The 142,805-nt window shown below is 45.2% G+C and overlaps 1 protein-coding gene across 2 annotated transcripts; it reads left to right on the top strand.

Annotated features, from left to right (window-relative positions):
* Positions 1-46,570: 46,570 nt before the first annotated feature.
* ONECUT2 (one cut homeobox 2) lies at positions 46,571-118,755 on the top strand. Of its 2 annotated transcripts, XM_069219999.1 has the most exons (3): positions 46,571-47,805; positions 102,510-102,539; positions 108,882-118,755. In XM_069219999.1, exons 1-3 carry the CDS (start codon positions 46,755-46,757, stop codon positions 109,166-109,168), a joined length of 1,368 nt encoding a protein of 455 aa, XP_069076100.1. In that variant the 5' UTR covers positions 46,571-46,754; the 3' UTR covers positions 109,169-118,755. The 2 variants fall into 2 exon arrangements, with proteins under 2 accessions (XP_069076100.1, XP_069076108.1); XM_069220007.1 differs by lacking the exon at positions 102,510-102,539.
* Positions 118,756-142,805: the final 24,050 nt, after the last annotated feature.

Consider the following 142,805-nt stretch of genomic DNA (forward strand, 5'->3'; position numbering starts at 1 on the left):
GACACATACACACACCACTCCCACACACCCAACACAATATAAAACACACACCCACATCACCCACAAACCCCTACAACCAGAAATTCTGAGAGAAGGCGAGAGAGAGAGCACAGAATAGACAACCCCATCACACAGAGGCACACAACACCATCACCCACACAACATACAAGCACAAAACACCACATACCACTGCACTCACCACACTAATCACCACATACACCACCCCACACTTCACACACAACACCCCATGTCACGCCAAAGACACCCCCGCTTCTCCGAGGAGGAGCTCAGGGTCATGGTGGAGGAAATCCTACGGGTAGAGCCACAGCTATTTGGCTCACAGGTACAGCACACATCAATTGCAAGGAAGATGGAGCTATGGCAAAGAATAGTGGACAGGGTCAACGCCGTGGGACAGCACCCAAGAAATAGGGAGGACATCAGGAAGAGGTGGAACGACCTACGGGGGAAGGTGCGTTCAACGGTATCCAGGCACCACATCGCGGTACAGCGGACTGGCAGCGGACCTCCACCTCCTCCCCCTCAACTAACAACATGGGACGAGCAAGTCTTGACCATCTTGCATCCTGAGGGCCTCGGAGGAGTCGTCGGAGGAACGGACACTGGGAAGTCAAATCTTAACTATCACATCCCCCACCCTACCTGCATGCTATCACACACCCCCACCCTCGCACCCTCCCCTATCACCCAAACTCCTCACTAATGTACTAATACCACCAACTACACATCCCAACCCCAAGACCTGCATGACACAACTAACCATGGACACTCATCACTAAAGCATGCCCACTGCACATACCCAGAACACCCCCCCAACCATTAGCACACAACCCCACACACAGGAATGCCTGCACTGGGGTTCACGCACACCCAACCATTGCACACCAATACACACTCACATGCAATAATCATGTACTTATACCCTCGCAGGAACCCGAAGGAACGTCACCACAACAGAGGGTCCAGACAACACCACTCCACCCCCAGAAGAGGCCCACAGTGACGACAGCAGCTCTGCCCTCCTGGATCTTGATGACCAGCCCGGACCATCGTGGGCCTCAGGACAGTCGGTTCCCCTCGCACAGGCACAGCCCAACACTGACCTTCCAACCTCTGGTAACACCAGCACAGCACCCACCCAGCGGGCCCAAACCTCCCTACCCAGGACAGGTCAATCAGCGGTGTGTCCACCACTACAGGGAACCCAGGGTAACCCACCACCCCAACAACAACAGGGACCTGGGGGCAGTGGTAGTGGGCACACGGTCCAGGGGACGGAGGCACAGGAACACAGGGGAACTGGGAGGGCTGCTGTGCGACAGAGGGAGGACAGGCCAAGGGAACCAACTCTCCACGAGGCCCTCTCCTCCATCATGGGAGCATACCACCACTCCCAGGAGACGATGGCCACGGTCCTGGACAAGTTGCAGGAGACCCTGCGTCTGCAGGAGGAGCAGTATTTGGGGTTCAGGGAGGAGCTCAGGACCATCGGCTCCACCCTGGGCACCATCGTAGGGGTGCTGACGGACATTTAAAAGACCTTGAGGGACACTGTGGCACTCCGAGGGGCCCCTGACACTAGCCACGACGATGAACTGCCTACCACCTCCACTGGCGCTAGTGGACAGGACGCCCCGCCACAGGACCACCACACCAGCACCCAATACCCTGCAGACGGACAACCACCACGCAAGCGGGCCCTGAGATCCAGGAACAGGACAGACCAAGATGGCAAGACCCCCGCCAGGAAATAAGACCACCCTGATTGTCCCCCCACTGTCCCACTTTGGTACCCTGTCCAAATCGGAACTGCCCCAGCTCCACTTCCAATGGGCAGATGTGCAATGTACCTGTGAGACTAATAGACTGGACTCTGCCATGGACATTCCTCCACCATCACCCGTCACCATTTTACAACCCCCCTTCATTTTGAGCACTTAAATAAACACCCTTGAAACACTAAAAAAACTGGAGTCAGTCTATGATTTGTATGTTTCTATTATCAATGACAGTGTCATAATGGGTTACCCATTGGAAGGCTAACTTACCAATGTCACACATCACAAGCCCTTCAAGGATGCAAGCAGTTGACTAGTAGGTTGCCACATTTGTGAAACTGAAATGGAAGGGGACAACTCAGTTAACAAATAGTGAGTGAAATGTACGTACAGGATAGAGGTAGACATGTGAAAGTAAATGTAATGTTACACCAGAAAATGTACTCACCTGAGTTTCACTGGAAATATTGCTGTATGACTGACTCCCTGTTGTCGTTTTCTTCTTCCACAGCTTCATCCTCATCACTGTCCACAGGCTCCACAGACTCCACAGCTGCAACAACACCGTCATCTGGATCATCCTCCTGCAGAAAAGACACCTGCCGTCGCAATGCTAAATTATTGAGCATGGAGCAGGCGATGATGATGTCGCACACATTCTTCGGTGAGTAGAATAGGGACCCACCTGTCATATGGAGGCACCTGAACCTGGCCTTAAGAAGGCCGAAGGTGCGTTCGATAACCCTCCTAGTCCCCCCATGGGCATCATTGTAGCGTTCCTCTGCCCTGGGATTCCTCACTGGGGTCAATAGCCACGAAAGGTTGGGGTAACCAGAGTCCCCCAATAGCCATACACGGTGCCTCTGGAGTTGACCCATCATATCAGGGATGCTGCTATTGCGCAGGATATAGGCGTCATGCACAGAGCCAGGGAACATAGCATTTACCTGCGAGATGTACTGTTCTGCCAAACAGACCATCTGGACATTCATCAAATGATAACTCTTCCGGTTCCTGTACACCTGTTCACTCCTGCGGGGGGACCAGAGCTACATGGGTCCCATCAATGGCACCTATGACGTTCGGGATATGTCCAAGGGCATTGAAGTCACCTTTCACTGTAGGCAAATCCTCCACCTCAGGAAAAATGATGTATCTCCTTAAGTGTTTCAGCAGGGCAGACAACACTCTGGACAACACGTTTGAAAACATAGGCTGGGACATCCCTGATGCCATGGCCACTGTTGTCTGAAAAGACCCACTTGCAAGGAAATGGAGCACTGACAGCACCTGCACGTCAGGGGGTATTCCAGTGGGATGGCGGATTGGTGACATCAGGTCTGGCTCCAACTGGGTACATAGTTCCTGGATTGTGGCACGGTCAAACCTGTAGGTGACGATTAAATGTCGCTCTTCCATTGTCAACAGGTCCACCAGCGGTCGGTACACCGGAGGATTCTGCCATCTTCTCACATGTCCCAGCTGATGGTGCCTACGAAGGACAACAGCGAATAACCAGTCAATATTCCTCCAGGTATGTACCCACAGTCACACACAAGACTACACCAGACGATGAACCCTTCCTGTATGTGTGTTGAGTGTAGGCCTCGGTGTGTGTGACGCAGTTGAAAATGAATCCATGTGGGCCCCTGAAATGGCGGCTGCCTGACCTCTAAACTGGGACAATGGGATTGTGGGGTAACAGCGCTGGCGTTGCACACCGTCGCGGTAGGCGGTCGTAGACCGCGGCGCACTGCTGCATTGGTTAACATTGGACCCTATGGGTCCCAGGAGCCAATGAACAGGTGCGCTGGCGGTGATGATGCGCACCGCCATTTTCTATCTGTTAAATCACTAGATACCTGACCTTCGACAGGAGAGGACCTACACTGCTAGTGCTGCTGTGACCTCGGTCTGGAAGCGACGATGGCTGCTGCGTCTGGGGAAAGGGCCCCTGCCTTCACTGCACAGGAGTTGGAGAAACTTGTGGATGGGGTCCTCCCCCAGTACATGCTACTCTACGGTCCTCCAGACCAACAGGTTAGTACACAGGGAGCACGTTGTATGGGCTAGGCCTGGGTGGACAGGGCTGGGGGGGGAAGAGTGAAGGGGGCAGAGTTCATACTACAGTAAAGAATGGGAATAAATGGGCCACATGGTCAGAGTAGGGAGAGGGCCACTCACATTGATGGTGCACTTGGTAATGACTGTTCCTCCTCCCTTGTGCATGTCATGTAGGTCAGCGCCCACCAGAAGAGGGACATTTGGCGTGCCATGGCCAAGGAGGTCCGGACCCTGGGGGCCCACCAGAGACGGAAGAGATGGAAGGACATTCGCCGCTGCAGCAAGAAGACAGCGGAGGCTCAGCTGGGGATGGCGTCCCAACGTGGGAGGGCTGCCCGTCGCACCATGACCCCCCTGATGTTCCGGATCCTGGCGGTGGCCTACCCGGAGTTGGGTGGGCGCTTGAGGACATCACAGCAGACACAAGGGGATGAGTACAACCTCATTCTGCTGACTTTGCGTGCAGTGGAGGTGTCTGGGTGGGGAGGTGGGCTGTGGGTGTCCCTAGGCCAGGGCGAAATCGGTAGGCGAGGCCCCTCCGTAATGTAGGCCATGTGGCACTCTACCCCACCTCAGAAGAGTGCCAAGTTGAGGTATAGTTGCCCCTGTGGCATCCATGTGCGTAGATGTCCACCATTGCCATGTAGGCCATATCCCAGAAATTGCATGTGCAGAGGCCAGGAGCACGGCGTAATGCATGGGGCTGCTGCGTCTGTCTTGTCCGCCAACGGTAGCGGTATGCCATGCACTAAAACTCTCTTACTTCTGTCTCCCCCCCTTTTTCTGCTCTCCCTGTCCTTTTGTACATCAGCAGGTGGCGGTACAGTGGCACCGGAGCACGAGGGAGCTGCATCCCACATGGCCATGGAGGGCCACACCACAGACTCTGAATGCACCAGTGGGACGGAGGGCGAGGGGAGCTTCACGTCGGCCACCGGATCAGCAACCAGCGACACGGACTCGTCCGACGATGGGAGCTCCCTTGTGGTGGCGGCACCATCTGTGCCCCCCACTTCTACAGGTACAGCCGCCACCTCCCCTACCAGCACCGCCCTCCCAGCAGCCCCTCAGCGTTCACCCCGTGCCCGCTCACCCAGGAGGGTGGGCATCACCTTCGCCCCAGATCACACACATGCGGATACAGCAACATCCACTGTCTCCACTGTGTCCCCCTCCTCTTCTTCTCCCTCCTCCTTCCCAGTCTCGTCTACACACACACCTGCATGCACCACATCTACAGGCACTAGGACTCGCGCCAGGACACCCAGCACCACAAGCCGCTCACCTGCACTCACCACCTCCACTGCCATTTACACGTCCCCTGTGTCCTCTCCCAGTGTGTCTGTGACGCCCCCTCCCAAAGTACCCAAACGCCGGCAATCACTCACCCAACATCCATCCACCTCACGACAGCCTCCAGTACCTGCACCTGCACCCAAAACAGCTAAAGTGACACCTCCTACAACCACCTCCTCTTCCTCCACTCCCAGACCCCCTCCAGCTACCCATCCCAGTGTCCGTCAGAAACTGTCCTTCTGTCAAATTGACCTTTTTTCCCCCAACCCCCTCCAATTCATCAGTCCCGTCGTAGCGCCTCAGCCAAAAAGCCTCCAGTACCAGTGGTGCGTGTTCCAGGTTTTTGGAGTGCACCGTCCACCAGGGCAGGCAGTAGGACCCGGAGCCAAGGCACTGGCAGCCCACCCCCTGTAAAGGCTCCAAAATTGGAGAGTGGACAACGGGACCGTGTCAAGACTCCTGGTGGGACAACAAGTGAAATGGGATCGAAGGTGATTGGTGAGTCAGCTGTAACTCCAAAAAAGGTGGGGAAGGTCAAGAGGAAGTATGCCCAGCCTGTTGTGAGTGTCACGGCGGAGAAGTGCGCCATCTTTTCCTGCGGTCCAGACACAACTGCCAGCACCGTCGTCACTGGTCCAGAGACCACCGCCAGAGTCACAGCCCAGGAGGGCCCAAGTATCGTCACTGGTCAGGAGACCACCGCCGGAGTCACAGCCCAGGAGGGCCCAAGTATCGTCACTGGTCAGGAGACCACCGCCGGAGTCACAGCCCAGGAGGGCACAAGTATCGTCACTGGTCCAGAGACCACCGCCAGAGTCACAGCCCAGTAGGGGACAGGATGCCACAGCCTCGCTGGCCAATGATGGAACGTCATGCCACACACCAATGTCCAGTGTGAAGATCGTCATGCCACACACCAATGCCCAGTGTAGAGATCGTCATGCCACACACCAATGTCAGTATCAGGACCGCCATGGCAAAACACCGCTGAACAGGGCAAAGACCGCCATGGTAAAGCACCGCTGAACAGGGCAAAGACCGCCATGGCAAAGCACCGCTGAACAATCATGAACCTCGATGGCAAAGCACAGCTGAACAGGGCAAAGACCGCCATGGTAAAGCACAGCTGAACAGGGCAAAGACAGCCATGTCAAAGCACCGCTGAACAGGGCAAAGACCGCCATGGCAAAGAACCGCCCAACAGTCATGAACTTCAATGGCAAAGCACCGCTGAACAGGGCAAAGAACGCCATGTCAAAGCACTGCTGAACAGGGCAAAGACCGCCATGGTAAAGCACCGCTGAACAGGGCAAAGACCGCCATGGTAAAGCACCGCTGAACAGGGCATGGACCGTGTATTAATGAATGGACCGCCACATCAGGCATCCTTATCCCATGTGCAGCTGGGACAGTGACAGGACAGGAACTTTCACAGGGAGACGCATCCAGTCTGGGCACCAGTCCCCCTCCAGAACAAGTGGAGACCTGCATCTACTTGAGAGACTGTGGCTTTGCACTCCCAAGGATGGCAGAGTGGGCAACCCACCCACTGTAGAGACTTGAGAGACTGTGGCTTTGCACTCCCCAGGATGGCAGAGTGGGCAACCCACCCACTGTAGAGACTTGAGAGACTGTGGCTTTGCACTCCCCAGGATGGCACAGTAGGCAAGCCACCCACTGTAGAGACTTGAGAGACTGTGGCTTTCCACTCCCCAGGATGGCACAGTGGGCAAGCCACCTACTGTAGAGACTTGAGAGACTGTGGCTTTGCACTCCCCAGGATGGCACAGGATGGCACAGTGGGCAAGCCACCCACTGTAGAGACTTGAGAGACTGTGGCTTTGCACTCCCCAGGATACATCAATGGGCATGGAGCCCCGTCGTGGATCTGGCTTTGCATTCATCTGGCTGAGGTGCCCCCCCTTCCCTTCCCCCTGAGGTGCCTGTTTTATTTCTATCTGATGCCCCGGCAGTGTTCTCTCCGATTTTGGTCAGGTGTCTATTGTGGGCCTCGCCCATGCATTTTTGAACTGTTGGTGCACGGACATTGTTGTGTACATATCTGCACTACTTCTTGTATTGTATATATAATTATGAGTGATTTAGATATATATATCTGTATATTTTTGTATGACATGTATATTGGCACATTACAATGTTTGACCGCAATTCGCTTTGTCTTTGGATTCTTCCGGGGGGATTGTGGGTTGTTAATGTGATATTTTTGACTGCATTGGTGTGTATGTTGTAATATGCGGGGGTGGGGGTGTTTGGTGGGTGTCCCCCTAACTTTTGCCTCCCCCGTGTCGTAGGTGCAGTACTCACCGGTATCTTCTGCGCCTACTTCCATGTTGGTCGTAAAGGAGCAGAAAGACAAGGGCTGGTAGGATTTGGAGTTCGGGGTCCATGGAGTCGTCGTTCCTCATGGGATATGTTAAGGTGAGCGTATTCCCATAGCACAAGCTGTTTCCGCCGTGTTTTTATCCACGGTGAATCCGCCCCAGAAAAGGTGGCGGATTGGCGGGTTGTGATACTGTGGGCGGTACATTGTCTCCCGCCTGTCTGTTGGCGGTGACTGCCGCGCTGCTTGTCTGTACCGCCGTGGCGGTCGGAGTGTTAAAGTGGCTGTCTATGTTGGCGGTTTCCGCCACGGTCATGATTCCCTTTTTTTGTCCGCCGGCCTGTTTGCGGTATTACCGCACCTTTAACACCGTCCGCCAGGGTTGTAATGACCCCCATTATTTTTTAACTAAGATATATCTGAGAAAGCATACACTAATATCACAAAAGGCAAATAAGCATAAAACATTTTTACAAAATGAATAAATGACATGACCAAAAATAATTAAATGTTAAACTCATTCACTAAAATTGTAAACACATTCATAAAAAATAATCTTTACTTGGGGGAGTTACATGTACTATTCTAACTCTGGTCCAACAAAGTTTGAAAATAATTACATATAACTTGCATTGGAAGGAACATATTTACTATTCTAACCCCAGGCAATCAAGCAAACATCTGATTGAGGGAGGGGCACAGGACCAAATCTAACTTCAGTCCACTATAAACAGGTGTCACTGCAACTAGGTGAGGGAACATATGCACTATTCGAACTCCAGTCCTACAGACATTGGCGTATTTGCATATAATTGGGCAGACCATTTTTACTATTATAACTCTGGGCCAATAAACAGTGATGCAAGTGCCAAAATGCAGCCACAGCACTCAAAACTTAGCCCCAACAAGTATTCTTTGTATGTATTCAAAATTGCAAAAGTTCCAGACCGGTCCTTCATGGAAAATATGTTTTTCTTTATTGAGCACTTCTGATAACAACAAAAGCAACTAATGTGCAAAAACTCCTTAGTAGACAATTTCTTCTGTATAACAGCCAACACATGTTTCGTCACTAAAGTGACTTTTTCAAGGCAAGAAAAAACATCTTATGGTGCACAGCAAAAGAACCAGGCCCCATGCCCAATTTCGGGCCTCTGCAAGCACACAGCAGACTGGGGGCGCGTTGCGTCAGAGAAACGCACGCTGCGGCCCGAGCCGAATGTTCGGCTTGTGCCGCGTGCAGCTGCGTGACAGTAGCCCCCCCCCCCCGAAGGCCCAGGTTGGTGCAGAAACAAGCGGTGAAAACGACGAATCAGAAGAGGTGCGTGAACAGAAGATGCATCTTCCCAAGAGCATTCACTGAGAGGGTAACCCTTCCAATGAATCAAGTACTGAAGACGTTTGTGAAAGATACGAGAATAACAAATCTCCTGTACCTCATATTCAGGTACATCATCCACTAACAAAGGAGGAGGACAGGGAAACTGAGGAGAGTAAGGATCAGGTACATAGGGTTTTAGCTGAGAAACATGAAAGACCGGGTGAAGCCTCCAGGTACGAGGCAAGTGAAGACGGACAGTGACAGGATTGATCAGCTGAAGCATTCGGAAAGGACCATAGTAACGAGGTGTGAACTTATTCTGAGAAAGGCGTAAAGGTAGAAATTTTGATGAAAGCCAGACTTTATCCTGAAGGTGATATTCTGGAGCATCCCTCCGTTTCTTGTCTGCTTTTCTCTTCATTTATCTCTTGGTGTTCACAAGTTAGAGCGAATCAATCTATGAATCTGTAAAAGTCATCTGGAGAATGAAGTAGCAGCAGGAAGAGAAGAGGCAGACTGAGGAGTAGTAGGAAAAGAGGTAGGATGATAGCCATAAGAACAGAAAAAAGGAGTGACCTTGGAGGCACTATGGACAGAGGTATTGTAGGAGAATTCAGCGATAGGGAGGTAAGTGTTCCAGTTGCTCTGAGTAGAATTACAAAAGCAGCGAAGGTACTGTTCCAATTCTTGGTTGAGACGCTCAGTCTGTCCATTGGTTTGAGGATGGAAACCCGATGAGAGTGCTATGTTGATATTCAGTGTCCTACAAAAATGTTTCCAAAACCGGGAGATGTACTGAGGTCCCCTGTCAGATATAATGTTGTGTGGAAGTCCATGGAGACGGAAAATATGATGGATAAATATCTGAGTTAGTTCTTGGGAATTAGGTAGTTTTTTCAGAGCAGTGAAGTGAGCCATTTTAGTAAAAGAATCTATGGTGACCATGATAACCCGGTTTCCTGCTGATGGAGGTAATGAACACATAAAATCAGTAGAAATGGTGTGCCAGGGAGCCGGTGGAACAGGTAATGGTTGGAGTAATCCTGCAGGTTTGGTACGGGGAATCTTTACTTGAGCACATATGGGACAAGCCTGAAAGTATCTTTCGACATCTGATTTCCAGGTAGGCCACCAGAAAGATCGCAAGAGTAATTCTTGTGTGGCTTTAATGCCTCTATGACCAGCAATCGGTGAATCATGGCACATTTGTAGTGCCTTTTCTCTGACTCCATTAGTAGGGAGAAACAACAAGTTCTTATAATAATAATACCCTTGAAGCTTACATATGTTCAGTTTCTTTACTTCTTGATCAGTCAGATTGGAGTATTCCAGTTGTACCTCATCCAGGAATGACTGAGCTACTCCGATGATTTTACTGGGCTCAAGAAGATACTGTGATGGGGTAGAAGTAAAATCTGGATAACGACGAGATAGGGCATTAGCCAGAATGTTTTAGGATCCAGGAATATAAGTGACATAAAAGTCATACTGACTGAAGAAAAAGGCCCAACGAGCCTGACGACTGCTCCGGCATAAAAGGTTTTGTAAACATTGTAGATTGCGATGGTCTGTTCTTACCTCGAAGGGCTCTTTGGAACCCATAAGAAACTGTCTCCACTCAAGGCAGGCTGTTTTCAGGGCTAACAACTTTCAAGTACTGAGTAATGTTGTTCTGACGCCGAAAGTACATGGGACAAATAGAACACAGGATGTTCAAGACCGTCATCTTCTTGCTGTTGGAGTAAGGCAGCTCCAATGGCTCTTTCGGAAGCATTTGTAACAACAATAAATTGTTTGTTGGTATCTGGGTGCCTCAATATCGATGCTTGAGTGAAGGCCCTTTTTAGACTCCGAAAAGCTTGTTCAGCCGCTTTGGTCCAGACGAAGCCTTTCTTTAGATTTTCCTTTTTTAATGTTTGCGTTATGTGGCTTGTTTGTTCTGCAAAGTCCAAGATAAACTGTCGATAAAAATTAGCCAATCCTAGAAAGCATTGTGTTTCCTTAATAGAGGAAGGAGAAGGCCAATCTAGAATGGCTTTTACCTTTTCTTGGTCCATAGCTATGCCAGTGGGACTAAGGTGATATCCCAAATATTTGACTTCGGTCTTGTCAAACTCACACTTTCCGGGTTCACAGGACAGTTGATGTTCCCGGAGTCTTTGGACGACCTGTTTAACGTGAGAGAAATGAAGTTCAGGACGTTTAGAATAAATAAGGATATCGTCTAAATAGATGAAGACCGTATGGTTCAAGAGATCAGAGAATACTGAATCCATAAATCTCTGGAAAATGGAGGGGGCATTAGTAAGACCAAAAGGCATAACTCTGTACTCATAATGACCAAATGGGGTCCGGAAAGCAGTTTTCCACTCGTCTCCTTCTTTAATACACAAAAGGTGGTAGGCTCCACGAAGATCCAGTTTGGTAAATCGTTGACCCCCTCTGACTGCCTCTAGTATATCCTTAATGAGAAGCAAAGGATAACGGTCCTTTATAGTTATTTTATTTAGTCCGCGAAAATCCAGGCAGGGACGAAGATCCTTCGTTTTCTTGGGTACAAAAAAGAGAGGTGCCCCGCCGGAGAGGACGATGGTACAATAAGACCGCTATGTAAGTTTTCTTGCAGATATTCTTTTAGTACTTCTCTTTCAGGTTCAGTGAGTGAATACATCCTCCCAAAGGGAACAATAGCTCTGGGTTCCAAGGGAATAGCACAATCGTAATCTCGATGTGGGGGTAACACAGGCCTGATTGGTTTTTGGAACACATCTTGAAATTCTAGATAGTGATCAGGAACTCCTTGAACGGTATTGATGGAACTTCCAGTAATACTTTCAGTAGGCATCAACCTCTTGGGTGACCAATAAGTGTCCGAAGCAAAGCAGTTCTCATGACAAAACTGGGAGGACAGGGAAATAGTCCGGGTTTCCCAATTTACATAAGGGTTATGTCTTATGAACCACAGAATTCCCAAGATGATAGTATGACTGGGGGATGATATTAGATCAAAAGAGATGTGTTCTTGATGGTTTCCAAATTGTAAACTCAGTGTCATGGTGGTGGTATCGACTGGACCAGACGATACTAAAGACCCATCTAGTATGTGCACTTGTTCTGGGGTTTCTTTGGGTCGTGTTGGTATTTGTTGAGTCGTGGCCCAAGTCTTATCCATATATAGGCCACTGGCACCACAATCAAGTAAAGCCAGTGTTCTCTCTTGACGGCCGTCCGGTAAATGTAACGTCACAGGTGACATAAACAAAGTAGTGGCATTGTCCTTGAAGGAACTGATGGAAGGTATAGCTGTTGATCCCGTCCCCTCCCTTCTTACAAAGGACGGGAAGTGGCGTTTCCCGATGGCCTTTGAGGACGAACAGGGCAGGTCGGGAGCATGTGGCCGGCAGCACCACAATACAGGCATAATCCCCTCCTACGTCTGTCTTCCCGCTCGCTAACGGAAAGTGGTCCTCGAGTGATATCCACCTGCATAGGTTCACCTTCGGCGTCGCTGGCGGGAGGACGAGGTTCCTCAGGACGATGCATAAAGACACGTGAAGGGCTTGACTGAGATTGTCCTCTACTCTTTCTCTTCACCATACGTCGCTCTTGGAGACGGTATTCGATGGAAAGAGCCTGATCCATCAGACCACGAAGGTCTTCAACTCGGGTGTAGTGTACCAACTCGTCTTTGATTTCTTCTTTAAGTCCTCTACGGAATAAAGTCACCAGAGTTCGTTCCACCCAAGTGGTCTCCGCCGCTAGCTGTCGAAAGCGGGTAATATATTGGAGGGTATCTTGTGAGCCTTGTTGGATGTCACATAAGTCTTCTTCCGCAGATGCCTCCAATCCTGGACGACTGAACATCTGTTTAAACCGACTCACGAAGGCAGGATAGTCCGATAATACTGGGTCATTGGAGGATACCATCGGGGTTGCCAGGCCAAGGCAGGACCGGATAAGGCACTGATAAGATATCCCACCTTTGTCTTGTCGTGGGAGAATTGGGTAGGTCGGAAGGCGAAATACACAGTTAATGCATCGAGGAACTCTCGCAGCTTAGTTGGTTCACCGGAGAAACGAGGAGTATAGGTGGAGACGGCCCGAACATCCACACTGAGAAAGGCCAAAGCTTGTCGTAAAGCAGCATTCTTGTTTGTAATTGTTGCAGTTCCTGAGCCTGTTGCTGAATGGTTGCCAGAAGAGATTGATCAGGATCTGTAGCAGCCGCCACTGTAACATCCATGATGTTAGACCACGTCGGAAGTATTGGGCGCTGCAATCTGTCACGACTTACGTGCTGCTTTACCCTGGAGGCCGCAGAGCGAGTGGCGTGGATCCTGTTCTTGAATGTTCGGCCTTGGCCCAAGTAGTGGCGACTCTTTCTGGTAGCCACGGTGCTGCAGGCAATGGGTACGCCAAGAGCAGGCCGTGCCCCTCAGAAGTAGCGCCAGAGGGAAAAAAACCCTGAAAGGGGAAAAAACCTCCACAAAGAATGTTCCTAAAACAGGAACAAAAAGAAGAGATATCAGCAAGAGCAAATACAGGAAAAAGTATTCTGAACTGACGAGAACCAGCACAGGAATACGAGGAAGCAGGAGCGAAGACACCATCCAAACAGAAAGTGTTGCAGCGCAAGGAGAGAAAGAATCACAGCCCTTAAATACCAACAAACAGGAAACGACCAACAGGAAGTAAAAGGACACCATCTTAGATGGGGAAAAGCACATAGAACAGAAAGGACTAGGAACCATAGAGAATAGGGAACAAGGAATGCTGGGAAGAGAAAGGGAACATGGGAAGGGGGAAAAACATAAAGGAAGGCACAACCAGATGTCCAAGAAAAGAGATGAAAAGAACAGGTGAGTGGGGGGTCAGACATACCTAATATCGCGGTGCACACAAAAAAGAACGAGGCCCCATGCCCAGTTTGGGGCCTCTGCAAGCACACAGCAGACTGGGGGCGCGTCGTGTCAGAGAAACGCGTGCTGCGGCCCGAGCCGAATGTTCGGCTCGTGCCGCGCACATGCGCGACATTCCCTCTGCATCTGCAGGCACCAACTGCACAGACCTAATCCTTTGCCTTGCTGGCCATTGGGCCCACCAAGCGGCAACTCACCAGGAGGAGGTTGTTGTGAGTCCAGGAAGTTATTTCTGTTGCTCTCACCACGTCTCGAGACACTTATCCCTCAGTATCCTCTCAGCACCAATACCTTGGGCACCAGAGCCCTTGCAACTTCCAGGGCTTGTTGTGTGTCCAGTCCGGTCACCACTGATGCCAATCTGCCATTGAGAAATGTCAGAATCCATGAAGCCATCCTCAAGAGTGGCCCTGCTGCCCTGTTTTCTTTGCTTCTCCAGGTCATCAAAATCCAGTGAGAGACTCTAACTTCAGCGACCCCCCCCCAACGAGATACCGCTGCACCCTAGCCCCTCAGCCTGGGTTCACAGAAACCTACTATTCCTGTGCCCCAGAGACCCGCATGAGCTAAGCCTCCCTTGGGGTTCTGTTGGACTTGTCCCCACTTGAAGCCTTTCTTTTACAGGTCCGTCTTCCACAAACTTCAACACATGGGTCATTTCAACCTTGGCGGTCTTTCACAAGACCGCCGAGGGACCGCCGTGCTGAAGACCGACAGGTTTTCCGCTCAGCGAATTATGACTGTTGGCAGCCCTCTGTCCTTTTACAGATGGAGAGCCACCAGCAGCCATACTGGCGGTCGGTGGGGAAGTGGAGGTTGCTCCACCTCCACCGCCCCATCAACAGAACATTACGTGATTCGGTGTGGCGGTGTTTTGTTGACGGGGTGCTGGTGGCGGAGCAGCCCCCATGGATCCCGTCCCCTCCCGGAGGATCAACGGACCTGGTAAGTTGATCGTCCGTTAGGGGAGGGGGGTGGGGGTGTTGTGTGTTTTGTGCGTGCATGGGGGTGTGCGTGTGAGTATGAAGAGGGGGTGTGGTAGTGCGTGTATGCATGCAGGGGTGTAGTGTGTTTGGAAATGTGTGCGTGTCTGCCTGTATATATGTCTCTATGGATGTGTGCATGTATGTCTGAATGTGGGTGGGTGTGTATGACTGTGTGTGTGGCTGTTGGCATGTTTGTTCGTGTGTGTGCAGGTATGTGTGTTGGTGGTGTCTGTATGCTTGTCGAGTGTGTGTGTGTAGAGATGTCGGGGTAGGCCTGGGGAGGGGGGTCCTGCCACCTTTGGGGGGCGACAGGGGGGTGTTGGGGAATGACTCGGGTGGGGGAGACCCCTATCAGTGCCAGGGAAGGGATTCCCTGGCACTGATAGTGCTTACCGCCATGGATTTCATGGCGGTTCCCAACCCCATGAAATCCATGGTGGTCAGCCGGGTCATGATACCGCTGGCAGTCTTGTGATGGCCCCCGGGCTGGAGACCCAAGTTTCCATCCCAGCGGTCGTCTCTGCCCTGGCGGTCGGTTCGGAGAAGTGGAAGATGACCATGGCGGTAACCGCCATGGTCATAATTCCAATTTGTTTACCGTCAGCCTGTTGGCGGTAAGACCGCCACTTCTCGGCCAACCGCCAGGGTTGTAAAGACCCCCATAGTGCTTAGGGCTGCCAACGTGACCAGCACCTCTGCACCCTGATACACTATGGCAGGTAAAACTGAACTGCTGGTGGTTTCCTGGACCCTAAGAACCAAGTCCTGGAAGGTACCTCCCAAAACCGTTTGCAAGTATACCTATGCAGTGTATATTTCTCCCATAGGATAACTGCGTTCAAGGCTCATGCCTTAAATCTGACAGCTGTGCTATTTTTACTGTTGTACTTGAAAAATCGTAAATGTTCAAAGTACTTACCCAATATCTTTGATCTTGGTATCTAAATATCTATACAAATATGTGTTATTTTTATAAATTGGTCTCATAATTCTTTCTTGAGTGTGTGTCCCATTTATTGCCCATCTGTGTACACAAAATGCTCAACATTCTCTTCTGCTAAGCCTAAGCTGTATGTCTGTATGTATGTCTCTATGGATGTGTGCATGTATGTCTGAATGTGGGTGGGTGTGTATGACTGTGTGTGTGGCTGTTGGCATGTTTGTTCGTGTGTGTGCAGGTATGTGTGTTGGTGGTGTCTGTATGCGTATCGAGTGTGTGTCTGTGTAGAGATGTCGGGGGTAGGGCTGGGGAGGGGGGTCCTGCCACCTTTGGGGGGCGACAGGGGGGTGGGGGGTGTTGGGGAATGACTCGGGGTGGGAGAGACCCCTATCAGTGCCAGGGAAGGGATTCCCTGGCACTGATAGTGCTTACCGCCATGGATTTCATGGCGGTTCCCAACCCCATGAAATCCATGGTGGTCAGCCGGGTCATGATACCGCTGGCAGTCTTGTGACGGCCCCCGGGCTGGAGACCCAAGTTTCCAGCCCAGCGGTCGTCTCTGCCCTGGCGGTCGGTTCGGAGAAGTGGAAGATGACCATGACGGTAACCGCCATGGTCATAATTCCAATTTGTTTACCGTCAGCCTGTTGGCGGTAAGACCGCCACTTCTCCGCCAACCGCCAGGGTTGTAAAGACCCCCATAGTGCTTAGGGCTGCCAACGTGACCAGCACCTCTGCACCCTGATACACTATGGCAGGTAAAACTGAACTGCTGGTGTTTTCCTGGACCCTAAGAACCAAGTCCTGGAAGGTACCTCCCAAAACCGTTTGCAAGTATACCTATGCAGTGTATATTTCTCCCATAGGATAACTGCGTTCAAGGCTCATGCCTTAAATCTGACAGCTGTGCTATTTTTACTGTTGTACTTGAAAAATCGTAAATGTTCAAAGTACTTACCCAATATCTTTGATCTTGGTATCTAAATATCTATACAAATATGTGTTATTTTTATAAATTGGTCTCAGAATTCTTTCTTGAGTGTGTGTCCCATTTATTGCCCATCTGTGTACACAAAATGCTCAACATTCTCTTCTGCTAAGCCTAAGCTGCTCAACCAAACTGCCACAAATAGAGCTCTTGTAATTATTAGAGGAAGCCCTGTAAAACCAATTAAGGCTCATCCGGACTTTTTGCATGGGGTGTCCTTAAATTGGCTCACAATATAAAAAGCCAGCTTCCCACAGTATGATCCAAATATAATTTTAAAACTATACAGGGATTATAAACCTTTAATTTATAAAGTCAAAATCCAAACCTACAGATTTTAAAAAAATTAATTACATTTGAGAATGTAACCCATTATTCAGTTAATAAATCATAATTACATGTAAATGAAATTAAAACTCTTGTGAAAACGTTCTCTAACCATTGAGTATTTTGAATGTAATGCATTTTAAAATAAATGGAAATGTGTATTTTTTCAAATTATTGGTAAAATAAGGTATCAACTATTTAAGAAACTATTGAAATAGTATCCATAACAATAAAAAAGGATACACCCAGACAATCCAATACTGCAAAATCAGTGATTATTTATTCAAACCACAGCTTTCAAGAAAAATTATTTAAACAAACAAAAATACCTCATTACAATAACCAAAAATTAAGAACTTTCAACAATATTTAAACATGCTAATACACTTTAATTAAGGAAATCTAAACTTAAATTAACAGTAACCTTTTTATAGTATATTTTATATTAATACTATCAATCTAACTTTAAAAACAAAAACTACTAAATGCCATAGAAAACACAATTTTAAAAACCATGACATATAAGTAATCAATATTTACACTTGGACATTAATGTAGAAAAAATGATATGCTTATCCTCAATATTCCCATTCTCAAAATGTTGGTAATTGTGAAATTGTCACCTCAATATTTAGTGCTAGCAATATTTGGGAAGCAATATTCAGGATCTGTACCATAATGAGGGAAGTGAGTTTAAACATTACTGGAGATAGTTAATCTTTTCCCACGTATGTGTAATTGTAATTGCTGAGTTGCTCATAGAATTTACAGTCATTCTAATGCAAGTGATTTGCATATGAATAGTGTATAATAAATTATGATATAGTGGGAAATACCAATTACTTTTCCTGGCCCTTTTGAAATCAGAGGTAGAGACTGAGTTTGTAGAGAATGAGGGTAACACAGCACTCTCTGGCGCATAAACCAAGTAACTGTAAGCTCTGCAACTCTCGCTCAGCCTTGGGCAAAGGTGGAAAAATATTTGAGGGAAATGAGGTTGACCTTCACAATCATACCTGACCCTTGAACTAGGTTGCTGAAATTTGCTGTCATGGGTGTTACAGAGTGCTTGTGTATGAAGGGGGAAATTTTAAAGCAGGTTTTCCAACATAACACTTCATAGCACTTAGACAAGGCTGGCAGCGGCCACTACATAGGGAACTGAATTTAGGGGAGCCGGTGTTGAGTAAGGCAAGGAAAAGGTAGGCAACACATTCAGAAAAATTGAACAAGACTGAGGGGATTAAATTTGAACTGGGGAAATAAATGAACTCCAATTTTCTCAATTGATTTATTCTATGTCTTCACTGTTTATGATTACATGCAAAACAGAGGAGTGAACACAAAACATAATGTGAAGCCAGCAGCACAAAACTGTCTTCTGTGTCTATTTGTATATTTTACAAGATAAAGACTCAAAATTGTGGAAATCGAAAATATGTCCGAAATGACAAGCAGAATAACATTGGATTATTTAAGATGCAGACAATCAATCAATCAATGAATTTGTAGAGCGCACTACGTACTCGTGAGGGTTTCAAGGCGCTGGGGGGGGGGGGTGAGCTGGTGTTACTGATCGAAGAGCCAGGTTTTGAGGAGTCTTCTGAAGGTGAGAAGGTCTTGGGTCTGTCGTAGGTTTGTAGGGAGCGTGTTCCAGGTTTTGGCGGCGAGGTATGAGAAGGATCTGCCGTCGGACGTTTTTCGTTGGATGCGGGGGACGACGGCGAGGGCGAGGTTTGCGGAGCGGAGCTGACGGGTGGGGCTGTAGAAGCTGAGTCTGTTGTTCAGGTAGGTTGGTCCGGTGTCGTGGAGTGCTTTGTGAGCGTGGGTGAGAAGCTTGAAAAAGATCCTCTTGTCCACGGAGAGCCAGTAAAGGTTTCTCAGGTGGTGGGAGATGTGGCTGCGGCGGGGTACGTCGAGGATCAGCCGGGCGGAGGCGTTTTGGATGCGTTGGAGGTGTAGTAGGTCTTTTGCTTGGATGCCTGTGTAGAGTGCGTTGCCGTAGTCTAGCCTGCTGCTGACGAGGGCCTGTGTAACCATTTTCTTGTTTCTAATGGGATCCACTTGAAGATCCTACGGAGCATGCGGAGTGTGTTGTAGCAAGAAGAGGAGACTGCGTTGACTTGTTTAGATATGGTGAGGGAGGAGTTGAGGACGAAGCCCAGTTTGCGTGCATGGTTGGTTGGTGTTGGTGGGGTTCCTAGTGCGGTAGGCCACCAGGAGCCGTCCCAGGCGGAGGGGTTGGGTCCTAGGATGAGGACCTCCGTCTTGTCTGAATTGAGTTTCAGACGGCTGTTTTTCATCCATTCGGCAATGGATTCCATTCCCTCGTGGAGGTTGGTTTTGGCAGTGCGCGGGTCTTTGGTGAGCGAGATGATGAGCTGGGTGTCGTCGGCGTAGGTGAGAATGTTGAGGTTGTGATGTTGGGCTAATTGTGGGAGGGGGGCCATGTAGATGTTGAACAGCGTCGGGCTGAGGGATGATCCTTGGGGGACGCCGCAGATGATGTCGGTGGCTTCGGAGCGGAAGGGGGGGAGGCGGACTCTTTGGGTTCTGCCAGAGAGGAATGAGATGATCCAGTCGAGGGCTTTTCCTTGGATTCCGATTTCGTGGAGGCGGGTTTTCAGGGTGTGGTGGCAGACTGTGTCGAAGGCAGCAGATAGGTCCAGGAGGATGAGGGCTGATGTTTCGCCGCTGTCATTTGGCGTCTGATGTCGTCTGTGGCGGTGAGAAGGGCAGTCTCAGTGCTGTGGTTTCATCTGAAGCCGGATTGGGAGGGAGCCAGGATGTTGTTGTCTTCGAGGTGGCTGGTTAGTTGTGTGTTGTCTATTTTTTCAATCACATTCGCTGGGAAGGGGAGTAAGGAGATCGGTCGGAAGTTCTTGAGGTTGTTGGGGTCTGCTTTGGGCTTCTTGAGGAGGGCGCGGATTTCGGCGTGCTTCCACTTTTCCGGGAAAGTCGCTGTTTCGAAGGAGATGTTGATGACCTTCCGTAGTTGGGGGGCGATGGTGGAGTCGGCTTTGTTGTACACGTGGTGGGGGCAGGGGTCTGACGGGGATCCTGAGTGGATGGAGTTCATGATCTTGCGTGTCTCTGTGTCGTTGACGTTGGTCCAGGGTGTCAGGCGGTTTGCACAGATGGAGCTTTCGGGAGTGGGGGCTGGCGTGGGAGTGGCATTGAAGCTGTCGTGGATGTCGGTGATCTTTCGGTGGAAGAAGGTGGACATTGCGTTGCAGAGTTCTTGGGATGGAGGGATGTCGTTGACATTGGCGCTGGGGTTGGAGAGTTCTTTTACGATGCTGAAGAGCTCTTTGCTGTTATGTGCATTGTTGTCCAGGCGGTCTTTGAAGTGGGATCGTTTGGCTTGTCTGATGAGTTGGTGGTGTCTGCAGGTGGGGTCCTTGTGGGCTGTGAGGCTGTCAGGAGTGTGTTTCAGGAGCCATTCCTTTGTTAGTTTTCGACAGTCGCGCTTGGAGTTTAGGAGCTCGTCGGTGAACCAGGCGGCTTTTCTTCTGACTTGGTTTCTTGATTGGCGTGAGGATGTTGGCGCAATCGTTGATCCACAGAGTGAGGTTGTGGGCAGCGGTGTCTGGGTCGGTGGGGTCGGATGGTGGGTTCTGGGTGAGGGTGTTTGTAAGCTGGCCTTCCATAACTTTGCTCCAGCATCGGCGGGGTGGTTGTTGGGTGCGATGGTGCTCGGTATGTTTCTTTTAGGTGAAGTGGATGCAGTGGTGGTCGGTCCAGTGGAGCACGGTGGTGTGGTTGAAGGTGACGTGGGCACTAGAGGAGAAGATGGGATCAAGCGTGTGGCCGGCGATGTGGGTTGGTGTGTTTACGAGTTGTATGAGGCCGTGGTTTGTGAGATTGTCAATCAGAGTAGTGGAGTTGATGTCATTGTTGTTCTCCAGGTGGAAATTTAGGTCTCCGGGGAGGATGTAATCCGTTGAGGTGAGGGCGTGGGTGTTGGTGAGGTCGGCGATGGATTCGCTGAAGGGTGCTCATGGTCCGGGAGGTCTGTAGATGAGCGTTCGTCTGAGAGTGGTGTTGGGGTCGGTGTGGATGCGGAAGTGTAGGTGTTCCACGGTCTTGAGGGTGTCGTCAGTATGGGTGTAGACCTTGAGGGTGGATTTGTGGGCGATGGCTATTCCTCCTCCAATTCCATTGGTGCGGTCCTTTCGGATGATCTTGTAGCTGTCTGGAATGGCTATTGTGATGTCGGGTGCTGAGGAGTCGTTCCACCAGGTCTCGTTCAGGAAGGCTACGTCTGGGGCGGTGGAGTCGAGCAGGTCCCAGAGCTCGATGGCGTGCTTGCGTGCAGAGCGGGCGTTGAGGAGTATGCAGTGCAGGTGATTTGTTCCGGTCTTTGTAGGTTTTGTTGTTCTGTTGCAGGTGAATTTGCAGCTCCGGCATGTGAAGGGTCCGTGGGTGTTTCTTGGTGAGGACTGGAAGCATGCTGTGATGCAGCCGGGATTGAGGGCGTTGAGTTGGTCGGGCGTGTAGCGGCGTCTGGCGAAGCCGGGGTCTCACAGACCGGGGGGGGATTGTGCTGGGCGCTGTCCAGGCACGGATGGGCTCAGATGGGCTTGCCATTAAGAAGGGAGGGGCTGCAGGGAGGCAGCGGCGGGGAAAGCGGCTCAAGGAGAGCCGACAAGGGGATGGAGGGAGCGCACAAGGGGCAAAAACAGCGGAAGAAATAACAGAAGGAAACTGCAAAAAAGAGCGGCACAGAAAATTCAAAGGCACGTAAAACGAGTCAAAAATAGACGAGAGGCACAATAATTCAAGGCACAGAACACGAGTCACAGCTGAGCGAAAGGCACAATAATTCAAGGCACAGAACACGAGTCACAGATGAGCGAAAGGCACAATAATTCAAGGCACAGAACACGAGTCACAGATGAGCGAAAGGCACAATAATTCAAGGCACAGAACACGAGTCACAGATGAGCGAAAGGCACAATAATTCAAGGCACAGAACACGAGTCACAATCACATAAGATGACACAAAGCACAAGTCTAGTGAAGCTTACCAGAGCCCACTAGACGCCAGGGATGAGGCGCAGGAGGATGCCTGCGGGTGGAGGAGGGCCTCGAACGCGTGTTTGCCAGCACGTGCAGGGTCAAGGGCAGGGGGACAGCTTGGTGGTGCTGCGGGCGTGGGGGAGCGGTCTCCTGACCAAAAACAGGTCAGAGGTCGCTTTTGCTGCAGTGACACTTTGACTTCACTTTCTCTATTTTCATAGAATCACAGGGGGAACATATTTCCACTTTTCATGATGATGTTTAGATTTAATAGAACACTGTTGGGTGAATTTGTTATGTGAACAAATTAAAATACAAAATAAATTCCCACCTAAAGAAAAAAATAATTGTGCATTAATAATCATTAGAAGTGGCTTATAGTATTTATTAATCCAAATGTAATTATGTTTTGTTAACATTTAGGGGGTCATTCTGACCCTGGTGGTCACCGACCGCCAGGGCCAACGACCGCGGAAGCACCACCAACAGGCTGGCGGTGCTTCCTGGGCCATTCTGACCGCCGCGGTCAGAAAAGGGGAACCAGCGGTTTCCCGCCGGTTTACCCCTGGCCCAGGGAATCCTCCATGGCGGCGCTGCTTGCAGCGCCGCCATGGGGATTCCGACCCCCTTCCCGCCAGCCTGTTTCTGGCGGTTTACACTGCCAGAACCAGGCTGGCGGGAACGGGTGTCGTGGGGCCCCGGGGGGGCCCTGCACTGCCCATGCCACTGGCACATGGGCAGTGCAGGGGCCCCCTAACAGGGCCCCACAAAGATTTTCAGTGTCTGCGTTGCAGACACTGAAAATCGCGACGGGTGCCACGGCACCCGTCGCACCCCAGCAACTCCGCCGGCTCCATTCGGAGCCGGCTTCATCGTTGCTGGGTCTTTCCCGCTGGGCCGGCGGGAGGCCTTTTGGCGGTCACCCGCCCGCCCAGCGGGAAAGTCAGAATGACCGCCGCGGTCATTTGACCGCGGTGCGGTCTTTTGGCGGGCGGCGCCTGCCGCCCGCCGGGGTCGGAATGACCCCCTTAATCTTAGACTAAGTTTTAATGCACCAGAGGTTGGTACAATATTTTATAATTAAATAATAAATATGTATTATTTTTATATCTTTGTTACATTAGATTGTATTTATTTATATTTTAAACTAATTTAAATTATTTTGTTTCATTTAACATTATTTCCTTTGAGGTTTTATTTTATGCCCTTACCTTCATTGAGTTTTTATGGGTGGGTATTGCAGTACCATTTGTTGGCCATATGTGCTGCTAGACTTACTTCAGCTCCGAACTAGAGTAATTTATACTGCCTTGGGTCCCTTTTTGGCTGTAGTAACTTTAGAAAGGCCAGTTTGTGAATAGCAATGAGCTTACTCTTTTTTGGGTGGGCACATATCCCTCCCGAGACCCATCTCTAACCCTCCCTTAACCCCTCCTGCCTTCTCCTTAAAACCTTCCCCTTTAGAGATAAGCATTCATCATTTTTCAGCCACCCACATTCCTCGTGAATACAAATAAGATTCATATTTACATGTTCAGAGACTCTGCTGTCGGGCCGAGATCTCTGAATACAAAAGACAGCACAGACAGAGGTGAGATCAGAGTCTGTGAATAGCATTTTATAGTCCACAACCTACTACAATATGCAGTTTGAGAACAGGCCCCATTGCGATTATGTCTAGGTCTGCTTATATAGCAGAGCCTTAAGTCAACTTGAAGATAAGTTAATCACTTCAATTATCAGGATCTCTGGGATAGACACATTGCATTCTTAGCTATTGGAGTGGGAAGAGTATGCTTTTATATAAAATGAGACACCTGCCACACCAACTCATTACCAAAAGTAATGAAAACTTTACTGAAACCTCCAGGAAGACAAACTGTTTCTTCCAATTGAACACTTCTAGAGAATTATCCCATTTATATGATCCATTTCCTTTTCCCTTTTGAAGAATGTATACCCTCCTGTGTAATGAATTGTAACAATTTACAAACAAAATACAGAATCTGGCATGGGAAGAGAGCTATATCATGGTTACCTTGGTTTTACATTCATTGTATACAAGAATATGACACAAGGCTAAAGTAAATCCTGCAAACATTTCCTGTGATCAAAGAGCATACATTTTTAAAACAAAGATATTTGTTGTTACATATGGGGGAGTTTTGTCTATTGGAGAACGTTTTCTAGTTCCAGAGCCAGTATTATAAAGTTACAAGGTACTGTAATGGGTACATGCTTTGCACCCAGCTAGGTGAATTTATTCATGGGCTAGTAGGAGTCAAAGGTAGCCTGGGCACCTGAAACAAATCGGTTCACAGAACATAGAGTTGTCTGGTTAAAATACATCAATGGTTTGCTTTTATTTGGAAGGAATATTCAGAAAAAATGTAAACTATATATAATTATTGAATTGTAATACATTGAACTTACAATTCAGCATGGAAAATAGCAAACCTAGTACAAAGTTCTTGAATTTGAAATTGAATGTAATCAATGGATGACTGGCAACAATGTTGCACTGTAGAAAAACTGCTGGTATTTCTATCTTCCATGCCAGCCGCAGTCATCTACCCAGGCTCAAGAAGAATATGCCCTATGGAGAACTTGTGCGTGCTAGAAGCAAGTGCATTGCCTCTGATAGAAATGAACAAGTAAACAAAATGTTGGAAAGTTGGAAAGTGCATGGGTTACCCACAGAAAGTACTAAATCAGGCTGTAAAAAGAGTTAAATATCAATCAAGGGAATCTATGTTGTTTACTTACAGGAAACAGGATGAGTCAAAATATAAGGTTAAGAGCTGTATAAGATTTATCAAAACAATGGGAGATTTTGTGTAAAGATCATAGCCTTAGACCCATCGTACGCTCTCACCCCATGATTATACATAGGCAATGCCCTCAAATAAGGGGTCATTTGGTTAGGCACTATTTGCTGCTGGAAAAGCCAGGGACATATATTACACTGGCAATGATAGCACCAGTGTTGTTATAGTTAGGTCTGAGTTTTCAAAGGAAAGGCATTTTTTGTTTCTTAATACCATTGGCATTGTTTGAAGAATCTGCGCAAGACTTTCCACAAAGTTCATCCAGTTTGGGTCCTTCATGTTAAGATTCACACAGACCTTCAAGCAGAGGCCAAGAAAGAGAAGGGCCCCCTAAGTTATGATTTCCCATTTTAATCCTCTTGGGAAAGTTAGCACGCTGATATAGAAAAAAATGCTAAATGGATTTAAAACAAATTTAGGCACAAAGTTAGAACTTCACTCAGAGAGTATTATTTCTTTTATTTACTGTAAATCATACTTTTCAAGAAATTATTGTTTAAAAGCATGCCTGTTGTGGGCACAAAGAGGATAACCCTGAGAAAATGTTATATGTGGATCATTATTCCGTGGAAAACTAAAAATACTCAATTCTGAATGGCTGCAGGAGGTTTTCTCCTGTCATCCATTTTGATGCTGTGAAGGATCTGCAGTACTGGAATCATCTAATTAGGTGTCTACAACAGCATAGACAATTTAATAGCCACCATTACAGGACAGAAAGATTCCTCACTAAAGTTGTGAAAGAGCACATAATGGGGCAGGATAAGCATATCCTGGCCACCTCACCCAGATGGGAGTACTCAAATTGACCATCCATTGTTGAAGAAATACTCTGTACTATAACAGAACCAGGTGAGGCCCACAGTGGTGTTCTGCAGAGCTATCACAGTCCCCAAATGTAAGATGTCATATCATGTGAGATGTCATTAGAGATGTGATTAACATAATTTAAAATGTCACGGGTGATCTAATAAGTGAGATCATAAGCAGGGCATGACTGGGGCTAAACTTATAATTAGTTCACTGAACTATAACTGGTGGATTTCAGTGGTATTTAATTTGGTAACTATAGATGCATTTGAACTGTGAGTGTGTCAGTGAATTCCTGATGTTTTTAAATTTCAAAAGTCTTTTAACGTATGTTAAGATCTTAATATGAAACTTAACTATAACATCACCATACCGTTGTGTTTTTCAGTGAAAATCGTTTTTTTAACATATGTTAAGATCTTAATACACTTTAACATTTTTTATTACAGTTTAACCTATTTCATTACATGTTAACTTTTTTTATTACACTTTAAGCTTTTTGTGGTATAGAGAGAGAGAGAGAGAGAGAGGCAGACAGACAGACTGAGCAGGATATGAAAGAAGTGCCTTAAACAGATATCTATCCATCTATCTATCTATCTATCTCTCTATTTATCTGTCTATCTTTCTGTCTATCTGTCTGTCTATATGCTGGACCTCGGCCTCTTCACAGGGTCACCCCTAAACTTTTTGCCTTCACCCCTCCTGTTTTCTAAACTCTTTTTTTTTTTTGCTTGTACGACTGCACACTTTACTACTACTAACTAGTGCTTGAGCACTCTCCTTTAAACATGGTAAAATTGGTTTACACCCAATTGGCACATTTAATAAGTCCCTAGTAAAGTGGTACTACAGGTACCTGGGGCCTGAACATTAAATGCTGCACCCTTCATCACAGGCTAATGTGACTCCAAGTGTCAGCTGACTGACCTCTTGTTAGAGCTACAGGGACGTAACATGCTCCAGGCACCTCTCTGCATCTACCCAGCTGACCTGCTGCCTGGACCTGCAACTGGATCTGCCTGAGCCCTGCTGGCCTCTGCTGGAGTAAGTTCCTGATACCCAAGAGGTGCCCCTCAGGTCCTGGACCCTTGGGCCCTTGGTGTGACATCAGTTGAACTCCTCCTTGTAGAAAAGGAGAACTCCTGAAGTTTTGGGCTCTTTGCAACCACAAAAGGGCCTGTTTGCACCAAAATATTGCTGCCCATGCTGCACAGCAACACGAAGCTCTAGTGAACTCAACTGTTCAAGCTACAGTGACCAGCAGTGACAATCTGCAACACAAGATCTGCACTTAACGCTCCTGCAACCTCCAACGATGATCAACCATACAAGATCTGCACTTAGAGCTAGAGCAGCGACCATCAGCAACTCTCTCCCTGCTCCTTGTGGCCTCCTCCAACGTGAATGAAACTCTTCAGGCTGAAATTTAGAAGGCAGCTTTTTCACCGGGAAGCAAACATTTTCAATGAGACTAACCTGGTCCCTTTATCCAGCCCATTCTCCATCCCATTCCACCTGGACTTGTGCCTTTCTCTTGGTCTTGCACAACCAGATAACCATGAGTGGTGCTTTGTGCTTTTATGTGCTCTACTTATCCTAAAACTTTGAAACTGCATATCTCCTGTTCTGCTGATTGCATTTTTGTCATTTATGTGTCAAATATTGAATTACATTTTAGTTTTCATAGTTGGTGTGGGATTTTGCTTGTTTTGTGTTTTCACTTAATTACTGTTTGGATGCTGCATAAATACTTTACTAAATACTTCACAAATTGCCTCTAAGTTAAGTCTGACTGCTATGTGCCAAGCTACCAGAAGGTTAAGTACATGTTAATTTGGGGTTTACTTGTGTTTCACCCTGAGAAGAATTGTGGTTGTTATTTAAGTAGGATTTTATCCCCTTCAACCATTAACACAATCTATCTGTCTATCTATCTATCTATCTATCTATCTATCTATCTATCTATCTATCTATCTATCTATCTATCTATCTATCTATCTATCTATCTATCTATCTATCTATCAATCTATTTATCTAGCTATCTGTCTATCCATCTATCTAGCTATCTCTACATCCATACAATACTTCCATAAAGGGAATACTATATTTTAGGGGATCTGCATGACTGCTCTGGGCATTCAAAAACTGTTACTAGCTGTGGGTATTCTGTACAGTGTGCAGTAACATTATCTTTATTCACAACAATCTCCATGTCTAAAAATGCTATACATTCTCAATCTGTATAAGCAGTGAAACCAAAGTTACAATTATTGATGTTCAATGCCACAGAAACATCCTTTGCTATTCTTTCAGGACATTCAAATTTATAAAGAGGTCATCAAGAAGTCTCAACCAAAGCACTACATGTCCAGTGTATCTGTTGAGGTTCTGAGCAGTGAACACTTGCTCCTCCCACAAGCCCCTTAGTAAATTAGCATAGCTTGGGGCGAAGCATGTGTCCATTGTGATGAAATCTAAAATGTCATCAGTGATGTTAAAAAATGATGTAATTTAACATGTTATAAAGTATGTAATATGTGAGGTCGTAAGTAGGGCCTGATGGGGGCACAACGTATGAGCCCAATAAATGCTTTTTATTTGCTAAGCTGTATAGAGTGATGGTTTTCTATTTTTTGGATCACAAGATTGTTTGAACAAACAGCAGAAGCTTAACTGCTGGTGAGCATCCAGCCCAGTAATGCTGTGTGTCTTATGAAATACAGGATCCTCCTAAAATTGCTCAAATTGATATAAGTGTGTGTGTGAGCATACATATGTATATACTCAAAGAAACAAGCAAACCAATTCTCAAGCCAGGAAGGAAGCAGCTCACAAACTGTAGCACAATTCTTTAATGTGCCGGCCATCAAAGACTACTCATTTTGGTTTCACAGACTTAGGTGCCCCCCTCCCCGTGCACAGTTTTGTCATCAATTATGTAATTTCAAATGTTGCAGTGATCTTATCAATGATGTTATAGAATGTCATGAATGATGCAATATGAGGGGTAATTAGCCATGCGTGGGGAGCATGTTATGGTTTATTTAGGGTAGGAGTTCTAGTTACTATAGAGTTACTATAACTAGTGAATTTTAGTGTTTTGTTTAGTTTATAAAGTTACGTTACCATTTAAGTTTCCACCTAAATATAACATTGCTTTAATCATTTGTGTTTTCAGCTAGTTTTTTTTATGTAAAGTAATATTTTATTAGCATAAGTAAAGCCCAGCCCACATTGTGAGCAGCCTGCAGCCAAGTCCTGTGTCCAATCCCCTGTGGGCAGTCAACCCCTGCTGCGCATGGTAAGGTCTTGCATCCAACCTCTCACAGGCAAGCAGCTCCACACCACACACGGCCTTCTGGCATGCACAGTGTGTGGTTAGTCTCGTAGGTCCTGGCCATACTCAAGCAGAGATGCTGACTTTTTCAAAGAGTCACAACATCAAAATATAAACAGTGAGCCTATTGGCTTTATCACGGGATGGGTATTTTTATTTAGCAGATCTATCATATGTTTCCAAAACGCATCAATATTTTAAATCTAGTATATATTTCAGTAATTAACACAATCCAATGTTTAATAATAGTGACTATTATAAAAAAGATTACTAAGGTTTACATGTCTGTGAGTCTTTCAACATTTTTCAGCCCACAAAATGCAATCATAAAAACAACCACAAGAGGGCCTTGCACTCCAGCTGGAGGGTATGGAGCTCCAGCTAGGAATTCTTTTAAAAAATATGGTAAGCACTCCTGAGGTCATGGTTATCCCTCAGGCCTCTTTTTTTTAATTAAAAGGAGTGTTTCACGCATCCACCCCCAAACAACTACGGCCCCTGGTGACCCATCCTCTGGGGCCTTTCTTTTTATGAAAGAGAGGAGAGGGTGTGCAGCCCCCCTCCCATGTCACTACAGGCCCCCAAGACCCCAAAGGGGCCTTTTCTTAGGAGAGGGGTGAGCTGCCCCTTTCCCGAAACAATAGTGGCCTGGGAGCCTTAAGTGGGTGCCCCGGTTCCCACATGGGGCATCCACAAAACACTATGTTGGGGGCCAAAGGGAGAGTCCCAGGGCCCCACCAGCCCCAGCCAGCTCCCCAGCCAGTGCCATACTGGATGTTGGTAAGAGCCGGCCCTTTGGCCCTCAGCTGCCTGCCAAGATCGGACCGCCGGGCGGCCGCCATTGCAGCCGCCGCGGCCATTTGGAGATCCCCGCTGGGCCAGCGGGCGTAAACCTAGTTTCCGCCCGCCGGCCCAGCAGGGATCTCGGCCGCAACACAAGGCCAGCGGGCGGAGCAGGGATCTCGGCCGCAACACAAGGCCAGCGGGCGGAAACCTAGTTTCCGCCCGCCGGCCCAGCGGGGATCTCGGCCGCAACACAAGGCCAGCGGGCAGAAACGTAGTTTCTGCCCGCCGGCCCAGCTGGGATCTCGGCCGCAACACAGGAGCCGGCGCAGACAGTGAAAAGCTGCACGGGGCCCCAGGGGCCCCGCGACTCCTCATACCGCCAGCCTTTTCCTGGCGGTTCAAACCGTCAGGAAAAGGCTGGCGGTAGGGGGACTCGTAATCCCCTGGGCAGCGCTGCTAACAGCGCTGCCCTGGCCGATTACTGCCGCCGGTGCCATTGTGGTGGGAAACCGCCGGCCCCGGCGGTGCGACCGCGGCGCTTTCCGCCACGGTCGTAATGACCTGGGATGCACCGCCAGCCTGTTGGCGGTGCTTCCGTCATTACAGCCCTGGCGGTCTTGTACCGCCAGGGTTGTAATGACCCCCTTTGTCTTTGCTACTGCCCCGTAGGAGCAAAAGTTTCTAACTGATCCCACTAGGCAGGAGCAAAGTTGAGTTCCCTCCCTGGCAGAGTGCAGGCATTCGCATACCCTCCCAGACAGGGAACAACAGTGTGCCAGTGGTAGGCTGGGGTTCCCAGGGCCGATATTAGCATGTGGGATAGGAGCACAGCTCACTCCCCTTCTTTAAATTACTTGGCCTGTGGGGTTGAAGGGTGTCTTTGGGAGTGGGGCCACGTGCCTGGGTGCTGGAAATTATCTAAGAGTATGTTATGATTTTTAGAATGAAGGTGTGTAGAATTAGGCAAAACTTTAATTGGCCCCTGGGGAATGCTAAGTTGGAAGTGGTGCAGTTCTATTCTTACCGTGGTAGGATATTTTCAAGTAACGTGTTGAGAGCAACGAAACTTTTGCACATGTCCATTCGGCTTTTAAGACAAAAATACCACCTGCGCTGAGTTACGCCTGTGAAGCATTGGTCCTTTTTTTAGGAAAGTAGAGGGGCGCATATGGCACCAAATGTGTCATTTTAATTCTGTGGCTTTTCCATCTGCTCTTCGGCTTGATTTGGGTTATCTTCCACAATTGTGCTTACTATGGCAGCTGTTGTGAGGTGGGGGAACAGTCTGCTGGGTAGTAAAATGGGTTCTAAACGAGCTGCATTAAAGCTTGAAGTTTTCCATGGCTTCAAGGGAAAAAGTGCACTTTATTCTCATTATGTGAAAGCTCTGGAAATGTTTGAGACTACTCAGAGCAGGGACTTTCCATTTTCAAAAGCTCTTTTAAAAATCATGACCTAAAAAATCTTTGTACACAGTGAGTAGGAAAAAAGATATTTTGCGTTGTCTACAGGGTGCAAGGAATGAGATTATAATAGAAAGCAGCATCTGTTAAAAAAACCTTATGTCCTATGGAATCTTCCACATGATGAAGAGAGAAATATTCTGTGATTAAGATTAAGATTAAATGTCCTTCCTTTATGAGTCATCACAGGAACTTGGGAAGGCGTAAGGAAGGATGAGAGGTTTTGTTATCTTTGCCTGAACCATGTTCAGGACTTAACTCATGTGACCTTTGTATGTCCATCCCTTCATTTTGCATGTCACCACTTTTTGAGACTGATCTTTTTGAAATATAATATAACTTTGGTAGTTGAGGCTCATCATTTTTTATTTGACCACCTTCCCAACTGAAATGGTCTGCACAAAAAAAAAAATTTTTTAAATGTGTTTTGATTTTTGCATGTATATATGTAATTGTTTGTGTACCTTACATGAATTTTCAGGGGCAGTAAATGTTACTGTGCAATCGTAAGTTTTATTAGCATTTTACATACTATGGGGGTCATTCCAACCATGTAAATGTAAATTTGCACTTGTATAGCGCACTACTCACCCGTTAGGGTCTCAAGGCGCTGTACTCATACCGCTATGGAACCCCTCCTGGCTTTTCCCTGTGAGGTGCCCACTCCTGGGCACCCCCAGGGTGAAGCCAGGCATCCAAGCGCTGTTGGGGCCGTTGTGGAGATTAAGCAAGCTATTGGCCAGAGTTGCAGAGTGGGACCCATTAATTAGATTAGGCACCGAGGCAAGAATTATCTGGTCCAAGGGAATTGAGCCCAAGACCTGCCGAAGCGGGACTTGAACCCTGGTCTTGAGCCAGATCTCTGCTTCAGGGTCTGCCGCTCTAACCATTGTGCCACACTTCTCCACTATGACCACGGAAGCACCGCCAACAGGCTGGCGGTGCTTCCCTGCACATTCTGACCGCGGCGGTAAAGCCGCGATCAGAAAAGGGGATCCGGCGGTTTCCCGCCGGATTTCCCCTGTCTGGGCTGAATCTCCATGGCGGCGCTGCAAGCAGCGCCGCCATGGAGATTCCGACCCCCTTCCCGCCACCCTGTTTCTGGTGGTTTTTACCGCCAGGAACAGGATGGCGGGAACGGGTGTCGTGGGGCCCCTGGGGGCCCCTGCACTGCCCATGCCACTGGCATGGGCAGTGCAGGGGCCCCCTAACAGGGCCCCAGCATGATTTTCACAGTCTGCTTAGCAGACAGTGAAAATTGCGACGGGTGCAACTGCACCCGTCGCACCCCTGCAACACCGCCGGCTCCATTCGGAGCCGGTTTCTGGGTTGCAGGGCCTTTCCCGCTGGGCCGGCGGACGCTCCCTTGGTGGGCGCCCGCCGGCCCAGCGGGAAAGCCAGATTGGCCTCCGCGGTCTTTTGACCGTGGAGCGGCCAGATGGCGGTGACCGCATGGCCGGCGGCTACCGCCGCCCGCCGCGGTCAGAATGACCGCCTATGTGTTAAAGTTGGATGCTCAACAAATATAATTGTATTACTGCACTTTACTATTTGTGTGTGCAGAACTGCTTATTTAATTCTTGCAGTCACGCATCAAAACCAGCGCCAACAACATTAAGGAACTTTTCAACATCGTTAAGGAATTCCCAACCCGGCTGCCAGCGGAATCAACATCACACCCTCACAGGAGCTGTGTGACAACCTTGCCCACTTCCTCCATGACAAGATTGTAACCATGTACAGAACTTTTGAACCCTGACCGACACACCTCCGGACAGACACACCACCACCGTAATTGACAGAAACCACGTACTGACCACCTGGATCATTCTATCCACCCAGGACATCACCTCCACCATGAAATCCATCCACTCTGGAACTCCCACAGCCCCATGCCCGCACTACACCTTAAACCTTGGAAACCAAGGGATCGACCAGGATCTTACCACCCTGTTCAACACCTCTATCAACACTGCAACATTTCCCGGTGCCTGGAAACACGCTGAAGTCAGACCACTACTCTGAAACCCTCTGCTGACCCCAGCGAACCTAAAAACTACAGCCAATCTCCCTGCTCCCATTCCCAGCAAAGGTACTGGAAAAAATCATTAACAGGCAACTCATGACATACCTGGAGCAGAACCCACAACTCAATCCCTCCCAATCTGGCTTGCACAGCAGTCACAGCACCAAAACTGCCCTGATTGCAGCCACCGATGATATCCAAACCCTCCTCGACCAAGAACAAACAGCAGCTTTGATCCTCCTCGACCTCTCAGCAGCCTTCAACAAGGTATCCCACCAGATGCTGATGGAAAGACTCCACCACATTGGCATCGAAGGGGATGTGGTCAGATAAATCATCTCCTTCCTCACCGGAAGAACCCAGAAGATCTACCTCCCACCTTTCGTCTCTGAACCCAAGGAGATCACCTGCAGTGTTCCCAGGGCTCATCCCTTAGCCCCACGCTCTTCAATGCACATAGGACCCACTGGCCAACATCGTCAGACCCTACAGTCTCAACATAATTTTCTACACAGACGACTACCAACTGCTCATCCTCTCACTCACCGACGACCCCTCCATCACCAGAACCAGCTTCCATAGATGCTTGACAAGCGTTGCTGTTGGATGAAGAACAAATGCAATCAGCTGAACACAGACAAGATGGAAGTACTGATCTTTGGCAACAGCAGCAACACATGGAACAAATACTGGTGGCTGTCAGACCTAGGACCCACCCCCACTTCCTCCGACCACGCCAGAAACCTCAGAATCATCATTGACAACAAGCTCACCATGAAATCACAGATCAACGCTGTCTCCTTTGCCTGCTTTCTCACTTTGCACATGTTACATAAGTCTCTTCAAGTGGCTACCTCTACACACGAGACGATCCGTGACACAGACCCTCATCACCAGCCAACAGGATTATGGCAACACCCTCTACGTAGGAATCGCTGCGCACCTCTTACAGAGACTTCAAACTATAAGGAACGCCACAGCCAGACTCACCCTCAGCACAAAAGGCTCTACGCAACCAACGATCTGCGTACATTAACCACTGCCTGAACTTCCACCAACCATCGAGAAGACTACGCTCTGCCTCCCTTTCACTTGTGCCTACTCCCTACATTTACTGAAGCAGGTTTGGAGGACGCTCCTTCTCTCATGTTGCAGCAAAAACCTGGAACAGCCTCTCCACACACCTCTGGACCATCAGCTCACTTCCGTAATTCCGAAGGGCCCTCAAGACCTGGCTGTTCGAATAAGCCTCTGGGACCTGCAAGCACCTGGTTACCCTATCGGGTGATTAGCTGCTATTTATAAATCCTGATTGATTGATTGACTGAGTTATTTGTCTCTTTAGCACTTTATCTGCTCATCTGCACTTCTTAATCTTGTGTATTTTAATATAGAGTGCATTGTATTTTGTATTATTTCGAGCATTGAACATTAGTGCCTAATTTGAATGCTTTACGTGTTTGCGTTATTTCGTTTTTTGCACTTTATAATAGAGTACTGTATTAGTACTGATATTGCGTATTGTAAATTTTTTGTGCTGGAGTTTTGCACTAGAGTTGTTACTCACACAGATTTAGCCTTTCTGATGGTTTTGCCTATGGATTTTTGCATTTCAATTTTTAATGGGTGAAATAATTTATTTTATTATGGTAGGCATATGTATTTTCTTTTTAAATGTCTTTCTTGCGAATGCTTCTATGTTGTGTCGCAGATAAGGATGAAATGTATTCTTTATGTTGATCTCTGTTAAGTTCCAAAACGTAATCAATAAAATTGAAATTGTAAACTGTTTCAATTATCTTTTTTGATATTTTAAATTATTGGGAAGGGGCAGGTGACCCTCTTCCCTGAACCTTTACAGGCCCCAGAGACCCTATCTTCTGGGGTTGTATTCTTTTTGGCTAAGGGAAGAGGGGCATGCAACCCCCCGCTCTCTGAAACATTACAGGCCCCAAGAACTGCATCACTCAAGACTGTATTGTTTTTATTAAGGGGAGGGGGGCAAGTACCTTCCAACACTCCAGCCTTTACGAGCCCCGTGGACCCATCCCCGGAGTCATAGTCTTTTTTTTAAGAGGAGGGTCGTGTGGCACCTCTCCCCGAGCCTTTCTCTCTGGAATCCCTCCATCCTCCCCCACAAGGGCTATAGAAGCAGGGTATCTCAATCCTGTCCCCTTGTACTATGCTTAATATCAATATCAATGTAATATTTGCAGTAAAATTTTTGAAGAAAAAAGTGTGCCCGGCGGGGGCATAGGTTATAGTTACCTTAGGATACGAGTTATAGTTACTTGTGATAACTCTAACTATAACAGGTGAATTTGTATGTTTTTTTTAAGTGAATATATATATATGTAGACACTTCGAAGCGGCATAACCTTCCTGCACCTAACCGCCAGCGGTGCCAATTACATGACGCGCACCACTGTGCCTATAACTCCACACTTTCTTCCCGAATGCCGAAGCATGGCACTCCACAAGCGTTAAAAGTATAACGATTTATTATATACCGAAACGCATTCCTGTGTATAATGAATCGTTATACTTTTAACGCTTGTGGTGTGCCATACTTCGGGATTCGAGAAGAAAGTGTGGAGGTATATATATATATATTTATATACATATATATATATGTAATATATAAATATTATAGTCTATATATCATATTATAAATATAATATATAAATGCTATATAATAGCCTATATGTAAATATTTATATTTAGATATATGCGCACACACACACACTCAAACATATATATATATATATATATATTATATATATATATATATATATAATATATATATATATATATGTACATATATATATATATATATGTACATATATATATATATATGCAGTTAAAGTTGAAGAGCAGTTACGGTTATAAACCATAAAAATACTGAAATGTGCAAGTTACATTTAGAACCGCAATTCATAAGTCGCACAACAGCTACACAAACAACAACTCGCATGCAAAATACAATTCTCAATATTGATGCGATCGATATAATTACAAATTTAAATAAGCTTAAATATGAGATTACATATCAAGTTACTCAAAGGAACTGCAGCTGCAACCATAGCACGGACTATGGCAGCAACACTAGCCACCAGCACAGCAGCAGTTGCCAGCACATCAGAAACAACAGAGGGGACCTCAGGAGTAAACAGCACCAATTACAAGCACAGCAGAAATCACAGCAAGGACCTCAGCAGTATCGACAGCAGGGACCAATGCTGCCTCCCTGGCATGGACCACAGTAATGGCCACAGATATCATCAAAGCAGAGATCAATGCATCAACCACAGATAAGACCATGGTAGCAACAACAGTAGCCACAATAGCATCAATCACAGGGGGAACTACTGTAAGTTGACAAAAGGAGCCACAATACTAGCCACACTAGCTGCACCTTTCCCCACTACCTCAGTAGCAACAATAGCTGCAGCAGTAGGTGTCAGCACAAATGGGACAGCAGCAGCAACAACAGGATTCACCAGAGGTTTTACTGCACGGGTAGAAGTAATAACCATAGCTGACATCACAACACGGACAACAGTAGTACTCACAGCTGGAACCACAGCAAAGATCGCAACTACTACCACCCATGGACAGTAGCATAAACAATAGCGTGAAATTGCAGTAGCCACAACACCTACAGTGGGAACTACAGAAGCAACCACATTGACACACCACCATAGCAACAACAGTCATCATGACATCTGCTACCATAGCAGGGACACCAACAATTACCAGCACAACAGAGCAGGGCCTAATTTGTGAAAGAAATAGTACAAGTCCGTTAAGCTCTGCTCACAAGCCCAGTGCCTGGGCAATTAAACTTCAGCTCACCAAACACCAAGGCTGGTAGACTTAAATCCATATCAACCCTCTTTAATGCACTAGCAGACACTCCCTGCCCCCTTATCTCACTCCTGCGGATTCATGCCTTCTCCCTTTGTGACAGTTTTGCTGTCTTTCTCTTCCTCCATGCTTTTCATACGTTTGTTTTCTGTCTCTTGCACTCAGTGAATATCTAATGCAGAAAAATAAGTGTTGGTCCCCAAACATAACTGCTGGATACCCCACCAGCAACCATCGGCTCAAATTAAGCACTGCAGCATGGACTAAAGCAGCAACCATTATTGTAATCTCTTCAGTGACCTGTACCCACAGCTGCCACAATGGCAATGACGGTCACAACAAAAACGGTTGCCAACAAGGCAAGCACTACAGCAATGACCATAGTGGCAAAAAAAAGTATGACAACAGCTTCAATGGCTGCTAACACACTACCCACAAAAGCCCCATCACAGCAACAACATCTGCCAGGACATCAACAATGGCTGCAAGCACAGCAACAACCATTATTGTAATCTCTTCAGTGACCTGTACCCACAGCTGCCACAATGGCAATGACGGTCACAACAAAAACGGTTGCCAACAAGGCAAGCACTACAGCAATGACCATAGTGGCAAAAAAAGTATGACAACAGCTTCAATGGCTGCTATCACAACACCCACAAAAGCCCCATCACAGCAACAACATCTGCCAGGACATCTACAATGGCTGCAAGCACAGCAACAACCATTATTGTAATCTAAGCATTGACCACAGCTGCCACCATGGCAGTGACAATACCAGCAACAATGGCTGTCAAGAAGGAAGAGGCCACAGCTGTGACAACAGTTGTAACCAAAACAGCAAAAACATCTGCCACCATAACAACCACAATGTTCACTGCCACCGCAACAACAACTGCTTCAGTAGCAACAATTGTTCCAAGTACAGCTGGGATCCCAGCTGGAAACACAGTTGTATGACAGCAATAAGCACCACATCCTCCATATAAGGGACCAGAGTAATGACCACAGATGTAATCATTGCAGGGACACTGACTGCAGCCAGAGCAGCAACCACAGCAGCAACAACAGCAGCAGAAAATGCTTTTATTAGTAGGGACTACCGCAGAACCATCTGTGACGGCAGCCAACACCACAGTAGCAACAAAGATTGCAAGTTCAGCAGAGATCACAGCAGGGGTGACTGTTTCCACAACAGCTATAACCACAGCAGGGACAACAGTTACAACTGTTTTCTGCCACCATGACACGAACAACATCAGCTACCACTGCTGTAACCACAGTAAGTACCACAATAAAGTGAAAAAACAAAAAGCTTTCCCTAAAGCAGCAACAACAGTTGGCACAATAGCACTGGCCACTGCAGCTACCACAGACGTAAACTCACCATGGACCATAGCAGCAAACACACCTGCTACCACAACTGCAGTGACCAAATCAAGGACGCAGCAATGTACATAGCTGTCATTATGCCAGGCACACCCGCTGCCAGCAAAGCAGAGACAACAGCATTGACTACAATTGTAAGCACAAGAGACAACAACAACAGCTGACGCAGCAGCGGGAACAACAACAGCTACAACCACAACAACAACATTTATCTGATACTGATAACAAGCATTGGCAATATATCTGCCTTGGTTTAGTTGAATGTCTGTTACTATTTGATATGCCTTTGATGAAATCTCAGAGACAGGTGCCACAATACTGGCTGGGGCCCCAGGGCACTAGGGGGTGCCCTTAATTATGTAGGCCTCACCCCTTGGAAAGGATTCCTACTTATGCGACTCAGGCCACAAAACGTTTATAGACTTCCCATTTTTTTATCCGACTTAAAGTCATGGCAGAAGGTGTGCCCTTCTCAATGGTGACTCTCAAGTACAGAGGAGGGTAAAGGAATAGCTGCAATTGGAGGGAAGAGGTGATGTAGAAAGATGATGGGAAAGTGGAGGGTAAAAAAGGAAGGGAGGAGTGACTCTTATCAGTGACCGTTTGTGGAAGTGCCCAGAACAATGAAGTAGATGATAGTAGTTGAGAAGAGCAGGGGAAACACAGGTAAGAGAGGGTGGTGAAATGTGGAAGAGAGGGAGGGGGAGAGGCCATTTTTAGGATCAAGCCTATGAGAGGATGCGGTAGCGCAGGCATCTTGCTTGTGAGACACTCTTGTATACAGTAAAGGGCCTGGAGCACACCCAGGCTTACCATTTGTGCTCTTCAGTGTCACTTTTCTTTACAGACAATTTAATTGGACATTGCAGGCGAAATGTCATTTCTGGGTATTTTTTGTGGAGCAGGGACTTAGCACAGAGTGATTAAAGTTAATCCGTGCCCATCCGCTGCTCTCAACGTGATTGAGGTGCTATTTCTTTCCCTCTACTGCTCCCCCTCCCTGCAGCTCTCTCCATAGCACTTGCACTTTTTTTTGTTTTGTTTAGTTGCTGTGGAAACAATCTTGCACTGGTATTAAGCCAGTTCGAAGATTTTTCTGAATGGCAGTATTTTGCAGTACACCCCACACTGGCTGGTTTTAGCCATGCTTCCATTTTCTAGGAACAATTACATTGCTGTCTCTTCCTCTGGTCTGGTTTACCTGGTTTTGTGCTGTGCATATGTTCTGTGTCAGCTGAAATTTAAAAGTGTACTTTGTATATTACTGTATCTAGTCCAACCACATCTTAGGATATTACATCATCACAGGGGATGCAGTGGCAGTCCCACGACCTCTTCATTTTCTCTATTTAACTAATGGAACATTAGCCATTAAATTAACCTTCTTACCTGACCCTATTCATTTTTTTACTGTAATCTTTTTCTTGTTTTCCTGTACAAAGCTAACATGCCTGGCTGGCATGTGATTCCTTAGTACAATGTTAAAAAAAACAGCCTGTGACAATTGCACTCTATGCCACTGCACTCTATGCTAACTACTCTGCACCACTGCACTCTATGCCACTATACTATACTCTGCAACACTATACGCCACTCTATTCTACACTGCACCGCTGTACTCTGCCCAACTCTACTCCACTCTGCCACTCTACTCCACGCCACTGCACTCTATGCCACTCTACTCTGCAAGGTTGCACACTTGCTCACTGAGATCAACGCCTCTCTATTCTGCACCACTGCAAGGTACCCCACTGTACACCATTGCACTCCATGCCACTGCACTCTATGCCACTTTGTTGTACTTTTTACCACTGTATTTTATGCCACTGCTCTCTGCACCAGTCTAGTCTGCACCACTCCACTCTGCGTCATTCTACTCTGTCACTGCACTCTACACCACTGCACTCTACTCTTCACCTCTCAACTCTATACCGCTCTGCTGCACTCTATGCCACTACACTCCACTCCACTCTAATCTATTCTGCACCTCTGCACTCTATATCACTCCACTCTACACCACTGCACTCTACACCAGTCTACTCTACAACTCTGCACTCTACACTGCACCACTCCACTCTACCCAGAACTGCTCCACTCTATGACAATTCACTATACTCTGGAGCAATCTCACTATGCCACTCTACTCTACAACACTCGAAACCACTACATTCACTCTACATCACTCAACTCTACGACCATACACTCTACGGTACTCCACCATATAACTCTGTACTCTATTACACTGTATTCCACTCTATGACACTCTACTTCACTTTACAACACTCTACTCTACAACACGACTCCACTCTGCGATGCTCTATGAAACTTCCTCTGTGCCACTCCATGCCACTTTGCTCCACTCTGTTCTACATCACTCTACTCCACTCTACTCCAGTCCACTCTATACCACTCCACTCTGCCACTTGACTCTACAAACCTCTATGCCACTCTATGCCATTCCACTCTCCAACTCTACTCCACTCTATGACAATCTACTCTGCTCTATGCCATTCTACTCTACTACACTCTCCTCTATGCAACACCATTTAAGCCACTCCAATCTGCTCTACACCACTCCGTGACACTCTATGCCACTCTATGACACTCTGACTCTCTAAGCCACTAACCTTTACTCCATTCTACACCCTTCCACTCTGACGCTCTACTATCTCCATGACACTCCACTTCACTCCACTCAACACCACTCCATAACACCCCACTCTACTACACACCACACTCCTTTACCCCACTAACTTTCAGCCATGCTGAACAGCAGCCACGCTGGTGTGCTAGATGGCTAAAACATATTGGCAAAGCCAATAGCTCTTGCATAGGCGAGACCTATTGGCTTTGCCAATTTTCGTTTCTAATGTAGTGTCGAAACATGTATTTGCTGAGGCTGTTTGTTTGGGGCAGTATATACATCTAAATTGTGACTGGAGGGGGAAAGCAGGAAAAAGTTGACGGAAAATTGACATTTCTCTGTTGGCTAAGAAAAGGCATGGAAATGTATGTTAGAATGTAGAGGTGACTGATGCAAAATGCCAGAGGTGAAGAGGGGAGGACGGGAGAGGGGAGGCAAGGGAACGGGTGAGTAACAGAAGAGAGCGGCTACAAATGGAGAGACTGGAGGACGCGGAGTGTGGAGCGAGAATAAAATGGAATGCTACTCTTCTATGTGGTGTGAGTTGAAATGGAATTGCAGCTCTGCGGTGATGGGCGGGAGACAGAGGGAAGCGTAGGCTGCTCGTCTCCGTGTTAGTCTGGGGGAAGGAGGCTGAAACGAGCTAGCAAGGGCAGCAGAGGCGAAGGGATGGGTGAAAGAAGGCAGATGGCACTTCCACCGCAATCAATAAGCTGAAGAGGGGAGTCCTTGACTTTACAAAAGTGGCCGAATGTGTTTATAAGCCAAACAAAAATACAGTTAAAACCACAAGAGACGCCCTGGCGAGGTGGGGCCTCATGAGGCATGCCTACATCCTCGGTTGGTGTTTTCAGGTCCTCACTTGGGCACGAGGGTCCGTTGTAACAAGAAATCGAGCCGCACAAAGGTGTGATTGTATTTGAATTGCACGGGCTTTGTTTATTGTTTCTCGCAGCGAGGGCCCCTCGCCGCGTGGACTCCACACATCTGCATAGTGAGAGTGTACGAAGTGTTTACGAAGTGTTTACACAACCGAGGGCTTGTGATCTCTGCACCCAAGTATTCACAGTACCACCGCCGGCCCCGGGGCCCTGTCGTCTGAGCATTGCTGCAGCCACGCAGGTGGCACAGCCCACAAGGTTGCACCCCTCGTTCGGGCAGAAGCTGGGCACGGTGTTGGAGATGTTGGTAGCTTATGTGCACCAGTGCTTAGTTTGTAAATAAAAACGTGCCGGTGCCCAAAGCCCTCCTCTTAAACACGCGGCTGCTGCAGTTAAATGTGCCAACACGGAATACTGAGGCATCGTCATCCTGAAGCCATCTCGGGCCTCTTCAATCCATTTAAAACCCCTCCCTGCCCCTTCGCCTCACTCTTGCAGCTTACTGTTTTCTCCCATTGTGACGCTGTTTCGTGTTTCTCTTCCTCCGTCTTTCCCATATGTGTCTTTTGCTCGCAGTAAATGTTTGAGGCAGAAAAATAAGTGCGGCCCTCAAATATAAGCGCCGGTGCTCTGAACCGGAAACAACAAGCACAAATTAAGCACGGAGGTGCACCCCCGATTTAGATAGAGTTTTTACATTTTCGTTTATTTAGAAAGCGCCTGGCTTCTCAACACGGTATAGGCGGAATTGAGGAACACTTGATTAGACAAGATAGGGGTTGGAAAGTCACGGCCAGCCTGCACCCCTGGTTTCGGGAAGGGTTAGCCAAGGTGATGGAAAGGTTGGCTGGCTAAAGAGCGGTTCCATACCTTTCTTGTAGAGGTTAGATTGGGCTTCGGTGCATGGCTGGCTCAGTGAGAGGCTGCACTCTCAGGGCCTGCTTGCCTGTCCCACCAAGCGGCGCCATAAAAGAACACGACCCTTTTCCAGGGGAAAAAAGGCCGGACGTCCGAGGGTAGGCGAGAGGAGGCGCTGTTTTCCGAGCGTATTCAATCGCCCTGGCCCCGGGGAGGCAGGCTCCAAGCCGCGCCCTCGCTTTCTTGTCAGGTTTTTCGCCAACAGCTGGAAGTGGCCACGGGGGCGTCTTAAGGAGACCCCCTGCGCTTCCTCTGACAGCCGATCAAGGGAAAATAGGTCACGCTTTTCAAACGTGTGTCCACCCTGCCTTTAATTGCTGTCCCTTTAAACAAAGGCGACATCTGCGCAACCTCAGCCCGCTCTGCGCCCTCGCATAAGAAAAGGGACAGCAACCTGCTAAGGGGGTGTGCTGCGCCAGCCTCCTGGAGAGGAAGTGCCCCCTTTGTCCTCTCTGCCCCCCACTATTTCCTTGCCAACTTTGAGGCTTTGCCCTAAAACGGAGCAGCAGCGCACGCTTTATTGAGCTTGAAGAGGCAGTTTCGGGCCTTCTTGGAAAAGGCCCACGCAGCACTTGCCTTTCACAAAACTGCAAAGAGAACAATGTGCATTTCCCGAAATTGCAAGGACGTGTCGTATTTTTATCTACAATGTGAGTTCTTTGTAGATGTTTTTATGGCACGGGTCTTAAAACTATAGGGCCGATCCTCTTTTGTGGCGAAAAGAAGCCTGTCGGGGAAGGGGACAACGTCGCAAGGGAAAAATCTGACATTTTACATATTTATTTAAAGAAAAAACAGCAGTTATGTTACTTGGAGCCCCGCTAAAAAAAATTGTGTTTACTACTTAGCGGGCTCATACCTTGCTTTGTGTTAGCAAGTTCTTCCCTCTGGACTGAGACGGACGACACGTGCACAGAAAATGCACGTACGAGCGCCGCCTTTAAAACACAGCTTTATATTTCTGTTTGCACCCTTTATGGAAGGAAGAACACAAAACCAGGATTGATATGAAAAGATCCGTGAAAAAAATTAATGGACACCATTGTGAGCAATAGTACATAGGTTGTGTTGGTGGGGTTTGGGAATCGTACACACCCTGCGTGTGTGCAGTAACAGTACATGTAACCACTCTCTTTTGTTGCACCTGTAAATATAAAAAAACACATAAAGCACGCATGCCCGCCTTTTCCTTGTAATAAATCAAGAAATTACTACATTAATGGAGTTTGCAGTGAGTCTAAACTAACTAAATATATCGTATTCTTTTACAGAATAAACAAGTAAACATTACACGCTCTGTGCGTGTAGACGGACGAATGAGACATCACACACCCACTGCATAAATACTTTCCAGGTCCCTGATGAGGCAAGATACGTTTTTCTAACATAAACTCCAAAACCATATTTACAGCAGAAGCATGAAATGGCTACTTACCATATGACTGACGTGGGAGTACCTGTAGAAAGCGCCCGTATGTATCTTACGTCTAGTTTCATTGGCTGTTCTAACTTGGGTCCTGACACACTCAGAAGCAAGTGTTCGATTGTGCAATTGGCCAATTAATGTCAAGTTGACATTATGTTGTGCAGATAGCGAATGCAAACTGGGGTGGTCCTGCGTGTGTTTTTGATGACGGGGGTTAGAGTGGCCATATTTTGGGGTTGATAATATCACGGGGTAGTCCATAAAGTCCACCCATAGTAGTAGACATTGCACAGCAAAAAAGGGCACATAGGCCCTGTGTGTTATTTCACCCCACTGATTCACACCATTGTGTATGTTAAGCATTGTGACAGAAAGAAAGACCCCAGGCCTGCAAAGGTTAACAATGGGGGGGAGGGAAGGGGTCAGAGTGCTGTTCCTCTACCCACCAACCACCTGTGCCACCACACAGACATAAAAGGCACCCAACCGAAGACCAAGAATTGAAGCCTGCTTATTACAGGGACGGGTGCTGTAGGCACACCTTCAGTGTATCTTGTAAAATCACGGCTACGGTGAATAGTGAATTAATATAAGTATTGGCAAGGCCAATAGGTATGGCCTTTTCAAGGTGTTTTCTTTATTCCTAGCACATGCCACAAAAGAAAATAAAACCTCAATGTGGCAGTCGCATGTTTGCATTAACAATATTTTAAAACATTCACAGCTGTGGCCATTTTTCTAGTTATGTTTTGTGAAAGGAACGAGATAAAATCACTACATAACCAAGTACTCTACAATGTTACTTAAACACTTTCAACTTTAAAAAACAGAGGAAAAAATCGCATCTACCAGGGCACCCAAAGTAAAGAGAAATACATAGTTGTTATTTAAATGAGTATACAAAATAAAATAAAAAGCATAATTGTCACTGAAGATAAAGGAACTACTTTTATGTGGATATAAGCAATACTGCACAGGCTTTGCGCTGTCACTCAAAATGAAGGAAACCAGTCAGTAAAAGTGGGTTGACCCACTGCAGGAAACGTTATCCCGTCCTGGGTGCAAGCAGATTATGCATGGCAATCTACCAGACCAGTGGATGAAGCGATCAAACTAAAAACAACTCAAAGTATGTATACTGTGTACTTTCTTCGAAAAATGAGAGTTTGACACTGTCTCAAAGGCCAGTCCCAAAAACAGGCGGGGGCACTCCTATTGGCAAGACGGGTCGGTTTAGCGAGATTATGTTGCACGTCCACATTCGCCTACTTTAGATGTGATCTAGTCAAGGGGCGCAATAACCTGCTACGCTACTCCCACTAACACCCCACGCGCGTACATAATTTACACACTGGACGTATGGACTGAAAGAGGTATAGTGTTGCTGAGAGGAGCTGCAGGAGGAGTGAGTCCCTCGCCCCATTGATGAGTGGCTGCAGGAAATGCCCCCTTGTGTCTTCTCGAGCCCACGGTGAGCTGTGCAGGTGCTGAGACCGGGCTCGAGGACGGTGGGTGCGACAGTCTTCAGCGATTACGATGCCTGTGAAAGTTTGTTTTTCAAATGAACGGACGAGGCGGAAAACGCGTGGATGCACATACGCTCGAGAAGAGAGGAGGATATACAGGACAGCGGGGGTATGATGTGTGATGATACCAATCCATTTCAGCAACCCGCCCCCCACACACACACACACCCAACACACACACACTTTGATAAACGTGAATGATAATCGCTGGGACAGATAATGACAATAATGGGCTCCGGTGATTATATTGATGGCCCTCATGATAATGGCATTCACTAGAGCACATTATTATAATAAATAAATAGTACTACCAATAATAGCATTAATGATAAAAGAGATGAGGCTTTCGGTTTCCTGGATAGTGAGCACTGCTTCGCCCTTGGAAGTAGGGGCTGAAAAGTTTGTATTTGCAAATCAATGCTAAGAGCGAGGAGGTGTGACCGTCCCTGAAGAACAGAGGCGGCAGAGCCGCGAGCAGCTCAGCCGAGCCTGCCACCCGGGCCCCGCCCCTCCACCCCGCCATTGGCTCACAACACCCCCTCGCCGCATATTGTTTTGATCTCTCCGCCGCCTGAGTGGCTGCGCTCGCCGTCGATCCCGGACTCTAGCCCGCCCACGGGGCCGCCGCGCTCGGCTGCGCTCAGAGCCCACTCTGGACAGCTCCCGGCCGGACGGGCAGAAGCGACGGGAGGAGGAGCGGCGCGGACATGGGGAGGAGGAGCGGCGCGGGCCCGGCAGAGCAGCAGCGGCGGTGATCCGAGGGAGGCGCAGAGCGGCACGAGGAGCCCCACCCCCGGAGCGGCAACCCACCCACCCCCCCGCGGCGTCGCGGCGGCCCATGGACTGAATGAAGACTGCCTACAGCGCCTACCGATGCCTCGCCAAGGAGCTGGACCCTTTCGGCATGAACCCGGAGATGGGCATGGAGGGCGGCCTGGGGGGGCATGAGCACGAGCTGCTGGGCCACCACCACCACCACCACCACCCGCACGCGCACCACCTGCAGCAGCAGCAGCAGCAGCCCCAGCAGCCGCAGGGCCGGGGGCTGCGCCTGGGGCCCCCGCAGTCCGCCATGGTCCCCGGCATGGCCTCGCTGCTGGACGGCGCGGGCGGCGAGTACCACCGGCACGAGCTGTCCGTGCCGCTGCACCACGCCATGAGCATGCCCTGCGACTCGTCCCCGCCCGCCCTGGGCGGCACCTACACCACGCTGACCCCGCTGCAGCCGCTGCCGCCCATCTCCGCCGTCTCCGACAAGTTCCACCCGCACCAGGGGCAGCCGCACAGGGGCGGGGGCGGCTTCGGCCTCCTGCGCGACGAGCGCGGGCTGCCGGCCCTCAACAGCCTCTACGGGCCCTACAAGGAGATGGCGGCCATGGGCCAGGGCCTGCCCCCCATGAGCCCGCAGAGCCTGCACGGGTACGGGCCCCACGACAAGATGCTCAGCCCCGGGGGCGGCTTCGAGGCCATGCTGGGCCGCGGGGGCGGGGAGCAGCACCTGCCCAGGGCGCCGGCTTCCCTCATGTCCCACCTGAACGGCATGCACCACCCCGGCCACCACGCTCAGTCTCACGGGGGGCCCCTCTTGGCTCCCGGCCGCCCGCCCTCCTCCTCCTCCTCCTCCGCCTCGGGCCCCCCCGGCGGGGGCCCCTCGCAGCTCGACGAGATCAACACCAAGGAAGTGGCGCAGAGGATCACAGCCGAGCTCAAGCGCTACAGCATCCCGCAGGCCATCTTCGCCCAGAGGGTGCTGTGCCGCTCGCAGGGCACCCTGTCCGACCTGCTGCGCAACCCCAAGCCCTGGAGCAAGCTCAAGTCCGGCCGGGAGACCTTCAGGCGGATGTGGAAGTGGCTGCAGGAGCCCGAGTTCCAGAGGATGTCCGCCCTCAGGTTGGCAGGTAAGCTGCATGGGGACCTTGGGGCAGTGGCATCTGTGCATGTTACCTTAACATCGGGGTTACCCTTTCATGTAATAAACACAATGTCTGTGGGTTCCATGCTTGGCAGCCCTTGGAGAGGCCCCAGTGACAGCGGGCAACCTCTGCAGAAACATGCCTTTCCAACTTTTTCTCATCTGTCACTTAGCTGTAGGGAGCTTTCTCAGAGCGACTCCACTGTTACTAGGCACCCTGTGCAATGGTTTCCTTTTGTGGTATTGTACCTGTGGCCACCCTCTGCAGTGACTTCCCCATGCCGCCCTCCTCGCAGATGGGTCCTTCTGCTGTGCAAGGGCATCTTTGCTTTTGAGCCCAGCGCATTAGGTATCCTCGTCAAGGGTATCGATCCAAGCCAGCATACTATAATTGGCAGCTGCTACAGGGCATCCTTTATCAACCATCATGTAGGACTGATAATCAGCTATGTTCCATACGTATCTCCCACCATGGCGACCTAGTAATAATGGGCAACATCTTCCTTTCACAGTCTTTCATGCCAGCTTCTCTAAAGAGCTTCGCTGGTATGAACCCAGTATAAATGGAAACCCCATTCGATGGGCGCCCCTACAAGTTAATTGACTACCACTGAGCTTCTCCCGCAGGGTACTTATTTCATGCCAACTTATTGTTAATGATCACTCTAAGGGAGCATGCTTGCTGGGAAGACCCACTATCTCTGTGTGTTCTTTTTTGGCCATCCTGCCTTTAGCATGCACCTTCTGTCTGGCTAAAGGTGTCAAACTAGTCTGGAAAGACGGCATGCGCCCCGTTTAAGCTAGAACCAATGCAAATTGCTCCCTTAGTAGGGACTTACCTTCCTCTTGAAACGATTACCACTGGGGACCCTGTGCAGGCGCATTGTAAACAGACTTTTTCATTTCTCCCTTCAAGGGATTACTCTCTCTAGCGACCTCCCACACCGGCCTCTGTGATGTACTGAGACATCACATAACTGCCTGCATGTTTCCCACAAGGCATCCCCTACCTACATGTATGTCAGTTACGGGGACATCCCATGCCTTCATGTATGACATTTGCAGAGACATCCCAAACCTGCATGAATGTCATTTAGAGGGACATCCTTCATGCCGTGTACAGGGTTATCTCATACCTGCCCGATGGTCATTTAGGGAGACACACCATACCTGGCTGTGTGTCTTATACCGGGACATGGGATATGAGCCTGTATGCCATTTACAGAGACACACCATACCTGCCTGCCGTCCACAGGGAAAGGACAGAAATGCCAGTGTGTCTCCCCCGTTGTGTGTCTGCATGTCGTTTACAGGGACATCCGATCCCTGTATGTATGTCATCTGCAAATACACCCCAGGCGTCCCCGCATGTCATGAACGGGGATTCCCCTTACCAGCCTTCGTGTCATCGACATAGATGTCCCATACCCGCTCGTGTGTCATCGACACAGACGTCCTATACCAGCCGGTAGTTCTTATGCAGGGGGTTCCCATGCCAGCTCGTATGCCATTGATATTACAACCCAATCCTGTCTGTATGTGACCCCACAATCAGCGTGTATTCTCTGCAGCTACAGCCCAGTCCACAGCAGTTTTCTTCCATACGGGCATCTTGCCTCGCCTGAAACATGTACACCTGGTCATTCTTCAAATGGGCACTGGGTCGTCTCCTAAATATCTTTTCGGTTTTATCTGCCCGATTTGTTGTGGTATAAACCCGTTATAAAGCATGACATATTCCATAGGGGCTTCTGACCACCCCTTAGATGTGTTCCCAGTATTGTGTGGCCCACGGTTGCCGTTCCAGCAGTGTACACCCCACCCCCACTCCCTCCAGGTCTCCGCCATGTCTGCCCAGTACCAGCCTGTCATTTGTGGTCGATGTGCTTGCATTGTTGCTGCCGTTACACAACGCCAAAAGAAGGCAGGGTCGGGCTGCTTCGACACACCAGGATTTGTGCTATCTCGCCACTGTGTGCTACCGGTGACGTTTTATTTACGGTTGACAACTTTTGAGAGGAAACCCTGTTCCCCATCCGTAAACAGCAGGGATGTGCTACAAGAGGATACTGGGCAAGGAGAGACGCTTTGTCTGAAGCACTACAAGGAGTGTGGCTTACAGCAGCGTTATGTCTTTGTCCTTTTAGAATGGCTTCACTAGGACCTTTTTCCTTAGAAGGGGAGGGAGTGTGTGGCGTGCGCTTGTGTTGATATAATGGAGTAATCATGCACGTGTTTACATGCAGATGGAGAGCACGCTCTGAAAAGACAAACTATACAATCCCTCATTCGCGTGTATTCTCAGTTTGCTGGGTTTGCAAGCAGGCGGTGATGATTTTGTTTTCTTTGTGCGCAGTAAATCGGTGCATTTATTGTAGCCCCTGGAAAGGCGGGAGAGAACAATTGCTTTTTTCGGGGATTATTCTTGTTATCTGGAATGAGTTGTGCGCGCCCCCTCTAGCGCCCGGCTGGAGCAGTGCATCTCTCTATTGTTCGAGAAGAAGCTGTCGGCCAGCTCTGAGATTACAATGGAAATTTAAAACGTGTAAGGAAGCCAAGAAATGTGTCCTGTTATATCAGCCGTGTGCATTGCCACTTGTTTTTTTTTACATTGGGCGCTATTACAAATCTTTGGGTGCACAGTTGGAGAGAAAGATTAAGCTGGGAAAGGGACACATTATTTTTTTCCCCGGATGGAACAATTGTTCATAAATAAATGTGCGACCTCTGTTCGTGCCCTTTGCGACCAAAAAAAGAAAAATCCTTTAGTCCGGAGATGCGTTTGTGTATTGGGGGGGGGGGGGGGGGGGGGGGGGGCGCTGGGTGTATAACATTAAAACAAAATGTCCCTTTCTAACACATGCATTGATTTTCAGCCAGACTGACAACAGGGGGGATGGGCATTAAACGTACTCGTGACTCTCTTTTCCCACCCTCATGTCTCTGGGAAGGGGACACTCAAGTTGTTTGCAAATCAATATCATTATGATGTGAGGACAAGCTAAATGACTGATGGGTTTCGGCAAACCGACCCACCCTCTTTAAAACTCACACACACGCCACGTACACCTGTAGGCTTGATTTATCCAGATGTAGGGCAATTAATCGCATTGATTAGAGGGGGAGGGGTCAGTACTCGTCGTCGGTAGGAAGTGTCTGTGATCCCTGGAGTGTATTCCAGACGCGTGGTGTGTGTCCTCTCTTTGTTCTTAAGGTGGCCGTCGGACTGCTGCAGCACCCCTTCCCCCCGCCATCCTCCTCTCCCGCCTTTCGGTTTTATTGGAAGGCGATAGATTTATCCTGGACACTTCCCCGCGCGCAGGGGGTGCTCGAGAGATTGGCTGACAGAAGGGAAGGCAGTGTCATGGCGGGCCCTGTGGCTGACCATCCACACAGCCATGCCGGTGTCCCTGTTTCTTGGCAGAGTAGGGTCACATTACGAATCCCTGGTTTTATTTTTCGTAACCGCGCGGCCTTCCACTGAATTCCTGTTATTGGACTTGCACTGTCTATGATTTTACCTTTCCCGTCCTTGTATAGCGCCTTCTACCATTAGTATGGTAAGCACCGAAGGCACTCCCTTAGTGTGCTCCTTCGTCGCCCTCATATTTTGATATGTAAGAAGCTTGGATGAAAGTGAGGGTGGGTTGACAGACATCCACTCTCTGCTGCTGAACCCCTGGAAAACTAGAGTACGTCCGCGTAAGTGCTAGTCTAGCGCCTAGATACGGCGCTAAGCCCATTATGTGCCATAACACTGTGTACGTATCAAATGTACATGCTTAAATAGAATAGCATATTGTGGAGGTAAGAGGCCCGCCCTTGAAGGTTTGGGGTCGTAGAGTTCTTGGAGGGGTAGGGTGGCTGGGTAACCCATATAAACAGACTCGTCCAGCCTCCGCCTCGATCACATGTTCCGTGGAGCTAATCCGGCCCTTTGTATGCCCATCGATCGCCGGCCGGCGTGCATCTTGTTGTATATGTAAATAGGTGTTTGCTCCTCAGAGGCTCGCATCCCTCCCGGAAAGCCCCCGGTGCCGGGGTCTGAGGAGCTGGCGGTGTGTGGAGCGGGGCCAGAGAAGCAGCGCACATGAATTATTGATAGGACCTGCTCTGCCCAGAGCCGGGAGGGCAGCTCTGCTCTGCTTTGGGTTAAACAGGCAAGATTGCTGCAGCCCTGTATTTTTTTTCTCCTTTTTCCCTTTTTTTCCTTGTTCACCTTGGCTGGCTGTAAATCACCCGGCTGCCTGTGACGTTCAAGGTTAAAGGGATGCGGCGGGAGCCACCTCGGTACATCCACATCTCCTTGGTTCGAGTGGCCTTGCCAAGGGGCTGTAAAACAAAGCGCATCCTCAGAAGCGGATTCAGATCCTGCCCCCTGGCTATAAAAGATTCATGCTCTGCACTCGCATGCGGGGGCTCGGGGGCAGCGTGCAGTGCGCGTGGCGTGTGACACCGCCCCCTCTGTGATCGGGAATGAGGGGTTCGTGCCTGCGGTCAGACGTCGTTGGCATCTCTTCTCGGCTCTGCGGCCTGTTGGGCAACGCTGCAGAACTGCGCTGCATGAGCTGGGAGAAGGCCTGTGTTACATTACCTGCACCAGAGAGGCGCACGTTTTGGGAGAAATAAAGTAACACTGAACTAGAGCTAGGGTTAGATGTGGAAAGATGGACTACGGAAACATCCTGCTGCCGAAATATTGCGGCCAGTATAGCAGGGACCAAAATACTGAGAAGGTAAGTGCATGAAGGGAACTATAGCGTATGTATATATACATATATATTATAGATATAGATAACAAGGCTCACATATGTGGAGTAAAGTAAATCTATGCCTATAGTTAGGTCCGTATATATACTCACCTTCGCGATGCTTTGGTCCTAGATATTTTTTTCCTGGCAGCTCGTATTCTGGAGTCGATATTAGGGCGGAATATCCTAAAGATGAGATGTAAAAGCGTGCCCACCTCGCCGTGAGCACAACATTGTAAACTGCCATGTTCTCGTGTAGGACAACAGACAACGTGGCACCTACAGGTGAACTGTTGAGAGGTCAGAGAAGAAATGTGTTTACCACGCGACAGCCAATATGGATTTCCTAACACCACTCACCCTCCAGACATAAAATGCTCTATATTGCACAACACGAGTCGGCAAGGTAATAAGTGGATAGATAGCGCCACACCCCAAAGAGCCAATGGTGCGCACTGACTACACACACACAAGAGTCAGCAAGTCAGTGCGTGAAGAGAGCCTTTTCCAAGGCGCCAATGGGTGCACAAAGAGTCCACGGAGAGACATCCCACGCCATTGTGTGCAGCGCAGACAAGCCCATGCCTGGCCAAAGCCACACGCCACAGCGCCATTCAGTACCACAAACACACCTCTAGGCCGGAAGTGAGGAGAAACTCCCTCCAAGGAACCTTTGTGTGCACACCACGAGCTCTCAGGATCCGAGAAGCTGTGTGTGAAGCATGAACATTTCAGTGGACACGTGTACACACAAGAAACATCCACGTGTAAGCAGGACGATGTATGGATATCCACGCTCCGTGGTACCATTGTCTGCACAGCCCACAAGCACGAATCACCAAGGTAGAGGGTGGAGGAAGCCTCTTCTCCAAAGCTCTGTTCTTCACACACTGATCATACTCGAGGCACAAATGTGAAAACCTCTGCAACTCGGTGTGTGGACAGATCCACACATCAAGGCATCCTTGCGCAACACACTGCCTACTTCAAGAATTTGTGTGGAGTGAACCACACTCATAGTGCACAGCAGCAATGTTCACACACTGGCACGACATTCTACGTCACAAACTAGCAAGGCTATGTGCCCGATTTTATGCACTGCACACCTCAAGTACACAAGAATAAGCAAAGACGTGTGTGTTGAGACACACTCTACAACACCGCCATGTGCATACTGACTCAACGTGCTATACCACAAGCGCACAGACGTCACAAAGGCAAGGTGTGGTGAGGGCTCGAGCATAGTAAACACAGCAGCAGCGGATCCTCAGACCACAGGTCCAGTGGGCGGAAGTGACCCATAACCCGGAGCTAAAGGTTCGTGCCTTAAACTGGTGTACACAGCAGTTCAGTGTCGCAATGTAGCCGATTTGCTGATCCGCTGAGACATTTGCTATTTAGTGATGCTGGGACATTTGCTCCTTAGTGATGATGGGGCTTTTTACAAGGTTCACAGGGAAATGCACGGAGAATCTATACATCGGCGCGCTCTGACTACGGCTGTGCAGAGGGTGCTAGATTGCAGCCCTTTCGCAGGGCTGTTTCATCCTTTCTGCTCATGTTGTTTTCAAACATGCATTTCTTACTTTCTAGTAGGAAGCAGGGTGTACTTATATCTATCTATCTATCTATCTATCTATCTATCTATCTATCTATCTATCTATCTATCTATCTATTATATATATATATATATATATATATATATATATATATATATATATATATATATATATAGTTAAAGCTAGTCAGGCCGTTCTCTAGAGCGATTTTAAGATGCATCGATTTTAGTTTAGTCAGACAGACAGATTAGTTGGTCAATGGACAGTTTAATAGACGAATAGACGCGCGGTTTGATTTTCGATAGATACAGAGATCAGTAGACTTCAGTTTAGTATATTTCTAGATATATATGCATGCTGCATAGGTTGTATTGTACATTTTCTATAGATTTAAATAATTGGTAGCAAACGTGGATTCATTTAAGACCGAGAGTTGAACACATTTATCGATTATTGATCAATAGATGGTTTTCGGGCTTGAATAGAATTATGATAGCCAAACCGAAAGACAGATATTCTTAGACACATTTAAAGATAAATTAATTAAGGGTCGGCACATTTGATTATAGAACAATGATTTGATAGCACGTACGAGCTAATCTGAGGGATAGAGACGGGTATATTTACTATAGATGGGTGGATTGCTGCATAGTCGCGTTGCATTATTCGTGAAAAGCTCACCCTGTGCTCGCCTCTCCAGGCTCCCGGTCTCTCCATCCCTTCTTGCACGCGCATCAGGGGGGGTCCTGCAGAGCACCGCCCGTGCAGCGCCAAAAGAGATAACGCGCGGCCCTGCCGGCGAGGAGCTACGAGAAGACACAGACCCTGCTCTCGCTTTTCGTTCCGTCTTGGGCCGTGTGGTTCTGTCACATTTTCAAACAGATGCGTATATGGGAGAGCGGATCGATGCAGATAATGTTGGGAAGATTAAAAGAGCATTAATGCTGGCAACAATAACAGTAACGTGCGGGCCGGGCCGCATTGATTGGAACCGGAGCCGGCGCGCTTCCAGGAAGGCTGATGGCCCCCCTTCCCAGCACAGGGCTCGCCGCCACCTCCTGGTCTCCGGCTCCAGTGCTGGGCCTGACACCAGACCGGGCCCCTCAGGCCCCGGACCCAGAGATCCAGGGCCGGCTGATGGCCCCTTCCCAGCGCAGGGCTCGCCGCCACCTCCTGGGCTCTGTCTGCACTGCTGGGCCTGGCACCAGAGCTAGGCGCCCTCTCCTGCCTGGCATCCGCGGGCACCGGGCACCTGAGGCTCAGGACCCAGAGGTCACCAGGTCTGACTCCCATGGCCGGCTGATGCCCCCTTCACAGCACAGGGCTCGCCGCCACCAGAGCAGGGCGCCCTCTACTGCCGGGCATCCGCGGGCACCGGACCGGGCACCTTAAGGCCACTGTGTCTGACTTCAGGGCCGGTGGACAGTACAGAGAGGCCCACGTCAGACCGGTGCATGCCCTCTCCCACCCCTTGAATATATCTGTGCTACACTCCGGTAGCAGGCACGAGCCACCACGATGCAAATACAAATATAACCTAGCATTGATCAAATAAATACTGCAACAGATTAGTAAATGGGCCATTAATTAGTAGCACAGCGCGAGCACCTGTGCTGGGTACAAAGTGAAATATAAATGCCCCAAGTCCTCTCCCTCATAGAGAAGGGACCCTCAAGATGCTTGGACCCTTTGGAATAAAAGTGACGAAACACACCAATGCCACCAAAGCTTCTAAAATCACTTCTCCTCGGCCAACCCACCCCCGGATCTTCCAACTGCATATTGTACCTTCCAACAGCAGGATACATTCCTATCTCCTGTCCCTCCACCACCAGCCCATTCACCACCTTTTTATCAGAACATCAGACCTTACTAACTTTACAGATCGCTCCCGTATGCTTATCTCCAACAACATATCCTACTGACAAAGAAATCCCTCCTGTATGACCACCTCTCAGTAACGCATCATACAAACAAATCCCTTCTGTATGCGTATCTCCAACTTATCATACACACAAACAAATCATTACTGTATGCCTAACTCCAACACCATATCACACCCACAAACAAATCCGTCCTGTAATGCACATCTCCAGCAACATACACACACAAACAAATCCGTCCTGTATGTCCACTTCCAACAACATATCATACCCACAAACAAATCCCTCCTGTAATGCACATCTCCAACAACATACACACACAAACAAATCCCTCCTGTATGCTCATCTATCAGCAACATACACCAACAAACAGATCCCTCCTGTATGCTCATCCCCGACGACATATCATCCCCACAAACAAATCCCTACTATAATGCACATCTCCAACAACATACACACACAAACAAATCCCTCCTGTATGCTCACTTACAACAACATATCATACCCATAAATAAATCCCTCCTGTATGCTCTTTCCCGACAACATATCATACCCACAAACAATTCCCTCCTGTAATGCACATCTCCAACAACATACCTTACTAACAAATCCCTCCTGTATGCTCATCTCCCAGCAACATATCATACCCACAAACAAATCCCCCTGTATGCTCATCTCTAACAATATATCATACTCAGAAACAAATCCCTCCTCTAATGCACATCTCCAATAACATACACTCACAAACAAATCCCTCCTGTATGCTCATCTCTCATGAGCACACCTCCTATAAATCCCTCCTTCAACAACAAACTTTACACATCCTCCTGTCTCTTAGCCGACTTACTAACAACTCCCTGCAGACTTTCCCTCGACATCACTTCCTCTTGTCTCCTCCCCATTCATCATCCTACTTCTTCGTGCCCCTACCTATTGCACAACAAACCCCACTCAATGAAGTAAAACCCTCTTTTACTCATCTCCGTTCAATACATCTTCTCCTGCTCCCTCTTCCTTTCGTAACAGAATATTACATTGTCTGCATCGCCAGTTTAATGTATAATAGTATATTCTGTGTTCTACTTTCCCTTAAACCAGTGGTTCTTAACCTTTTGACTTCTGTGGACCACTCAAGTAACAACTACTAGAACCAGGTGACCCCCACTAAACCGTTATTGAAGTACGCAGACCACTACTGAGTCAATACTGGAAGCCGGGGACCTCAGTCAATGATTTGAACAGCAATACAATACTCAAAAATATAGAAACAAGCACTCATCAAAAATTCACAAATGGTTAAATGTATTTAAATCAGAAATATTAAATACAATTATTGTAATTGGAAGGTGGTAGCTTTTCTAAATTCAGTTGAGATCACTCATTATCCGTAGCATATTCTGCTTGGCGCAGTTTCTTTGTTCATTCAAATCAATATGAGGTTACTAACAATTTTTAGTGCTCAATTTTAAATTCCGTCACATTTCCAGACGATTTAGACATTTCAAATGTATATTTTGCTACTTTAATTATGTACGCTTTATTAATCTGTTAAACGTATTTAATTTTCTCAGTAGTAGTGGACCCCCTAAGTAGGCTTGCGGGCCACACAGGGGTCCCCGGCTCACAGGTTAGGAACCACCCCATTAGACGGTATCTCCTGATGTGTACTCTAAATTCCAATGTCAGCTGCTCTGAACTTCTCTCGTACCACAGGCTGTGGGGAGGCCTTTCATTATCTTTACATGAAATCTTCCTTACTTACGCTGTGGGGTTCTCGTCATCTCTACACATACCCTCCCTATTTTCATACAACCCCCTCTCCACAACTGCCCTTCTGCTCACTGTGCTCTTTGGCAATCTGTAATTCTTTAGTTGGCAGCTGAACTGATGACTGGCTTTCAATTTCCTAATGATGGCTCGTGTGTGATCTAACAAAGCTGTAAATCCTCTTATTACACACACACCATTTCCCTTTCAAGGGATGTGGCATTAGGAGGCTTCACTTTGCAATGACTGTACTGTGAATGAGCTTATCGGTCTTTTATTGTCTGAGGCCTGTACCTTCGAGGGAGGAAGCCACAGATAAGTGTGCTGGGATTACCACATGGGGTGCTTTCCATATCTCTATTGCATGCATCAGGTTGACTTTCAAAATCTGCATAAAGGCACATTGTAGTGTGTTACCTACACTCTCCAGCACTGAGATGTAAGCAGAACATGGAAGAAGAAAGAGAATATTATAATGACCTGCTGTGCAGTATTTGGTTATGCAGAGGGCACTCTACAGCATGGGGTGAATTTAGGAGCTGCCATGGGCGACAGTGATGGTACCAGTGTCAATTCTTCTAGCAAGATTGAGGACGCATGGCATTCTGGGTGCGCATAGAGGAAAGCCGGTGGTTACGGGGCATTCTCGACTGGGGCAATTAAGGGGCTCTGAGCAAATGCACTTGGTGCTCCTCCCACTGCCCCAACCCTGGTCTCCTCCAGTCACCTCTTGGATCGCCTCCCTGGTAGCTATTTGCAACAGCATTTCTTATTTTGTACTCACCTGTGTCCTTTTTTTAGATTTGTCGTAGAGTGCTAGTGTTGTTGTTCTTCCGACAAATATAAACACATTTTTCCCGTCAGGGATAGCAATGTTTGTTTAAATGTGATGTGTGGGTTTCTTAGGGGCAGGAGTATTCAAGTCTATATACGAAGCGCCATCCAAGATTCCTTGTACTGGTTTTTACCCCAGTTGTGGGATTGGGAGGGTTTTCCGGTATTGGCGTGCCAGATGGGTAACTTCTGTGGCCAGCTTCCACCACAGGGTCTGGCACCTTCAGTCAGTGGGGTGGAGTGAATAGGCCTACACCAGAGGTCCAGTTATGGCCTGGTTGCCCAGCTACATCTCCTGGAATTGGTGTCAGGGGGTTGTGTTGGGAGCCCTTGATATGCTTTCAGGTGCTTGTAAGTTAGTACCTCACTCCATAAACTCAGTGTATTGATATTTTTTGGGATGAAATAGTTGCCCAGTGGAGTTTGATTATGCTGGATTTTGGGGGACATTGTGATTGTGGCTCATAAGTCTACATTTCAGAGAACGTTGTAGACTATTGTCTAGGGCGAGTTTAACTTACTCTAGTGCAGCATCAGAGTTCAGCTCCTGTTCATCACTCCATTGCTGACCCGCTGGTATTGCACTGTGGTCTACGATTGCAGTGTAAAGTCTTAGAGTACTGGCTACAGAATATTGTAGAGGTTATATATATATACAGGCAATTATATATTTTATATACTTAAGTTCACATATTTGTACCTTGGCTATGTATATGTAATCACTGTCCTGATGACGACCCATTTATCCTTCGTTGTCTGTACGTCATCAGCATTAAACATATGTAGTTTATCAAAGATTTATTCTTTGTGTGTGAGCAAACTTTGATCTTTTATACCCACAAGACATTTACTGGGCCTTGGGCCTTCTCTTCTTTGCTCTCTCAGAAATCACTTCCATGCAACAAGGACTTTACTGGAGTTACAGATATTTGTGAGATAAAAAGATTAATTTCATCCAGTGGTGCATGTGTAGTATTTTATCTGTTGTACTTTGGCAGAAGCCCTTGTTTTTAGGGTCAAGCTCAAATCGCTCTGTTCCTGTTGTTATCTCTCTACGGGCTTGTAACTACTCCCATATCAGGTGCATCACTTTGGTTGGTTCGTGGGCTTGCCTTTTATAATTCGCTTCATGTCATTAGTGAAAGGTGTGCATACTTCATGCCTTTTCCAGTGTTTAGCCCTCCTCGAGCGCACCAGCCAACTACTGAAAACATGCGAGGCTCTGTGTTTTCAACATAGTTTCTGGACTACTTTGTTACATGGATATTTGCACTTATGCCGATTACATGGATATTTGCACTTTTGCAGGTTACATGGATAAATGCACTTTGCCCGATACGTTTCACTGCGAGCGAACGTCAGTTTCCTTTTGTGTGTTTGCTTTGCGCTCATGGCGGACGTCGGCTCGCTTATGTGAAACTGTTTTACTTTTCACTGTATGTGGCTAGAAAAGTCCAGTTAGGAGTTTACAAAGCTAATAGCTTTACCTCGAGTAAACGCGAGACCAATTGCATTGCAAATGCTTGTTATATACTGGTGATCCCAAACTGCAACAAGTATGTAGACAGACTGAGCTGTCTGTGATGATAGCTACCGGTGCCCCCCACATGCGGCCTTTCCCTGTGACCCACTGGCCTGCCTCTGGTTTTATGTGTCCGTGAAGCTCACATAAAGATGTGCCTGACATGCAGCCATGTCTTTGGTTATAGTTTATGGGAAATGAATCTCTAAGGCTTGTGTCCTGATTATTACAAATTATTTAACTCAAGTATATTGAGCTCATGAAGCTGACATCTCAAATGTGTAATACTAACATAGAAGAAAGTAGCTGGATTTTGTATGCTAACCTATTAGAGACACATAGGCTGCACTTGTATTCAGTTGCATGCATATTATGGAAAGGTATCTGAGATGCGCAAACAACAGTAGTAGAAAAATAAGTCTTGCATCTCTTTAAACCAGTTGTTCCCAACCTGTGGTCCGGAGACCCATGGGGGTCAGCGAAACCTCCTCAGGGGGGCCGTGACTGCTTAGAAAATTAACTAATATTAACAGATTAATAAAGTGTATATAAATAAAGCAGCTAAAAGTACAAATGAACATTTTTAAACATATTGTGAATGACAAGGAATTTAAAATTGTAGGCTAAAATTAATAACTTTAGATTAATTCACGGGGGCAGTGCAGGTGCATCAAACAGAATGTAGTGTGGACCGTGTGTGGCTCTAATTGAATTTAGAAAAGCTCCAGCCTTCCTAGTGATTTTTTTTTTTTTAATTTGTTTTGAAATTAAATGAAAAATGTTACCATTTGTGTATCTGTTTTATAGACTGCTAGTTTCTGTATTTTTTTGTATATTGTTTTGTAGTTCAAATCATCAACACTGTTTAGGCCTTGGTCCCCGGCTTCCAGTACTGACTCAGTGGAGAATCCCCGGATTCCAATAATGATTCTGAGGGGGTCCCCGGATTCCAATAATGAATCTGAAGGGGTCCTGGGTTCCAGTAATGATAAAGTGGGGGGTCCCCAGAAGTCAAAAGGTTGGGAACCACTGGTTTAAACGATTCCTAATTTATAGGAGGCACGCAGTGAACATTTGCATAAGTAACTATAGATCATAGATCACTAATGCTTATAGTAGTGCATTAAATTGGAGAACAGTGACTGGCCTTTATACACATTTGTAACAGTGAAATACAGCATGCAATCATTACAAATACTCCTATAACTAATACATTTTAGAAAATTAGGTGACATTTTTATAACGTTGCTAATACTGTAGAGGATTATAGTTGATACTTTCCACTGTAGTACTTATATATTATGGAACATAGCTGACATTCTATACTTCACTATATCAAAGAACATAGTTTGCATGATTTACAGCAATGCAGGCATACTGGAGAAATACCCTTAGCACTAGAACATCCGAAGAAAGGTTGCCGCCATTTCTCTCTCTGATACCGGTGCAGAGGCAGCCATTTACCCTCGCTTCTGTGCACACAGGTATTTCCACCAGCGGACACTGTGGCTGGGAGGGAGGGCCCTGCCCGTAGATGAGAGGGAGGGAGGGCCCTGTCTACAGATAAATATACTGTAAATGCAGAAGCTGGGGGAAGTGCAGCTGCCTAGGGCTTGTGTCAACAGGAAGGTGTGCACCAGCACAAAGGCCATCATTTGACGTAGGCGCCCTGCCAGATCCCACAGTATGCCTAGTTTTGATTCCACCCCATGTCTCTTTCTTATCTTTGTCACTGTTTTCCTATCTTTCACTTGCTCGCCCTTTTCTGCCTTTGTGTGCTTGCCCTGGGGTAAAGTCTAATGATGAAAAATAATGATGAGAAATAAGCCCTGGTCGCAAGAAATGAGTGCTGGAGCCCACCACGTGCAACCACCTGCTCAAATGAAGCAGTCACACCAGGCAGAATCTGGGTCACCCTGACCACTGTTTACAGGCACGGGAGGGTATCAAGGAGGACCTGTGCCTTCACTTACCCGGGTTACTCATTGTCAAAGCAGGGCCTCTCTCTACAGTTAGGAGTGTGCACCAGGCACGACAGCGCTTTTCAGAATCAGTATCACTGAGAGGTCCCTGTGTACAAGGGTTGGTACGTCCGGGGGTCCTGTGCTCTTTAAAATCAGTGTCACCCAAGCCTTTGTGTACAGTGAGAGGTGTACACTTCAGTATCATTGCACCCTGGGGCTCCCGTTTATATTAATGTGCTCAACAGGCCCTGTGCTCTTCCAAATAAGACACACGTTGGTATCTGTGGGCAGTGAGAAGGAGTGCACCAGAGAGCCCTGTGCTTTTCAGAAGCATTATCACGCTGTCCCCAGCATTGCTCCTGTCTACAGTAAGGGGTGTGCATTTAACTACTAATGTCACCACACAGCTTCTATCTGCAGAGGCGGGGTGTACACCAGGGACCTTGTGTCTCAAAATCAGTATAAGTAAACTATCCAGTGTCTACAGCAAGGGGTGTACAGTAGGGGCCATGCTCTCTTCAAAATCCTGAGTCACTCTAGGGTTCCTGTCTACTGTATGTGGTCTTTAGCATCGCTGTCGACCCCGTGCTCTTATTTACAATAAGGAATGTACACTAGGGGGCGCTGTGCTGTTCAAAATCACGGCCTCACGAGGGCTACTGTGTACAGTAAAGAGGGGACCACTAGAGGGACCTGTGATAGAATCAATGTCACGTGGGGGATCTTGTGTACATTATGGGTGCACACTAGGGTCCCTCTGCTCTTCAAAATGAGTCTCACCCCAAGGGTCTCGTGTTAAGTCAGGGGCATGCACAAGTGGGGCCTCTGCTCTTCAGAATCATACACATTTCACTTTGGGGCTCCTGCACTTCTGAACACGTTACCTTGGCCCTCCTGTCTGCAATACATGTGTGCACCATGAGGCTTGTGCACTTCTGAACACGTATCACCTTGGGGCTCCTGTCCATGGTGATATCCGTAAACCGTGGGCCCCCTGCCCTTCTAAACACGTTACCTTAGGGCTCTTAGCCACAGTGAGATCAGTGCACCATGGCCCTCGTGCACCTCTGAACAAGTGTCACCTCTGGGCTCCTGTCCACAGTGAGATTGGTGCACCATGGGCCCTGTCCATTTCTGAAAACTTTTCACCTCAGGCACCTGTCCACAGCGAGATCAGTGGACAATGGGCCCCGTGAACTTCTGAATACGTGTCACCTGGGGCTGCTTCCACGACATTGCCCAGTGTTACTGATGGGCTGTGGTCCTTTGTGGGAAGTAAATGTGAGGAGTGTTGGTAATCTCATGAATACAGGTCTCCTCACATCTCATATCAGCAGTCTGTGGTGTAAAGGTGGGCCTGGAGCATTTCCCATCAGTGGTGTTTGGTGTAAATTTGTGCCTGGAGCTTCTCCTGTCAGCCATGTGTGGTGTAAAGGTGTGCCTGGTGCGTCTCATGTCAGCGGTGTGTAATGTAAAGGTGTGCCAGGCCTGGAGTGTCTCCTGTCAGCGAGGTGTGGTGTAAAGCTGTGTCTGGAGCATCTCCTGTCAATGGTGTGTGATGTAAAGGTGTGCCTGGAGCGCCTCTTGTCAGCGGTGTGTGGTGTAAAGTTCTGACTGGAGATTCTTCCATCAGCGTTGTGTGGCATAAAGGTGAGCCTGGAGCATTTCCCAACAATGGTGTGTGGTGCAAAGGTCTGCCTGTAGTTTCTCCTGTCAGCTGTGTGTAATGTAAAGATGTGCCTGGAGCTTCTCCTGTCAACCATGTATGATTTAAAGGTGTGCCTTAGGCGTCCCCTATCAGTGGTGTGTGGTGTAAAGGTGTGCTAGATCACCTCCTGTCAACGGTGTGTGGTGTAAAGCTGTCCTAGAGTGTCTTCTGTCAGCAATGTGTGGTATAATTGTGTGCCTCAAGCGTTTCCGTCAGCAGTGTGTGGTGTAAAGGTGTGCCTGGAGCGTCTCCTGTCAGTGGTGTGTGGTGTGAAGGTGTGCCTTGAGCGCCTCCTGTCAGCGGTGTGTTGTGTAAAGGTGTACTGACATGTCTCCTGTCTGCGGTGTGTGGTGTAAGGGTGTGCTTGGTGCATCTCCTGCCAATGGTGTGTGGTGCAAAGGAATGCCTGGAGCATTTCCTTTCGGCAATGTGTTGTGTTGAGGTGTGTTTGGAGTGTCTCCTGTCAGCAGTCTGTGGTGTAGGGGTGTGTCTGGAGCGTCTCCTTTCAGCCGTGTGTGATGTAGAGGTGTTCTTGGAGCATATCCTGTCAGTGATGTGTGGTTTAAAGGTGTGCCTGGAGTCATTATGGTCTTTAGGATCTGGGCTAATCTTTTGCTGAAACAGTGCAGACGGTGTTGGGTCCAGAGTTTACAGCTGTTATCAGCACAAGTAAAGCATGCACCAAACGGATACCAGGAAGCACTGCAATGTGCCCTGCCTGTTTCATGGTGTCCAATTGGTGTGGTTGCAGTAAGAAATGCACTTCATCTCTGTTCAGTAGAATGCACTGCTTCTGTGTATAGTGCAGTGTTTTGTGTGTATGTGTGTGTATGTATGTGTGCGTGCCTTTGTCTAGGCCTGCGCTGGGTGCAGTCAGCAGTGCTCTACACCTGTATATAGTGTAGTATTGTGGGTGTACCAGTGCCTATGCCTGCGGTGGCTGCATTCATGCTGTGCACTGCTTTTGTGTGTAGTGCTGTGCTTTGTGTGTGTGTGCCTTTATCGAGGCCTGTGGCTACTACAGTGGGTAGTGCCATGCGTTGGTGTATGGTGCGGCATTGTGGCGGCACTGATGGGCAGGTCTGCTGTTACGGCAGTGAGTAGGGCACTGTGGCCCTCATTGAGAGTTTAGCGGCCGACAGAGGCCGCCTACCAAACTCTTCCCGCCTTCAGACCGCCTGTGCAGCCTGAACCCCGCCGGCCCTTATAGGACTTCACCACGGGGCCAGCGGGCAGAAACAGTGTTTCTGTTCGCCGGCCCTACGGTGAACAGGGCCTTAGCATTGACGCCGGGTCCTCATGGAGCCGGCGCAAGTGTGGTGGTGCGGCGGGTGTAGCACCACCCGTCGTGCATTCCACTGCCCGTAATTTGGGCAGTGAAATGCGCGATGGGGCTGTGCATGGGGGGCCTTTCACTGCCCATGCCAAGTTCATGGGCCCCTTGGACAACCCCATTCCTTCAGCCTTTCCATGGCGATGTAAACCACCATGGAAAGGCTGGCAGATGGGAACTCATAATCCAGAGGGCAGCGTTGTAAGCAGCCTGGCAGGATGAAAACCACTGGGAAGCCGGCAGCCTGGCAGTGTCAGTGGTCCGACCGTGGTGGCTCCGCCACGGTCATAATGTGGCGGCCCCACCGCCAGCCTGTTGTAATGAGGGCCTGTGTCTGGTGAGGTATTGTGACGGCACAGGTGGACAGGTCTGCTGTTACTGCAGTGAGCAGGGCACCGGGTCTCCGTGTGGTGCGGTATTGTGGAGCCTGGTGTCCAGGCCTGCGGTGAGTGCAACGGGCAGTGCCCTGCGTCGACGTGAGGTACTGTCTGCACACAGGCCTAGGCCCCGGAAGCGTTCCCACCAACATTACCAGAAGTGTGGTGACATGTCGTGTAGTGTCGGCGACCTGCTGCCCAGCCCTACTATTCACGGCTGCGGCGAGGTCTGGCGGACTCCATGACTTACCCTGGCCTCTGCTCTCCTACCAATCGTGGCTTAGGTTTTGTGAACTCTGCTTTATCGACTATCTGTAATTATCAAAACAAATCATGGAGTAAGAGAGGGGGGAGTCCTGTGGAAGGGGCGGCGACAGAAAGGAAGGAAACGCTTATTATGCTGGAGGGCGGGGCGCGCCCCCTCCCCGAGAAGGTGCCCTGGGCCGTCGCCTTGCTGACATGGGCGCCATTGTATGGCATCAGAGTGCCCACCTCCGCAGACTGGATACTGTCATGTCATAACTCTTCCCAAATTACCGTTTTTAAAATCGACAATATAGTGTATTCTAAATGCTGTAGAGTGTTGTTTTGTTTTTTTAACCTCCACGAACCCTACACCCCGGCACTGGGTCTCTCCCTCCCCGGGGCTTTAAAGCTGCAGTGCGGTGTATTTCACTCTACCTCAGCGCATTTATAAAATAACGCCCCATTACCTCGGGTAATGGTATCTCCTGCCAGTCGCAGCGCTAAGAAAGGATGGATGTGCTGTACGAGACGTTGTAAGTTACTCAAAAACTCGCTCTTCTTTACCTCGTGACCTTCCATCTGAACAGAATGTAACCAGCCAGAGACCACGGCTCAAATAATAACAACAATGCAGATATTTCCAGGGAGGAAAAGATTTGGTGCCAAGAAAGTGTTGACGTGTGCCCGTCCCGGCGAGCTCCTCGTACAGAAGAAATAGGTTTCGATTCAATGAAGTGTAACGTCACCCCCGCCCCAGCCCACTCTACCCCCTCAAGTCACAGACACCAGCACCCGATGGGGCGGGAGGGGTCCCAGCTCCACTGATGTCAATGTCAGTGATATCCGGAGACCCATTCCGCTCCATTCTTCGGACGAGCCACTTGTCACAGTCAGAATAAAGGATTACTTTGTCCTTAAATTGGGAAGCATTTGAAGCAAACAGTGTTAGAGAGTCAAATCGATCGAAGCAGTTAGGATTGTGCCAAGATTTTACCGAAAGTGTCCCATTTCATGTTGCGAGGCGCTGTACTTTTAGGGACAAGATGAAATGCCAAGAAGCGCTACGGTGCCTTACTGATGGCTACGGGCGCTGTAGAATTACAAATAACACAAGAAAATGCTTTTAGAAAGGTGAGACTTATTTCTAAATTACATTAGAACATACACGGTATATTAAAAGGAGGTAGGTTCCTGAAAGCCACAGTGTTTACCGAGTGTGTAAGGTGAGGAAATGTCGATTTTGTAATAAACGTGTTTTTAAGGCCATTACTACTGATGTAAAAGAATCCAATTTTTTGGTCGTGCTTTCTATATTATTTAAAAAGCATACTTAGTGTTTGTGACCTGAGGGGATGTTTATTCTGTGAAAAAGCCTACACTTGTTTTTATGAGTCGTGGCAATGTGACCTGCCAAAGTAGCAAACAAGTTTTCTGAGTTCGGACAGCGTTGGCATCACACTGATATATGTTACACTTGTGTGTATGTTTAAGGTAATTGCAGTACGTGACGACGTCGTGTAAACAACACGTACGCACGACTAGAGGCTTAACTGTTTAAAAAATGTTGTCAAACTATTGTTTTTCAGGCAGTAAAAAAACTTGACATGAGCTCATAATTTAATGGCCAGTCTTTTAGGTAATGTTACATGGTGTCAAAGCGTTAACCTATTTTTTGTCGATGTCGCTTTGACGTGACTTCGTGTAATTTCGATGTAGTTATGAAAGTTTTTTTTAATTGAGGCGACCTCTGCGTCACGAAAAAGGTATGTGAAAAATGTTAAGGGTTAAAATCTGAATAGATTATGTATGTGTTAGGTGGAGTTGTATTGTGTCGGTGACGCGGGGGGCTTTTATGTTTCCATGTGCCTGTGGGGGTTTTGAGTGCGCCCTTACGCGTGTGTGTGTATGTGGCGTGTGTGTTTGTAGCGTGTGCGCGTATGTGGCGTGCATGTGCGCACCCTTCGCTCAGGGATTGCTGCCCGGAGAGAGACTGTCCCAGGCTGGAGATCGTGCCCGCACGGCCAGGCCGGAGTAAACACAGCCATTGACTCGCTTCTGTCAAGGCGGAGAGTGGGTCCGGTGAGGAGAAAATCAGCAGGGCCGGGAAACCCTCTCCTATCGACCCCATTGATCCGGACCTTCGAGGAAACCGCTGGGTTAAGGACCCCGCGGCTAGATTTCCACCCCAGGCGCTATCCGGCGTGACTTGTCTACCTAGAACAGCGTCGTAAAGGGGACGAGGGCGCTCGCTTCTTCAGTTGAAGGGGTAAGTGTGTGTGCAGGGGGTTTGGCTATTTCTCTCCGCCGAGAGAGAACTTTGGATCTTACATTGCCCAGGCTGGGTTCTGTGGTCCTGAGATCTACGAGTGACTGTACAGTCCAGCAATTAGAAGCGCAAAGAAACAGTCTATTTAAATGTCAAATTCACGCGCAATAAATATTGCTCAAAACGCAATGTTATAAAAGTCCGTATTTCACCTGTGAAATATGGAACATATTGCGAACCCCCATGAACTATAGGTTTCATTAACACAATTACGTCCTCCCACAACGCAACTTAGCACAGCTTTACTGCCGTCGAGCCCGCTAGGATTACACCGCATCGAAGAGTAAACTAAAAGGCGGCAGGGTTATTTAAATAATGCTGCTAGATTGGGGAATTGTGCAGCACATTCTCCGGCAGTATTTGTCATTTAGAGGTAGAAAGAATATTTATGTTGAAATCTGCAAATTATGCAAATGTCTTAACTCCATAACTATATGTTAATTAGCACAGAAGCACATGATTTTACTGGCCCTGAGGATTATCCAATATTTTACCCATCAATTTATTAATGACATGTGACATTTTAATTCCAGTCCGTGCCGGTTATTTGCTGCACTTTGAAGAAAATTTCTTCAGCAAGCTCACCCTGCTACAGACTGATTTTAGCAATATCAAGGTTTTTTATTGTGTATTTTTAACAATTAAATATTGTTCTTTTTTGCTGCGGACAACTAAACAGTATAGTCTACTATTTCGCTTACTATGTTTTTTAACCCACTGGAAAAATGCAACTATTCCCAAAATGAACATGCAAGATACAAACAACGTTACGGCAACGTGTAATGTAGTCGTCTCTTGCCACTATAGGATTTTAGTGACATTGGCCTCAGGATGGCTTTTCTTCCAGATATACTTTTTTATAGGCCGGTTGTAGTTATTGTAAATTGCCTTTTCTTGTGTTATCTCTGTATGTTTTAGAAGTTTGAAATTAAGACCATATGAAAGGAAGCGAACGACACGTGGTTGTTTAAAAAACCGAGCGTTTCCAGCGGCCATAAATCCAGATGTGGCAGGTGGGACCACCACAGGCACAGGTTCCCGTGCGACTTTTACGCGGGGCCTACTGGTAGGAAATGGCGCTAAAATCCTAAAGGCTTTGAACAGGGCCAGGATCAGCCCCTCCCTTGTCTCCAGAGCCCCTCCCCCACTGTTGCCAGTGCAATGTTTGATTCGAGCTGCTGCCCAGGCTGCCGTTCAAGGGAGCTGTATTAATGATCATTACCTGGCTAATGTGTTTATCTATTCACCGGGTTCAAAGGGCAGAGTTCAGCAGCGGTTCAGGTTAATTGCACACGAGGCCAATGCTCTAATGGTGGCGCCTTTTAGCGAATTATTTGTCGGGGGCGGGGCCTGTACTGGGGTTCGCACCCCTGCACAGTGAGCCCCCTTATTTTTCTTTAATTGAGGTGGCGCTGTTATACCTTTATAGCGCGTTTGTGTGGCCTGCTGGTGAGAACCCTCTGCGCGCGAGGGGAGTGGTGTGTTCGGGGAGGGGTGGCTGTGGGCGTGTTTTGGGGTTCTGCTGGGAGCCCCCCCACCCGCCCTCGAGTGTGTGGGAAGGTGAGGGACTGTGTAGACATGTTTATATCATGTACTGAGAGGAGCCCTCACTGTGTCTGTATATGTGGATGAGTAGCGTAAAGAAACTTGAGGGGACCCTCTGTAAATTACATGGAGAACCCCCCACCCAGTCAGGAGGTCTCAGGCCAGGGGCCAGCCGCCCGTGCACAGTCCACTGTGCCGAGAGGGTCCCCTGGAGCTCGCCCTTCCCTGCACCCGAGGCCTATTGTTAAGCCAGTGGCACGAGCTCAGAGGGCGGCTCTGAGGGTGTTTCTCCCCCCCCCCCACCCCCCCCCCGTCTCGGGGGGTGTTGACCTGTTGGGCGATTATTATTAGTTTATTGGCGCATGTTACTTGCACAGCAGGTGCGGTGTTTACCAAGAACCGTCTCGGTGCTGTTAGAAGAGAAACTAGCGTCATTTCTACAGCTACCCCGCCCCCTCCCAATCTCCCCACCCTCGTCCCCTCCCAATCCCCCACCACTGCCCACTCTTCTCCAAAAGAGCCCCTCCCTCCTTTCAGAAACAAAGGCCACCGGCTGACCACACTGTACAAACACGGGTGGCTCATGGCGAGGACAGGACGTGCCTAGGCAGGGGGCTTGCACCCTGCCCTGGTACCGAGGGTGGCCACTGCCCAACCTCTGCTGAATCATGCTAGCAAGGAGTATATGGCAAATGGGAGTTTGCTTCCTATGCGGGACGCCGTTGCAGGGTCAGCGTGGCATTCCCGACATTATAGCTAAACCGTGGCACGTGGCAAGATGCTGTCCTATTTATTAACCATTTCCTCCGGTGTGTTTTCATATTGGTCGAGGGAGGGTGGAATTAGAGGGGCGCCCCTCCCCCTTCTTTGAGCTCTTGCTTTTGCCAAGGCCCTGACGCTTTATCGTGTCTGTTGGTCTCCAAACAAGCACCGTAGCGCCCCCTGGTGCATACGGTTGGTATACACTGTGCTCTGCTGTCCATTAAGCCCGAGCCAGAACATGACACCCTTTGTCTTTCGCCCCATCCATCCTCTGTGCAGACTCCAGCTTTCTGCAGTAACCACTGCATGATTTAAAATAGAAACCCGGTCACTGCTAACGCGGCAGTTCATAGGACTCTGTGTACGAGCGTTGCTTATGGATGAAAACTAATTTCCCCAAGAATTAAAGTCATTCAAGTGAATATCGTCACCGTCTATTCTGTTTAGCGGGTGACAAAAGAACGTTAGTCCCTTAATATACTGCGCCCTAACGTTAATATTTGGTTGCTTTATAAGTATGTTCTCTTTGAATACATTAAAATGTATATTTGTATTTCTATAAACACTAGTTATGTTTAGTAATTTTGTAGATATGCACAGATGTAACATTTGGCAACACATAAGGAGATTTTACGGCAAAAAAGAGGCATAAAGGAACCAAATGTAAAAATGTAATTGTATTTTTAAACAGAGAGGGCCTTTCTCTTATAGGGGTGGGGGGACAGTCTGCGTGGGTTTGTGAAATGAAGTCCTTGGCATCGCGATAAGGGCGAGCTGCATGTCTGGACCCCGCCGCCCGGGGCTCGGTGAAGGCTGCTCGGGCCTCGCTTGGTTTCAGCCGCTGCTGCTGCAGTTCAGCACCGCGGACAGCGCACCCGAGCTTCCCCGGCCTCAGCCCGCTGCACCGTGTGAGGCCCCGCGCGGCGCGGGCGTCAGAAGAGCTGCCCCGCGGTGTGAGTGACAGGCGGCCCCAGCTGGCCCTGCCACGCGGCATCCCAAAGATCAAAGCTTTCATACAATCCCCGAGTGTCAGCCTCGGTGCGACGAGGGCCGGAAGCTATAGGAAAGCAGATGTGCACCTTTAAATACACGACCCAGCTCCCATCGTTGTGCATGGGGGTGGGGGCTTAAATATCTCTGGGGCGCTGTCAGCTTATGGCCGTGCTGTCACTGGAGGGCTCTTCTGCTGTGGACGTCTACACTACAGCTGAGCATTGAAGAGGACGGACAATGGCTCTAGCATGTTTGTTTTTTTTACTCACAGATGTAAGATAGCTTCATATGGTATTAAGTATTACTACGGTATGTTTGCTTTTCCGTGAACGCGTGCTTCTCCCCCATTCCTGTCGCATTTCAGAACAGCAGCCAATTGTTATAATGTTAGCTCTCCCCTCCACGCACAATCTTTCCCCGAGAAATGCCCGCTATACAAAAGAAATGTACACGAACATGCGCGAAGGATTTTGTTTCCTACTTTACTTTTCGGTTAATTTGGAGATTAGTCCAAACGCAATTCTCAACACCACTGTCAATTTTGTTAAGAAACGTTCTCGCATCCTTTCTTGTTCAAATGTGGAAGAGATAGTCTGTTTGATGAGGGAGAAGCAGGAGTGGACTCTGAGAAGAAGTCACACTGCCTAGTAGTACCCTCACCACCACCCACAATCTCTGAGAAGAAGCTCTACCATCTACCCGCACCCCAGCTCACAATTTCTGAGAAGAAGCCACGCCACTATACTAACCCTATGCCCACCACACCCTGTAACCTTTGAGAATAATCCATACCAACCTTAGCCCTACCCATCCGCCACCCCCTGAGAAGAACCAACACCACTGGGTACCCCACACCAACCCACAACACCTGAGAAGAACTCATGCTACCCATTTCCTCACCCCAGCCGCTGAGAAGAACCCACACCACCTATTTCCTCACCGCTGCCTCTGAGAAGAATACACATTGTGTAGAACACGGCCTCTCTCCCACAGCTCGAGAAAATGATTATTACCTCTGAGTATCCTCAACCTAACCAACAAATGCCTACAATTTACCACACCTCCTGATACCCCCACACCAGCTCATTAGCTGTTATGAGAAGCCACACTGCCCTGCTATCCTGACCACAGATCACAACCTCTGAGATTGTCAGATCACCCAGTAGCACCACCCAAACGTAAGCAGCTCATGAGAAGATCCCATGTCATCCTGGATCACCATTACAACATACAACTCCATAGAAGAACCCAAATCTCGATAATTCATACCCCAAACCAAAACCCCCAAGAAGAAACCACACTACTTGTTCCCATGTTCCAACCTACAATCCCTCAGATTCCACACCATGCATAATTCCAACCAAACCCTAAAAAAACCACCAATTTTTCCACCCTGACCGACGTGGCACACTAAATATCACCAAGAAGAGTGAAGGGAGAAAAGCCCATATCACCCAGTGCCTCAATGCAGCACCCAACACCAGAGAAGGGCCAGCACCACAATTTCCCCCCACTACTAACCACAACAATGTTATAGAGAATCCTGTCCCCGCTAAAGTAATCATCAGGAGCACCACAGAAGTTTTCCACATAACTCATCTCCGTCCTAGTTGGTAAGCCATTTCAAAGGTCCCGGGAAGGAGCTTTCAGACAGCAGATGCTACAATTTGAAACGTTTTTAAGAAGTAAATCTTAAACACTTGAAGTATCCAATTCTGCATCACACGTTTTCTCTGTCCCAGTGATGTCCTAGGGCTGGATGACCAGGATGAGATTACTTAGGAACTTGCCTCTCTGTGCAGCCAAGTGCTAAAACCATCCAATGTCTTCCCAAAGCGCAGCATTACATTGTCCCATGTTGGGCCTCTGCTGGGTGACAGAGATCAAAAATGTGATCATGCTCCTCAGTCACAGGCTGCCCACCTCTTGGCATAGCCCCTTCTTCTTGCAGTGGTTTATGTTCTTCCCCATCAGAATCCTTAGGTTCCGGGTGCTTGGGTAAATGCCTAGACTCACACTCCTTGTCATTCAGAAGTATCATATGCATCTGAAGATGCTGGGACAAGACCCTCACATACTTGACTTTGTGGCATGCTTTATTATTTATGTCTTGCCCCAAAATGGGCGGGGGTGGGGGGGTAGATACCTCTTAGATGAGCTCGATAATTTCTGGGAGTTCAAGATCATTGTTTACTGGATATAAGTAGGGATCCAGATTCTAAAAATGTTTCAGGATATGCCTAAATAATATGCCTTATATTTTTCAGGTACCATGGGCATAATTAATAAGAAAAAAGTGGATGTTTTCTAAAAAACAATGTTTCATACATCCTTAAACTACTTTGCTTACATGTTTTGGCCGTGTCAAATTTCCCATCAGGGTCATCCGTCTTTTTCAGGGCTCATGCAATCTCTGCCCTAATTGCAAATGATTCGCATGCAATGTGGTAGAGGCCTGAGGCTCCCATACATGTTTCCTGGGAAGATGGATTACCCTTACTATAGGTTGATCTCACTGCAGCCGGGAGAGGGTGGCACTCCCCTGTAGTCACACATTCGTCAAGGGTATAATGCCTGTGGTTATCTCCTGATTAATCCTGCTCTGCCATTGTGGATCTCCTCAACCAGAGGCCAGCTCTTGCTGTGGTGTTCTTCCTACCACTGGAGTAGCCATGGTTTATATAACATTTGCTAGTTATAGGGTGATGATTTGACTAACATCTAATTTTCTCCCGTGTAATGGTGGAAATAGAAAGATATTAGTATACAATTCTCATTCTTGGTCAATTTAAGGTGCACACAATTGCTCGTGCCCAGCCCTTTATATTGGAGTTGAAATTTACGACCCTTCACAATAGCGCTACACCTTTCTTGTACTAAAATCCGAGTGTGGCTGTATGTATGTAGATGTAAATGAATCAGAATAATGATATGTAATGACTGTATAGTGTCTTAAGCTTTGCCTTACTTCTTGAAATTGAAATTGCATGTGAGTAATGTAACAGTGCACCTAAAACTTGCATTCACCCACCTGCAGTTTTCAGGTAAGCCTGCTCTACAGCCCACTGATACCTGTGTGCATGTCGGCACCTAGAAGTAAATACATATGCACATATTTTGCTGAGGAATAATTTGTCTAACTTAGCTTCGGTGTTTTTAGCCCGTAAAGGAAGTAGTTTAAGTTTATGTTTTGTAGTGAAACGAGCACGTTATTTCATTGTGTGGGTCATATATGGTAAGAACTGAGTGTGAGCTAACAATGTATGTGATGTTAATTTAATGTGTTGTAGAATTGCAGTTAGAATAGGGTCGGGATTGCTCACTGGGAAATAGATGATTGCTAATGCTTTGTGAAGGCTTTGTGTGTGTGTGTGTGCACGCACACGTGTGGGCAACTGATTGAGACCTTAAACCAAACACAATCTCACAGGGTATTCCAGAAGATCCTCCCTGGCACTCTCTTGTGGACAATGTACCCAGGCTGCCGGACATACTTGAACCATTGGCACAGATCCATCTCCTCCACCCTGTAGGCTGGAGGTGACATACCTTGTGGAGGACATTAACCATCACCACAATCCAAGGAATCTTGGGTGTTACCAGGTTTAAAGTTTTGAAGAAACCAGGACCATGGCAACCATGAGCCCACCCTCATACAACTCTTAACACAACTAAAATTGCAATTGCACAGTGATTCATACCTGCATGACAAAACAAACCTCCAAAAAGAAGCATGACAAAGCAAGTTTTATCTAACTAGAACCAAAGAAAAAAACAACACTTCCTAACACCTAAAACAAGGAACAGATGGGAGCGAAAAAGGAATAAAGCTACTGAGCGCAGCACTAAGGTAGCATCTGGTGGGCAGTGACTTTGGGCACGTGTGGCAGGAGCCGAGGGCAGATGTTACTGCTCTGAAGTTGTAAACCGCCTATACTTTTTGTTAGCCCCTGCCCACCTTGCACTACTTCCGGATCCGCCGGAAGAGGAATCCCCAAAATATTTTGTCCCTCTGAGCCAGATACACAGGTGTTTTATCCATCCAAGCTCCCCCATCTGCCCATGCCACCTGGATGTGGCATTGGCCAAAAAACGAATGCCGCCGCCACCATGACCACCAACACCTCAAGCTTACCAGGCACAAACTATTGCTGAGCGTCACGCTGTACAGTGTCCATCCCATTGACTTATATCACCTGCTTTTTATTGCTATGTTTTGAGCATGTGTAAAGTGCACCATCACCTGGGAGTAGTTTCCTTGCTTTCACTTCTCCAAGGGTTTATCTTTTTATTCACGTGTTATTGATCTGTTTCTGCTCTATTGTAAGGCACTCTGATACCTCCGGCCAAGTCCGCACTACATAAACCCACAAAAAAATCACAAAACCTGCAACACCTAAGTGTACATCTCCCCGGGTGGGTATCTAAACCATCAGGTGGTATGCCCAGGGCGTCAGGGCCTTTTACCACTAGTGCACACTCAACAAGCGCAGGGATGCAGGGACCTGGGGATCCCTTATCAAAAGCCACTGCTCTTTTTTCAGTACTCCCAGGACCAAATAGTCTTGCCTTGTATATCTTTGGTTTGTGTGACCAGAGTATATCATAGGAAACGCAGAGTCCAAGGATAGAAAAACCGAAGATCAAAGACATTCTGGTGTCTCCAAGCTGGTCAGATGAAAGTGGACTGCCCCTCTGTACATTTCTTTCGTTGTCTTTTCTAAGAGACCTGCCTGGCACCACCACTTTGCAAAACCTGTACAAATTACTACCCGTCCAAACCATAAGGAACTTTTCAAAGGTTTCTTGAGTGAATCAAATGACTTCCCATTAGAAAGTTATGTGAAAAGCACAATCGGTGCACATTTCTACATAGTAGCTTCCCCACTGCTCCCCTGAAGCAACGGGCCTCTCAAGGAGTGTTTGTTTTACTACTCAGCTCGCATGGGGAGTTTAGCCAGAAGATGGAGTGTGGTTTTCCACGCTAAAATGACCCCATTGAAATCAGGTGGAGAAGTGGTGTGGGCCCATTGATTTCAATGGAAAACCGCTCATCTGTGAAAGGAGAAAACTTGACTTGTGAACCACAGGCAACTCAAGTGCCCACTAAAATCAATGGAGCAGGACTTTTTTTTCTCTCGGTGAAATGGCTGAGCCGCCATTAATTATTTACATGCGCGAATACTGCTCTGTTTCCATCCTGCCTCGTGCCACATTTCTTTGTGCACATCTCTTGCCCGGAGCCCACCACAAAGTGGTTGGTGTATATGCACGCCGGCCCCAGCTGCCATTTTTGATGCATGAGTGTCGCGATATTTCAACTTCAGCGACTCGAGAAAACATGGTTACTGTGCACCTGTGTGACGAGAACATCCAAACAGGTCCCACTTTCGTCCGTTTTCACTAATTCTCTCCTTCAACATATTGCATCCTCCTAGGGGTCTCCAGAACTACCCCTTGGCAGCCTCAGTGGTGCAGGCTGTCTGTAACTCCTGCAGGGCCCTCAGTATGGCCTGTGAGGGTCAGTGAGGACCCTCACATTGAGCCAATTTTATAAATATTTGTTTGCGAGTGTAAATCTTTGTAATAAATCTCTGGCAGGAGTGAGTCTTACTTTAGTCGAGAGTAGAAAGGGCTACTGAGGGGTAAAGGCTTAAAAGCAGTGCTTAATTTGTGCCTGTGCTTGCAGGGGATGCACATGGGCTGTCCTATGTTTAACCGTCAGATTTCGACATGGAGCAAGAGATACCAGTGTAGAGAAGAGAGACACAAGGAGGAGGAAAGCTAGATAAACAGTGTGGGAAAGGGGGTGAAACGAACAAGCAAGACTGAGATACAGGGGTGGGAAGCGTAGGGTGGTGGTAAAGAGGTGTAACACAGAACCAAGAGCAGGGCGCATCGGTTTTCTTTAACCCCTGTTTTCCAAGCACAGTATTAGAGCCCAGTTTATGTGTGAAGACGTTGGCCTGCACGCTGGATGGCCAGTGACACAGGCTGCAACAGTTCCAGTGTACCCCCAGTTACATATAATTAGGACCACTGGCCTTATGTGACAGTCGAGGAGCAAATCATGAGGCAGAGTTCACCAATTTATGCAGCAAGAGAGCACAGATTTTGTAGCATAACGCAACACATTCTATGACTGCAATATTTTGCTACTTTAGCATTGTAACACACATTATTACTGTCTGGCCAAAGTTTCACCATATTAGTACCAGTGCAACCCCGAATACAGCAATTCACAACTAAGTGATCACTCAACCCTGTGATGGGTAAGCCACTGCACTGCAGCAGTGTGGTGATTTTTGTTAGTAACTTTTTATCTGATTGAGTTAGGAAAAATATTGATATCTGCAAATTATGTTGCAAATGGTGGATTATGTGGCAAGCATAATTATGGGGAAAATTAAGCAGGTGCAGAATCATATAGTTACAGTGGCTCTGCTTATAAGTAGTTCAGATAAAGTAGGTTAGTTTAGGTTTCATCTTTAGTCTTCGGCATTAAAACTATAACCCCCTCTCCCAGGTTATCACAGCTGCAGACACTGTGAGGTGGGCACTGACGAGAGGAAGTGCACGAGCTACTCTGCAGGATGTCACAGTGACCTCCTGACCCCTTTGTGTTTATTGACTTGATTTTATTTATGTGACTAAAGCAGTCAGTGAGACTTATCAATTGAAAAAAAAGGTAAGGAACATAATTATGAGGTTTTGGACTGTCCTGAAAGGCTATCAATAATAGGTTTTTAAGGAAGAACGTAAGCGATAATAGGACCAGACCGAATTGTAGCGGTTAGAAGTTTCCAAAAGGGTGCCTGAGACGTACACGAGTAAACATAGCGATTTGAAAGATTACCGTGAGCCGGGAGAACCTTCATTTTATCTATCCAGTCTTTAATTATTCATAAATTACACTGTTTGCATTTTTGGGTCTATGTGACTTTAAGCTGCTGAGAACTCGAGGCGCTTGAGGGCTGAACAGAATGGATTACTTTCATAATGTATAGATTAATGTCAGTGATCAGCCTGTTTCTAACTCCTTCCAAACTTTGCAAATAATCGAATTGATACAGATGGAGATGACCTGATTTATGAATGGTTTCACAGCCCTGATCAATTGTTGAAGCGAGTGTAAGAACCTTACAAGTCATGATTTCAGCACCCAGGCGACACCCTCGAGCTGCTTGTTCCAGGTGTACATTTTTCAAGAAGTCGGCATGTATTTTTTAGATGTGTGTAGTATACAGTTCGTGGGTGTTCTCTGCACTGGGCTTGCCCCTCTGGAATGCCTTAACAGTCTTCTAAAACCAACTTAAATGTTGTTATATTCAGTATAAACCAAAGTCCTGGATATTTATCAACATGCTTAAGATCATGGACAGCTCAGTGGGCTAAACGCTGCAAGTTCATATCACGGCAGAGGTGACCCAGCCTTTCATCCTTCTGATGTTGATAACATGAGTACAGATGGCTAATAATAACCCAACCGCCCCCTCCCCCCTTATTTGAATGCCCATGACAATTTGGTTTAAAGTTTAATGTATGAATAATAATTGCATTATCTCAAACGTGCACCATCTGAGATGGACACTTTGAAACTTTGGTAAATTGGTATCGAATACCTAAGATGCTTCTGCTCACGAATACCTGCAGAGAGGTCCACACGTACCTTCTGCACGTGGAAAGAGCGCCAGGGCAGTGAGCCTTCCTTCCGTTAATAGACAGGCATGGCCCACAGATCGACACACCCTCCGCAGTCTAAGGGTTACACAAAGCACACGCCCTGTTTCAGCGTTATCACATGGATTGTAAGTGACAAGAGCAGAAGGGGGAGGTGTCCTACGTGGACATTGGCAGCCAGGGCACAGGAAGAGCTCGTGAACGTGTATAGACCACGTGAAGGCGGGAGATACAAACACCAGCCCTAGGAGTTACGTGCCCTCAGGGTCGAGTGGCACAACTAAATGCACAGGCCCGAGATCACTCTAATGGGACTCAACCCCTATTGACCGCAATTCCAGGCAGCACATACTTTCACAGTGCTTAATTTGTGCCGGTGCTTGCATGTGGTGGGCACTAGCACTCGTTTATCGGGACCGGGCACAATATCGTATGGGCAGATTGTGACCCGGAGCAAGAGGGAGAAAGGCAAAAAAGAGAGAAAGGAGGAAGAATAGAAAGGTGAAAATTCAGAAATATTGGGAGAGAAGGATGGAAAAAAGCCCAAAAGGATGAGACTAAGCAACAGGAACTGTAGGATGGAGAAAGATGGGTGAGAATAAATCAAAACAAGTCAGCCTTGGGGTTCGGCAATCCTCACTTTCGCAAGTGGGGCCAAGGAAAACTTCAGGCCCCTTATTTATTTATTTTACAAATGAAGAGCTGACCTGTCATCGGGTCCTTCACAAATATCGCGTGATAAGGGGCAGTGACAGCAGCAGGCGACGAGCTTAAGCAAAGGTATTATAAGTTAAGATAACGCACATCTGGCACCTTGTGCCTCTACACCCAGGGGCCTCACTCGCCTTCCCAAAAATGTAAACATTTGCGCGTGTGTGTAACTCAAACAGCTAGAAAAATGACAGTGCATTAGGAAGCAGTATTGATCCTGTGCGTCCTGGCACTGTACCACTGCTCGCAGGAGAAAGGGAGTGTATTGTTATGCGTGGCTTACGTAAGGGGTGCAAACATGGGTTTATTTCAAGCCGGGATCTTTCTCTCTTGTGTTACATATTCTGATTACACGCTTTTTAAATCAGACATTAAGGGCCCTTTTGGCAGTCCTCTTGGAGTCCTTCGCCAGCAGGACTGACAGCAATACTTTAAAGAGCTTGCAACGAGAGTAATTGTGGTAAGGTGATTGCTTGTCAATAACCACATTCCATTTCTAACACATTTTTATTATTTTTAGTCCCTAAAAATAAAAATAGCTTCTTCCACGTTCACAGAAGTTCATTTGACAATTGCTTAAAAACATGTTGTCAGTCTATAAACATAGACACTAAGATCAGATCGCTTGGCTTCTTCCCCAGTTACTTAGTTTCCAAAGTAATGTTATGTTATAATGTTTTATGAAGCTTTAACTGTTGCCGGATTATGGCTTTCTGGCGCTAGAACACTGTGTAATATCTTCCTCACTTCTTACTGGATCGTCCAAGCAGAATTTGTAAATCTGCTCCTGGAATTTTCGCATGACTGCATATTTACCAGTTCTAGGAATCCACAGAGATTTCCAGGAGTACATCACCACCAAATGTGGGATTTCCACTTTACTCACATCCAGAATGATGTTTGCATGCGTAAGTGTATATAGTGTAAAGTCTCACAGGTGTGCAGGTGAACGTGGTGATTTATTTTCGTTTTCTCGAAGTGAAAAAAGTGTTCTTTATGGATTTTCTTTATTCTCATGTACCCATATCTAATTTTGGGGTTCTTCCTTTTCTCACCTTGGGAAATGATTTATTCATGCCCTCGACAGGCATAAATCTTCAAGTGTAAATGCTGTGCACAGGCTTTTGATGCTGGAACTCCCACCACCAGCCCTTGGGAATAGATCTACTCATACAGATATATTCATGTGAGTAAATCTTTTCATGAGTGTAAAATCACCTCCAGTACATTGTCAAGGTGTTTTTTTCCACAGTTTTTGTGCTTGTAACTAAACATACAGGCGCATGTTTCTTAGTGAAGGAGGCATGCACTGTTTTACTTCCCATGTCATTTCCCACCTGCCTCTGTTTGAAATTGTGCTTGAAGGGCAGTCTCTGCTTCCCTGCGTAGTTTTATTTTGTTATCTGAGGTTAATGTTATTTTAAGGATTTTGGGGGCACCAGGCAAGACATATTTTACTGCCCCTGTATGGAATAAGTTTGATATTTTGTAATACCCAATTTCCTCCTAATTCGGGCCTGCACGAAGACAAGTAATGCTGAATTATATGTTAAACTTTAACAAGGTCACAAAAACGGTTTAAATAGGTCTTGCGTGGGCAGTGGGTAAAGAGTCAACGTGAGAAACAGAGGTGGGGTGAGAGGTTTAGATAGAAAAAAGAGGAGACAGAGGTCAAATAGAGAGACAGTTCACTTTCCCAGTGGGCCCCTTGGAAGTTTAGGGCCCTGGGCAACTGCCCACTTTGTCCATGCCTTAACACATCTCTGTTTCAGGCAGGATATCTAGCCATTTGTCACACCAGTGCGCCTGCAGCCGTGGCATGACCTTGTTCTGTATCACTGGTTCTAAAACTGCCTCTTTTGTGCACAGCACCTTAAATTAAGCAAGATCTGGAAACTTAAAGCCAGAGTCAGAAAGCTAGGCATTTACACATGCAAAATACAGAATATGTAGTCTATACCTGTACATGTGTGGAGCTTACTCCTGTTTGGGTATTCATATAGATTCCCCTGTAGCATATGTGGAAATTACCTATGTCATCATTTTTATTGTTCAGTCAATGTTGTTTACATACATTTGGGAATCACAGCTATTTTTCCTAACCCTCTTAATGCATGTGGTATGTAGTACAAACAGTATGTACACACAGGACCTATTTCACAAACTACACTTTTGAAGAGGCTTACACTTTTGAGTAATTTCACACTTTTGAGTACGTTTACTACTTTTCAGTACGTTTGTAGTAAGTTCGGCACTACACATGGCCAACCACTGGAACGCCAACACTCTCACATAGAAAATAATGGAGGTAGGGGCTTAAAATAAAACTCTATAGGAAGTAATGTTAAATAAAATTATTTAAAATAATCAAAATATTAATACATATAAATTAATATTAAAACATACATAAAAATATTACATATTTATTATTTAATTATTAGAAAACAAACATAACATTTTTAAATTCAAAATAGATTATTAAATGGTGTAATGCATTTTTGCAGTAATGTAAATGGAATATGTATATATATATATATATATTACATACATATGAATATATAATATTTCTCCACCAACTTGGTCCAGTCGTAGTGCGCACTTCCCACAGCTGGTGCCAGCGTCAGGGGTGGACCAACCCTGAACAACAGTAAACCATCAAACTTTTACAACGCCGCACTCCAGGAGAGTTTTGTGATACACTTTATTCAGAAAGTACCATTGGTGCCATATACACCACCACCGACGCGTTCCAACCAACTGGTCTTACTTCTTCCCCAGTCACTGACCCTGAGCAAGACCTGTTGGTGGAAACACGTCGGTGGTGGTGTATATGGCGACAGTTGTACTTTTTGAATAAAGTGTACCACAATATACCTCTCCTGGAATGCAGCGTTGTGAAAGTTTGATAGTTTAATGGATATATGTTTGTGTATTTTTTTATATGTATATATATACATCTACGTATACATGTGTGTTATATATTATGTACATGTGTATATATATATACATATATATATATATATGTATATATATATATACATAAAACAATCAAACGTCACCTCGATGCGAAAATAAAACGCCAAGTAGACGACGGATCGCGGCTCAAATCCACACAGCAAACTTTATTTCAATAACAGCAGCATTATCAACCCTACGCGTTTCGAAGCCCTCGCTCCTTGATCACGACTACCCGAACCCGTAATCAAGGAGGGAGGGCTCCGAAACACGTAGGGTTGAAAATGCTGCAGTTATTGAAATACATTTTGCTGTGTGGATTTGTGCCGCGGACTGTCTACTTGGTGTTTTATTTTCGAATTCAGGTGACGTTTGATTGTTGGATGTGTTAAGGGTTCGCTACCCTGCCGCAAATTCGCCGCGTTCAAGTGGCTGGGACTTAGCGACCAGCTGTTGTGTGTTTGTGTATATATATATATATATATATATATGTGTGTGTGTGTGTGCCTGTAGTTTGCACATGTAAATACAGGTCACACACACTTATACAACATATTTATTCAGAATGCATTATAAAGCGTGCATAAGCATTTTGATTATTTCCAAACTTAGGCCCTCGTTTAGAGTTTTCTGAATAGACTATTCTGTCAGAAATGTGGCAGATATTCCATAAACAAACTCACGGTTCCCTTGCGCTTTTTAGATTCCGGGGACTCACCATGTTGTTGACTCTGCTTGGCAGAAACCTTTGGCCGATGGCATGTTAGTTATTAGGCCACTGGTCAAAGTACAATCTGCCCTATTTAGGGAGGACTTTTTGATACACTGTGGCAGCCAAACAAACAAGCCAAAGAAATAACCCCTCCCCAACATGGTGGGAGAGGACTCTCAGAATGTCAGAGACATATAGGGCCTGATTCTAACTTTGGAGGACGGTGTTAAACCGTCCCAAAAGTGGCGGATATACCACCTACCGTATTACGAGTCCATTATATCCTATGGAACTCGTAATACGGTAGGTGGTATATCCGCCACTTTTGGGACGGTTTAACACCGTCCTCCAAAGTTAGAATCAGGCCCATATTGTTTGGTTTTCAACGACAAAGTCCCTCTTTAAGAGTTTATCTTTAAAGAACAACAACATTTGCTGAGCAGACCTATTAAACATGTACTCAAGCAGCAAAGTTTCAGTGCCTTCAATGGAGCAACAGCTCTGCTGCTAGCTGAAGTGAGAAATCTCTGCCTGCTGGAGTCTCAGAGTGTGGTAATACGTCATCCAGCAGTGCAGCGGCATACCGCCCTCTGCTGGCCTGGCAGACCGACAGCCCGGACCTGGGACATAATGTAGAATTTGATAGAGTGGGACGACAGCCGTAAACCAGCAGAGCTTCGACCCTTCCAAATCATGGTTCCCCCGCTCAGGTTATGGTCGGTGGAAGCCTTAGATTTGCACAGGAATCACCTCTGCCACCTCCAGTGTATACCTTTCATTTGGCACCCCATTTGCCAATGTCACATCATGTCCCAGCGACGTTCATCCTGCCATGTTGAGGGGTGTCAGCATCGCTCACTTTGCCAACCTGTGTTCTCAATTCAATCTCTGGTCGACACGGGCAGGGAAAACAATATTAATCTCAGTATATAGGGAGAGACTCCCTGTACATTAGGGGTCATTCGTTTGTTTTTTGTCCCAAGAAAAAACCCACTTTGGGAGGTTGTTTTTTTGCAAACAAAAAAGTTTGCTGAGTGAGAACTTTAAACATTTAGACACTGTTCTGAAGGGAGCCCCATCTGTGGTGGCTCCCTTCATAGCAGAGGCATCGTCCCCTGGGAGGCGAGGATGTCTAGATATAGCAGGCAGTCCTCCAACAGGGGAGCAGAGGACATGCTGCAACTATTTATGATGTGTAAGAAAGGGGTACTACAGATGCATCAAAATATTTGGGTTTCTTAATTATCGTGTTTACAGTGATCAAAATTAATACCCATTCAGAGTTTTTATTATCACGCAGGCTGCTCCATACACTCATAGTAGTAATATTATTGCAACAGATCATTGCAAATCTGTAAAATTGCATTTTTTTGCAATCAGTAGCAGTTTTTGTATGGATAGTGGTCCAAAAATAGGGATACATTGCATTAAATGGAGAATTATGATTGATTCAGAAATGTGATACAGAATTAATTATTAATGAGTTGCACATAACACAGACTTATATAAACAAAGGGCCGCAGGAATCATGTAGTAGAGGACTGACAAACGATGCACTCTCTGAAAATCATAGCATGTAAATATTGCTCATACATTTTGATTGTGGATATTCTGAAAGCGTGATTGTATCTTACTATTTAGTGGATGGACGAATCTAGCCCTGCTTGCCTTCGAAATCTTTGTTGCAGCTGAAAGGCCACCTCTTGCATGAATGAGCACCGCCTTCATTCAGGGCTCATAAATACATACTGTGATCCAAAATCAGCAAATGCTACTTCAAAAACATTTGAAAAACATTGCTTGAAGGATATCGTCCCCAAACTTCAATTGCTGTTCCATATAGAGAACATCCCTTGTTTTTCATGTCGGAGAACATTGTTTATAACTGTGCACTGGATAGTTAATGTTATTTGGTGTTAGTTCATTTTTTGGTTTATCTTCCTGTATGTTTTACTGTAGTTTTATGATTTTGTGTGTATAACGTTCTGTTCTATTTTCTGTGATTGCTTTAGCTTTATTACTTAGTATGTGAGTTACCTGAAGCTGATTCGATTTGGCATTGTTAGCGTTGTATAAATTAAATTAGTGGTACCAAAGACGACATTCCACCAGATCCAAGTCAGCATTTTGGGGATTTTCAACCGAGATTATATAGGGTGACTGATTGGCCCATCCTACCCTTCTGCTAGCAGTGGGTGCTCAGCGTCTCATCCTGAGGTGATGTTCAGTTCGGCCTTGGAAGTCTTAAGAAGCCATTTCCCACGTATTGACTGGCTGCCCAGTGCTGAATTCTTCTTTCCCTTGTATTATCCTGCAGGGGAATTCACCTGCATATTCCACAAGATTTTCCATGGAGAAATGTATCTTCAAGAATCCTGAGTGCGTTAATATCACATGCCAAATTTCCACATTACTTGTAATACTTATTTGGGCAGGAACTCCTGTATCAGAAGGAAACAGAGAAGGACTCCCTAAAACATAATAAATAACCGTGGGCCTCTGATTTAACTTGAGTGTAATTTGATAGCTCTGAATCATGTTTCCAACCTAGAGGTGTTTAGGTGTGGCTGGAGAGCACGTGTGTCTAAGACCTATGGTTACCAATTATATAAAAGTGGGCTTTGGCTTTGCAGGGAGGAGTATTAATCTCCCACCTCGTGCTGTTTGGTGTATCATTCTGCCTCCTATTAGTGACTGCATTTTAATACATGGGGGACCATTTTATATACCACCATTAAACTTTTAGTCTCGTATATACGTTGTAGGTGGAAAACAATCATATTTTGTTTTTGTTTGTACCGAAATAGGCTTCTCTGCTTTACATAAGACTCAATAAGTAGACGAATACTGATGTCCTATAATGTAAATTAAGCTGTTGTACCATAACACATTTGAATAATGAGTGACACTTATATTTTAGAGTTAAGACTTTACACAGTTCTAAGCGCATCATTTTAAAGCTGTACCAGCTAAAACCCTTGGTGGATTGTTGAAGTGGGTGCACTTAATCACATCTTATTTAGTCTGGTGCAAGACATGATTGCACTAGTTCATATCTTGAATAGCCCTCTCCTTATGTTTCCTCCCAATCAGTTGTAGCTTCAGTGGTAAAATTCCTAGGTGATCGGTGCCTGCCCTAGTAGTTTTGGCAATTTCAAGCAGGGGATTGAGTGTGTGTTTTCATAGTTACAGACTGAGACATTAGTGCCTTTGACACAGTCGCTTAAATGGGAAATGAACAATTGTAACTCCTTGTTTGTCATTATTCATGCATACGCTCTCAAGCCCACGCAAGCAAGAATACATAGTGGAAAGAAGCCTGTGTCAGCCCAAAGATATAATGTGGCCATGGCATAATGCTCGTTCACCCGACCAATCAGGAAGAGTGGGATGTCCATGACCAAATCTCTTCTGGTTCCAGATGATGAACTTATATGTTGTGCATGGCCTCAGTGCGGTGAGCAGAACTCAATGACATACGCCGGTAACAGAGAGGAGTACAGCATGATATAGATCTGGTAAAATATAATATCACAATTTGAAACCAAAAGCAAGAACTTGCCTGTGCACGAGAAAAAAAAATCACTGAGCGATTGGGATCCGGAGAAGTTGGATAAGTTATCAGTCAACAACCAGACGACTGAGTAAACATGGAGAGTCCAAAGAACAGAGGCTTCGCTTTGTCGCTTTAACAGCAACAGTCACCCTCGTTTGATGAAAATGGCGCTTTTCTCTGAACTTTGATTCTCTTTTGCAGCAAAAAACACCGAGGCACCCTGCCTGTTGGTGGTGGACTCACAATGCAAAGTGCTTCAATCTACTTACGTTGGTCAGTGTTTGTTTCCTTATATCTATTATCTTTCCATAACATTGCTCCACAAATAAACTCATTGCATGGATTACTAATGTGACCCTTTTTCTCTTTCTCCTTTCTATTTTTTATATAATCGCCCACTGTCTTCTTTATTAGTTTCCCAGAATAAACTACAGATCCATGAGTTAGTATCATAACCATTGTTTTTGTGAAAAAATCATTTCCCCCATTTGTAGACTACGTGTCCCACATCTCACCGGGACTCTCGTAGTGAACATCAGCTCATCTCTGGCCATTTGAACCTCTGAGCAGAGGTCTTTGTAGTTGCCACAGTCAGACAAGTTCCAGGTCCTTGCTTGTTGGCTCAAAAACATTAGGAAAAACGAACATGGAAAAGTTTCTACTGCTGCCAGTTTACAATTGACCTTTCAGCTAATATGTTTAGTTCATTAGCAACGAGACTTCTGAGCAGCTGTGTGTTTGAGGAACTCTGTAGTTTTCCACAAGGGTTCAGATTTTTTAATTAGCTTTAAAGGGCCCATCTGGCGAGTGATGTCACAGTACATCTCAAAACCCAAGCAGACAACATAAAAAAAGCAACGTTCTAGAATGCCTATTCTTCGTTATGGTTGGCATGCAGGACTGAACCAATACCAGTTTTTCCTCTACATTGGATGCCCCCTTCAAACAAGTACAGCCTCTTTTGCCCGGTGCTTAATTTGTAAATAAAAAGGTGCCAGTGCCCAAAGCCGTCCTCATAAGCACACGGCTTCTGCAGTTAAATGTGCGAACACGAAATACTGAGGCAGCGTAATCCTGAAGCCATCTCGGGCCTCTTCAATCCATTTAAAGCCACTCCCTGCCCCTTCAGCTCAGTCTTGCAGCTTTCTTCTTTCTCCCATTGTGACACGTTTTTGTTTTTCTCTTCCTCCGTCTTTCCCATATGTGTCTTTTGCTCGCAGTAAATGCTTGAGGCAGAAAAAGAAGTGCCGGCTCTCAAAAATAAGTGCCAGTGCTCCTCACCATAAACAAGAAGCACAAATTAAGCACTGCTTTTACCCCTCCTTCTGTGTTTGTTATCCAAGTCACTGCTTTTGATCTTTGCATATACATGTCCATCTCTCTCTACCTTGCTTGGATGTACTGCTGGCATCATAGCCTCTATAGCGCCCAGTCGGATTCTTTGTCTCCCTCAGTTGTCCACATTTCTTCCTCAGTGAGATTTCTAAGCAGTGTCCAATATATCAATCACCATTTAGTTCATAGTCAATGGTAACTTCTAGTTTAGTAAGAGATTCTGCTATTCCCAGTTGTGGCCTATATACTGGCCCAGGAAGAACTCTCTGTCTCTTTATTCATGTTGTCCCGCTTGTCCATTGATTACAACACACTCTTCATCTCTCTTACAGGGATTGACAGATCCATCACTGTGGCACCTTATTAACCTGTAAATCTTTTCAAGCTAAATATTCAGGTAAAACGTTCATCAAAGCGCTTTCCTAGCAGAGCTAAAAAGATTATCTGAACTGAATGTATTTAGCTAGTGCATTTGAAAATTCGACAGGGTGTGTTGATAGGAGTGGCGCTCACAAATATCCCACTCCAAATTTTAGAAGGAATCAAAAACATATTACACGGTGCACCTGGAAGGAGGACCCACCCCACTCCTCCATACAATTTCATACAAGATAAACACAGTCCAAGACACTCATGTCAAAATAGACGTAATCATTGTCCATATCCCTGTGTTCACCAAAACAGTTGTTATTTATTTGATATGTTCTTCAATTCCAATAAGTCCAGCCAACACGTGTTTCGTCATGCAAACAGTACTCGCTTTTACTTCATCAAGGCTTTTGAGAAAATGTTAGGAATATTATTCCTAAACTATTCTACAACGTCTTCATAATCTTCCAATAGAGTTATTCGAAGCGTTTCTCAAAATAAGTCCCCCAACTTTCAACTCGTTCTGTAATCTGTATTTCAATAAAGTATAATGATGGCCGGCGTCCCAAAAACCCGTGTTCGCGTGCAATCGTCAAGGAAGTTTAGGAATAATATTCCTGCAAAACCAAATATTTTGTTGAAGAGCCTGGCGATTTTTGTTGTAGAGGAGCCATGAATAAGGACAGGCTACTGTATTGTGAAGCCAAACACCAGACAATCCAGCATTCGTAACTGATTGTATTGACTAAGAGGTTGTCGTCCTGCTTTGAACCAAGGCCAAGGCCCAGATTTCCAGAGAAGTGACGCAGCGCAGCAAGTAAAGCTACTGCCTGCCTTGCGCGGACCGGAGAAAGCAGAACAGCGCCATATCTATTAAGATGTGGTGCTGTTCTTCTCTCTCCCTTTACTGGCACACTTTTGGCTGCCTGGCACCAATGCAGACACCTTTGTACATAGTGCATAGGTCTGCATTGTGGGAAGCATATGTTTTGCGCTGCAAGGGGTCCCTTCCAATACAAAAACTATGATTTAAGACCTTTCCCACTTTTAATCCTTTTAATGTGTGCGGTACAATGCAGCACACGTGAAAAGTGGGAAAACAAGGAGAAACGAAAACCTTTCTCCTCCTTATGCGTCCCTGGAGGAGGTGCCGAATGTTGGCGCAAATCCCTGTCTAGAGTTCTTTGTAGATAGGCTGTTGCATCAAATCCCAGCGGTGGTTGCATGAAAATGCTCATGCATCACCCATGGAATGCCAGCTTGACCCAAAGTAACTCGTTGTGAAGCTTTGCATTATTTTGGGTTAAAATCCAACACAAATCGCAATTTGTAGTTGATTATAAATCCCACAGCAACACTTTGCGTCAGGTTTGCTTTAAATAAGCAATGCGAACCCAATTCAAAGTATTTGCAAATCTAGGCCTAACGATTTAGGAAGTCATGCACTTCAGTAGAAGCAGGCGTTCACAAGAGATTTATTCCTTGAATGTAACAGTACTCAGTTTATTTAGAGTAAATCATCCTTCCATGGTGGGTGCTGTGTCACCCCTTGTTTGAGACACACCTGCAGCGCACACATACACACTGAATGCAAAAGTACGAACTTGTAAACTGCTGATCAAACAACTGTGAGTCACAGTCTTTTTGTAGCCATGGAAAGACTTAGCGACCACCAGTGATTGTCGAGCCAGAAAAATGAGTGTGCTGGGTGTTAATACTGCCCCCTGCTGTTACTACCGCAAGCATATGTGAACAAACTGAGGTTCTTCACATGCTGGAATTGGTAGGATTGTCTAGGTGGCAGCGGTGTGGAAGCTGGTGGTGGGGGTGTTAAGCATAATTGTAACTTGTTTTTCATGAAGTAAATCATACTCTATATCTGCCATTTCCAAGCAACATAAAGTGCTACTATTACCAAATGTAATGGTACTCATTTTACCCAACTTGGAAGGATGGATGACTAAGCCGTCAGTGCCAGAGTTCGAACGTGTGACCTTCCTATCACCACATATCTCAATATTATGGACTTATCTTGCTGTCCTCCAGATATTTGAGGACGATGATATTGTTGAATGATGTCTAAATTCATTGAACTTTAGATCACCTATTAATTAGTCCTGAATTTAGTCCCCAGAGCCATCACACGTGCTTTTGCTGGAATTTTCTTTCTACAGTTTAGGATTGAAGTGTTCACATGTATATAACAGTGTGAGAGAAATTATATTTTCTTATCTCCCTGTCGGTTTAGAAGAGCTTGATCCAAGCACAGGTCTAAGGGCTTCCTTTACCTCTTAGGCAATGTGGATGCGGTAGAAGGGCGTACTAGATTTGTGTCAGTCTCAAAGGCTTCACCAAGTGGTCATGCCTCGTTCCAGCATGCTTTATTGCCCTGGTATAATGGAACCATCATTTATTAATCAAGAATTACTGAAAATAGAGTGCTTCTGTTGCCGTATGGAAAAGTGACTGGTGGAGTTCCAGGGTTAATTTCAGCCCCTGTTAAGACCTCATTCTAGGCAGTCATTCTTTGGCTCGCCATGCCACCTCAAATAGGAATCAACCACATGCAAATAAGTAGTAGTCCTGCCAATAGGAACAGTCTAGCCCAATCTGCCATGACAGGTCTCCTTTGAACAGGAACATAGGCAACCCCAGACCACTTTCAAATCTATTTGGGCCTCATCACTTGGGTGCACCTTGATTCCTAAGGCACAGTGAATACGGGACCCAACTCTGGGCATATCCCTTGCACTTAAAGCATCACACCGAGGTGAATAAAAAGTGATGGGTGGAATGCTTGAATTAATCTCAACTGTTAATTACTCTGGGTTGCATTCCAAAAGCCCACCATGCCACCTCAGACATGAACCAGCCATATACAAATCAGTTGTGATCCTGCTCAAATAATTGCCAGAATCACAAGATTCACCAGGCCAGTTTCAAGCAATAGGACTGAAAGTTCACCCTGCTGAAGATGCCCAAATAGTCCAACATTGACCTACCTCTGCCAGCAGACACATTTCTGTAATGATGAAAAAAACATACCACTGGACCATTTTCTAGCCCACAAGTCACATAGGGATTATTTGAAGTAATTCTCGATCCTCGGGCATTTCCACCAGTCTGAGGAAAAATTAGGTCCACCCAAGTGTGCTATTTTTATGTGATGATTACTGCTATACATATTATTATAATAATACACAGATATTCAATGGTGAATCTCTATTTCACCATCCATATCCCTCTTCCAAGGGGGACAACAAACTCAACTTTCTCAGAGACCCCACATAAGCTGCGCTCATTGCCTGCAGCCAGTCTGTACTACATGTTCCCTCACAATGTGAAACACTATCACACTGTTACGCACTCTAATACCCACAATATAAACCGCCTTATTGCCCATGTATATTGTGCACCCTGCTGTAATGTGGCGTCACACTTGAGCATGCTATATCAAGAACCAAAAATAAAATACTAATATCATACTTTTCCATTTGAAGCTGTCAGATACCAGACACTATTCTGTTAGTTCAGTACGTCCCTCACTGCTTCTAAGGCTTATTCATGTAATTATTCAAATATATAAGAATTATCAAACCCCTTCATCAATAAAACATATTTTAATGTTTACAGTTTCCTCAGTCAGTGAGTTCCCAGGCCTTACAATACGACGTTGTTCCTAACATTTAAGGAAATTTATGCTGTAGACAGGGCCAGCCAGGGTGAGTCCCTGAGGGTTGTGCAGTGGTGTTTTAGGGTTTGCTGTTGCAGAGGAATAACACTCCTTAAACACAATGCTTAGCATTTCCTCTCTTTTTACAACATTTGCTCATGAGAGAGTCTTTGCTCTCCATTTCATAAAACATCCTGCAGATCGTGCTTCCTTGGTGTAGTTTGGAGCTGGTATTACACCTTTTCCAGGGTTGTTTCTGGATTGAGTGACACCATATATTTAAGTTTTGCACCACATGCTCTGACAACACTGAAACAATTCAGGATCTTCTGTTTCAAGGAGTTAGTTGGCTGTCTGATTTACATGCACAAAACGCCTGTTTCAGGAGGGCAAAGTCACATGTTGGATCCACAATACACACCTATGTGCTTGTAAAATAACTCACAAAGACTTTTGTGGAAGTAAATTTACCTCAGTGAGCATTCCAATAAGAACACTAACTTGTGCACACCCACAAACTTGCTTCCCAAACTGGTCTTGCAAATAGTATGTGCAAATTGCACACTGACGTTTTGCAACCTGCCTGCATTGTTTAGTGCAACATATATACTAACAGGTAACATAACAAAATATCAATTTGTAGGAAGTCTCAAAACGAACTGCGTAATGCAAATTAACTAAGCAGCTCACTATTCTGGAACCCCTACGACTGGCTAGAAACGCAGAGATGGTTGCTTGCAAGATACAGCAGACCTCTATCCCTTTATTCCCATCCATTCCTAAACGGGAAGCTTTTTTTTTTCTTTAAAGCAGCCTGTATCCATTGAAGGGACTGCTCACGTTGAGACCACCCAGTATGATTCTAGAACAGTGGTTCCCAACCTTATGACTTCTGTGGACCCCCACTTTATCATTACTGGAACCCGGGGACCCCCACTGAATCTTCATTGGAATCCGGGGATCCCCCACTGAGTCATTACTGAAAGCTGGGGACTTATCCTGTTAATATTATCTAATTTTCTAAGCAGTCGCGGGCACCCTGAGGAGGCTTTGCGGGCCCCCAGGGGTTCCTGGACTACGGGTTGGGAACCACTGTTCTAGAAGATGAAGCTGTCTATTTGTGAATCAGTTATCTATCAAGCTCAGGGTCAGTAACTGATCAGTGGTTTTTGACCACAGTTGCAGTCCTAACATGTTGATACATACTTTTGCGACTCCTAAATAGGAGGTGTTATGTCTCTTTCATGCCTCCTCCCATTTGCAATTTGGGAAGTGTTGAAAAAGCCCTTTTGTGACTAAGAGTCAGAAAGACTTTTCCGAATCATTAAAGGGCTTTTATTCATTTTAAAATGCCCTTTTGTGGTTGCAAACCATGTGATTTTGTGGACCTCAGTGTTTACCCTCTCTAAAAGGCCTTGTACATCAGGCCCCTATTTCTGTCAAGAGCAGAAGTAAGTCCTTTTCCAGGATGGGAAGGGACTGGGTACACCACAAAACTGGTTGGGTTGTAGAGGAAGGTGGTTTCTCCACAGGAAGGAAAATGTTCCACGAAACACAAGATTTTCATGTTAACACATATACACGTGTATAAAATGGAATTCTAAAATGTTTTTCAGGAGTACTCCCTGAAGCCTGTAACTGTTGCAGTTTTCCGTGCCTAACCTGGAAAATCTCAGTGAATTCCAGAAATTAGTACATCAACACTTTTGCAACTGTGTAAATGTATTTATTTTTTGTGCATGGCTCCCTGTCTGTGGGTGAATACACCTTTCCTGTCACGTTTGTCAAAAAGCTGGTAGTCTCCAATTTGGTCTGATATTTGTTGCTAATGGCTAACTCATAAAGACCTACCAGTCAAACTGGCTTTTGTTGAGCGAGTTAAAAGTTTGGCTCTCGTAGCAGTACTGCTTTATTCCAAAATATGCATCTGTGAAAGCAAGCACCAGGCTGTGCTTGCCCACTTACACATAAGTGCGAGTTGGTTTGTTCAGACTCAGAATCAACAACTTTTAAAGTCACATGGTTGCCTTCCCTATCAATGAGCTAAGACTAATTGAAATGTAAGGGCACCAACTGACACCTAAATGCAAGGTTTCATTAACTCAACTATTGATCTTACAGCAACCTAGCCTTTCCTAATCTGGAACTGGTTAATTCTCCCTTGAGAAAAATAAGATTTAGACCAAACTAGGCTAGAAAACAAGAGATCGATTCCACACATCTCATCAATAGCTGAAACGGTCAAGGTTTCCCTGAGCCCCTCGGTTTCCGGACCCCAGAGACTCTGTCCTTCAATTGGTTTGGCATTCTATTGGACCGAGGGATTTATCCACAAGCCACAGACATACCCCATGGTAACCTGAGCAATGTTATGTTTCATTAGTCTAGTAACAGGGCACTTGCTTAATCTGGATGCACTTTTGTACACTTCTAGAATTTGACTGTGGATGCCGCTAGTTGTTTTTGGTTGTTTGATGGCAAGACTCAGTTTTTGCATGTTTTAGAAGTTTAGAAGTGTATAGTGTGAATCTAGAATGAGATTGATGCAGGTGAAGATTTTTTGACTTCTTAATTGTAAAAGTAGGTGTGACAAAGACCTTTGCAGGTTTATCTTACGAGGTGGTGGTCGATTGGCCGTGGCTCAGATAGTGTAAGTCAGTTGTATGTTTATGCATCATAGGCTAGGTAGATATTTCTGGCTATGCTCATTGTATCCAGAACAGTACTCCAGTTTCACACTTCAGGTTGGTCCCGTGGATGAAGTTCCAGCTCAGGCACTAATCAGAGGTAAGCTATCCCATCAGCTGTTGTATGCATCTCAGCAGGAGACCTTCACCTGTGCTACTCAGGAAGTCTCTTCTTCTTACGCACAGCACTAGCCAAGACCTTTTGATTGTATTAAAGTTGGATGCATAACACATTTAAAGGGGCTTTCAACCAGTCACCTTCATCCACTGATCTGACATTGTGTAATTCACATTTTTCTTCCACCATCTACAGGACACAGATTGGGCAGTGGGCCAGCCCACGACATCCACTAGCTAAATTAAATTCTCTGTGAGTGGCAGCTTTCTTGTCTTTTACATGCAATCTAGTTTCCTTAAGTACTGGGGACAACCACGGAAATGTGTGATTTTCAAGATCAAACATAAGTTTTGGTTTGAGTCAATGGTCTGTTTTTTAGATTTCTGAGGACCTAGCAGCTTCCCGCCTAATGATAAAGTTTTGAAAAAAGCAGTAGCCAAGCAAAACAACACCAGACCTATTGGATTTGCCAATGCTTGCTTGCTGAGGGTAGGTGACAGCTTGGGCTCCAGTTTACCACAAACAGAGGACTGTGCTACATCCTTCCCAATACTTGATCTTGGCAGTCATATAATAGTAGCCTAAACCACCATTTAATTCAGCCGCGACTGTGGGTTAAGGGACGGAGTGAGTACTTTTCTTTGTTTTTTTTTACTTGCAAAGTTTGCACTCATCTTTGACTCTGGGAGGAGATTTACGGTAAACTGCAGTGCACAGTGAATTACATGTAGACACTGGTACAGAGAGTTTGTGGAACTGACGCGCAGGTCTACACAGCACACAAATGGATTTTTTCTACCTTATTTTTAGGGTATTTTGAAGTGACGTTCCCCTAAATGTGACACAACAATCTTTAATGCTACTTATATCTTTCAATTGTAGTTTGAATAATTATGTGCAACGTGCAGAGTGTTAGAGTAGGAGTATTAGTTGAGTCATGTGCGTTCTCATACTTTTTCGTTGACACCACAACAACCGTTTTTAACCTCCACAGGTGATCCAGTAATCAAATGGCATGAGAGTGGAAAGAGTATTTTCTTAATTATATTGACACCATTGAAGGTGAAGAATTACCACAATTGAAAAAAGGAAGATACATTTAAACACGTTAGGTCACCTAGGGCTCATAGTGTACAATGCCATGGGGAAAAAAAACCTTTTAGCACAAGTGATTCAGATGTTTTTCAACATGCAGTAAAGGGTTTGGATAAATATTATTCAACGTCTGTGTGCATTGCAGGTGATAAACAATTTTTTTTCAGGAGAAAAACAACTTAGAGCCTATGGAAGACTATGTCTCAGCCTTAAAAAGACTTGCTCTTACGAGTAGCTTTGAGACTTTACATGATGAGTTCATTCGCGATCAGCTCATCATGTATGTCAATAATGAGCACATTCAGGAAAGGTTGTGGATATGTGGGGAGGCATCTTTAGCGAATGTGATAGCAGTGCTTAAGAAAGCTGAAATTTCAAATAAATGAGCAAAAGCTGCAGTACAACTTCAAAGGAAGAGTCCAAGGAGGTGGTTTGTAAAGTTAAACAGAAAGTTAAAAGAGACAAACCTAAAGTGCAGATAATACTAAGAAGAGTGTGGATAAGAATAAGGAGAGACAATGCTATAGGTGTGCGAATGAAGACCACTTAGCGTATAGCAAAAAATGTCATGTGGGAGACCAAAAATGTAAGGAGTGTGGCATGAAGGGTCATTTTTCAAGAGTGTGTAGAAAACGAAAAGCAGGTAAGATTGTGGCTAGAGTGCAGGAGGAGTCAAACTCAGATTCTGTCTCGGAAGAGTCTGAATCGTAGTCAAATCACAAAGACTGTGATTGTGTGCTTGGAATGAATGAACATTTTGATGGCAGTGATGTCAATCTCCTTTGTAAACACTCAAGGTCTAAACTAGTTTGCGACATGAAGATTGATGGGGTGGAGATTTCTACTGTGGCGGACTCTGGTTCGCCTTACACAATCGTGGACAAATAGGTGCAGAGGGAGAAATTGCAGAAGTTTCAGGGAAGTCCCTATTAGTACTGGATGTAGCTCCTGAAAGTTTTACGGGAGACCCCATAGCTATGATTAGGTTTAGGGGATTGTCATTTGAGTTTAAAGGAAGAAAGGCAATGTGCAAACTTTATGTAGCAGAAAAGGTTTCTTCTTTCTAGTTAGGGTTGACCAAAGGGCCCTAAACATCATCCTGGACTTTAACATTGATGAACAGGTATTAGTGGTTCGTGAAGAGAAATGTAAGTTTGTTGTAAAAGTGTTAGACTACCTTGGGTATGAGGTCATGTCAGATGGAATCAAGCCAAAAAAAGTCTTCTGAGTGCTGTTAAGAAGGCTCCAGCCCCCCAAAATAAAGATGAACTATGATCTTTCCTTGGGCTGGTAGAATTTTACGCTAATTTTGTAAAAAACGTTTCAGAGAAGACTTATAATTTACTCCAGATTCTAAAAATCAGGGTCACATTTGCATGGTCTGACACTTTACAATGTGATTTCCAACAAATTAATGAGAGCATCTGTATGGCGGGGAGTTTGCAAGGTTTTGATTTAAAGTTAGATTGCATTTTGACTACTGATGCTAGCAACAAAGGGATATGGGGTGTACTGTCTCAGAAGGTTTGCAGAGGGTGTGAGCACACGGTTGGGTTTGCATCAAGGGCCTTATCTCCAGCTGAAGAGCACTAGTCTATAATTTTGTGTGGGGGTACGAAGTGGAAGTGAAGTGGTAATGTTCTCGGAGGGTCTCTTCAATGCCATACCTAGAATTGCGAGAATGTTGATATTACTTTGGAAAAAGTGAACAAATTTGTAGTTGAAGACTGGCCAGAAAAGAAATAGTTAGATGATGGTTGGAGAAACTTTTGTGAAGTTCTTAGTCAACTCACAGTTATGCATGAGAATGTCTTGAGATGAGTGAAAGTTGTTCCACCCAAAGAAATGACAGAGTCCGTCATGATGGGCATTTAGGTATCATCAAAAGTAAGAGGGGGATTAAAGAGAATTATTGATGGCCTGATATTAATCCCGAAGCTGAGCTGATTGTCAAGGATTGTGATTTATGCATGGAAGCTGGTAAATCACACGTGCTGTTAAAACCCAGATTGTATGCTATTCCTTGTCCTGAAATGGCTTTGGAGGTGTTAGGTGTGGATTTCATGGGGCCTATTCAAGGTGAAGATGGTAAATTGGGAATACTTTAGTAGCTATTGATTATTTTTCTAGATGGCCTGAGGTGGCATATGTGAGCAATGCTAGTGGAGAGAATGTGGTCAAGTTCCTAGGTGACATTTTTCAGAGGAAAGGGTTACCTAAGAAAATTATTACGGACAATGGTGTTCAGCTTAGAAGTGAGATGATGGAAGTGTTCCTGTGTCATAATAGAATTGAACAAAAATTCACTTTAGTTTATCAACCCAGCGGCAATGGGGAAGCTGAGAGGTTTAATCATGTGATAAAAGGAACCTTGCAGTTGGCCAATAGCAAAAGATTAAACTGGATGGCTTGTATTAAAAGGACAGTGAGGATGTGTCACACTACACCATCTGTAACTGGGTACAGCCCTTTCACTATTATGAGAGGGAGAGGGCCGTTCATGGAGGGCAACCAAGGATGGATGACTCAATCTCGATTGCAGAAGTGGTCTCCAAAGGTTGTCAGAGAGAATAATGCGAGAGCACAGTGTAAATATAACAACTATACTGATAGAAAGAGGGGCAACAAGGAAGTGGTGGTAAAGGAGGGAGATGTGATGCGTGTGAAGTTGCCATGGAGAGTAAAGGAGGGTGAGAGTACATTTTCTGACCCATTAAAGGTTGCAGAAGAATACTGAAATTGTGCAAACCTGAGTGACGGACGTGTATGGAATTTTAACAGAATTCCAAGGTATACTGGAAGCAAGAAGGATGAAAGTGCAGGGATTAAAGAAGCATGTAGGTATAGTTGGTTGGATGATTGTAAGGAGGTGCGTGAAATAGATGGAAGTTTGGATGTAAAGAGAACGACTGGAGTGAGTAAGAGGAGCAGATATGGATGGCAGTGAGGAAGAGCAAGCTATTGTTAGATTCAAGAGGCAAATCAAATTCCCAATATATTTGAAGGCTTATGCTGAATATTAAGTCAGTGAGAATTGTGCCAATGTATTATGTTCGAACGACATGTTATTAGTTCCCCCCCTTCACCATTAGGTCTTCCCTAATTTTGTGTTTAGCAATGTTAAGTACAGTTTTATCTTATGAGTTATTGTGTATAAAGGGGGAAGATGTGTTGTGTTAAGCTTTAAACCACGCGCTGTAACTAGCATCACCATCCGCAGCGCACTGCTGTGGTTATGATCAGAAAGTTTAGGAATGTTGGGGAGAAATGGGAGTTGGCCAGTTACCGCGGGATTTCCTAGGCCTTTCTTCTTGCTGATGCTGTCTCTGCGGCATCGATAAAACAAAACAAACCGATGCCCATGCAGAGCAGAGACCAGTCCTCGAGCTCCGAAGGTTACATAGTGCAAGCCTCCGCCAGTTGCTGCTAATTGCCTGCTGAATAATGATCCCAAGAAACGTCTCCGGCCTATTTAATTTGCAAGATTTAGGAATGATAACGCTGTAATTCGCCTGATGGGTATCAAATACAAATGCTCTCCGGCCCTCCATAAATACGTGTGCTGTAGCAGACCCTGACAACGTGTTTATTTGCATCTTCATCCAAACAGTTTCGTGTTACATAATGGTCCTGTACGCAGCGGGGTACTTAACCTGATTTCTATTGATCGCAGTGGCTCTCAGTTGTGCATACTTAATTCAGAGAGGTAATCGAATTGATTTCCGAGGCCCGCGTTTCAAGAGACTGCACCAGCGCAGACATCCAAGTGTTGGCGCTAACAGAATTATGTGGACTAGGAGGGAAAGTGCTAGCACTTTGCAGCAGCTGTCAGTAATCACATGCTGTTTCGAGTTTCCACCCGGGGTAGTCTGCCTTCATGCCCTGAGGTCTGCTCGGAGGCAAGCAAACTTGAAATGTACTCGCCAAAAGAAGAACTGGTACATCTTAGCAGTAATCAGCTTCTCCAAATTTATCCAGCCATATGCACTAGTGATGTGCTCCCACTTCTCTTTGTTACATCAAAAGCAAAATCTGTACAGATTCCATCAGTAGTCTACCACAGTTTACTTTATTTGCCCCTTAAAAATACCTGGTGCAAATTTTGCAGATAAACCTGTATACATTCATTAAGCAGATTTTCTCTAATTCTCCCAGAACTTGATGGTCACAATTAAAATAGACAATGTAACTTACTACATATAGGATTAGGCTCTGGTTATGGATCATGGTTTCTATGTGGGTATATTTATATGTATGTAAGTATATGGCACTTCTTTATTGCGAACATAACCAAAAGGCGGTTGAGCAGTGTACATGGTCAAAGACAGTATAAAGTCAACGATTAATAGGAGAGGAATCTGTGTTGTGGGCAGTTAATGCATTGTGATGTAGTTCTTTAAAGAGGTCAGCATTCATCTCTTTCCTACATTGAAGCAGTAATTTGGTGATCCTGGCTGCCAAAGGGATGTTGTTCCAGATACTGGGTGCATAGATAGAAATATATCGTTTTTTGTCTTTTTTTACAGTTCTTAGTCTGCAGTCTGATGGTGTCCTTGCTGCAGGTGTGCCAAGAGCCATCAGAAATGTTGAGCTTGTCTGCAGTATAAGCAGGGGTGCTAGTCATGATGACTTTGTATATGATACAGATGCTTTTGAAGATGTGGGAGCCAGTGGAGTTTCATCAGGATTGGTGGCAGTGGGAGTTTCTATAGATGGTTTCTAGTTATATTCATTGAGGTCTTATGTAGCTTCCTTCAAAGAAGTTAGCACTTATGTTACTGTATGTTATTTTAAAATCATAGTACAGCTATAGGCCAGTCGTGATCTTTACAGGTCTCTCAGCAAATTAGAAGTCCTGTCTTGCTGAGGAAATAGACAGATTTGTAAGGATTTACCAGATGAGTCCAGGCGTTATTCGGATGTAGATGAACCTTACGGTCAGAAATCACAACTATTTGAGGCTTTCTGGCAGAATACAGGTGTTAGGTGGAAAGAGATAAGATGTTGACCTCGCTCAACCACAGCTGGATGCCTGGCCATGGAATTCTTGCAGCACATTACAAAAGAATTTAAAGTGTACCTTTTTGGACAGGAAACTTGCATTGCTGGTATCGCTTAACCAGAGTTGGATGGTTGTGCATGATGGGCCCTCTTCTGATGATTTTTAGTCTAACGGGGGTTCGTTGCAGTAGGAGTTTTTTCACACACTTTCACAGAAACTGAATATGGACCATTCTAGGTGGCCTCCTATGCCATGGCAGTAGGATGGTGAAGCCAGCAGATATATTTTTTCATAAAGACAAACCTTAAAAGCAGATTTATATTTGGGAAATGTCTCTGTTGCAATATGAGTTTTCTCCCAGTGTGTGGAGCATTGATGTTCTTTCCTGCACTGCCAGACATGGTGTCAGAAGCCTCACCGTAATTAAGGCAGGCCTTCCAGCACCATATCAGCGGGCAGAGCAGAGCTGGAGGTGTTGCCGACACCAGACCGTACTGTTACTTCACCATTCGAAACACATTCCTTCCCCTGCTGCCGAGACGGGGCAACAAACAGTGGGGCGAACGAGGCATCCACCAGTTTTTGGCAGGGAATCCCATTATGATACAGCTCCATATTATCACCAAGGTCCTTAAAATCATAAAAGGGTCGCCAGGTCTTTTAAAATTTATTTTGTAAATTTGTCACGTGATATGTCAGGAGCTAGCACAAGAGGACACTTTGGATTTAACAGGTAGGACATAGAAAACTGAACTGTTATCAATTAAACTAATGAATGAAACAAACTTGGCTTGGACTGTGGGGATCCTGGCACTGCTCCCTTTTTAATTTGAACGTATTTCTGAACATTTAATATTTGTATAAAACGTGTCATCCTGATAAACCTCTTGGTTTGTATGAAACCCCTGCCTGAAATTACAGGCCTAATTTTGTAGGAACGAACAGGGCAAAAAGATGTAACATTCTAACACCTGTTTCACCCTTTTTGCCTTTTCCCTATAATCATGTATTAGCTAATTTCTGATAAATAGATGGTTTATGTCACTTGTCCAGTCCTTTTTGATTGTTAATTTGAAGAAAAAAATGGTGTCCATATACAAGACATTTGGCAGCCATTGTCAAAAGCTAATACGTTTAGGACTTACTTGTGTAGAGCAGTGATTTTAAATGCATTTTTTCTTTTCGTATTTATATTTGTTTTTCCCATTTTTTCTTTTTACTCACCAGCGCCAGAATTCTCCAGTATCTTGCAGTCGTGTAAGTGTTTGTTCTTCTAATCTGAACTGTGTAATGCTGTCTTTACTGTATGCGGGGAGTGGGGTGGGTAACCTGTTTCATTTCATTCTTGTCGACCATATTGTTTGTTTCATAACTTGTTTCTAGTCATGCATTGCTGTTATTGTTGTCTTCGAACAAAGAAAGAAGCAGCGATCTGACTTCATTGAACTTGCTGACGCATTGCCTGGGCACCTAAGACAAGAGTATAAAACTCTACTGCAGTCCCTTATATCTGTTAACGTGAGATATCTTAAACTGCTTTACTAACTCTTCTTAAATGGGTGATCAGAATTTTATAATGTTTGTCTTTTGAAATGTGCCAGATGGGTTTCTGTTAATGCATTTCAATGAAGTCCGTCACGTGTTGTTGTGCCTTGCCTCTGTCTTTCGCTCTCTCGCTTCAGTGTTGAACTTCTTTTTTTCGTTATTGCAGAGTTCCTTTTCTCAATCTCCTCTTTCTTTCTCTCTCTCACCATATACATCTGTTTCTATCAGCTGAATCTTGGTATCAGTCAAAAGGTCTAAATTTAATTCCCACTGACAACGCATTTTGTACAAGGTGCATTTTACTTTCTCTCTGTTTCCATTGCACTGCTGTATGGTACTAGGTACAGTGTTTGTATTTTTCCATGTGTAATTTCCCCTACTGTCACATTAGACAATGATCCACACACTGTTTTATGCTGTTGGATTTTAGTTCTCTATTGATATGATCCAGATTATAGTATTTTCTTGTGTCTTAGCCGCTAAAAAGTAACAGAAAATTGTTCACAAGTAGTATCATGAAACATTTATGTTTTCAAGAGGACAATGAACATTAGGTCCCTGGATGATGATAATATTAACTATGGGTTAAACTACCTTTCTCGCTGTACATGAAACTGTACATTTTATTTAAGCTTCTTCACACATTTACTCGTTATCCTTTCATCAAAGTTGAATAAAAGAAATAAAGTGATATGTTTGTAATTCGGAGGAAGTAGTGAATACTTGGAGGGTTATATTCTTGCTGATCCATGAACACATTACATTGTGGATACAGTGCTGTTTTATTTTGTGTGTTAAGGAAACAAAATATTATTTGTTACCTGCAGAAGCAAATTTCTGTGCCACAGTACCTGGCATTTCCTTAGTTTGTCAAAGATTCTCAAGCGGTTAAAGATGTAATAAGCCTCACATATGCGGTCCAAGCTTTGACTTTTTTCTATATGGGTAGAGGAAATGCAGTCTTGGAAGAATGGCACAAATCATCTCTGGTTCTCGTTTAGGCAAATCTTGACTCTGCTTCCCACTTGGCAAGTGGAGCAAGAGTAAATGATTACATTATTACTCTTTTTAGTAAACTCAAAAGCCTTTGCCTTTACGTATGTAATGCCTTCAAACTTTTAAGAATTGTTTTGGAGAATAGATTATGTAAAGAAGTAATAATGTATTTTAAAAGTCAAGTCTCAGACCTTTTTGCATACATGAATAGGCTTCAAGGAGAAGGATTCTTTCCATATGTGTGTATCTGAGACTTAGTAGTAGTTAGTTTAAACAGCATCCGAACAATTAGGATTTTTTATGCTCAGACTAGTCTGTTTCATTGAGAAAATCTTCTTTGCTATTATGGTACACACAAAATATCAGAAAAAGTATCTGGTGCAGCTGGAGAATTGTAATCCACTGCTAACGATATACATTGGGTGTATCGCATGGCATGTTCTGCTGATTACATGCAGAGTTCCATTATTTAAATTTCTGGAGTATTGCGTACTGACATACATTTATGAAAATACATCTGAGTGTGGAGCATGATATGGCATCATACATTCCTACTAGTTTCAAGAGAATAAAGACCATAACGTTTTAGCTGGTCTGCCTAGTAAAAGGTATAAACATCAGGTAGCAGTCAGCTTACTTTTCTTATACTTCTGCAAAATACTTTGAAAGATGAATTTTAATCTGCACTCTTTGGAAAAACATTTGCAGTTATTGATAGGTGAGCATTCAAACACAAACATAAGATTGGGAGGAGTATTCATCTTTATTAAATATAAATTACCCATTAGAAACAATTTGTCTTTTGGTGGTTCTTCTAAGGTTTTTTTAATGTATGTCTCAGAGCTCATGTAAGTGACAGCACTCTCTTGCTGAGACACTTAAAGTTCCTCAGGGAAAGCTACACTTGATTGCAGTACCATACTTTGCAATAAATAGTGCATTATTATTATTGTTATTATTAGTAATACTGTCATTATTATTGTTAGTAGTGGTAATAGTATCGGTAATGGTAGTGGTAGAAGTGGTATTGCGGTATTTATATAACGCAGACTCACCAAATGGGAATGTGAGCACTACACAGAAACCAACAGAATACTCCGACTGGCTAATAGCATACAGCTGTACATTTTGTGGGCATAGTAACACCCAAAACAACACTACAAAAAGAATAGAGTTAAAAAGAGATACAGCAATAGCAAGGAGGGGTCCATTCATTGTTTATAGTTTCAGGTAGTTTGAATTGGTGAGTTTTTAGAGCCTTATGAAAGGCAATGACGTGTGAAAGTATGCACTACAGAATATCTGCTTCTAGTACATATCAATCCCTAACTTTCTGTCAGATTTACTAAACACTGGTCGCAAGATTCTGGTTGTAATTTGCAACTGGTATTTTTGCGAACAGTGTAGCATTTTGCGATGCAAGCTATCTTCTAATAGGTCAGTTTGCAAAATTCTGAATAATGGATCTCAATTCGACCTACCTAATGAATACTAATGAGGTAGAACGGAAATTGCGACCCACTATGACTTGTTGCCATCACAGGGATGGTGCCCTGCAAGGGGCAGCAGACCTATGTGTTTGTGATTGCTTTTAAATTAAGCAATAGACTAAGAGTTCCTTTGGAGACTCCTTCACAGTTATGAATGGTGTACCACTACCTTTCAGTATTCAGTAAAATATTAATGTTTTGGACCAGATTTTGGTTGCAAAATATTATTACATCCTATTCCGAATCCGTATTTGTAAGGGGTGCCCTAAACTTCCTTCTAAATACTGATTTAGTATGCAGTCGCAAACCAAATTGCAATTCGGTAACATATTATGAAACCACAGTTTGGATTTGGTACATAGAAAAAGGCCATTTTGTGCTCACAAATAGTCTGTTTTTTCTAATCGAGCCCTTTGTGACAGGAGAACTCCTAGTACATCTTGCCCAGAATCTATTATTCCTTAACATTTTTTCATGATACGCAACCTGTTTATAATGTAATGATGAAATTCTGTTTTGTAATGTATTCACTTCTCTCAGTACCCTGATGAGAGAGAGAACTGAGAGAGATATTTTTGGATGAACGTGTTTCCATTTTTCTGCTGCATCCATTATCAGGTGATCACAAGATAGTTTGCTGTGCAAAAGAGAACAGCACCATACAAGCTCCACCATGAGCTAACCTCTTCCCTACCTTAAGCTTGAGTAGCTTTTGTTGGAAAAGGAAATTTGAGTATAAATACCCAAATGACCTCATTGCAGCTTCTGTTGCAGTTTTCAGTGCTAAATAGCAAGATGGATGAATGGCTACTAGTGAAGGAAACTAGTCCTAGCTAATAACAACATACCATATTCCTGTCATAATCCACTTGGGTATTAGGGGAATCTTAGAACAAAGAAAGATCAGGGAAGAAAATGCCTACTTCTAAATCCTCATTCCATTACAATCATCATTAGGTTTAACCTAAAAGCCAACGGCTAGGAGTCTTTTATGTTTTTGGTACCGTGATTACAAGTATGATATTACATGATTCAGATTGTATTATTATCAAATTTAATTATTTGATCTGCTATTTCAAAAAAATTAAATGCGTGTATGGCGCCAGTCAGTCATATGCCACCAAAAGTTATTGCAGTTTAGAATTAAAATGTTCCTTTCTTAAATATAACAAGTATCAAAGGTGCAGATTTTAAATAGTTTAAAGGTTAAATCTTTGTTGTGCATCTTTATTTTTTGCACACAAATGCCCAGATTTGTAGTCTGTTTTTGCCGAATTTGCATCACTTTTTTTACGCAAATTTGGGGCAAACCTAACTCTATATTTATACTTTGGCGCTAGACGGGTCTAGCACCAAAGTTTTGGAGTTAGCATCATTTTTTGCTTTCGTGAAACTACCTTGCGTCAATGAGATGCAAGGTAGGCGTTCCTGTGCAAAAAATGACGATCTGGCCTTAGCGCCATATTTATCCCCCGTACTAAAATCACGCTTGGAGGGGGTTAAGGCGGCCTTAAATAATGTTGCATTATTTAACGCCTGGGTCAGGGCAGGCGTTTCGGGACCTATGGGTCTATTACCTTGGTCAGAGATCATGGAATGGCCCACAAGTGCCCCTTCCCTAGCGCCAGGGATACCCCCACCTTACCGCCGGCTACCTTCATTCTATATATATGACGCCCAGACAGCGTCTTGAATTGACGCTAGCCGGCGGCATACTTTTTCACGCAAAACTCCAAATGGTAAGTTAAACTCATAAATTATTTCTGAGCAGCCTAAGTTGAACCTCACTGTGAAAGTTGCTTTATGAGTCACAACATGGGGTGTGTTTTTCGTGAACTTCGCTAACTTTGAAACTTTCTTCTATACACTTCATCTAACAGGACCAACGATAAACAACATTTATACTTTGATATTTCCCCTTCAAGTATTGTTGCTGTAGGTGAACAGATTATTCATTTAACCGAAGTGCCTATTGCAAGGGGGCTTATAAACCTGGAATAAAAATCATCAGATCAGCAAGGATTTCTATTGAAACAGTAATCAGCCTAACACTTCGTGGTCATTAGCACCCAAGATGACTGGTGTCCTCATTGGAGAGCTTGATGAACACAAGTGACACCACTAGTTAGAAGTGATATAGGTTGCACCCCCACACACCCATTGTGTACCTACACATGTCTCCCCTCACAGTACTCAGAGCAAAGACCTGGATGTGGAACTCATTTGCATGGGTCACACCTCAATACAAATAAAGTCTGTCCACCACTGGACTTGTCAGCATTGATGGGTGCTCTGTTTCACCGGAAAAGGCTTCCTGCTAAGTGTACAGGTGGTGCCATACCACAAGGAGGTAATCCCGTACGTGCAGCAAGATTGCAGCCTGATGCTACAGTTTCACCTGGTCCTTTGTTACCCGATTAAATGTCAGTTGTTGCAAAGAATTTCCCATTTCTCATATAAAGTTACTATCATGTGCCAAGCTAAAAAGTTTAGGAAATGCTTTAGATGTCCAAATTAATAATAATAATAATAATAATAACAATTATAATGATAGTAATAATAATAATAATAAATAGTATTATTATAACATTCATATTCATCTTATCTTCCTTTTCTTTTTTACTTTTTCTCATTATTACTAGCAGTCCTACTTCTACTAGTACGAATATTATTACAACTAATAAAAATAGCAATAACTTTTTTACATATGTTTTTATATAGCGGTTCACACAACACATCTACCCATTCTATGGAATGTAACAATGCTTAATTTACAAAACTGAGAAGGCTTAGTCTGCCTTAACAGGGAACTTCAGCACCCTCAGATCACCACATTTGTCCGTAGCAAAGTCATTCTGTATTGTCTTCCTGTTTTTTTTTTGGGGGAGGGGGGGGGGGGGGTTGGTAATGTTGCCTGAGCCTCAAACAATACAGATTTATAAGGCTCTTCTTTGGGCACCGAAATACTGCTGCTGGACCACTAGTAACCTGCTTTCATTGTCCCTTCTGCTGGAGGAGACTAGTGAGGCCATAGAGGTTAGCCGAGTGAGCAGGGTAATCTGCGTTGTACTCACTTTCAAATACACCTTGACAGAGATTTTGGATTGGCAGCAACTTCGATAGTAATGGCCATTTGTGAATTATGCATGCTATTGCATCTTTGCTTTGAATTAGGTGACACTAAGTAAAAGATCAGCAGTTTTGTAATTCATTAGTAGTAATGTACGAAGATTGTCTGTAATGTTATTATGAATCCTACAACCACATTTCTTCAGCCACAAAGTGAGGCACAGTAGTCCTTTACTTTCTTGAGGTTCCCTTTAAAAGACATTGGATCGGTTTAACCGGGCTAGTGTATTCCTACAAGAGAGTGCATCGTGCCTATCATCAATTGTGAAGTTTTGTAACTGGTATTTTTTGAGTGTTACTTGTTTTGTATAGTAATGATGTGAGTTGTCTAATAATGATGCCTAGTGGCAGATTGATACACGATTTACATGCTGTTTAGGCTATTGAATCTTTTTGTATGCATACTTACATTTTCCCTTTCTCTCCCTTGTTTCCCAAGCTTGCAAGCGCAAAGAACAAGAACCGAACAAAGAGAGAAACAATTCCCAAAAGAAATCGCGCCTGGTTTTCACAGATCTTCAACGTCGGACACTTTTTGCCATCTTTAAGGAAAACAAGCGTCCATCCAAAGAAATGCAGATCACCATCTCCCAACAGTTGGGCCTGGAACTTACCACTGTCAGTAACTTCTTCATGAACGCCAGGCGGCGCAGCCTAGAAAAATGGCAAGACGATCTGAGTACAGGGGGAAGCTCCTCAACCTCCAGCACTTGTACCAAAGCATGATGGGAGAAATGCATTGTCCTTGGGCACAACAGGAAAAATCCAAAGAAAGAAAGAAAAGAAAAGAAACAAGATTGAAAGAAGGATGAAAAGAAACAAAGAGAGGAAAGGAGAAAGAACAGGCGGGCGAATGAAAGGATGAAAGCGTGAAAGAAAGATTCTTCTTTTAATAGGGCCATTCACTGGTGATGTGAGCATGTTTTTAAATGAATGTTGCTGTAGTTAAAAACCTAGAACACTTAACATTGGTAATTTAAGTTGAAAATCGGTATGAAAATGAGCCTCTTCGTATAAAATAAGCCATTCAAAACACAGCTAAGCATGTCAGAAATATTGAGTTGGCAAGGTTCTACCCGAAGGATGCCATGTTTCATGAGATCAGAAAGCATCGTTGGGTTTTTAAGTGGCTGGACCAGAATACCCTATTTTTGGAGTGTTTAGGCTGTCTATAGCACAACTCTCAACCTGATAGTAACAATAACTCACCAGCTACTGAGCACAAGATTTGAAATGAACGACCCCACAAAAACCTGGTTAAGACCCCGAGCCTCGTTTTGTTAATGTTTTAAAGATGTCATTACAGTTTAGGACATGATTTATTTCATTTACTAACACAATATTGCCAGGTCATGCGCATGCGCATGTGCATGCTAATATAAATGACTTTCACATTTACTAAACTTTCAAGTTTAGTACTAAGCACAAAGGAAAAGATGTTGACCCAGCTTCGAATGTCCTTTAAGATATCCCTAGCTGGTGGGGGTCTTAGTTTGGCATACGTGTTCATCGGCTTAAGAGCAAACTTTGTGCTTTGTTCTTTACAGAGATATAGACACAGAAGGCCAATATTCACCATTCCTTAAGCTTTTGGGGGTCGTTTGCTTTCTAACTTTCTAAACCACAATACTTGTCAGCAAGAACAGTTCATTTTGTTACTGTTACATCACCCATTTTTAGGGGTTTCATTATTGTCTCATAGAGGGTTATGTGTTTTACTTCATCTTCTTAAATAGAGGTGTTCAAAATGTTTCTAGCCAAAGCAGTACCATTTATGATGTCGCTTACCAGTTCTGTTGTGCAGCATCTGACTTGCCATGTTCCATCAAGAAATCTATCACTCATATACCTTTGCCTATTACAGCACACCAAAGAAACAGAATACTGCTCGCCAAAGGACTTATTACGTGCAGTTTTCTATCCTAGATACACTGTGTTTATGTTACTTGTTGAAAAGCTTTATAGTACCAAATATTGCCCCAAGTTTCACCACCTCATCTTCCCACTCATGCATCTATATGTACGTACAGTTACTTTTGTAGCTGATGAGAAAACCATTGGTGATACAGTGGACAGCATTTCACAATGCACATCCTACTCATCAGTGATAGCATTGTGCTTATTTTGTGTGTGTATAATTACCAGTGAATGGTCCTATTGGAACACTTCCTCTGTGTTCAAAAACAACACCAAAGGCTGTAATGATTCTTTAAAGACAATGGAGACTTTTTTTATGTACTACTTAATCGAAACCAAAGAGACTTTTTCTGCACCTACTTCTTCTGCAACAAACTGTTCCTTTAAGAAAAGAGGAAAACAAATAACCAAAAAAAGAAACAAGGAAGCACGTCAGGAAAACAATGAACACACTGTGTTTAGACAGACATTGTGGGACATTTTAGGAAGCAGATTTCAAAGGAAGGGTTGAGCAAAGGGAAAACAAAGTAAAGCCTGCGAATGTGGTTGCTGCTTCATTCGACAACTCACTCGTTCTCTTAAAGTTGAAGATTGTCTTTAATTTGTGCCTATGCAGTTTTTCAAAGAACAAGGAACAGAACAACGTAAACCTCAATAGCTACAAAACCAAAGATGAGGATTTCTCAGTTTTCTTTCAGTTCATCATTTCTTCTTGCGTGGCTAAAATGTGTTCAGCGCCATTGATCTGTGGTAATGGTAATCAATTCTGTTTCTTTTAGCAACACAAGAAAAGAGACATCTTTACAGTTTTAACTTTGGCTGGAATTCTTCACATGATTTCATAGACTTCAGAAAAAAAGATGTTGGGATACTAAGGCTTTTGTTCTCAATTATATTTCACAGTCTTTGCAACTGCAATTCCCTTCAAGCTAACACATTTACCCCAGCTGTTTTCCATTGCTTTCAGTCACTTGAAATAAGGAATTTGCCAAAATAGCTACCATCTTATCACCTTTGTAATATTTTACTCTACATGTTCCTCTCCATCCAGTGCATTCTCTCACATCCTTCCTTCTTCCCAGCACATTAATGCTCCGTAGATATCATGAAAGGCGTTAAGCATTACTTTCAGCTGATGCCAGGTATACCTTTCTTTCTGAAACCAAAGGTCAATAGCAATTCAAGTGTCACGTACATGCAGTTAAACCTGGATTAATGAGGTAGACATCCTATATTATCACATTTACAGGTAAATATTCGAACAAATCATATTACAAGTTCCAATATTTGACAATACCCCATGCCATATTCTACTACTCTTCACTGCCCGGCACACAAAAAGAGTGGAGTCTCAATTTCAAACAGCCTCAGAACTAGAAGACTATAGTAAATATTTGGGAATAGGTAAGTGAAGACAGCTAAAAAAACATACACAATGTGGAAATATTTAAAATATGATCATATTTTGCAAAATTTAATTTCAGTGCCACGGTGTGCGCCCACATATTCTGTTTTGAATAACGCCCCTCTCAAATGGCATTACTTCAGTAGTGATATTAGTGTGTTTTTTCATGGAATATACATCCCTTCATTTTTTTAATTCAGAATTATATGAATTGCATTAGGATCCCAACATCTTTATCTTCTTTTGGAGGTAATATCATGGGCACATCCGAGATGAATTCAACTTTCAGGAAAACTTGGATACTGTTTAATAATCCTTGAAGGAACAAAGAATGTGTTTGATTACTTCGGTTGAATAGCTTTATACTGAATCTCTCTTACCCAAAGCAAAATCCAAAGACCTGAGAAGGACTTAACCAGCAAAAGCAAGGAGCAAGTCTGCTTTCAGAAGTATGGTTCTCCTGTTCAAAAGGTTGACCCAATAGCAACATACGGTAGCTTTACGACAAGTTGTGATAGCCATGGAAATTGGGTCTAATGTTTTCCTTGCTTGTCACAATACCAACGCATTCTTTAGTTTGAGCTCTTTACAGGATACACTTCATTGCTTTATATTTATTAATCAGATGTTACAATGGCATAGTTGTTTTAACATTTCAAATCTGAAGAAAGGACAGTTTGTTTTTTAAATAGTCTTTTCTTCTTGTCACATTTGGGTTATGAAGCGTTTCAGAATTATCAGCCATTGGTTAATTTATAGGAATTAGTTATGAATGAAATTAAATTATAGTTTTTTGTAATTATTTAATGAAACCACCATTAGCTTGACATTTTGTTTAATTGAATCTACTTATTTATGAAACCAACAGATTCAAATGCATCAGAGAGGCACACTTTCTGTAGTCCATACATTTTTATAATTGTTTGCTTCAAAAAGCAGCCACATGTTGTTACATACAGGAAAAATACAAGTTACAGAAAACTTTTGTATGTTTTTTAAAATGAATTTGTCTTTAATTTAATTTTAAATATAAGCAATTAAATTATTTTACTGCTAACTTCAAGGATAGCGGGATATACTGTTAATTGTAATGGCGCCCAGTGCCCTCATGATGTAACTTATTTATTTAATTTATTCAGCATCTACTGATGGTGCACCTGTATAGCTTATATTTTGTATTTAAAACAACTTAAGCACTACATGATTTGCTGTTTAGAACAACTGAGTGGCTTTTGTGGACAAGCAGAGAAGTTCACCCCAGACCTGTACGTTTGGCAATACCAGAAGAGACACTGATGTTTTTGTTCACCAAAGATTTGCCTGGACTTTGGCTTCTACTACGCAAGCTGGAAATAAAACACAAATGACAAGCAAAAAAGAGAGAAACCCTGAAACTAGCTGCTTCCAAGAATGAACTCTGTGTGCGTGCGTGTGTGTGTGTGTGTAAAAAAGGAAAAACAAAGATAAAAACTTTCTATTTCTAGTGAGAACCAAAGAGGCTACCTCACTGACTTTTTTCCATTTGTAAGTTTAATCGTGTTGATGAAACCAAAGATACCAAAGATTTCTTTCTGTGTGCGGTCTGCCTTCTGCTTGTGCTCTATCTTATAGTGTTAATTTTACATATATACAATAGCTGCAGCTCAGATACCCCAAAGAAATACCTGTGTGGATTCTGCTTATGTTCAGTCTTTTCTCTGTGGGCCCTATTATTTGTTTGTGACAGTCATAAGGTACGTCTCCGAAATGATGTTGTAAGAGCTATAAGATCCAACTAAAAAGTGGTAAAACTTCAGGTAGGGTGAGCTGGTTTTTCCAATGTAAAAATGATTTCCTTACAAAATATTTTTTTAACATTATTTTGGCACTAGGCTAAAACCATCTATGATCTGGCACTTTCTTAATCAGCTATTCTATATTTTCCTCAAATACTAAACTATTATATACTGTGCCCTTCATTTAAAGTTGTCATCCTTCAGTTGAAAAGGTTAAGTAAATTATATCATAAATGCTCTGGACAATGGTTTTGTTGGGACTTTTTGAATGATTTAAATCAAGAAAAGGACAAACACTATCTATAAAAAAAATAACTGGCTGAAGAGCCACAGAATAGTTCTCAACTGGTTGGCATCCAGCCACTTTTAATTGTAGCTGCTTAGGGATTTCTGAATAGCACATCACACGATTCTTGAATTCCATTATTATTATGATGATTCTCGTTCAGTTTTAAAGTTTCATGGGTGGGATAACTTCCAAAACATTAAACTGTTCCCAAAACATCTGAGAAGTGCACACAAATTACTGTATTAAAGTTAGCAGTAGTACTTAGCCTGTTGCATAATTATTCCAGGTTAGCATATTTTAATTAGGTCGGTATCATTCCCTAGTGTTATGTCTTACGAAATTTTGATATCCATGCTTAAACAAGAAATTATGTTGTTTAATGCATTTAACCAGTGCACTTTTCATTCCAGAGATTTTTAATGACTGATGGCATTGTTTAGAGTTTGACGGATGAGATACTCAATCACAAACATGGCAGATATCCTGTCCACTGTATCACAGTTGCATAATATCTTATGACACTTAGTAATACGGCAGACAGGATAGCCATCACACTTGTCACAAAATATCCCAACTGCCAACCTCTAAATCTAGGACCTAAGACTGAAACTTCAACTCTTTTTTTTATTTTACTTTGAAACGTGGAGAAATACGGATGTCTAAATAGTTTCCATTCGTGTTTTGCTATACAAAAAATCCAACTGCACAATAACATACAGTAAACAGACTGATGAGTACTGCATCCAGTACTCAAGTTTATAAACCGCTAATCTTTCTGTACAATTGTCTCACAATATTGTGAATTGCACATACAGTAAATTAACGATGAGCTTCCTTTTGATTACTGTATACTGTGAATTATATTCACAACATCTGACAAAAGTACATTGAACAATAATTTGGTCACAAAATAAAATTCACAAGAATGTACACTTTGCAACATAAAGTAATAGATTTGTAATTTGATTGAGAGGTGGACATACGTTTCAAGTGTTAATGCATTTTGAAACATTTCATGTTTAGAGCTGACATAGAAAAGGCATATCTCACTTAGACTGGATCTAAGTGGACTACATTATATGTATTCAAATAGTAATCCAAATGTAAGAATCTAAAATCTATTGCACAGCCCATCCAAACCATCCTCTTACCTTTTTTTGATGTAAATGAATTGTTTGGAAGGCTTTCGCAGAGAACTCAGATCCATATGGTTGACTAACTTCCTTAGCAATATATTTTTATAAACAGATTCTCTCTCCTCGTTTTATGTACTTCACAAGTGTAGGTACAGTACACAATACAGAACTATCTCAGGAGATGCCTTTTTAGTACTGCAGAGTAGAGATAGTAATAGAATATTCCATGCTGTAGCTGATGTCCTGTGCCCCATAGTAAAACATGACATGGTGCTTGCACCTTTATAATAGGGGAAACATCCACAGAGAGAACCCTTCAACATGAGTAGGATCCTCCACACTTCTTGCATTTCTTCTCAGCCTCATGCTTTAATCGCAAAGTGTGACCTTAGCATGGGACGAGTGCCTTGCTTGAACCAAAGCAAATATTTTGCCAGTCTAGAATTTTCTGTGCATTTTATGATTCTTCCTGTGAATACCTCAGCTTCAACTGGTCCCATCTTGTACCCACTGGGCTTATTGTTATGTGGTGCTTTTCAAATGAAATACTGCAAGAGCGAAATGCGAATGAATACCAAAGGTTCCTTTCTTCTTTTGTCTCCTCTTCTGCTCACTACTGTCTGTTCAGGGTTCCAAAGCTTTACTATCAATTGGAGCATGTAGGCAACGCAGACCGCGCAATTCCTTACCGAATTTCTCAGATATACCTCATAGATAATAGTGTTTAGAGTAATGTTATTATAGCATATGTAATAAATTATTCACTGTTTCTTTTGGTAACTGTGATTAAAAAAGCTTTCTATGTTTTAGGTTGTGCTTTTGTAATGGACGGAAAAAGGTGCATTTAAAAAAATGTAAATCATTTTGTTCCCTTTTTAATTTTTATTTATTATGGATTGGGGAGAGTTGCAGAATGAGCCCAAAGTTTACAGTTTCATATTTTGGTGAAGAAACAATCTTTATTAATTTGCTTAGTCTGAAGAATATATATTATTTTTTACATTTGTGCTACTGGTGGGAACACTGAATTGTTCTGTGTTAACTGTTTTATGATTAGCTATCGCCAATCAATAATATAAGTTTATGCATGAGGTTAAAAATAATTAGAAGTATGAAGCATTGTGGTTCTTAATAGAATTTATAATTTCATTTGAAAATATATCCTAATTTCGTTTGCTGGCATTTACTAATGCATGGGAGCCTGTTATATGTTATCAATTGTTGAATAGTTCTTCATACTCTGAACCATGAAAATGTGCACAGTTCAGCTATAGTAATTTATTATTTCAGACAAAATACATATTCCAAACACAAAATTTAATGTATTATTGTTTACAGCAATAACTATTCTTTGAGGAACATTAAGAAAAATGTTAAAGTAAAATTAGAACCCTTTTTAAAGCAGGCAAACTAAATGGAAATAGTAACACATAGCTATTGTTTTTAATCTTGAATGCATAGCTAATTGAGCAATTGGCATCTTTCCAAAACAATTAAGAGTGCATGTCTTTGTTATAAAAGTTATAAAAGAGTGACATGGACTTCATGATAAGGTGCTTAACCTTACCCTTAGAAATGACCCAAGGTTATTTTGTGGAGCTTTGCATGAACCCTCAAACATATTCTCATAGTTTCACTAGGGAAATTAGTTTGTGTTTTGTCTCCGTTTGTGTTTTATAACAAATACTGTACTCAAAAGGAACCAAAAAACATTTGCTTTGTCAGTATTGTTCCACCTGTTTTGTCTATTATGTGGGTTCACTTATCAAGAGGTTTTGCCACAGACAGAACATGGGAGTAACTTTTTGAAACACAGTTTTATATATATCTCACACTACCAAAGAAACAAAGAAGAAAACTAACATGTTTTTCCTATGAAACAGTATTTTAATGACCTCAGAAGAAATGAGGGCAAGTTACAGCTCTCCTTTTTCTAATTATAGAATTGATAAAATTCCTTTTTGCATTCCTTTTAGTGTGCAGCTTGCATAGAGGCAAATATGAGTTCATTCAGGTGTTTTCCTCAATGTGTTCCACTTCTCTGCAGTCCCTTCTTGGGGCACTAAAATATTGACGCATATTGCACCCTTTGTGTTGCAGAAGTACAGAAACATACTCCATTCCAAACTTTTCTATACATATTCGTTTTTTGGGATATCCTACGAGTCAAGAGGCATTCCAGTATTCCTGGGTTTGCTTGCTAAAAACAAATTACTTATCATAAGCTGGATAAACAGTTTAATAATCAGCACACACTACACTGATAAACTACTGGTAAACAAAAACCGTATGAAACACTGTACAATTAGCATTAGTAGCCTGTTTATATTTCCCAGACCTAAATATATTTAGGATGCCATTTTGTTAGTTGAAAAACATATTTTTTATTGGCCTTCTACCATAGTTTGTGATAATAAAATCTTTGTGAAATGGCTGGTGTATTCTGTTCACCTATTTGTCTGCCAGCAAGGGTAAAGAATTTAAGGGTTGACATAGTTTTTTTGTAAGACAGTTAATGATTGTACTAGTGTTTAATCTTGCAGCTTAATGTGTTCTTCTGCAATAAGCAATCTAGACATTTGTTTCATTGAGTTTGGATCATGCTGAGAACACAAACTTTGTAATAAGTTAAATGTGTCTTGATTCACAGAACGTTGGGGGTACACAAGACTATGTATAACATTGTTTTTACCAAATTTTACACAGCCCAGGCTGCTAAGAATTTGCCAAAAGTAGGACATATTTAGACATGTCAATTCTATGTTGGTTTATTTCCTTTGTGAAAGGTCTATATTTTGAACAAATTGGAAAGTAGCTTTTACATAAAATTGTAGCTTTTTAGTTTCAAGGGCATTTAACAAATGTTTTGTGAAAATTATTGTCTTTTGATTTCAGGGGAAAACCATTGTTTTTATAATTTGGGGATGTTATTTATTTAGTATTGGAACATGCACATGAGTGTGTTATGTTCATTCCATGTTAAATATGATGTTGTGAGACATTCTCACAATAAAGTTATGTGTTGCTGAATACGAGCTTTAAGATTTTGTTTGGGATGTGTTCACATTTTCTTAATATAATTTAATAAAATCTGAAATTAGGTTTTTAACTGTCCAAGGAGGAAAGCATGGCAATATTTAGTTGTAAATGTTGTCAACCTTTGTAGGGGAAAATGGCTGCTAAATATATTCATAAGTTAAACAAACATGCATTGCCATTTTTAACAAAAAGCTGGGGCATTGTAATGACTACCTGAAGGAATATTAGTTGCATCAGTTATTCCCAAACAACTGTAAAATATAAAAAGCCTTCCATACTAGCCATGTAACTGCAGGATGTGTGTGCATATTACAGCATTTCTTAAATAAATATTTACACCTAATATGTGTATATGTATTCAGCATCACTTTCTAAAGATTTTGTTTCTACGTGAAAATTCTGATATACATTCCGTACCTATCAACTACTCATAAAGGGTTTTGCCAAAAATAACCCGGTTTTCAGTTTAAAGTATGACTCATTTGATATGTCTGCTATAGCTGGACAGTCCTTGTATTCATGGGGCACTTTAAAACCTTTGCTAACTTCCCAGTCTTTTCGGTATTTCATTTGAGTATTTTAAAAACTATTCTGTAAATGTTGTTTGTTTCAACATGATGTCATTCATTTAAGACTGTTGTCTGCAACATCACCACTTGTTTCTTTATATTTTGATTCCTATCATTAAATGGTAGTGCTGTAAATTCTGCGATTAATGTCAAATAAACTGCTTTAATTCACTCAGTCACAAACTTTTTTCCACTGTGCTGCATTCTTGAAATCTTTTTGTGTGAATTTTTATTGTGGTGTGTGTTTTTGCAAAGTTATGAGAATAGGCTGACTCAATTGCAAGTTTCCGAAGATATGTATGAAATGTGTATGTTGTGGGATAGTAGTGCTAGTCCTATGCTCAACACATGGGTATCCTAAATAATATACTATAAGTAACTGTACCACATGTTAACAGTCATATAAGGGGGTGCAGAACTGAATAGGCAAATACACGGTACTATCCTTTAAACCACCTCTAATGATCTGAAATGCCTTTATTGACCAATTGCTATTTCAGGCAATAGGAAACAACTGTTTGGAACTTGGCTCTTTCCTTTATTCATGAGCAACTCTATAAGTTGGATCACTAACTATAAGAAGGACACAATCAATGGCTTGAGCATATTTGTTAATGCATGAATGACCTTTTACTTCAGAGGTCCATCAATGAACTATACAGTAATAGACTACTGTAAATGCAACCTGGTTGATCTGCCGGCATTGGAGACCTTGCAGCATCTGAAGTCCCTGCCCACGCATGCTTCTCCACTCCCACTGCAGAGCCCGGAACTGGTGAATGTGCTGGGAGACAGGACACAGGGCAGAGCTAGAAGGCACACAACATTACATCCCTCACAACACAAATATATAGTTTATATTACTCCATAATAATGATGATGTGTTCTGAGGGGGATAGTAGTGTGTCAAAGGTGCAACCATTGAGTAGTGGCCACTTTAGTTGCCATAGACACATCATGATTGTAAGACCATTGAAACACAGGAACAGGAAAAAGTGGCATGTCTGGAAGCCTATCAGAAGAACGGGGAGTCATCACTGAATTGGTCAATAGAGGAGTCACCCATCATCTTCCCATTGAGCCAGAGCCTTATCTGTGATTCCCCAGTCAGTCAAGACTCCTCTCTCTGCAAGGTCTTGAAATATGGAGAGTTTTGAGAGATGGTGTGTCCATCCCCCCAGGAGGTGATTAAAGAACCATTTATGTCACTAATCACAAGGCTAAGGGTCAAACTTTGAATCTTCTTTTGGATGGCTTCTTGACTTGGCAAGTACTAAATCATCTTGCTGTAAGTGGGGGGCCTGGGTTTCAGCAGGAGACACAGCTCTGGTACTAGGAGGAGTGGCTCTGTATTCACATAGTGTCTGACTTTAGGTGGTGACTGGTGAGTAAGCCTAGATATTTGGACAGCTTTTGTTGGAGTGGCCCTAAAACATTCAACTTTACTATTGGCCTGCAGCCACAGAGGTATGATTTTTTTCTGCTTAAAGCCTAACTTTCAAGCAAAGTGTTTAAATTATTTTCCCGAAAAAGGGCCATTGTCTGACTGCACAAGAGAGGGGATGCCAAACGATGAAAATACTTAGTTTAATGCCTGACGAAGTACTGGGTATAGCCATTACTTTTGGAAACCTCGTACATTCATTGATGACCACTAATAAATGTTGACCAGTGGGCAAAGGACTAAAAAAAGTTAGCAGCTTCTTTCTACACTTGTGTGGGAATCTTGGACATTTGCAGTGGTTCTTGACCTCTGTCTTTACCAGGTCTATGAATTATTTTAAATCAGTTGTCCTTTAAGCATAAACCTAATCTCTCAATGCAGGGAGGTATTTTAGCCTTTCAACTGACAAATATGGGTAACAAAGCCTGATGGTCATTCACACCGGTGAAGGATTTTCATTCCAGGAAAAGATGAAAGTGGGTACAGGCCAACACTACATCTAGGGATTCGTTTTCGTTCTGTGTTTAGGCCGCCTCGGACTTCGTAAGACTACAAGTAGCATATGAAATCATGTGCCTTGGTACTTCAGGGTCAGTGTCTGTCTGAACTAGGACAGCTTCCAGTATTACAGGACCAGCATAATCCGTTACTTCAATGTGTATTGAAGCATCTTAGTATGCAATGGTATCGGCTCAAGTTATTTTGCCTTGGATATCTTGAAATACACACTTCCACAGTGAGGACCATTTAAATAAAATCCCTTTTGCATGAGCTTGCTTAAAGGTTCACTTATTGAGGTGAAATTAGATAGGTTACTTGTACAGTAATGGGTAAGCCGCAGAAAGTGAATACCACAGATGTTCTTTGAGGGTGGTGTTGATGTAAAAGCAGTGACCTTACTGCGCTCTGGCCTCATGCCATCAGCAGAGACAATATGTCCAAAGAGTTTCAGATAGTTCATTCAAAGTGTGCCTTTGTGTTTATTTAGAGACTTGTTATCAATGCTTGGCAGACCTTAAGAAGGGCAGCATCATGTTCTTCTAGAATTTTCACATACTCCAGTTTGTCATGACTATGACTGAAGCAATTTTGAATATCATGTATAACTTTTCTTGTCTCTTCTTGAAATATTTCAGCTGCTGAGGAGACACCAAAATTGAGTCTTTTGTAATGGTATAAACCATATTGAATGGATTGAATGGCAAATGTGGACATATATCTTTATTTTTCTGCTAATCCCAATGGATGTTAGCCTTTGCTCAGATCAAGGCTGGCAAAGACCTGGGCACCATTTAGTGTATTTTGGATTTGTGGCGCAAGATGTCTCTCTCTTGAATTGCCTGGTTAAGTTGGTGCATCTTCACACACAAAGAGATACTGCCTCACTCTTGTGTCTTGGGAATATGGACAATGAGAGAGACTCACGGTGTGGGACCTTGAACAGGTTCAATGATGTCAACTTTCATAAGGTTGTCAAGTTGTTGTTCAACCTGATTTTGAATATTGAATGGAATGCTTTCAAATTGCTGGGCAATTGGTTTTACCTCAGTGTCAATTTGGTGATTTTTTCAGTTTTGCCTATACCATCAAACAGCTTTGGAAAAAGTTCTTCAAGGTTCTTAGGCTTGTCCTTTAGAATGCGTTGAGCAATGCAACATAAATCCTTGAGGAGGCCAAGCTTAACTGCTGATCTGAAACTCAATAGGCGTCCATTGCTTGTAGTAGCTTCAACAACTTATACCTCGGTTTGCAAAGAGTTATCACTATGTTTAACAAGTGGACTGAAAACACCTAGACTTTTGTGAGAACCTTTGTTATCCATAGGGATATGTGTTTGCCACTGTCATGTAAGATAGGTTTATGCATGAGTGTAGCAAAGTTAGTGTCTGTCATCACATTAATGGTGGCTCATGGCAAACCAGGTTAGAACCAAAGTTATAGGCTGTTATACAATCTGATTTCTATTTGAACTTGCACTTTAAAAAAACTACTTTGCACTTTCTCCAAATTTGTTTGAATTGTTTTTTTAAATTATGAATTTCGTCTGTTTATAGGGGAAGTCTTTTTAATCAAATTAAGGTTGTAGCAGGAAGAACCATTCTGAATCAAGCCACTAATATGTTTTTGGCAGTTTTAAATGTGTACATTTTTGTGGGGAAGTCAAAAAGATTTTTTGACCATTATAACCTCCATTTTGGATCACAAGTGGTGTGGCTGAGCGTTTGGCATTTTGGTTGACGGCCTAGTATTTTTCGTACTGAATTGACTACTTAATGAGGCCCACAACAGGTGCACCGATGACGCAGTGAGGTGTGCTAAAGGCAAGCCCTAATGTACCCTTCTGTGCCCAGATTGCACCCTGTGGCCAGGAATGCTGCCCATGGGTCCACTGAATATGGTAAGGATAAAAGCAGACAAAAAGTAGACCATTAAAGTCTCTTAAATCTCTACTCCCCTTTCGATGAATTGGAAAAAACAATAAAAGCATGGTAGATACAGTGGGCGTATATACTGCAGAACAAGATAACCCGTCCCGTCGAGAGTGCCATTAAATAGTAAAGCTTTCTGATAAATGCTTGCTGAGCGATAAAGAATGCCCTGTTGATTCGTGACCTTAACTTAAATTGGGAACTTGATATCTAGGCTATAAGTGAGACTTGGTTCTCTGACACAACAACTGTTATAGTAAAACAAATAACCCCTCCAGGATATTCTATATTTGAGGCATATCATGATAATAAAAAGGGAGGAGGCTTGGCAGTAATTATGAGAAATAATAGGAAAGCAAAAACAAAACTTTTTCATGTTGTGATCTCTCTCTCAAATTATTATTCACAAAATATAGAACAGGTACATGATGGGGCTGTTTAATTGCTTATCGGCCACGTCGCCTCTGCGGAAGCCTTACATTTCTTATTAGCTTCCCTGGAGAAAGTGGTAGACAAAAGTGCACTGTTGATGCTACTGGGAGATTTGAAAATGTATTTTGAAAAACCATGGTAAACAGAAGTTGTGAAATAAATTGACCTGCTGAATATGCATGATCTAAAATTAGGGCTTTAACTTCTATCCCATCTGCAGGGGTATTGCCTAGATGTAGTAAACAGATATTACCTATGTGCCCCTTTTCCACATCCTTTGTCCAATCACTATGGAGTTATCCTTTTAATGTAGAGTAATGCCAGAAAATACTGCCCCCCATGACTATAATAAATGTTACAGTTCGGAAAATGGAATATGATTTCAGCTCAGGATCTATGTCAGAAAGTACACAGCTGGAATATGCTGAAGGTGACCTTACAGCTCAAATGATATTTAATCATTATGACCAGCTACAGACAGCTTTAGATGATCCGGCTCCACTGAGATTGTTCAAAAAGCTAAATAGATTTGCAAAGGGATTGTACACAGTAGAGTTAAGCCACAGTGACAGCCACTTTAAGATCGTTAGAAAAGAAATGGAGGTATGGAGACAGTCTTGAGCATAAACTAAAAAGGAGGAATGCAAAAAGAATGTATAAAAAGACTATTAAATAAAGTCAAAAATTATTCAGGGAAAAATTTGAAAGCTCTAAAAATTTCACGTGCTGTTTGCTGTGATTAAAATCTAAGTGATCCCATAATGCAAGAAATTGATTCTGGTTCAGAAGAAAAATGCAAAAATGCAATCAGCTGATAACTTCTGCCAGAAAATAGGGGATATACAATTATCCTTAGCAAGAGAAACACATCAAGTATTTGTGACTGCAGAGATACAAGCCAAAACACCGAAATGAGTTGTTCAGATGTTGCTATATCTGCAGAGGATCTCTATCAGCTATTGGTTCATTGCCAACTAAGTTGTATATATTAAATATCTACAAATCAACCCCAGTTGGGTGAGAATTGTAAATGTTTCCTTAAAGAAGGCGGTGTACCAGATACTTTGAAAATAGCATCGGTCTTCCCACTACAAAAGATCCCAGGGTCGGGCCAGAGATATTTTCAAACTATATACCAATCTCCCAACTGCCCTTCCTTAGTACAATGCAAGACAAAGCAGTGTTTCAACAAATATTGAACTAAATGAAGGCAAATAACCCCCAGCACACGTGGGTTTTTATGAGGAACATAGCACAGAACAGACTATTACATCAGCCTTGGATGAGTTTAGACAAAGGGCCGATCAATGTATTTTTGCAGCATTAATATTTCTTCATGTAATGACAGCTTTCAATATTACACTGGGAAGAATTTGGATACGACAAGCAGTGTTGAAATGGTGTGAACGTTTCCTATCAAACAGATCGTTTTGAATTAAAATATCAACACATGAATCTTCCGAAAGACAATGCACATGCGGTGTCCCCTGTGGCTCGATTCTGTCTCCATTGCGTTATAATCTATATTTGACCCCATTACCTTGATTAATAAAATCATTTGACTTAAAGTTCTTTTATACACCAATGATATTCAGTTAATAGAGAGGTTTAGAGAGAGTGTCTTAGAAGACACAGTAAGGGCCAGATGTAGCAAAATAATATTTTGCGACTCGCAAATTGCGAGTCATAGCGACTCGCAATTTGCAACTCGCAAAATATTATGCAGAAAGGTGTCTCAGACACCTTCTGCGACTCGCTATGGGGTCGCAAAGACCCACCTCATGAATATTAATGAGGTGGGTCGCAGTTTGCGACCCCATAGTGAGTCAATGCACTCACAGGGATGGTGGCCTGCTGAAGACAGCAGAGCACCATGTCCGTGACTGCTTTTAAATAAAGCAGTTTTTTTTTTCTTTTTGCAGCCCGTTTTCCTTAAAGGAAAACAAGCTGCAAAACGAAAAACTTCCGAAACCATTTGGTTTCTTTTTTTTCAGAGTAGGCAGTGGTCCACTGCCTGCTCTGAAAAAATATTTTTTGTGGCATTCACAAAGGGGAAGGGGTCCCATGAGGACCCCTTCCCTTTTGCGAATGTGTTACCATCCACTTCAAGTGGGTGGTAACTGCGAGTTGGTTTGCGACCGCATTCGCGGTCACAAACCAACTCAGCATGGCGATGCGGTCGCAAATAGGAAGGGAACACCCCTTCCTATTTGCGAGTCGCAGCCTCAAATTGCGAGTCGGTACCGACTCGCAATTTGAGGTTGTGCATCGCGTTAAGCCTTTTGCGCGTCGCGCAAAAGGCTTCCTACATCTGGCCCTAAATGTGCTCCATTGTCTTGAGCAAGTGCAAGGCTGGATGATCACTTATTACCTAAAACTCATTTGCTCCAAAATGGAGATTCTAGGGCCCTGATTTATACTTTTTGACGCTAAACTGTCGTAGCCAGCTAGCACCATCTCAAGACGTCGGCCAGGCATCATATTTATGGGATGATAAGAGCCGGAGGTAAGGCCCGGCTAGTGTCATGAAAAAGGCCGCTAACCGGGTGGGGGAGGCGTAGGGCGAACAGGGAGTTTAGAGTCAAAGGATGATGCTGGTATGGGCAGAGGCATAAATAATTCCTCTAACCAGACTAGTGTAATTTTCTGATGTTAAAACCCCATGGACAAGACTCCTGTCTAAGTTGAGGCAGGAGTCATACCCTCCACCCCAATGGCCATGCCGAGGAGCCATTGGGCCCAGTGCCATGTAGGGGGGGGCAAGTTAGGCCCCCTCTATGGCACTACAGAAAAAAAATGTTTTACTTACCGCTACTTACCTATACTTACCTGGGAAGGGGTCCTCATCCTCCTCTGTCCCTCTGGTGTGGGTGGGGGTGTCCCTGGGGCTAGGGAAGGGCACCTGTGAGCTCTTTCCTTGATCTCTGACCATGTAAAAAGGCCAACAGGTCCCCTAATGCCTCCCCAGACCCAGGTGTTAAATAATGGCGCTAAGCAGGCTTAGCGCCATTAGTTAGGCCCGCCTCCCCCTGTGCACCATTTTTGCACAGGAGGATGAATAAGGCACCCGGGCCTTAGAGTCATTTTTTGCCCGGGAATGCCTACCTTGCAACTCATTGGCGCAAGGTAGTTTTCCGCAGGCAAAAAATGACCTTAACTCCAATATTTTGACATTAGATGGTTCTAGCGTCAAAATATAAATTTGGAGTTAAGTTTGTGCTGAAATAGCGTAAAAAATTACATTATTTCAGCGCAAACAGAGTATAAATATGCCCATTGGTCTAATGAAGCCGACCAGTCCATCTTCATCTACGCTCTGGCCCGAGAGCCTACCTCTGCTATTGATGCAAGTAGTTAAGAACTTGGGCGTCAAAGCTAATTTTGCAATAACTAAGTATCAGCTGTGACTAAGACATGCTTATTTCAGCTGCACCCACTCAAACGAGTGCTACCTCATTTGACACCATCTCAGAAAATGACTATCCTAAATGCATCTGTGTCGTCACAATAAGATTATGCAATTCCGTTTACCCAGGTTTGCCAGCGTATCTCATGAACAAAATACAACTGGTTCAGACCTTTGCAGCAAGTCTAGCCACAAAGACGTAGCACTGCTTCCATATAAGGCACTTTTTGGCAAAATATTACTAGTTAGCAATAAAGGAAAGAGTGCAGTTTAAATCCATGTGCTTAGTCCATAAAGCAGTACACCAACAACACTGTTGGTTCTTGTCTCTCTCTTTATGATGTACCATCCTAAACACACCTTGAGATCTGCAGCAAAATGTAACTTTATCATTCCAAGGGTTAAACGAAAAACAGTAAGAAACAGAGCTTTTTCAATAATGGCAGCTCGGGAATGGAACCTCCTCCTGAACAGTATCTAAAGAGAGGTAGACTATCGGAAATGTCGAAAAAACCTAAAGCCCTATCTCTTCCCCCAGGAATGAGAGCTTTTTCAGACAGTAACTTGAAATTGAGTTTTGACCTTTTTAAGCACCATGATACTCCAGTGGGGTGATGGATGTGCTGTACAGAGCAAACATGAAACTGTGTCCACAAGAAGTGAAATGAACGTTCCACCTACATCCATGTCTATAACAAGTTCCTTCAGGTCTTGTTCAGTCTCTGTGACCATGTTGCTCCGTATTGAAAACACTTTCATTTTTGGAGAATGTTTAGTTTCTGTGAGCAACGAACCAGATAACCTCAGTGATCCAGGGTGGGTAGCCACTTTCCTTACCATGTGACAAGATGTGAGAGGTTGCTTTGATCATTCTGTCGCAACTTCTGCCATCGTGGAGTCATTTTTTTCCCTTTTCACTTCAACATACTGATTGAAAATGACCCTTCTCGCCACAGTTTTGGTACGTATTCCGCACCACAGGACACATGCCTGAATGTGAGGAATGAAATCCACATCTGAACCAGGTACATTTACCATGACCTGCCAACAAGCTTGTGTCTGCAACCTTGCCCAACAACTCTACTCATTGCTTGACTTTATGGTGTTCGCTAGCGTCTGCTTGCTATTCAACATTGCAGACAGTCTTGGCATCGAAGGAATAGCTTCCATTTTTCATGACTAATGCAGCAGGAATTGTCTGATGATGTCAGACTCATAACACACCAAAGCAAAAGAGACAAACTGAAATCAAAGTGGGGTCCATTTTTCCCATTCATTGTAGACTCTAGATTGTTTGGTAGTTTTAAGTTGATCACTAAAAGGACCCTGATGTGTCAACATCCCTATTATTCTGGGAGCCAGTTCAGAAAATTGAAAGGTATGGCTTCACACACCACCGGTGGCATGTTTCATCATCTGCCATCTTTGCTTGCCAGAGAATATTCTAGTGACAGGCTGGGTCACCTATGAGTATCATGGGAGCGCATTTTGGATGAGGGCTTGGGATCCAGAAATAAATGAGAATAAAAATCTCGGTAACCTCCAATAAAGAACTGCCTTTGATTTGTTCTGAAGGCAACAGCATGATTAAAAGAGAAGGCGATGTCTGGGAGTCATGATTACTCTTGCATCTATAGGTCAACATGTTTCAGTCTATGGCGTCTTTCAGGGTCCGCAGCTTTCTTCAGGACCAAGGATACCTAATTTCTATCAAGTTATTATACACTAATTTAACATACATCAGGCATGCACACAAAATGCCCAATAGTAATTGTTTTCCTTTCTCTTGGAAGTAGAGATGCTTCATCAGTGAGTCTTTTGGGAGGTGCTGCAGCAACATATAAAAAACAAAAAGTAAATTAAACGACAAATAGAATCTAACACAAAATAAACTCCTAGGGGACATTGCCTCTAGAAGTAAGGTGATGTGACAGATATGAAAAATCATGCTGCACACATGAGTAAGCTAATTTGCATGCATTCCACTGTAGATATATAAAACATTTGAGGCTTGATTTAGAGTTTGGCGGATGGGTTATTACGTCACAAATGTGACGGATATCCCATCTGCCGTATTACAATTCCTATAGGATATAACGGGATTGTAGTACAGCGGATGGGATATCCGTCACATTTGTGATGGAGTACACCTATCCGCCAAACTCTAAATCAGGCCCTGGGTGTGGAAAAATTCAGATGAGCGTTCTGTGATTCACTGCACAACAGAGCGCAGAACATGTAGGGGGTGATCACACACCTATATGCAAGGTTTATCACACATAGTTTGTTCATGTACTCTCAACTTGTCGTAGTTTGACTCTCACGTTTGACTCGGACGTGCTCAGGTGGCCAGTCCCTCTTGGCCAGCAGGATATCACAACTAAGTTCATCCCAGAATTTCACACTAATGGTGTGCTCTATGTCTCCCTCAATTTGGATATTTAACTCATAATCCCTGTTGGGTGGGAGAACGCACCCATCCACAGTTTCGAATGCATTAAAGTTGTTTTCAAAAATCTGTTTATTATTATTTTCTTTTCCAGTGTACTGTAACATTTTGACTTACATCAACATTAGGATAATACATTTGTGCAATTACTGGTTGATTGTAACAGCACATCAGAAGAAGGTAGGCGTAGAAACAGCTGACAGCTAGACCTCCAGTCGGAGTATTGAACCACACTCTGCCAGAACTTACATAGTTCAGGATTAATTGGCATACGAATTCTAAAGAGAAAGTCCGTACACTAGAATCTTGAAACCTATAGATAATTTGAAGGACAATAAATGCCCCAGTGTCTCTTTAAACCGCACCTGAAAATCAGTGTGTTCGTACAACATTATGCTTGCAGGTATTTAACTTAAGCAAACCACAGATAACAATAAGAACATGAACAAACTTTGGAGTACTATTCATACAGTCAATAGATTGTGATTGAAGCGCGTCGCCATGGGTGCGGGAACCTCCCTGCTCTATCCATTCGTACCAATATAGGACGGGAATGCATGCAAACCAAAGACACCTGCCGCCTAGATAGGACCCAGCCACGCCCCCAGAACTGAGGCTGGACCGGCTACCCAAGCTCCGGCACCCTCCACATCGCGCTCCCGCGTCCACCTCAGCAGTTAGACTAATTCCTCCACATCCGGGCCCTGTCCCAAACCCCGCAGACACGCCATCATCTCTTCCCAGCTGTCTGATAACGGATACTTGCGCAGCCCTAGCGCATCTTCCCTTCCTAACGCCACTCCCTCTGCATTTGCCCAAACCTCAAATGAATATATCCAGGCCTGCTCAGCTGGTGGGTCGGCTGACTTCCACCTGCGGGTTATCAGCCTCTTAGCCGTTATCAAGCCCAGATCCAGAAATCTCGCAGCACCCTATGCCGCGTGCCCCTGGGAAAGAGGCCCAGCACACAAACCTCCCAGGTGAACGGAACTGAACGCGACATGCACTCTGATAAGCAACTTACCACCGCCCTCCAGAAGCGGTGCAAGGATGGGCAGGACCCTAGCATATGAATCATGTCTGCATCAATGTAGGAACAACGGAGGCAGGCTGCATCGCGACGAGCAAAATACCTGTTCACTTGGGCTGGAGTGAGGTATGCCCTATGAATGATATAGAATTGGATCAAGCGAAATCTGGAGTTACGGGGTACATTGGCATGGCCAGAGAGAGCAGACTTCCACTGCACATCTGTGACTGAGGTGGTCGCATCCCTGTCTCAGGCCGCATGCAGTGCCTCGCATTCTAGTGCGGTGTCAGTGAACCATCTAATCAGGTGCCGTCCCTGCCCCATCACCTGTATGTACTGTATCAGCAGATGTGTGGGAGGAGCAATTGACAAGTCGCCCCACTTAGAAGTTAGAGAGATCAACAGTAAATTATATAGCAGGAACTGTCCTGCAGGCAGGCCCGATTCCTGAACCAGTGCGGGAAACGAAATCAGCTTACCATCATCATAGAGGTCGCCCAGTGTATATAGCTCCCCCGCATGCCACGCACGCAGCTCAGGGCCCGACGTAACCCTAGGGCCACGGGGAGTACCGAGCAATGCCAAGGCTGGAGCAAATGCGACTATCACCTCTGTAAGGCGCAGGGACCTACGATAGCAGCTATAAGCCACTTTAAGGAATATCTGTCCCGACAACTCCACACGTGTGAGTGGGTGAAATAAATGCGACACTTGCATGCGGGACCAAGGGCCCTCCGTGGTCGCCGTGTCTGTGAGATGAAAGCCCGCCAGCCACCTAGACACCCACTGGAGTTGAGAGGCCAAATAGTAGTGCTCCAGATTAGGGACTGACAGGCCGCCCCTCTCCAGCGGCAAATACAATTTTTTCAACGCAACTCTGCAGCGTCCCCCATTCCAAATAAATTCCCTCAGCGTAGACTCCAGGCTCCTGAAGAAACTGGGAGGGATATAGTGCGTGAGGTTAGAAAAGTAATATAATAGGCGCTGTAAGACTATCATTTTTAGCAGCGCTATCCTACCTGCCACCGACAGCGGCAGCGTCTGCCAGAAAGCCATCTGGGATTTGATTGAGGACACCACTCTCTTAAGGTTCCCATCAATTTGGTCTCCCTCATGGTGATAAATACGGATGCCTAACTATCTGAATGCGTGTGGTTGCCATGGAACAGTGCTCCCGGAGAGACAAAGCTCTGGGTTCGAAAGCGCAGGGTCAAAGGGGAAGAGGCATGATTTAGACCAATTAACCTTGAGGCCAGATAACAAGGGAAATTGTTGCAACAGGATCCCAACCTCTGAGGGGATTCGCGTAATATCCCTAAAATACAACAAAAGGTCACCAGCGTACAGCGATGCCACGTGCAGGCCATCCCCCAGGGCAATACCCCAACCAGAACCCCTGTCACGCAGAACTGCCGCTAATGGCTCCCTGGCAAGGAAAAACAGCAATGGGGAAAGGGCTCATCCTTGCCTTGTACCTCTGCACACATTCACTGACTCTGATATAATGCCCCTCATCTTGACCCGGACCTGAGGATTAGTGTATAGCAGCTTAACCATACGAATAAAGAGGGGCCCAATGCCAAACCGCTGTAAGACTCTGAAAAGATAAGGCCACTCTAAGGAATCAAAGGCTTTCTCCAGGTCAAGGCATCCCACCCCTGGCCAATCTCGCCTCGCGTAGTGCATGACACGGAACAGCCGCCTAATGTTTTGTGACGTATCCCTCGCCGGTACAAACCCGTTTTGGTCTGGGTGCACCAGGCCCGGCGTTATAGGCGCTAGATCCGTTGCTAGTGTTTTGGCCAGTATTTTATAGTCCGTGTTGAGCATTGCTAGCGGTTGGTACGAGCCCAACTCTGCCGGATCTTTGTCAGGCTTGGGAAGGGACACGAGCATCGCCTCCCCCTGAGATGTCGTCAAGCATCCCCTCTGTATTGCATTCTCATAAACACGGAGCAGATTGGGTCCAAGAATTGAAGTAAATGCCTTGTAACAGTCAGCCGGCAGACCATCCGGACCAGGCGTCTTACCAGACACCAGCTCACGAATACTGGCCTGTATCTCAGTGAGATCGAGAGGCTCCTCCAGCGCACTCCTCTGGTCAGCCGTCAGGCATGGGAGTTCCACTCCAGAGAGAAACTCGTCGTAGGACCGTACAGGGGAAATCACAACTGAAGCATACAGTGTCTTGTAATGCTGCATAAACGCAGAATGTATTTCCCCAGGCGTATGCAACAGACGACCAGACTCCATAATCGTGCCATGTTCGCGATCACCTCTAATCAACCAGGCCTGCAGTCTGCCCGACTTGTCTTCTGAGGGGTGCGTTCTCGCTGAGTGAGCAGCGTAATTCAGGCGATCAAGTAGCGACAAGCGTTCAGCATGGGCCCTGGATAGCAAAGCCACCTCTGCGGGGCTTCGAGCAGCCTCCCTCTTTGGGAGTAGCAAGTCTCGCTCTATACAAGCAAGGTTATGCTCGATTGAGCGGTGCAAATTCCACTGAGTCCCCATTCAGTGACCACGGATGAAGACTTTAAAGGCGTCCCACTCCAGCAGGCCTGTAGAGGCAGTACCATCATTATGCTAAAAAAAATCAGGGATCGCCGCATCTAGCGATGCCTTAAAGGCAGCATCCTCCAGGAGCTCAGGCCTGAGTTTCCAGGTAGGGACAGCTGAAGGGGAGACATCCCAACCCAAACGCACAATCTGTGGGTTGTGATCTGAGTGCGTGCATCCCAAATAGTCCACGCCTATAACCGCAGAGGTCAAGTTTTGCGTGCAGAGTATTCTATTGAGTCGCACATGCAGGGAGTGCAGGGCAGAATAATACGAGTAAACTCTGTCTGCAGCATTCCGCTGCCGCCATATATCTATCAGGTGCCAGTGTTGGGTCTAATTGACCAACCCACGCGCAGCTGCCACAGTAGGTGACGTAGGCAGTGGGGGGAAGGAATGATCTAAGTCAGTATCTAGCACACTGTTGAAGTCCCCTCCCAGTAACCAGGGGTAGTCGCTCCAACCCGATATTTGATGGGACAGAGTGTGCAGAAAGGAAGTCTGATCTACATTTGGCCCAGCCCGCAAGCCATCCACGGACCGGGGCAAATCTCCCTTGCGTATCTATGATCTGATCCTCTGCTACAAAGGGGACATCTGACTTAATCCAGAACAGGGCTCCCCTAGCATAAGTGGAGTGGCCTGTTGCATATAATTGCCCTCTCCAGCACCGCTGCAAGCGAGGGAGCTCTGAGAGCGCCAAATGGGTCTCCTGCAAAAAGGCGAGGTGGACTGAGTGCCTTTTAAGATATGAATATATTGAGTACCTGCGCCTAGGCGTGTGTATGCAGCGCACATTCCAAGTGATCGCAATATATGGATTCATGGCGGCATCAGTTCAGCGTGCCCGCATACTGCCCGTCCCGCCCTTAAGCGTATTAGTGCGTGCACAATGGCAGATTCCCAGCACCCGGTCAGACGTCCCGTGTAGAGCCTCCAACATAACCAGAACAAAACCAATACCATCAGAGCAGATGAACAACCGGTCTCCGCCCAAACCCAACAACTTGGACATTCAACAACATAATCACACATGCTAGTTCTGCAACAGTAGGAGAGTGCGGTAGGCCAGATCACACAAGGAAGTAAGCGCACACTAAGCCAGTCATCCCGGCTAGAGTGGATAACAGAGGGGGGGTGAGGGCCAGCAGCTAACTGCATTTTTAAACAGTGAACTGAGACAATTACAATACTGGTGAAAACTGCACAGTCTACCCATAAAAACATCCAATGCCTGGCAGTCGGGCCATCAGTCGGTACATATTAAGTAATATGTCATCTCTGTAGCCCAGGCGCCCCGTTTACATCAAGCAAAAAGTTACATCATTTCCAGGCCATCCAAATAGGCCTGCGCAGGGCTTAGAAAAGTTCGTCCCCAGTGGCAGGAGTCACAGTCGGGCACTCCGGAAAGCCCAACTCCGAGAGCCGGTGCGGTGTGGCAGGGTGGTCGCTGGGAGGCTGTGAAATTTCAGTTTCCGATTCCGATGCCGCCAGAGAGGCACTGATAGCCACCGCCGACTGTAACGCCTTGCGCCGCTCCTATATGAGCTGTTCCAGGTCAGGAGCATGTGTCGCGGCCTCATCGGTCACACCGCCCCCCTTAAGTCCACGTCTCACCCGGCTGCGCCTGCTCTTTTATGCGGGCGGGTTCCTCTCCACTTCACGGCCCGAGGCGCGGCCTGTTGACCCCAGCCACTCCCACGCCGCTTCTGGCGTGGTGAAGAAGTGAGATTTATTCTCGGCTATGATGCCGAGCTTGGCTGGGAATAGTAGAGAGTACTCCAGGCGCAGCGCCCGAAGTCTACTCTTCAAGGGCAAGTAGGAGGCCTAGTCCCTTCGTACCACCAGACTGTAGTCTGGAAACAGCATTATTTGCGCAACGTCCACTTGAGGCGGCGGGAGGATCTCACTGTTTTGAGTATAATATCACAATCCGCATAGTGGAGCAAGCAAATTATAAAGTGACGAGGGCCACTTCCTGGAGGCCTTGGTCGCGTGGGGATTCGATGAGCCCGCTCCACCGAAAAAAATGAGGTCAGTGTACCATCCGGCACTAGCCCCCTAAGCCAGTTCTCAGAGTAGGCCACTGCATCACGGCCCTCCGCACCTTCCGGTAATCCAACCACCTGTATGTTATTTTGCCTGGTGCGGCCCGCTGCGTCTTCCACACGGCGCTCCAACTCCACCACACGTGCCAGAACATCCCCCATCTTGGTCTCCAAGCGATACGTCTCCGGTGTCAGCTCATCCACTCGCGCCTCTATCATACCTGTCTTATCCGCCAGGTTGCGGTGGTCAGCGTGTAGCAGGACAAGGTCACTGGCCACCTTGTCGATCTTGGCTTTCAGAGATGTGCGAGCTGCTCCAGCGAGTCGCCGATGCGTTCCACCGCAGCCAGCACAGCATCCAGCTTTTGGCTGTCCTGTGCCACGGCGTCCTGCGACCTCCCAGCTTCAGTGCCCGAGCGAAAGTGGCCCGTCCCCGCCATGATCAAAGTCTGTTTGGACTCTAACTGGCGCCACTCCGCTCACCGGCTGACACACCACTAGCATTGTTAGCCAAGAGCTCACCGGCGCGCTCAACCAGAACAGGAGGACCAGGCCAGGAGATCGATGCAGCAAATGCGGCAGTCGTGTGGTAAAGCAGGCCCTCCAGGTCAGCCTCCGGCTCCTCTCAATCAGCCACCTCGATGTCCTGATCCCTCAGCACCGTGGGCCAGTGGGGACCGACTCTCCGCCACCAGCTCCAGAACCAGTGGTAAATACGCCTCCGAATCGCCTCTGGCCCGCACTGGACCAGCGCCTCACCAGCCCACCGAAAGGCTTGGCCCGCTTGCCTGCGCCCCAGGACGGCGCCGCGCAGCAGCACGAGCAGCTCAACCTACGGTTGTCCTGCAACCTTCCTCCTTCCACCTGTCTCCAGGCCGCCGATCGCCAACTCCAGGCCCCTGGGACCTCAGGCAGACTTTGCAGTCAGGGGCAGGCAGCGCAATCTAGGCCGTGCGGTTGGCAGGCCCAGCCCTCCCCCCAGCGCCTTGGCGCCCTGTACGGGAGGCCGGTTCCCACCACTGCGCGCCTCTGAATTCCTCAGGCTCCGTTTCACTTCTAATGGAGCACTGACCTCCCAGTAGCCCCTCCAAGCAGGCCTCGGCAGCCGGACCCCTCGCGCTACGTTCACGCGCCTCTGTGAGTCCACGCCCGCCGCTCACCTGAGCCCCGCAGGCCGCGGACCCTCGTGGGCCCAGCCCGACACCGCTCCGCGCCGCTTTCGGTAGTCGGCGTCCAGGTTCACCATGGCCCGGGGCTCCACAGAAGCCCAGCACCCCTGTCAACTGGGCGCCGCCAGCCTCCAATCCCCCGCATGCCACCGGATGGGCCGGGTGAGACGCGGAGCTCACTCAGCTCGCGTCCGACATTATCGCCGCCTTCAACTGCATTAAAGTTGCTAGTAGCTGTCGCATCCAGATGATCTTTCAGACTCTGGTTACATATCGTGACCTCTGCCGCGCTGTCGAGCAGTGTCACTGCCCACGTCTTGTTCTTCAGCAATGTTCCCAAGTACTGGCATTTTTAATTGACAGTGCTGCCACCTTTTTGTTTTTAAACTGTGGCATTTGTTGTGGAGACTTATCTTCTTTTTTATCTGAAGACTTTGGTGAGTATTTCTTCTCTTTCACGTAGTCAGGACGTCGCTCTGACCTGCCCACTCTCTCGCTACATCGATCCAGTGCATCCTTAATCAGTATATCTGTCAGGAGACTTTTATATTTTCTCTATTTCTGAGATTATATCCCCTCTTGGAGTTCTCCGGATGTGGAGAATCTGCTTTCTGACTTTGTCTGTCTTTAATTTGCTTTTGTCTATCCCAGTGCTTTTTAGAACCCTCATGTGCTTGTTTAATACCTTCCTTAGGGGTGGTACTATGTATTTCTGGATTTTTCTGCTTGGCTCCCAAACTATCCTGTCTTATTCTGGTATAGGTGTCAGTAGCTGTTTCTCCTGTTCCAGGTGTGGAATCTCTCGGAGCCGCTGGCGTATAGCCAGAGCTACCGCTTCCCCTTTAATGATGCTGAGTATGATTGAGGAGACTGAGTCGAAGTTACGCATTAATTTCATCCCCAAATCTAGGGCTGGAGCAGCCCTGTGCTCATTCTAAATTTGTTTTAATACTTCCAGTAAATTAGCAAGTGTCGGGGTAACGTGTTGTAGTATAAATTGCTGCGAAGACAGTCCTCCATGTGGCACAATCATCCACAGAGGGAATCATCCCAAAGGGCAATACACTGTGAGAATTCTATGTGTTTCCTATGGTCCCATTTGGGGGAACACAGCTTCTAGCTGATTAGTTTTCTGAGCTATCTAGAACGGGATTTTCTCTCGTTCTGTGGGCACATTACCCATGATAGAATGTACTGTTTGTGTATTAATCCCAGTAGTAGCCAATTTGTATCCAGCAGGTGCTGGATGCGCTGGTGTAGTGTTCAAAGTTCGCATTACGAACTGAACAAGTCACCTATGTATGTTACTAGCTCAATGTGTAGATTGCACAGATCTGCTGCCTGCATGTTTTGTGCACCAGGGTGATGTGTATATGTGGCAAACATAGGCCACCTCGGTCCTTAGTTACCCAAAGGACCTAATCTCATGGGTGTCTATTGTGTGGTAGGGCGCTATTAAACCAGTTCTGATGTTCTCAATAAGTAATCGGAATTTCAAGATACTGGTATGCTTGGTACTGCAATTCTGTATGTGTGGAATGTGAATGATCTTTGGTCTTCCTCAGGAACAGTGACCTAAGAGTAGAATGTTTCTGTTTGGTGAGCTTCACTAGCTTCTACTATAAATGTGACATCCCCGCCCTTGTCTGTGAAGCCACGTGCTACTAGGTGTAATGTTAATGCTTGTCTAGCATTCTCATTAATGTCTATGGCTTTAGCCATATTGTGCAAATGAGTAAAGAGACAGAACACCAAGTGGGGAGAAAAGTCCTTTTAAAGGTTGAAGCTCGAACAACCTACAGCCTAATTAGGTGCTCCCTGTTCAGCTGAGGAAGATCTTCCCGACGACCACAGACGTGTCCGTATGATGGTACTTAGGGTACCTGTTGTATGTGAGACAGTGATAGTCAGGGTATCCGTAAATTAATGCCCAAACACCATCGTTGGTGGAGCCATGTCGTAGTTTGACTCTTGCTCCAGGCAAGACTGCTTGTTTAAGGATGACAGTACTTTTGTTTGCAGGTGACTAGGCCAGTCTTACAACAAGTCGCAACTGTCGTCCCAACCCTCCCGGCTCACAAGCAGTACCTCACTAAAAACCCAAACAGTAAAAGGTGATTTGTGGCAGCCTTTACACATGGACTCAAGAGCGCAACATCTCAGGGAGGTCGGGGTTAAAAGGAGACTACCCCTTTCTCATATAAACAAAATTTCTCAATGAGACACAGCCAATAAAAGAGATGCAGTAGAGTTTTCAATAGGTTTAAGAAGACTGCAATCTACAATAAATTGCATGGGCTGCAATGATTAGGATAATGATCAGTGCAAGAAGCAGAATTGTGAACACAAGAGTCATTAATACAAAGACCCCCACCATCTTGCAATAACATGAAATTACATGAGATATTGAATATGTCCTAATACCTTAGCATGATGAACCTAACCCCTAACCTAAAGAGAAATAGGTGTGTAAAACCTAACCTGCCACTACCATGTCAATGAGAAGAGCACCCCAGCCCTTGTTACCATGGAATGAGGTCTCTAGATCAGACTCTGTAGGGACACAAAGACTGGGTCAGCATCAAGTTGACGTGTAGCATAGATAATGTCGATGCCATCTGATAGGAATCCCTCTGACTATCTTTTGGTGTAAGGTGCATTTATACAGATCGGATTGAACCCCTGACGTAGTTCTGGTCCCAAACAATAGATAACAAGACATGCTTGGGCCTGCAATAACATAAGCAAGTCCCTCGAAAGCCCAAAGTAGGAAAGTACCTCATGTGACTACCTACATCTTATCTATCTTTGGCGCTGATAGTGACGCCTTAGCAGAGTGGCACTGATACCGTAAAACTAAAACATTGTCCTAACTAAAAACAATACAGCCATCTTAGAAAGATAGAATTAAATAATTGTGCTAAAACAGAGCAAGCTAAGTAGGGTTAAAGTCACTGGGTGACGAGGGGCATACGTCCGCAAGCCAGAAGGCTAAGCTAACTCCTGCTTCCCACTAAAACAAGATAGGATTCACTACAAACTAAACTAGGGAAAACCTCATGGAGGAGTATGACGAAGGTGAAGTTTTAGCTACACACTAAAATAGGAGAAAAATGCTAAGTGTTACAAACACACCTTCACAAAGAATGGTGGAAGTGCCCATGGTAAATAAAGCTCTACATTTACATCCTGCTTTTGCACCTGGTAGGTCGTCAGTCTCCCCCAAGCAACATGGGAACTCAGGAGACACCAGTATAAGAGAAGCACAGGCCTCTAGAGATGATGTTGGCATGTGTTTGATCACATGATTAACATGACATGAGCATACACAGTCCTGTGATATGCAGGACTTATGGAAGTTGGAGTCCCAGGTATTGTTGCTTAGTCCACCCCAATAGAATGGATCAATATAACTCGTTTGTTTGTGTGTTATGTTTGTTGTCTTATGTGTTGTGTGACAAACTCAATGGGGGCAAACTTTTTGGATCTGTGTGCTTGCCACTAGTGCCATGTCCTGAGCATAATGATTCGAATGATGATTATTGCCATTCGCAACAGACATTAATAGAGTAATTTACAGTATATATATGGGCTGTTGGTGTTCCCTTTCCCTTGTGAGTGCTAGATAAAAGTTGTAAGTTATCCAATATGATGAGCCATATTGAAATATGTATAGTGATCCACCTGGCAGTAATAACGAGGATGTATTCACAATATAATGGTATGTGTTCATGACTTCACCTAATGCCCATATCAAAATTAATGAACAAAGGAGCAACATCAGGTGTAAGAAGGGCGCTACAAAAATGATGACCCACTTTCTGGAGTCCAAACATAGTGAAGATGAGATCAGATAGGGAGTGCTGGAGAAGAGACTTGGACTCTACAGGAGATTTATACTTCAAACGTTGGTCAACAAGGTGCAACGCTGGGTACATTGCCTCAGTCCAACTTAACAGTGACATCCCTTGACTACAAATAACATGAAGATTTGTTATTATTGCCAGGTGGATCCTATGCTAGACTCATGCACACCCCCTTGCATTATGGCACAACGGGAGGTGTGTGGCATTCATCAGCAAAATTCTTCGTCAGTGCTGGAGAGAAGGGAGGAAAGGATCATATCTCTGTAGATGTTCTCTCCCTGTCACACAACACAGCACAGCATTTTTGGCTGCTGCACTGCGTTGAGTGACACTTTGGTAAATCTGGCCCTTGGTTTGTACAGAGTCATCAGCAAAAAGGTAAATGAGGTGTTTTAGTAGATGCCTTATTCTGACTCGACCAGAGTTAAATTCCACGTACTGGGGGTTACAACCACTTTTTTCATCCAATCCTCTTTCCCTAGCTTACTTTTTTCAGATTCAAAAATGGCCTGATCTGGTTTGTTACTTATCTCAATGTGGGCCAGTAGTTGTGCCTCATGTTCGGACCTAGTGCTTTCTTTGCTCTTGCCAACTTTCTCTCTGTTGTTTTTTTCAGACCAGCTCAACATTTGGTTCTCTCCCTGAAGACAGTGGAGAAAGCACACTCAGGCCCTCATTCCGACTTTGGCGGTCTTTTCACAAGACCACAGAAGTCGCAGGTGACAGAAGACCACCAGTGTTGGCGGTCTGAAGACCGCTGTGTTAGGAGTTAATTTGGATATCTGACTGGCCTGGTTGACAGCGGAAGAGAACCGTTTCCGCTGCCAGCACCGCCACGCAACAGGACTCCGCCTGCCGTATTACAAAACGTAATATGGCACAGCAGTTTCCTGAACAGCGGTGCAGTGCTGGCGGTGGAAGATGCCGAGACCCATCCCCTCCCAGATGACACCTCGCTGAGACAGGTAAGTGGATCATCCGAAAGGGGGTCAGAGGGTGTTGTGTGCATGTGTGTGGTGTGTATGGGTTTGCATGAGTGCATGTGTGTATGTATGTGTGTGTGGAGGGTGTGTGTCTGCATGTATGCGGAGGGGAGAGGATTGTCAGGGTGCAAGTGAGTAGGCGTGTGCATTGGGATGAACGCGAGTGTGGGTGCATGTGTGCAAGTCTGAATGAGTGGAGGTGTCTGTGCGGATGAGGGTGTGTGTGTGTGCAGATGGGGGTGTGTACATGTATGCTTATGCGGAGTGGGGAGTGTGTGAATGTATGCATGCAAGAAGGGGGTGGGGGTGTGCATCAATGCGGAGGGGGTGTGAACGACTGCAGAGGGGGTGGCTAATGTGTCAGTGTGAGTAGGGGTGTGTGTATGTCAGTGTGAGAGCGGGTGAGGGTGCTTGCATTGATGTGTTCGGTAGGGTGGGGGGGTGTTTGCAAGTGTGTGGACAGGTGGTGGGTGTCTGCATGTGTGTGGACATGTGGGGGTCCATGTGCCGGGTGTGTTATCGTCAGGGTTTTCGTGGCGGGGCGAACACCGCGAAAAGCCTGGTGGTTTGCTGAATCCTAATACGGCCGGCAGGCCTTAGGTCTGTCACCGGCCCAGAGGAGCTCACCACCGGACCGGCAGGGGATTGGCGTCGCTGTGGCAGTTTGGCTTTACCGCCAGGTCCACAGCGGTTAGACCGCCACCTCAAGTTTGGCAGTCTCATGACTGCCAAACTCATAATGAGGGCCTCAATGTGGGCCCAGGATGCTCCTATCTTATTCTCAACCCCCCAGTCTTTAGATCACCTCCTCCTTCCAGTCATGGTGTTGTCATCTACTCCAGTGTTGTCTCTGGCTTAGTACAGTAGCTGTAAAGTGGGGGATGACCTACAGTGATATTGCAGCCATTGCCCTTGCCCTTGCAGGTGACCCCTTAGGAATGAGAAAATGCCTCAAAGTCTAATGAGGTCAAAATGGGATATACGCTACAGTTTCAGGGAACGCACCACACCTCCAGGTGTGAGTGACAGGTTCTTCAGTGGGTCAGTCCACTGTTCCAGGAAGGACTTTGCCATGCAGATGGACTTCTTTGACAGACTCCTACTAGGACACCTCTAGCGGCACATCTCTCAGCAGGCCAGAAAGACTCCTTTACCAAGGCAAACCCAAAGCTTCTTCCTGTAGCCAGTTGCAGTGTTCTTCAGGTGATGTTCCCTTACCTCTCAGAAACTTGCTGTCAAGGACACCAGCACTAGGGGGGTTATTTACAAGCACCTGTGCACCACTGGTGAAGTGTGCTCCTATGGCGCATACTGCAGACCCATACCTACAAGGCCAAGTAAAGCCACCCTGCGTGGCTTTTCATGACCTTGTAGATATGGAGTTAAGCAACACAGCGCAGGTCGCTGCGTTGCCTCACACTGCGTGAGGGAGACGCACAATGGGCATTGCTGTGGATGTTCCCACTCATCACCCATGGTTTTTGACACTGCCCCAAATCACAACGTAGTGTAAATCTGGGGTGGCCAAAAATATACCCCTCCCCAGAGCAGTTGTAACAAGGAGAAATGTTTACATTTCTCCTCATTTATTCCTCTTTCCATTTGTGCTGCATTCTGCGGAACAGACAGAACAAGGAAAATACCTCTCATGATTATTTTTGTGCAGGAAGGTGCCCTTTCCTGTACAAAAACAATTGTGCCAACAACACAGACACCCTTGCAATGGTGCTTGGCTCCAATTTCTGCGTCAGATGAAAGGACAGAAATAAACTGTATATCTTGTGGATAAGGTGCAATCCTGGCCTTTCCACTTGGCATAGGGCAGTGCAACTAAAAGGCTTGCGGAGTTGCTTCATGCCAAATGATTGTAAATAAGGTCCTTGTCTCAAATGTTTCCCCTGTAAAATATTGCCTACACCAGTCATTGAGAAGTCCCAGAACATTGACGTAGCAGACTCAGGGGCATATTTATACTCCGTTTGCGCCGAATTTGCGTCGTTTTTTTAGACGCAAATTAGACGCAAAACTAACTCCATATTTATACTTTGGCGTTAGACGCATCTAGCGCCAAAGTTCATGGAGTTAGCGTCATTTTTTTGCGTGAACACCTTCCTTGCGTTAATGATATGCAAGGTAGGCGTTCCCGTCTTAAAAAATGACTCCGATGCATATGCGTCGTATTTATACTTTCGGGCAAAAATGACGCCCGGGAGTGGGCGGGTCTAAAAAAAAACGCATTAGCGCCGGATTTTAGCGCCTGGGTCAGGGCAGGCGTTAAGGGACCTGTGGGCTCAGAATGAGCCCAGAGGTGCCCTCCCCTGCCCCCAGGGACACCCCCTGCCACCCTTGCCCACCCCACGAGGACACCCAAGGATGGAGAGACCTACCCCAGGGACATTAAGGTAAGTTCAGGTAAGTATT

Source organism: Pleurodeles waltl, chromosome 1_1 (genome assembly GCF_031143425.1).
Source record: "Pleurodeles waltl isolate 20211129_DDA chromosome 1_1, aPleWal1.hap1.20221129, whole genome shotgun sequence".
In the NCBI taxonomy this organism is placed as follows: domain Eukaryota; kingdom Metazoa; phylum Chordata; class Amphibia; order Caudata; family Salamandridae; genus Pleurodeles; species Pleurodeles waltl.

Excerpts from the sequence above, each read along its gene's own strand:
- ONECUT2 (XM_069219999.1), top strand. The coding sequence starts at position 46,755 with ATGAAGACTGCCTACAGCGCCTACCGATGCCTCGCCAAGGAGCTGGAC. Across the intron at positions 47,806-102,509 it reads GTCCGCCCTCAGGTTGGCAG|CGCCAGAATTCTCCAGTATC; the intron begins GTAAGCTGCATG and ends TTTACTCACCAG. Across the intron at positions 102,540-108,881 it reads CTCCAGTATCTTGCAGTCGT|CTTGCAAGCGCAAAGAACAA; the intron begins GTAAGTGTTTGT and ends TTGTTTCCCAAG.